The 140,637-nt window shown below is 48.7% G+C and overlaps 7 protein-coding genes and 1 pseudogene across 8 annotated transcripts in view; 7 read left to right on the forward strand and 1 right to left on the reverse strand.

Moving 5' to 3' along the window:
• The window catches only part of LOC131896510 (keratin, type II cytoskeletal 2 oral), a 7,545-nt gene extending 6,538 nt beyond the window's left edge, over positions 1-1,007 (forward strand). The window contains exons 8-9 of the mRNA XM_059247181.1: positions 2-36; positions 667-1,007. Coding sequence (XP_059103164.1) covers positions 2-36; positions 667-992 — 361 coding nt within the window. The 3' untranslated portion in view covers positions 993-1,007. The remainder of the gene's footprint in view (position 1; positions 37-666) is intronic.
• A 21,236-nt stretch (positions 1,008-22,243) lies between these two features.
• Positions 22,244-33,478, forward strand: Krt77 (keratin 77). The gene is made up of 9 exons (XM_059247318.1): positions 22,244-22,789; positions 26,566-26,780; positions 27,856-27,916; positions 28,321-28,416; positions 29,663-29,827; positions 30,933-31,058; positions 31,169-31,389; positions 31,741-31,775; positions 32,125-33,478. The coding sequence occupies exons 1-9, from the start codon at positions 22,244-22,246 to the stop codon at positions 32,418-32,420; spliced, it is 1,761 nt and encodes a 586-aa protein (XP_059103301.1). The 3' UTR covers positions 32,421-33,478.
• Positions 33,479-41,623: 8,145 nt separating this feature from the next.
• Krt1 (keratin 1) lies at positions 41,624-46,613 on the forward strand. The gene is made up of 9 exons (XM_059247317.1): positions 41,624-42,238; positions 43,158-43,372; positions 43,678-43,738; positions 44,009-44,104; positions 44,252-44,416; positions 44,546-44,671; positions 45,026-45,246; positions 45,702-45,736; positions 45,819-46,613. Exons 1-9 carry the CDS (start codon positions 41,624-41,626, stop codon positions 46,184-46,186), a joined length of 1,902 nt encoding a protein of 633 aa, XP_059103300.1. The 3' UTR covers positions 46,187-46,613.
• Positions 46,614-59,494: 12,881 nt separating this feature from the next.
• LOC131897093 (dehydrodolichyl diphosphate synthase complex subunit Nus1-like) lies at positions 59,495-59,975 on the reverse strand (annotated as a pseudogene).
• A 17,793-nt stretch (positions 59,976-77,768) lies between these two features.
• On the forward strand, positions 77,769-84,718 carry Krt2 (keratin 2). The gene is made up of 9 exons (XM_059247274.1): positions 77,769-78,422; positions 79,404-79,618; positions 79,922-79,982; positions 80,776-80,871; positions 81,495-81,659; positions 81,925-82,050; positions 82,772-82,992; positions 84,072-84,106; positions 84,195-84,718. Exons 1-9 carry the CDS (start codon positions 77,769-77,771, stop codon positions 84,716-84,718), a joined length of 2,097 nt encoding a protein of 698 aa, XP_059103257.1.
• A 9,594-nt stretch (positions 84,719-94,312) lies between these two features.
• LOC131896522 (keratin, type II cytoskeletal 73) lies at positions 94,313-103,074 on the forward strand. The gene is made up of 9 exons (XM_059247194.1): positions 94,313-94,759; positions 95,683-95,897; positions 96,622-96,682; positions 97,147-97,242; positions 97,618-97,782; positions 99,899-100,024; positions 100,398-100,618; positions 101,595-101,629; positions 102,818-103,074. The coding sequence occupies exons 1-9, from the start codon at positions 94,313-94,315 to the stop codon at positions 103,072-103,074; spliced, it is 1,623 nt and encodes a 540-aa protein (XP_059103177.1).
• Positions 103,075-113,852: 10,778 nt separating this feature from the next.
• On the forward strand, positions 113,853-126,445 carry LOC131896552 (keratin, type II cytoskeletal 72). Of its 2 annotated transcripts, XM_059247257.1 has the most exons (9): positions 113,853-114,305; positions 115,518-115,732; positions 118,457-118,517; positions 118,908-119,003; positions 119,584-119,748; positions 120,431-120,556; positions 122,897-123,117; positions 125,629-125,663; positions 126,255-126,445. In XM_059247257.1, exons 1-9 carry the CDS (start codon positions 113,853-113,855, stop codon positions 126,443-126,445), a joined length of 1,563 nt encoding a protein of 520 aa, XP_059103240.1. The 2 variants fall into 2 exon arrangements, with proteins under 2 accessions (XP_059103240.1, XP_059103241.1); XM_059247258.1 differs by lacking the exon at positions 120,431-120,556.
• Positions 126,446-137,780: 11,335 nt separating this feature from the next.
• The window catches only part of LOC131896516 (keratin, type II cytoskeletal 74-like), an 8,609-nt gene continuing 5,752 nt past the window's right edge, over positions 137,781-140,637 (forward strand). The window contains exons 1-4 of the mRNA XM_059247189.1: positions 137,781-138,251; positions 138,881-139,095; positions 139,841-139,901; positions 140,567-140,637. The exon at positions 140,567-140,637 is cut by the window's right edge and continues 25 nt beyond it. Of these exons, the coding sequence (XP_059103172.1) occupies positions 137,781-138,251; positions 138,881-139,095; positions 139,841-139,901; positions 140,567-140,637 (818 nt within the window). The remainder of the gene's footprint in view (positions 138,252-138,880; positions 139,096-139,840; positions 139,902-140,566) is intronic.

Below are 140,637 nucleotides of genomic sequence, written 5' to 3' on the forward strand. Positions count from 1 at the left end.
GGATGTCTGGAGAATGTCAGAGTGATGTGTGCATTTGTAAGTAACACATTTAAGAACCATCTCTGGGGGCTAGGGATGGTTCAGTGGGGGCAATCTCTTGCTATGCAAGCATGAGGACCTGAGTGTGAAGTCTCTATCACTCACTTAAAAGTTGAGCGTGGTCATGTATTAGTATTGGGATTGCCGGGGGTGGGGTGGGGGGCGTGGGGGGGTGGATCCTGGGAATTGGCTGGCCAGCCATCCTTGCTACAATGCTAAGCTTCAGGCTCATCTCGAGGGAATAAGTTGGAGACGGACATCCTTCTTTGGTCTCTGCATGTGTGTGCATAGTCACGTGCATTTGGTCCAATTCACTCAAGGCATCCCCATGACATCAGCCACCTCTCAGCTGTAGCCAAGTGCTGTATCCTTCACATATGCTGTGATCCAGCTCTTCGACCCTTCTGCTTGTGGGGTGTGCCCCAGGTTGGAGGCCAGAAATTTTGTGAATACTTCCGGCTCCTGTTCTTGGCTAAGGCACTAGAGAGCCAGGTTCACCAAGTATTCACCAGCCAAGGCCTCGGAGATGATGAGCATCTTTTCTAAATTATAGATCAGGGCAGGTCTAAGACAGAGTCAGCCTCCAGCTCCCCAGGCCTTTCTCCTAAACTGTCTATTCCCCTGCAGCGGTGGTCAGCAATGTTACCAGCACAAGCAGCAGCTCTGGGGGCTTCAGAGGAGTCGGTGGCAGCAGCAGTGGCTCTGGGGGCTTCAGAGGAACCGGTGGCAGCAGCTACGGAGGGGACAGCAGTGGCAGGAGCAGCAGCAGCAGGGACAGCACTGGGAGCAGGCTTGGCCGTGAAGGCAGCGTCTCTGTAAGCCAGCGAGGAAAGGGCTTTAACTCTGGTGGCACCCAGGCCTCCGTAGGCGGCAGCTACAAGTCCGGCAGAGGAAGCAGCAGCAGCGTCCACTTCTCTCAGACCACCAGTTCCAGCCAGCAGCGCTCCAAGTGATCTTCAGGAGCAAAACATCCCCCCCCCCCGCCGTCCCCTGCCTCAGCCTGCAACTGCGCCCCTTTCCTGAGCCTTCTAGTGTAGCCTAGTCCATTCTGGCCATCTACCTCTCATAGGAGGAAGGTCGAGGTTTCCAAATTGCTGGTTCTCATGAAGCTGTTTTCATGCTCGGCACATCTGTTTCCCTAATCTCCTGAGCTTCGGATCTTTCGCTGATGACATGCTGTACTTGCTTTTCTCAATAAATTGCACTGTGCTTCACCAACTGGTGTTTGCCTTTTATCCAAGGACTCACAGAACAGACCAGATCCAAGAGTAGAGCAAAATTAGGCCCTCTAGAAGACTAGTCTAGTCGCGGGAATAAAGGACACCAAGTTGATATGACATCACTTTTACTCATCTACTTGGGTTTTTGCAACAGGTCTACCCAGGAGCCCTACCCAGGAGCACTCCCCAGGAGCACTCACTGCACTAAAGCAGGGGCTCTCTCCACCTCCAAGAAGTTCATTTTACCATCCCCCAGCCTCTGAGCAGGCACCAGGCTCCTGGCTTGCAGGCAGAGGAAGCAGACTGCTCTGGGACTTTCCTCTTCTGCTCCATCCCCACCACAGTAGACACAGTGAATTCTCTCTGAGAACAGAACTCTTGGGTCTCAAACAGTCAACACACAGCACTCTCTTTACCCTGAGCGAGTTCTGAGCCGAGTAAAAGATTAAACAAGAGAATGAACCTATGGTGGGCTGAGGGTATAGTCAGGTAGTATAACACTTGATTCTACTCATCTGTGGGGTGCAAGCATTTCAGAGTGCTCTCCAGGGTCCTGCACAGGGCTTGGGGAACCCAGGGAAGGTCTGGTGTTCAATTAAAGGAATAAATAGAGATAAATTTACAGAACAGGATCCCCTCCCCCAACCTGAAAGAAGATGGGGTGGAGTCACACTCCCAGTAGGACAGAGTTGGAAGCTGATTCCCTTGTGAGCTGTTGTGAGGAGAGACATTGGAGGGAGGTAGCTGAAGGATGAAGGTTAACAGATGCTGGAAAACTGGGGGTGGGGGTGGGGAGGGTTGAGGGAGCCATGTTAGATAAGACCAGAACAGGAAAACATTGTCTGGGAGTGGCGAAGGGACAGAGTCTGTATCCAGACCAAACCCCAGGAGACCACTTGGATGGGCTGCACTTGACGTAGATGAGACTGACCACATGCTCATGAAGCAACACCACAGAGGCTCCCAGAGAGAGGGCTTCATGTCCAAGGCTGAGCTAGGGGCTAGGACAGTGGGACCTTTCTAAGTCTGGGGAGGCTGGCAATGCACCCCGCACTCCCTTGGCCTTGCAGAACCTCTCAGCTCTCCTTTCACTTGGGGGATGGGACTGGAGCAGCTTTTTATCTGTGATGGCTGTGAGGTACATGAGAGGGTCTTTCTGTACGTGTGTGGCATGGTCAGAGGGAGAGAGGAGCCTTTCTAAAGTGACACAGGAAGTGCTATCAGTTGTCTTCAGCCCCTCGTGGTAACTGCCTATCCATTTCCATCCACTTCTCCATTTCTCTTCAATGTTTTCTCAATTATGAAAACAACTCATATAGCAAAATGCTTAAGACTTCACCACATAAAAAGCAAATGCCCCTTCTGACCACTCTACCATGGTGGCATCCTCCTGCATTTCTCCTCATGAGCTGCGTGGCTCTCCACTGAAGTGAAGCGTCCCCTTCTGCAGAGAAGCAGGAAGTTCATAAGATTCAAGCAGCTCATGAAACTTAGGCAAAGAAAGCTAAGAATAATGCAAGACTCTCTCCCCAAGTTCATAAAATCAACAAGCCGTCCTTGGAGAGGACACCTTTTCCAGTTTGAGCTGCCTGCAAGTTGTGCAGGGAGTTCCAGGGATGCAGACTTGGGTGTCGTCACTCATCCTGTGGTGGCTTCATGATGCAGCTGCCTCCTGGTCACCCACGCTCCTGTGAGTAACCTGATAAACTCACGGACTACAAACTTGAGTAGCATCCTTTCTTTACACTGTTGCCAGTCTCTTATCTGAGATGAACATGTGTTTGTTCCTGTTTCTCCAGGAGAAGTCACAGAACAACATACATAACATATACATTACACATAGAACTATGAACGTGTACGTATACATTTCACGGATTAGAGGCTTATAGTGTATATTGCTTTCTACCCTGGTTGTTATCTAGTCTATTGTGCCATTACTACTGTTCAATTGGGCGGTCAGCAACTAAAGAGAATCCTATCGCACTGTCCCAGGACCAGGGATGCAGCTTCTGTCTTTTTAGAATTTACTGTCTACTAAGAAGAAATTTGCCTAATAACATCTTTACATAATAATTATTTCTCTCTCCATCTCACCCCCCTTATTTAAAGCATTTCTCCATTGGCAGGTCCCAAGGGTTCATTCTCCAGGGTATTATCTGGGACTTTTGCTGTGATCAACCCAGTCACATGACAGCTCAACTCTTATTCCAACTGTGGTGGTTTGAAAAAAAATGGCCCTCAGAGGGAGTGGCACTATTAGGAGATGTTGGAGGAAATGCATTACTGTGGGAGGGCTTTGAGGTCTTTTTTGCTCAAGCTTCCCTCAGTGTGACAGTCAGTCAACTTCCTGCTGCCTCTGGTCAAGATGTAGCCAACACTACGTCTGCCTGCACACCACCATGCTCCCTGACATGATGATAATGAACTGAACCTCTGAAACTATAAGCCAGCCCCCTCAATTAAATGTTTTCATTGTAAGAATTGCTGTGGTCACAGTGTCTCTTCACAGCAGTAAAAAACCTAACTAAAGGTGATGAAGAGATGGCTCAGCGGTTAAGAGCACTGACTGCTCTTCCAGAGGACCTGGGTTCAATTCTCAGTACCCACATGGCAGCTAACAACTGTCTGTAACTCCAAGATCTGACACCCTCACACAGACATACGTGTAGGCAAAACACCAAAGCAAATAAAGTAAAAATAAATAAGTTATTTTAAAAACCCTAACTAAGGACCAATCCTGCTTCATTTATCACTCCCTCTATGTTGATCCTAAAAGCATTGTCCGCACATACCTGCATCTCAGAAAGTGTGTCCTAGGAACCTGGCCTGAGCCATGAGGGAGCCAAAAGATTGGCTGGTTGCTTGAATGGGTTTGGATGGGAAGCTCGCTCTCTTTTGGTAGGACCTGGTGACCTGGAGAGGATGGAGAAGACTCTGGAATCCTTGAAAACTTCATAGGCAAAGGACCAGGGATGGACGAGAGATCCTTCTTTCATTACATAGGGAGAAGAATTTGTAAGGAAATGGTGAAAGCAGGGATCTACAAACATCTGATTAAGCAGTGAACATCTGTATGCGACCTTCAGAAAAGGCAACTATTATCTTCAGCCCACGTATTTTATTATCTTTTCAGCCCACCCATTCTATCCACTCATTCAGGACATTTTCTTCTCTTGATGACGTAGCTTGAATTCCCAGTTCACTAATGTAATGGATTGTCTAAGCTTATCCTTGGTGGACAGAGATGCTGCCTTCTCTGCCTCCAGATGGCTCTGTTCACCCTCCTCTCCTCTACCCACTCTTCTTAAGTTTGTGTTCCTGAGTTCTAGTCTCACTCCCGCCATTCCAACTATCTGTGGATGCTTCAAGCCAGGCATCACATTTACTAATTTGGGATTACTCATAGCTAAGGCCAAATAGTCCTCACTTAAATGCCCATAAACTTAATTCATTGCCACTTTTCAAGATGCAGGATCTTAAGCTAGTCATTTATGTAAGATGCACATAGACAACCTGGAATTTGAGACATTTATTCTAACAGTTCTGCCTGGCTTTCCACAGTCATTGATGCTCAGATAGAATTAGGCATGGTTTTTAAAGCATGACTGAGTCTGTCAGATTTCCCTCTGTACATATAGCCAAATCTCTGAGTCTTCTGTTTGGGATTCCTGCTTCTGCTTCCATACCTACCCACCTACTTATGTATGCATGTGCGTGCACACACACACACTGTTGCTTTTTATGTTTTTAATCACAAAGCCCTAAATGACCTCCTCGTGAAAACGTTGGAGAATAAGGACTATGCTGTCAAGAGGGTAGGCCATTTGGTGGATGCTCTCAGGTGATTTTTCTGTTGTAGTTCACAAGGATGTCACAATTAGACAAGTGCTAATATGTGCTGAGTACTTGGTGTGCATCAGGACCTTCCTTAAAATAGCTGAGTGCTAACAGCAACTCTGTGAGTAGATCTTATTATTATCTTCATCTTATCACTAGACACAAAGGCACATGCCCTAAATAACTTAGCCAAGGTTGGGAAATGAGGAAGAGGGGAGCCAACACTGAACTCTCTCAACCTCTGTATGAAATAATTCACCTAACACAAAGGCACACAAGTTAAGAGGTTTTGTAGTTGATTCTCACATTGTGACTCATGATGTCGAACGGGTGTCCTAAGGTCTTTTTGACTCTTCTAGTCTTTACATTTAAAAAAGAAATCACATTTATGTATTTTGGGGGAATATACATGTGTTACAGTCATATTACAACTTGTGGGAGTCAGTTCCCGCCTACCATGTGAGTTCGTACTTAGTCGTCAGGCTGGGCTGCATGTGCCTTCACCTATGGGGCCATCTCTCTGGCTTTCTCGAGTCTTCCCATGAACTGGGTAAGTGTCCTCTCAGTGCAGCCACATGCTACAGGCACAAGTCTCGGCAACGGTCAATAGTTTTTATGAAGTAAACATGAGCTGGTGTTCTTCTAGGTGTGGGGCACAGCTCATGTGGGATGCTCAGCTTGGTGGTGGAGTGTGTGGTCCGCTTTACATTCTTATTTCACTCTTGCTGTGAAATCCCTGCACATGACCCGAGCTTCATAGCTGACGTGGTGGCCCCACAGTGGTTTCCTTAGACCACCACTGTCCTGAGCACTGAGATCTGGGGAGGAAGGAAGCTTCCTCCAATCCGCTGTTGAATCCCTGCTGTCCCTAGTTTCTGAGGCTGGGCTGCCTCCTCCCTGCTCAAGGCAGGGTTGAGCATGCCTTCCCACAATGAAAATAATGATACCACAGCTTCTTTATGTCTGTTCTCTAGTGGCCCATGGTCCCACAGAATCCCATAGCTTTAGGTTTCCTTCAACCTGCCGGTGGGGGTAGGGGGTGGGGGTAGGGGATGGGGGTGGAGCTAGAGAGATGGCCCCATTGAGAGAGCACTGTTGTTCTGTCCATGGTGCTGAAATATGTCCTGTGTATGCTCTCTCTCTCTCTCTCTCTCTCTCTCTCTCTCTCTCTCTCTCTCTCTCTCTCTCTCTCTCGTGTGGGCATATGTGTGAGCATGTGTGTGTGTGCGTGCATGCATGTGTGTGTGTTTGTCTTCTCTTTCAGGAGTCTTATGTCTGATACTCCCAGAGCTTCCTCTAACTCACCCCCAATCCCTGCTTCAGCTACTTTAGTTGTTGCATCTGGGATAGCAGATTTCTTGTCTAAAATAAAATAAACATTTGATTCAAAGCACAATTCTAAAATAGGCCTTAGAATTCATCCCTCTTGTGTTTTTCTATAAAAGCAAGACCTCAAATTACGTGCCTCTCAAAGTTGTAAATTACGTTCCTCTCTGCCCTGGTTGCTGGAGAGCGTAACTGCTGATTGGAATCTGTACTTCCTCTTCTGATGTGGATTATTATTTCTAATTTAGTTCTTTTATGGGAATGAGAGGGATGTGAAAACCCTAAAAAACTGATCTTCTCCTTAAGGATATATTACTGATGAGTGACATTAGAAACTGTGAGCTCCCAGAGACAGCAAACAAGTTAATTGAAACTTTAAAATTAACGATTATTTATTTATATGTGTGAGCACATGGGAGTGCCACAGGGTACAAGTGGGAGTCAGAGGACAGCTTGTAGGAGTTGATTCTTTCCTTCCACTATGTGGGTTCCAGGGATTGAACTCAGGCCATCTGGCTTGGTGGCAAGCATCTTTACCCTCTGAGCCATATTTCAGGCCTGAGTAAGTGATTTTAAAATGTTAACAATATTATTTGATAATGAAATAATATCTTTCTTACAGGGATGTTTCAAGGAATAAATTAAATAATAAATAAAAAAAATCACCTTACAAAATGAAAGATGACCCGAATATGGTGGTGCACACCTTTAATCCCAGCACTCAGGAGGGAGAGGCAGGCAGATCTCTGTGAGTTCGAGGCCATTCTGGTCTATATAGTGAGTACCAGGATAGAAGGGGCTACATAGTGAGACCCTGTCTCAACCCTTTTCCAAAATAGATCTTAAAATGAGAGATGATCTTATATGTGTTTGCAAATTTAGATCAGAGACCTTATAATATGCTCTTTAAATAAAGGGGCTATGCCAGGTGTTGTCTTGTGTGTTTGTGAGCAACTGTTGACCAGCAGACCAGTTAGACGGTGCACAGGCTGTTAGAGCTTGGCTCAGCTTGTCCTTGAACACAGTGTGAGATTTGACCACTGTTATTTCCAGGGTTACTATTGATAATTGATTTCCGAAGAATCAACTAGAAATAACTTCAGAAATCATCAAGAGGAACCTCCCTTCAGACACTTATATTTCCTTTAAAACACCGTCCACAGTGGCAGTCATTCTCCTGCGGTGGGGCATCCTCATTCCCACATAGTCCTTATAAATTTCACTAGTGAATCTAAGTTCTCCCTCGGAGGTCCTAGGGAGGCACAGTCTGAACCTTTTGTGTGTGAGTCTGCAAATGTGAGCGTGGTTTTCCCTTCGTAAGTTTTATTTTCCAAGGTGTCACTGCTATTTCCTTTGGGATGCCCCCGGACTTCTTGAGTGCTTTCCCACAGAATCTTCTGGGTGCCCGAGCCTAGCCCTCTAGGTGAGGTCTGGTTAGCCCAGGAAAGGGGTGAGCACAGGCCTTCTCTTTGAGCACCCCCGGCCTGGCCTGGGCCTTTGACAACCCCTCCCCTTGCTGACTCACCCTGTGCTTACACTGCTGTCCACGTCGTTGCGATACTATACCCCTCACGCCGAGTGTACAGATGCTTTGCTTGCATGCGTGTGGAGGGTTGTTAATCTGTTAGGTCTTTCTTTGTGCTAGTTCAAACTCCAAAAACCAAACAGTTTTTGGGTTCTGCTCCAACTGAACTTCTAACTTGTCACTTGTATTAGACTCTAGTCAGCGTACATACATTCCTCTTCCTGCCAAACCCACCCCTCCCTGACCAGCCTCCAGCTCCTGCTTACCCACATCTCGTCAAAGTTGACTCTTCCCTATCTCCTCATCAACAGCAAGGTCAGTGGGCTCAGAAGCAATGCCAGGCTCACTGTAGTCTGCAGATGCCCAGCTGTGAAGAACAGAGGGTCTGTGGGGAGTGCAAATCCAGACATGGATGGATAGCGACCTCACTACTCATGGCTGTTTGGTTTCCAGAGTCCCCAAGGTCTCCCCATCTCCCACCATAAACCAAGGCCAGTAGAAGTCTCCCTGAAGTCCCTTCCCAGATGGGTGTTACTGTCTCTTGTGGTCACACTATGGGATCACAGTCCCTCTGTTCCTAGCCTCGCCCTCAGCCCTGATGTAAAATTTGTGACATTTCCTTCATTCCCTTTCTTTGCAAGGTCTTCATTTATTCCTCTAACTAACTGCTGCATGTTTTGCTACAGGTCTCTCTCTGTCTCTGTTACTGTCTCTGTCTCTCTGTCGCTCTGTGTGTGGTGCCAGTTTGATTCAACATTATCTTACAGGGTTGATGGCAGAGGGAGCAAGGGATGTAAAGGAGAGAAGAAACTTTCATCCTCGACAGACAGAGGTGAGGGAGGATGGGACCCTGGAGTCCAGTGGGATAGCCCCGGTTTCTTGTCTGGCCTCTTCACTTGGGTGACACCTTCACGGTCCTGCCCAGTGTCAGCTGCTGTGCTGCAGCCTTGCACAGGCCTCCAGCTCCTCATAACTCAGATCTGTGAAGCCTGACCAGATGGACCAATATTTGCACCTCCACAGGAAAAGAGGGACCCACAGACTCGGCCTCTTGCCTTCTTTTGGTCCACGACACCTTTCGCTGCTCTGCTTTGACCCAGGCATCAGAAATGCTATCTGAAGATTCATGGACGGTGCCTTTGTCCACCCTTCCAGATGTTCTTCAGGATCCCAGGGATCCAACCAAAACTATCTGCTGGACCTGGACCAGGCTCACACAGTCCTGCCCAATTTAGATTTGGGGCAAGTGTTGCCAGGATTCACCTCCTGTGATTTTCTTTACTTCTCTGAGGACGACTGAGAAGATGTAAGTTTGACTGAAACGTCCGTTCACTGGCTTTTGCCACAGGATCCTGCTCCATCCATCACTCAAAAGTCACATTAATGTCTCAAGGGTTTACTGTTTGCCCGGGAGTGGCCTATTTTTGGTCAGTTGCTTAATGCTTAGAAGATGCCAACTCCATTGTATCTTTTTTTTTAAATCGTTTTCTCTGCTCTTTTGCTTGGTCTGCTGTCCTAGTTAACTTTCCGTTGCTGTAACAACACTGACCAAACCAGCTTGTGGAGGAAAGGGTTTATTTGACATACATTTCTATGTCACAGTCGTTTTATTGAGGGGGAGCCAAGGCAGGAACGGGGGGGGAACTAAAGTAGAGGCTGTGGAGGAGTGCTGCTTACTGGCTTGCTTTCCGTGGCTTGCTCAGTCTGCTGTTTTATACCATCCAGGACTATCTGGCCAAGGTGGCACCACCCACAGTGGGCTGGGATTTCCTACATCACTCATTAATTAAGAAAATTTCCCACAGACAAGCCTGCAGGACAATCTGATGGAGGTAAGTCCTCAGTTGAAGTTCTGTCTTTCCAGATGACTCTAGCATGTGGTTAGTTCACATGACCAATACTTCAACAACATCATGGTGTCTCTGAAGGTTACTTTGGTCTTTAAAAATTTCATGTAGGATGCATTACTTTGTGTTTGGCTTCTTTGGCACATCATAATCTTTCTGAGAGCCATCGATATTGTGAATATATTTTTCTTGTGGCACTGGAGACCAAACCCATGCTTGGTAAGCATTTTCTGCCGAGTTATGTACTCAGTGTCCTAAAGGAAACATTTTGCATTGGGAATATTTTACAGTGTGACTCTTTTGCCCAGCCTGTGATTTGCACCTCCTCTCTTCCCCTCCCCTCTCCTCTCCTTTTTCTCTCCACCGTCTTCTCTCCCTCCCTCTGTCTTTCAATACAGTCTCACTGGGTACCCTAGGCAGGCCTGGAACTCTCCATCCTTTGCCTTAGCTCCTGGTGCTGGGACTCCAGGTATGTACCACCACACCTGGCTCCCATCGTCTTAATTTGTGTTTGGAAGCTCCCTTCCTGTATTCAGCCACCCCAGTACTTCCCAACCATTAGCATTTATACCTGCATCTACATCCTGTTTTAGAGACAGGTCAGGTGACTACTATTGTTCTCCCAGTCCTTTATAAAACATGGGACTTTCCTTGACTCAAACTGCTTCCTTTATGAGGTTTAGCCTCCAAGAATTAAAGCAAACTTGAGCTTTAAGAAAACACAGGTATTGTCTCAAAGCAAAACAAAATCAGACACACACAGGTGCCTGGGCCACACTCCTCAAGATGCTCATTCCAGAAACCAGAAACGGGGCTTGAGAGTCTAAAGTAGTGTTTCTCAACCTGCAGGTCACGACCCCCTTGACAACCCTCTATCTCCAAAAATATTTGCATGACAATTCATAACAGTATCAAAATTACAGTTATGAAGTAGTAATGGGAATAATGTTATGGTTGGGGGTCACCACAACATGAAGAACTGTACTAAAGGGTCACAGCATTTGGAAGGTTGAGAGCCACTGGGAAGCTTTTCGAGCTGTCCATAGTTCTGATATGTAGATACACCTGAGGGCCACTTCCTACACAGAAGTCCCATTCACCATCACAGCCACCTTGGACCTACACTTCCAGCCCTTTCTCTACCATCTTTCCTCTTCCTCCATGTCCCTTACTCTGAAAACATGGAACCTCTCACCAACACTCAAACTACAACAACATTTCATATTTTGTCCCTGATGGATCCTTTCTTGCTCATCCCTCAGTACCCCAATTAAGAATACCTCCTTCCACGGGTTTTCTTTCTTTCATGCCCACAGTGCTCTAGTTTGCTGTCAACAACTCTGACTCAGTGTGCTGAAGGTATTTACATGACTGATTCTCCTTTAACAACACGGTGAGTGCCTCTGGACCACGGACTGTGTTCATCCATTGCTGCATCTATTAGTAAACCTGGTACCCGAAACAAACAGCAGCTTCACAAGTGATCGCTCGGGGAATGGATGAATATTTGGAGAGAAGACCAAATGGGCATTGGCCAATTCCCTATCATCATCATCAGGACCACTACCAACTCTGTGTGTGTGTGTGTGTGTGTGTGTGTGTATGTGTGTGTGTGTGTGTGTGTGTGTGTGTGTGTGTGTGCATGTGTACATGATGATACATGTGGAGGTCAAAGGACAACCTTGTGGAATTGGTTATCTCTTTCCACTTTCATGTGGGTTCCGGGGATTGAACTCATACTGTAAGGCTTTCGTAGTGAGGCTTCCTCCCCTCTCCCCCGCACTGAGCCATTTCACCAATTCCCTCTTGAGGGAAATAAATGCCTAGGGAGTAAACATGGCCTCTGCATGTCTGTCTGGACTCTGAACGGGGTACTGGAGGATTCCTTGTGCCTGGCTCTTCATCTCTACTTCAATGTTCATTTCTCTAGGTAGAGCGCTGAGGCAGTTGGCGCTGGGATGGACTCCATCTTCCGACTGCATCTGTCTTCAGACTTAACTCACTCTTCATGCTTTCGTCAGCCTCACGTAGGGCGTCTGTGAGTCACAGAGGCGTGTGTTTCATTGATGGCACGTGGCCCATTTGTTTGTCAGATCAGATAAGTGAAGGGCTTTAAAAGTTGAGGACACCCCATGAATGTCAGGGTCTAAGTGCTGGCATATAAACTCACAAAGTGATAAGATAATAAACTGTTTTGGGAAACTAAAATGTTTCCGTAGGATTGGCTGGATTCTGGGGTGGGGCATATGTGCCAAGAATGGTGCCTGTCATCCAAGGCCTTCTGAACTGGCAGAGGGCTTATACAATGTTTCTTTTGACTTATGGGAACAGTAGGGGGATGGGTGCCCCAGGATCTGGGATAGGTCAGTTCAGGGGTCAGGCTGGTCAGACAAGGAATCATGGTGAAGCTGGCCTTTTGCTGTTTCCTACATGATGGAATGGTTTGGGGTGGAAGGGAAAAGGAGGATAATTTCAAGTCAGAGGACCCTTCATGGTTCACAGGCTTCAAGGACAGCCAGCCAGAGAAAGCCATGGCAGTGCCCAACATGGACAGGGTTGAGGAATGTTGGGTGGATGGAGGGGGAGCTCATGTCACCCTAAGATCTGAACTACATGGTGTTGCCACAGCTTGTGGCTCCGCCACAGAACCTCTTCTGCCCATGCGCCTGTAATGGCAGACACTCAGTTCTGGTCAGAAAGAGCCAGGTGATGCACACACACCATCCCCCAAGAAAAGAAGGAAATAATGCAAAGTGCCCTCCTGAGGACTGTGCAGGATGGGTGTGTAGTCCAGTTGTCCATGTCTGCTCAGTCCAAGCCAGTGTTCTGAGTCAGGCTTCATTCTGTAGGCAGACTTCGGGCAGAAACACAAGTATTGTTCACCCAAGGAGCTTCTCCATAGTCTGTGTCCTGAGTGGCTTGTTCACTAACAGGAACACATCTAAATTGGAAGGTTGTCTCGTTGGCTGTGGGTCCTTAATTACTTCTTGAGCTTTAGTTTTCCTCTTCTGAAAATGGAGCTACAAGCCCTTCCCTCTAGGTACTTCTGGGGGTTTTATAGGAAGGAGTCTCTAAGTGTATTAGTTCTCTAGAGTAATAGAACTTATAGAATGAATCTCTCTGGAGATAGAAACGGGTTTATTAGAGTGGCTTAGAGGCTGTGGTCCAACTATTACAACAATGGCTGCCTATGAATGGAAGGTCCAAGAATTCAGTAGTTGTTCAGTCCAAGAGGCTATTTGGTTTTCCTTAAATGAAGGAATCTTGAAGAAGTAGGCTCTAATGTCAGTGAAGAAATCCTTGCTAGCCAGATGGAGAGCAAGCCGACAGAGAGCAAGCTTCCTTCTTCCATGTCCTTTACAAAGGCTGCCAGAAGAAGGTGCAGCCTGGATTAAAAGTGGATCGTCCTACTTCAAAGATCCAGATTAGAAGTGGGTTTTCCCACTTCACATGATTTATTTAAGATAAAAATCATCCCTCTCAGGTGTGGCCAGCCACTTGGGTTTTAGTTAATTCCAGATGTAGTCAAGTTGACAGTCAAGAAGAGCCGTCACAGTGAGTTTCTGACTGCAGAGTGACACTCCAGGACTTGGTGCTGCTGTTTAGACCCCTCTGCTGTCCAGTTTACAAAGTGCTTTAATGTACCTGGATCCCCGCCACTCTGTTCCTCAGAGAGTAGAAGTTTACCAGTTCAGTTGTTCGCAGGGGGCCGAAGGGGATCTGGCCTGCCCTGTCCAGTGCTGTCCACACACTGCTCCACTGGCTTCCTGGACCTTGGTCTGGACACTTAAAAGAAGCTACCACTGCCCACAGGGCCCTCCATTTCACCTCTCTTTCTGGGCACAGGAAGACAGTGTAGGGCCTCCCTTCATGTTTTCTCTTTGAAGGCATGAGCCACACAAGGAACCAGGGCACTGTTTAGAGTTTCAAGGGACGATCATTCCCACGCGTGCAGAAAACAGTTTGTGATAACATTTTAACTCCTAAAGTTTTCACTACACGTGAGAAAAGTTCAGGTTAGTGCTCCTTGATTTTTAAGTAATTCCAAGTAATGTTTTACATAATCTATGAACCACAGTTAATTTTAACCAAGTGAGCTGTAGCCACATATTTCCAAATGCGGTAACAAAAACTCAAACATTTTATGATAGAATCAAACTTATGCTGAGGGTCATGTGAACAGGTGTGATATGGTGTGGGAAGAGCCGCATGAGTTCCAAAAGTGTAAGACCTGACCAACAACCTTAAGTGGCCTGGTGACAAGCTGCCACTCACCCATACCCCAGATATTAGCATAGAATCAAGGCAGAGGCAGCAGTAGAGTCATGTGATCGGGACATGTTCCCGAAATGCAATCTTGAGCAGTTTGTCACTGCGTGACCACCACAGAATCTATTTCTATAAGCACACATCATTTAGCCTGCTCCACGTAGTGACTCCTTGTAGGGTCACCATGAGCAAAGCAATGGGCGATTTGATCAGACACAAGAATGAGTGGTGTAGGGAGAGACGTGTGCGGTTGCTGCCTGTGCCACAGCACACAGCACAAACTTTAGAGACAGAGTCTCATGTATGCCTGGCTGGCCTCAAAGTCACCATGTAGCTGATGATGACCAACCTTGACCTCCTGATACTTCTGCCTCCCAAGTGCTAAGATTATAGATGTGTGCTACCTACCACACCTGGCTCAGGGCAGCAGCTTCGTGTACACAGTATCATCGCAGGAGTCGCACATTGCTTCAGCACTGACGTGGCTGTGCTATCTCTAAGTGGTAGGGATTTTTCTTTTTAGCTCCTTTGTAACCTTCTGGGACCACCATGGAATATGTGGTCCACGACTGGCTGAGACATCGTTATGTGGCACATGACTAGTTTTGGACAGAACACAGATTCAGTGCAGAACTGGTAATGCTCACGGCAGACCAGGGACACACAGGTAGGACAACAGAAGACCGACATGTCAAGGAGCACACTTGTGAGTACCTTCCCTGTAAAGTCTTGTCCTCACCAGCATAAAGGCTGACAGAGGAAGTTAGATAAACAGAAATAGAGGACACGCCTCGGTAGATCACAGAAACTCTCCATCAAGTAAACACACAACCATGAGATAGCCCAGCGCTTACCAGGCTAAAACCACATGTAACTCTGCCTCCAACAGAGGGTGTTCTAAGTCTGGAGGGGAAAGCTTTCCTGGGAGAGTCATCACAGCGAGAGAGGAATGTGGGGACTTGTCCCACTGCAGCCTGCACTCAGAGGCACCGTGGCCCCACCTGTGAGAGGTTCCTTTTCCCCACGCTCTTGCAAACCCTCGTTATCTTATCTCCCGATGGTTGCCGTCCTAACAGGGCGAGGCTTACCTCACTGTGGCTGTCATTTACATTTCTCTCATCGTTGGTGGTGTTGGCTCTTTGCCCACTGGTGGTGGGAATATGAAGTAGCCCAGACTAGCCTTATGGAAAACAGGATGGAGGTTCAGAAAAAAAAAAATACAGCTATCATATGGTTCAGCAGTTCACTTCTGGGTATACTTAAAAAGGAGATAAAATCAGCTCTTGAACGTATTTTGAAGATGTGGGATGTGCCTCAGTGTCCACAGACAAATGAATGGATGAAGAAAATGCTGGGCCACAGAGATGGCTTAGTGGTTAAGAGTTCTTGTTGCTCTTCCAGAGAACCCAACTTCTGTTCCCGGCACCCGTGTTGGACGACCTAAAGAAAATTTGAGCTGGGTGCGGGAAGACATACCTGTGATCCCAGCTCTTGGGAGAAGAAGGAGGCAGGATCAGAAGATTAAGGTCATCTTCAGCCATATAGAAGGTTTGAAACCCACCTGGACGACATGGCATCTTGTCTCAAAAAGCTAAGAAACAGCCGGGCGGTGGTGGCGCACACCTTTAATCCCAGCACTCGGGAGGCAGAGCCAGGCGGATCTCTGTGAGTTCGAGGCCAGCCTGGGCTACCAAGAGAGTTCCAGGAAAAGGCGCAAAGCTACACAGAGAAACCCTGTCTCGAAAAACCAAAAAAAAAAAAAAAAAAAAAAAAAAAAGCTAAGAAACAACAAAATCAAACAAGAACAAACCAGAAAATGTGGCATATATAATATATGATGGAATGTTCATAAGCTGCCCAGGAGAAAGAAGCCCCATCAGCTATGAGAACGTGGTTAGCCCCCCTCGGGAGGGTACTATGCTAAGTGATGGACACATAGTACATGATCTCATGTACATGTAAAATGGAAAAATCATATTCATAGAAACAATGAGAGGGTAGTATAAGGGCAGGTGTGAGTGGGAGACGTGGGGAGCTGGTGGTGTAAGGGAGGGGTGAGTGGGAGACGTGGGGAGCTGGTGGTGTAAGGGCAGGTATGAGTGGGAGGCGTGGGGAGCTGGTGGTGTAAGGGCAGGTGTGAGTGGGAGGCGTGGGGAGCTGGTGGTGTAAGGGCAGGTGTGCGTGGGAGACGTGGGGAGCTGGTGGTATAAGGGCAGAATCTTCACCCTATGAAGGGAACAAGTACTCTAAAGAAGAGGAAGAAGAAAGCAAGGCCACTCCTGGCCACATCCCATCTTAGGTGGTGACTGCAGCTCGGGGCTGGCATCTTTAGAGTAACGACAGGGTGTTTTGTCTTGTTCAGAATATTGTCTCTGTCCCCCTACTGAGAGGCCAGGTCTCATCATGTAGCCTAGGCTGGCCTGGAACTTGTAACCCTCCTGTGTTGCTCTTTACTGCTAGGATTAGAGCTGTGCACAAGCAGCCCTCACTCATTTCAGGAACTAGGGAATTAGAGCAAAGCATTTTGAAGTCTTTTACTTGGTTTACGGTATACTGCAGCTGATGTCTTTTTGAAATGATGATGCTGTAATTTGTTATGAGAAGTTGGATAGAAAACCCAGTGTAGTTGATAGAGGGTTGCTTTGTATAGTAACTATTAAAGTGAAGATCTTTTTCCTGGCTATGTGCTAAGAGCATCTCACGAATTAACTGCTCTGACTTGCTCAGTCCCGTGAGGTAGGCAATGCCTACGCTTTACAAATGAGGAAACTGAGGCGTGGAGAGATCAGTGAACGTGTAGAGGGTCTGATAATTCATATAAGGTACAGTCACGGCTCAAATTCCAGCAGCTGAGCTCTAAAACCTTACCCCATGAAGCAGAAGGAACAGTGGCAGGATCTCGGACTTTGGAGTCGGTCTGCCCAGGTGAGATCTAGGGGCGGGGCTACAAGCTTTGTAGCTGGCTGCTTGATCACCCCCCCTAGCCCACACTTGAAAGTCCTCAGTAAAACGTGGTTGCGTGGCTTGGGATGTGGCTCAGTTAAACCTTCTTAGCATTTCTGAAGCCCTCAGTTCCATCTCCAGTACTTCATACGCCAGGAACAGCGATGCAAGCCTATAATCACGGCACTAGGGAGGTGGGGGTAGGGGTATCAGAAATTCAAGGTCATCCTTAGTTACACAGAGAGTTTGAGGCCAGCCTGGGTTATCCAAAACTTTGTCCACTAAAATAAAAAAAAAAAAGAAAAGAGGGGGCTGGAGATGGCTTAACGATGAAAATGTCTGTACAAGCCTGAGGACCTGTGTTCAAATCCCCAGCATCCAGATATAAATCAGAGATTGGTGGGGTGGGTCTGTAACCCTGGTGATGGACGTGTGGAGACTGTAACTCCAGTGCTCGAGGGACCAAGACGGGCAGATCCAAGGGGAATCTGGCTGAATCCAGCACAAGCGGCAAGCCCCAGGTTCAGTGAGAGACTCTGTCTCAAAATATAGGACGAAGTGTGGTAGTGGAAGACATCTGACACCCACCTCTGGCCTCTGCAGGCGCATGAACCTTCTGCCACAAAGATACCGCTATGGGATCAAATGTTATCTGTGTAGCTTCTTGTATTGTAAGAGCCCAATAGAGGCTTCTACTGTTGATGACCATTGTTCCAGGAACCTGCTTATTCTTTAGATGGAGGAAAGAATAATAGATAATTCCTTATGTTTATGTACTGCTGTAGTCTCTTTAACATGGACAAGGGACATATGAGCCTGGAATTTACTAAATATTCCATATCCCCTGCCCCAGGGATTTGGGATTCTGGTCCCCACCCAAGTACCAACTATCCCTATAACCTGAGTCTGTCCTGATTCCCTCTTGATCCAATATATAAAAGTGTCCTCTGCCCAAACAACAGTGATTCATAGCTAGGACCTTACTGTTTCTTTTGGAATTCAGCTTTGGTCCAGCCTACAACCTTATTTTCCTTTAGGCCCACACATGCCCAGCTGTTCCTTTTGCCTTAGGGACAAGAGACAGTGCCAGCTTTGGTGAGGGTGTTTAAAAAGTCAGACCTCAAATACTCTGGACAGAAAAGCCTCAATATGTCTGGAACCAACACTGTCTCTGGACCTTCCCCATGGGACTCTGCAGGGATGTGCTGAGGCCTCTCGGGGGCTTCGAGGGCCAAGAGCGTATGATAGGTTTGACAAGGTGGAAGGACATTGCTTTATCCTTCATTCCCAGGCTGGTCTTGGGATTCTAGTCAAAGAGGGTATTAAAGGTGAGGCCCTGGATGCTTTGTGGCATTAGGTGATGGTCCAACAGCCACCCTAACTCAGAAATCAGAATTCCCCAATGATGTGCCTGTGTGCATCTTCCTCCTCCTGGTCACACAGCCTGCCGGAACAGAGGATGCCTGGGACTTCCTTCTTGGCCTCTCTTTTCTTTTTGAGTTGGGAGGGAGAAGCTGCAACATCAGCTGTACCACCAACCTTCCCTGTAACTTGGACCATGTCTCTCTCCCTGTACCCACTTCCTCCTGTGAAATGACACCGACGGGCTGGCGACCTCTATTGCAAGTTCAGTTCTGACACTTGAATCAGGACAAGTGGCTCCTGCTGGGTGAGAAACCAAGGCTGGAGCTTCTGCTCTGTCCAGCAGCCACTTTCTCCCCATGGATTCCACCCCACGGTGTCTCCTCTGCAGATTACAGGTCCCAAAGCTCCAATCGCAAGGCTAGCACAAGCCCCGTGAGTACCTGCACCATAGCCAAGGTTAGCTAGCACAAGCTGCATATGGACCTGCACCATAGCCCCAGGGCTTGGCCCTCTGGGTGGGGGCTAGTGAGTGAGATTCTTCCTCAGGCCTTTCTCTGGCACGCCCCTGCCATATCCACCTCCAGCCCCTGGGAGATGCTGGATGAGATGGGGAGCGTATCTATGGGGATGCTTCTGCGCGTTACACCAGCAGCTCCTCTTGAACCCTGCCCCCAGCTGCTGCTGAGATTGTGATTCTGGTGGCTGATAGTTGCTTGGGCCTCACCCTCTTGGCAGCCTTGGGTTTCAGTATTTGGGAGTCAGGTGGGGACAAGCTGACTTTCCACTTGATTTTTAAGGAGAGCACTTGCTGATGGCAGGCAGAGAGTGATGGGGAGCAGGGATCAGTCATCAGTAAACAGATCGGCCACAGGGCCAGGACATGGCGAGGCTGGCTCAATGTGGGGTCCAGGCTCTTCCTTCTTTGGAAGAGCCAAATATCTATGTGCCAGCCTTTTCTTTCGCTCAGAGTGGCAGGACTCTACCACTAGCCTCTGCCGGCAATCTGACGGGCACTTTTTAGGGAGGGGCTCCTGGGTCACGTTTGGTCTTAAGGTCTTCCTACTTAGTTGGGTGTGGAGATGGAAGTGAAGAGAGATGGACAATACAGACAAGTAGTGCAGAGGTGAGAGGTGCCCCCACGGTCTTCAGTCTCAGGGAAAGCTTCCTGAAGGTGTTGGGGAAGGAGTCCCACTCGGTACGACCAGCTGATAGCTCCTCTTTCTTTTGAGCGCAGCTCCTCCTGCGCTGCTGATGTTACTCTGTTTCAGAGGTCTGAAATCCAGACTTGAGGAGGCAGGTGTCAAACCAAGGGGTTGGGAAGGGGCCAAGTTATGCTTCAAAGCCAAGTTCAAAGATGCTCATCTCAAGGATCCCTTCATCAATCACTGTTGCCACGTCCGTCGTTCCACCATAACACGTCCGTCGTTCCACCGTAACACTCCCCTCTTCTCTACCGACCTCTTCCTCTCTGGAGTTTCACTTTCAACTCTTTCTCTGGCCTTATTACTTTCTCCTTATCTTTGAGCAAGGGGCAGGGGACTTGGCTTCATTGTCCTATCTAAAGTTCCTAGAGGTTAAGGTTGGGAATAAGGGCTCTGTGCAGATAAAAAGGACCAGGGAGGCCATCTGCTGTGACCTGTAGAGCACTGTCCCTGCTTAAGTTGGAAATCACAGATGACTTGGGGTGGTTGTTGCTCACCAGGGTGGGACCACGGGAGGGAGAGAGCAGCTGCCGCACGCACTTCAGGATGCTGTAGTGTGCTCTGCTGGGCTTCAGTTCGTGGAGTCTGGAAAGACAGTTGCAGCCAAGGCTCTGCAACAAGTGGCTTGTCGGAGACGATAATGGCCAGGTGGAAGCTGGGCCTGGAGCTGAGACCCGAGCTTCTGTCTCCACATCTCAGGCTCACTCTCTTTTCCCTCCACAGTGATCCCTGGAGATGACCCATTAAACAGTTCCCACGCTCAGAACACCGTGGAGAGTGATAAGGCATGGCCTCTGGCAACAGCCCTCAGGACACTCCCAGCTGCAGGATGTTTTCCTCCAAAGCTGCTCCCAGCCCCATCTCTTGCTTTTTCAGGCCACTCAATATTTCCTACCTTGGTTGGGATTTTTGCCCCAAATCTGGGGCACTTGGGAGTCAGTACCAACTATTAAAAAAAAAAAAGACTTATTGCATGAACACATAGAAAAAGGGTATTTAAAATCCTAGGAGAAAGTGCCCCACAATCTGCAAGAGAGTGATTTGCATTCCTTGTGACTTTTTTTTAGCAGCTTAGAATTTTTATTAAAACAATCACTTAAATTACAATCACCCCACCCCAAATAGAAAACAGCTTCATGTTCTGGGCCCAACAGGAGTGACATGGGCCTCACAGGAAGAGCTGTTTAATAAGAGAACAGAGGAATGGAAGCCCGTGGGCGCTGGCTTGGCCTCAGGCATCTGGGGGAGGCTGGATCCCCCCAACACACACACACACACACACACACACACACACACACACACACACACACACACACACCATGAAGGCTGCTTGCACCGGGGCTTTGAGGCTCTGGCCCTGTTGGCAAGGACAGTTGGTCACTGCTGCTGGCTGTCAGCCTCTGGACTTTTTTGAAAGTGAGGAAACAAGAGAAACCTGTCTACAAGATGATAAAACAGTAACTCAAGTAATGTTATATACATCCATGGGTGTCCTTGTGACTTTTGAGCGTCCTAGCCCTCTGTAACGTTCATTATATCATGACCTTTTCTAGTCCTGTTACAATTCCCTCAGATTTTAAATAATTGTGTCCATATGGAGAATCATTACCCAATCTTTTTTTCTCTTTTTTTTTTCTGAAGCTGGACATTTATTTTTTCTCTTCATTTTAAAAACATTTATTAGTGCATTTTGGATGCAATCCACCAGCTATTTGTGTCCAGAAGCAAAACACACTTTGTTGGATGACAGGAGTACACTCCCATGAACTTCACGCTAGGCCTCCTACTGAGGACAGTCCCAATAGGAGTAAGAATGCACGTGGACCCTGATTCTTTCACTGCTATTCTCTAATGAGTACAGAATTTGAGAGTAATCATTTAGGGACTTACTATTATTATTATTGCTATTTTTTTTTACTAGGAGGGCAATTTTATGCTGACCAAATTAAAAAAATAATAATAATACTAAATCCAAATTAAGGCTTAAAAAAAAACTATGGTTTTTACATATTCCTTAAAGGATAAATACTCTTTTTGTTTTTTTACAAAAATATTATCAGTGTCAGTTTAGAAATGCTAGAACAGGAGAATATAGTTTGGGATAGTTTACCTTTGAGTCTAGGAGACATTAATACAGGGAGATGCTCACAAAACACTTTGTTGTCACACAAAAAAGATGCAAAACAAAACCAGTTTTGTGCACAGGGACAGCCCTGTTACAGCGAGTGTCTCATCCTAGCTGTGGTCCCAAGGTCACTAGACACTCCATAGTTTTACCCCCGATCTCTCAGGCACACCCCAAAGCAAACAACTCAACTGCGTTTCTTAGGAAAAGATCAGTTTGAGATTTGAGGAGAAACTCTACCGGAGTTTCCAACACTGAGATCCTGAGAGATTACTCCCCCTCGATCTCTCGGTAGTAAGAGATGAATGATAAATGATCAAGTTGGGGGAGTTTGTTGGCAATGTAATTTCAGCAACACATAGGTGTGAGGTTTTTTAAGCAGATGTTACTTGCAAATATTTCCCTCCCAGGCGTCCAGCCCAGCAGGTGTGTGTGTATATATAGGGATTGAGCCAGATCCTTTCCAAGGGAGTCACAGCTCCTTCCCTCCTGCTCTCTGCCTCCTTCCAGCTGGGCCCTTGCGTCCTCTGGTTGCCCTAGCAACCATGAACCACCGGTTTAGTTCTCAGTCTGCATTTAGCTCCAGGAGCAGGAGGGCCTACAGCAGCAGGTCCTCCTCAGGCTTTGGCGGTGGGAGACAGGCTGTGGGGTCTGTGTGTCTGGCACGGGGGAGATGTGGTGGCGGTGGTTATGGAGGGGGGTTTAGCTCCAGGAGTCTCTACAATCTGGGCGGTAGTAAAAGCATCTTTGGAAGCCTAGTGGGGAGGAGCGCCAGTGGTTTCTGCCCGGGTGGAGGAGCAGGAGGATTTGGAGGAGGAAGAAGCTTTGGGGGTGGTGGCTTTGGAGGCGGTGGCTACGGTGGTGGCAGATATGGAGGTGGCTTTGGGGGTGCCGGATTCGGCGCTAGCAATTTTGGGGTTGGGGGCTTCGGTCCTGCTTATCCTCCCGGGGGTATCCATGAGGTAACTATTAACCAGAGCCTCCTGGAGCCCCTGCACCTGGAGGTGGACCCTGAAATTCAGAGGGTCAAGACCCAGGAGCGGGAGCAGATCAAGACCCTCAACAACAAGTTTGCCTCCTTCATCGACAAGGTGAGTACCTTAGGGGCAGACAGAGTCCTTGGTCATCGTTCAAATGACCAGGAGGGCCCCACACTCCACCATAGTGCTCCGACTACTGTGCTCTTTCGGTTTGATGATGACAGTCACCTCCTCTTCTGTGTGTTCTGGGACCCAAAGGAAGCATTTGATCTGGGCTTTCACATAGATAGTATTTAATGTAGGCTTCTCAGGGATGCATTTTAAAAAATCTTTCCCCCTTTAGTAGGAAAGCAGATAAGGGGTGTGACAATACCCAATGGATACACATGACAATAATCTCACTGTCAGGCATCATTACCCATGTTCCATTCATCTATGTACCTAGTCACCCATTCACCCATTTAACCACTCACACCCAACATCCATCCTTCTACCTACCATCCACACACACATATCAATTCATCCACCCACCAACTCAACCACATCCTTCCTTCCTTCATTCATTCCTTTCTTCCTTCCTTCCTTCCTTCCTTCCTTCCTTCCTTCCTTCCTTCCTTCCTTCCTATCCATCCATCCACTTATCCATCTATCCACAAACATTCATTCACCCATCCATCTGCTTACCCACATTCATCATCCATTTATCTACTCATCCACACATCTATCCATCCACTTATCCTCTCAGGCTCACACATCTATCCATTACCCATCCATCTGTTCACATCCATCCATCTCCATCCACCCATCTATCTATCCATCCATTCATTCACCTCTATATATCTATCTGCTTATCTACACCCATGCATCTATGCATCCATCCAATATATCCACCCATCCACTCACCCTCATCTATCCATCCATTCCACACACATACCCATCCATCTATCCACCCATCCATCCACGCACCCATCCATCCATCCATCATCCATTCATTCATCCATCTGTATCCATCTACCTATATATCCATCCACCCACCCACCCACCCATCTGTCATGCATAATAACCATCCTTCTACCCACACTCATATACTCACATAATCAACTTATGCCTGCACCCATTCCCTGCTATACACTCAAATGTGTATCAACCCACCCATTTGCCCACCTATCAGTCTACCTGCCCATTTGCCCCATTCCCATTCAATTCACGATATTTTATTAGGTCTACTGTATGCCACCACACACAGAAGCTACAGGGAACCCCAAAACTAAATGGCAGGGAATTGTGACAGTTTACAGGAGATGTGGTACTATGGGGGTACTCTTTGGGTCATGGCAGCATGAAGTTCCCATGAGCTGTGTCTGCTGGATCCTGGGAGCGCTTCCCTGAGAGACCCTGGGGCTTATCTGGGTCTTGAAGGTGAAAGAAAAGCCAAACAGCTCTCAGCAGAGAGAATGTCCATGCAGCAAGGAGGCACAAAAAGTGTGACCTCTTCAGGGAATGTCAAATGTCAAAATTTCTGGGAAAGTGCCAGAAGGGAGCGTGGTGGTGACAGGGTAGAGGGACAGGCAGCAGCAGCAGCAGCAGCTGGGAAGCTGTCGTGGGCTTCAAGTGGGTGTGCTGGTGGCAGGTCTCTGCAGAAAGGAAAGTCAGTAATGCGTAATGAGGCATTCTGTCTGAGCTGCCCTTTTTACTTCACCTGGGGCCAGCAAAGGGCCACCACAGAGCCCTTTCCCCAAACTCACTGATTAGGTGTGCCTCATGTTGAGCTCCCTGAGGAGAGGTTGGCAGACAGTAAAAACCTTCCTTTTGGCACTTGCAGAGGGAGGCACAATGGCACTGCTTGATATCAGGGCGAGTGTTGGAGATGGAGCGATGTGTGAGCAGGAGGAGGACATAGAGGGCAGGTCATGGGCAGCCCCAGGGAGTTCAACAGAACCAGGTGCTTGTGGCTACTTCTGATCACTCTGGAAGAGAAACCCAAAGGCTTGCCTGGAGCAAGGACTTAATAGTGAAGGAGATGATACCAGGAGGTCAAAGTTGGCCAAGGGAGGAACAGGGAAAACTGACATTGACAAAATACCACAGACTTCTGGAAATTAATCTGGGGTTTTCTCTGGATCAAGGCTCCTGCCATCAACAGAGGCCCATTTAGTTTTACAGCCGGGTAGCAAGGTACAGGAGATAGTGGCTTCCTGTTCTCCCTTCGGAGCAGGCCGTGATGACCATCAGCCAGCTGGGCCTCCAATCTGGGAGAAAGCAAGCTTTTGTTACTATAATTTCTTGGCCTGCTTTCCCATTAGCTTTGACCTGTTCCCAACAGCACAGCAGAGCCGTCCCTCGAAAGGACAGCACCCTCTCCATCATAAATCCTCCCCTGGCACCTTGTCTCATTTGGAATAAAAACCACAACCTGAGAAGGCCCATACCAACTATGCCGCTGTCACCAAACACAAGGCTGTAATGGAGTGTAGAACTGATTTTTCCACTCCCTGGGAGTGTCATCACAGAACAAAAATAGATAGTGGCAGGAATTCCTCGTGGGGGTGTTACAAGCTGTGCTGACAGGTCTGCTCTGAGAACTGATTACTCAATCCCTTGCTATGATACAACCAGCCAAGATAAGCCTGAGAGATGATGTTCCCTGCACACATTCTTCTGATTAGAGTCAGAATTCAAAGGGACTTGGCAAGGGCTGGTTCCTTAGACAGGTGGAGTCTCAGGGGCCCGGCGACTCTGAGTGGCTTATAGTCCTTCATCATAGGATAGTGTCTGCAAAGTGCTGTTCTGATTCCCCCTCCCTTTCACAGCTCCTGGAGGAGGGAGCTGGACTTGGAGATCTCTCTCTCTCTCTCTCTCTCTCTCTCTCTCTCTCTCTCTCTCTCAATGTGTATGTGTGAATGGATGTGTTTATAAATATATTTATGTAGGAATACGTTTGTGTGTACAAGTGAGTGTGTGCGTGTGAATGCGAGTATATGTGAATATGCCTGTGTGTATGAATGTGAATACTTGTGCATGTAAATATGTATATATAAGCATATGGTGAACATTTACATATGTATATGAATATGTGAGAATGTGTGTGTGTGCACATATGCAGAGTTCCCAAGGGAAGCACACTGTTGGCACAACCATCTCTATCACTTCATGGGAGAGGAAGCTCCACCCACGGGCAACTGGCAGGGGACAGTGAAAGCTGGGTTTTGTGACGTGAAGGACGATCCACACACTTGATCTAGGCAGCCAGCCCCACTCTGTGTCCAGTCTTTGTTCCCACAGTTCTAGGGGAAGAAGCGATGAAAAAACAGGGCCATGTCCACCCTCCATTTCCTGGACTTACAAGGAACTAGTAGTCTCGGACTTTCCCCAAACAGCTGTCAGCACAAAGTTCTTACTTGGGGCATTTGAATGCATTGCAGGATTTAAAAGAGGGGAAGCACTCATTGTGAAAATTCTGACTGGGCTGTAATAGCATTTCAATGAGGTTGCTGTCTTGAAAACCACAGTTTCAGGCAGCACACACATGGTAGTGGATGCCGGCGGCACCCACCGAAGCTTGCCCAGGATGTTCCAAGACTCGCTGTTCCTTCTGCCTTCTAGTCCTCAGCCATGTGCCCCACACTCCAATTGTAAAGGCAAAGGAAATGGCAACTGCTCATTTTGGCATGGATGAATTGAGTGTGGGGTGAGAGCTCTGTTATGTAAGGGGTGTACCTGGATGAAACTGAGGTGACCTGAAAAACCGCATTACCTCTCCTGATGGCCTGAAGGCCCGTGTTGAATTTCTGAGGCTTGAGTGTGCTGTAAGGCCGCTGATGGCTCTTCCCATGGAGAAAGCTGTTCTGACTCACAGCCTGGGGTATACTGGGGACCTTGCTCTTTAGGTGCGCTTCCTGGAGCAGCAGAACCAGGTGCTGCAGACAAAATGGGAGCTGCTGCAGCAGGTGAACACCTCGACTCGGACCAGCAGCCTGGAGCCTCTCTTTGAGAGTTACATCAGTCAACTGCAGAGGCAGTTGGACTTTCTAAACTCCGAGAGGTCGCGCCAAAACTTGGAGATCAGGAGCATGCAGGATGTCGTGGAGGACTACAAGAGCAAGTAAGGATCCAGGTGGGGAGAGGTCAAGGAGAAGCATGGCAGGGTCCTCCTGCTACAGTGGGACCAGGGACAGTCATGTGGGCTCTGCATTGTATGACTGCAGGGGGTGACATTTTACATGTGACAGTCTTGGAGGATAGCAGTGACAGGCAGCTGTCAATTACATTGAGCAGGAAAGGGCAAGCCCCATCTACAAGCTCATCTCTCTGTCTAGAGTGCCCCCTCCTTGCTGAGTACTATGAGGAGCAGATCTGTGGTTCTAAAACTTAAGCATGCATCACGTTATTGTATCAGACTCTGCATCCCACCCCAGTGGTTCTGATCCAGGGAGTCAGGATGCAGCCAGAGCATATGTATATTGAACATATTTCCATGTGATGATAATTCTAGCGGATTGGGGACCACTGAGAAGCACTGGTTGAAATGATACTTAACAGTTTTTAGTATTGGTGCTTACTAAGAACCAGCAATTATTGGCAATGCTGGTAGGGATGGCAGGAGTTGAGTTTCAGACCAGCTGTTCATGAACAACTGTGAGTGCCTAAGGGGCATCTCCTACATCTCCCACCTCAAGGGGTACAGATGCTTCTCTTAACATCACCTTGAAATGCTTACTGTGTTGGATCACGGGAGGGTCACGTGTGTGAGTCAATTGGGAAAAATAAAACTCACATTGGAGGTCATAGGTGGGGACAGAACTATAGATGAAATGTTTTTCTCTTAAAAGATTTAGTCAAATGGTTTTAACTTTATGGAATTCATGGAAAAGTTTGAGGCAAACATTTATAAAGTTGGAACATCAGAACAAATAGGGACATTTGGGGACATTCTGTGTGTCTCTGAGTTCTTCATGTTGGGTCCTTGTTCTTACTGTTGGTTAGGAGGATTGGGAGTTCCCCCCAGCCATTCATCACTGAGGCCAGAACACCAGGCCCTGGCAGGGGTCAGCGGTGCTGGGAGCAAGGCTGTGGGTTCAGGACAGTGGAGGCTTGGGGAAGTCTAGGCTCTCTGCGGGGAGGCTGAACCTTAGGAGCCCAGGTTAGCCCTTGCAGCCTGCTTCCTGCCTCCATCACAGGTATGAGGATGAAATCAACAAGCGGACCAATGCCGAGAATGACTTCGTTGTTATGAAGAAGGTAAGGGAAAGAGGGGTCATCAGGGAGCTGAGGACTGGGTAGGACAAACCCCTGAGGGACGCTCTGTGCTATGGACAGGTGAACCCTTGGGACAGCACGACGTAGGCTCTGCCTGATTGCAGGACACTTGTGCAGAAAGAAGTCAGACAGACACTGCCTTGAGATCTGGGGAGGGACCTGGGGAGCAGAGGTGGCTGCCACATGTGGAGGTTGCTGTGCCTCTTTCTGGTTAGGAATGTCAGTTTCAAGGTCCCTGATTTGAGTGAAGTGATGACATTTTTAGTCAGGAACTAAACCCAGAGAGCATTTGCCACTGTCCTGGGACCAGCCATGAAGCTGGTGTCAGGCAATGCCTGGGTGATGAAGTCAAACTTTTTTTTTTTTTTTTTTTTTTGGTCACTCAGGATGTGGATGCTGCTTTCATGGGCAAATCAGACCTGCAATCCAAAGTGGACACGCTGTATGGGGAGGTCAACTTCCTGAAATATCTATTTGATACGGTGAGTTCAGTCCTGAGGAGAAGCCCTTTTCTTTCCCCACATCCCATAAGAGTATGAGCTGGAGAAGGTTCATCACACCAGTCTCCCAACTCTTCATATTGGGGCAGCCATTCCCTCAGCTTCAAGGGTTCTGGTGAGAGCAGTGGAGATGTGGGTGGAGCAGTGAGGATCTTGAGTAGGTGAGGGGGAAGTACTTTCCTGCTGTATTCTCAGGCCACCTGGGACACGAGGTGACAACCAGGTCCTCATGCTCTGTGGGAAGTCCATCAGGCTCTGGGAGAACCCCGCAGAAAACGATAGGAGGGATTTTGTGGAGAAGACAAATGGAAGGGAAGCCCCAGGTCCACCTGTCACCTGTGTCCAACTTGGGGGTGTGTACCCCCAGCTGAGTGCTGTATTAGAAGCCCTCTCACCTTATGGGCATGTCCGTTCAGCAGAAGAACTATGAACTGAGAGATTCAATTATGTGCTTGGTCAGGCGGTTAGCCAGGTGACTCCAAACTGGAGCCCTTTCTGCTGTCGCTGAGAGCTCTTACGGCTACAGGGAGCAACTGTGTCTTCAAAGAGCTGTAGCAAAAAGGTGGTGAAGCGCCCTGCAGTCCGGGGCACCAGAGCAAGACTGGGACAAGTACAAGAGAGGCATGATGGAGAAGGCAGTCAGGGTCTCCTTCCTCCTGCCAAGATGCCTGGGCTGCTGTGGATATCGCTCTATATAAATAAAGCACTGATTGGCCAGTGACCAGGCAGGAAGTATAGGTGGGACAAGGAGAGAGGAGAACTGAGGAAGGAAGAAGGAAAGAGGGATCGGCTGGAGCCACCGCCAAGACAAGGAAGATGTAAAGTACCGGTAAGCCACGAGCCACGTGGCAAACTAAAGATTAATAGAAATGGGCTGAATATAAGAGTGAGAGCTAGACAATGATAGGCCTGAGCTAATGGCCAAGCAGTTTAAATAATGTAAGATTCTGTGTGTTTATTTTATAAGTGGGCTCTGGGACTAGTGGGACTTGGTGGTGGGAGTTGGAGAAAAATTCTCCAGCTACACTGGGCCCCATCACATTTGGTTGAGATACTTAAGACCCTCCGTTTACATTTCATAGCATATAACAATTCAGAGAGCTTTCCCCCAAGAGGCCCTTCTAGCTCAGATTCTGGCTTCCCCAGACAGCCTTGAGGGAGAAGCAGGGAGAAAACTGAGGCTCTGGGAGGTGGGTGGAAGGAATGAACTGTGCTCCATGTCTCACAGGAGCTGTCCCAGATGCAGACCAACATCAGTGACACCAATGTCATCCTATCGATGGACAATAACCGTTCCCTGGACCTGGACAGCATCATCGATGCTGTGCGTGTCCAATATGAATTAATTACTCAGAAGAGCAAGGACGAGGCGGAGGCACTGTACCAGAGCAAGGTGAGATCGGGCTCCAAGTTTGCTCTCCCAAATAAGATCATCCTCCTCTTCTCACCATTCTGACTGTATGTGGTGAGTTCCTGCCTGTTTCTGCTATTTCTTTTAGTTAATACTTATGGAGAACTCATAGGTGCCAGACTGCCTAATTTCCCAAGCCTTGTAACAAGCGACTGCCATTAAACCCTAACTAAACTCAGGCGTGCAAACTACAAACATGTTCTTTAACCACCACCACATTTGCTGTTTTTATTTTTCATGACGCTATCTTTTTTATTTTTTATTTTCTCTTTTATATATCACTGAGAAACGACGTTCTGTGACTCCAAATAGTCTACCACTTTCTTAGCAGTATGGAAACTTACTGGGTGACCATTCGTCACTATGCCGTTGGGCATATTTTATGATACCTCTTAGGTATGAATCCATGTTTCCGAGCAGTTAAGACTCCAGTTGAAGGAACAAAGGCTGGCAGCCCAGGCACTGAATTCTGAGTAGGCAGGATGTGGTGATCTGCTTTGTGAATTTTTGGAGCCAACTCTAAGGTCACTGGCCTCTGTCCCACAGTCTGAAAACGGATGTTCTGGGATGCAGTGGGTTTTGTCACGGCACTGGGGAAGGGGAGCTTTGTCAGAAGGCACATTTTCTTCAGCTCTTCTGAGGATGCCCTGTGTGTAGTCTGCTTGATGGCTGGCACAGGGGAGAGAAAACCGTGAACATGGGAACCACTCTGGAAAAGGGACAAGAAATACGGTGTGTGGGAGAGAGTGAGGGGGTCCCAGTGTGAGTGAGGATGGTGTGAGAGCCTAGGTGGTAAAAGGCATTGAGGAAGAGATTTGTCTGGGTGGGATCTGATCCTGCCCAGAGACGGGGATATGAGGGAGGAGGGAGGCTTGCTACAGTGGTGTGTGTGTGTGTGTGTGTGTGTGTGTGTGTGTGTGTGTGTGTGTACGTACTGTGTCTACACATGTCTTTTTGACCCTCAGCTGAGGGATGGGTGTATGTAGGATCACAACTCTAGGTGGCATTACTCCAAGAGACAGCAGCCCAGAGCGTTTGCCACCAGTGAGCCACAGGTGCTGACCATGGTGCTGCCTCTGACCCACAGTACCAGGAGCTGCAGGTGACAGCCGGGAAACACGGAGATGACCTAAAGAACAGCAGGATGGAGATCGCCGAGCTCAACCGCAGCATCCAGAGGCTGCAGGCAGAGATCGCCGCCGTCAAGAAGCAGGTGTGATGGGTGCTCACGGTGGGCTCACCAGACATGCCAACTCCCCTAAGCCTCGGGTCAGATTCCAGAAGCTCAAGACCTCTGTGGTCCTCCACTTGTCTCTGGTATAGATCGAACAGATGCATGGGTCCATTACTGACGCGGAGGACAGAGGAGAAAGGGCTCTCCAGGATGCAAAGCAGAAGTTGCAAGACATGGATGACGCCCTGCAGCAGTCTAAGGAGGAGCTGGCCAGGCTGCTGAGAGACTACCAGGCAATGCTGGGGGCCAAGCTGTCCTTGGATGTGGAGATCGCCACCTACCGCCAGCTGCTGGAGGGCGAGGAGAGCAGGTGTGTGCACAGCAGCCATGTTCCCTGGGCCAAAGATGTGGATGTACCCATGAGGCACTGAGGCTGGGGAAAGGCTCTGCCTGGTGTTCCCAGAAGGATTGGTGGCCCTCGGAGAGCAGAAACGTTCAAGCTAGGACGGATAGGTTAGAAGGGGAGGGGAGAAGCCACTGTTACCACCCGCTTTCTCCCAAGCACCATGCTCCTGTACTCCGGCCTAAGCTAGGTGCGGCCAGGTGTGACCCACAAATGCTATGAGGCTTCATGGAAGTGCTCGGGGAGGGGACAACTATACTCTACCCTTACGCCAGCGTCCCTGCTCCTATGGCTGATGGTTGTGTTTTGATTTCACAGGATGTCAGGGGAGTTGCAGAGTCAAGTGAGCATCTGTAAGTAGCAGCGTCCAGGGATGGAGGCTGGATGGGCTGGGCCGGGTTGCCTTTGCTTTCTAGTCTCAAACAAGGAACACCATAGTGAGCAAGGCCTGCTCTTCTTGCTTGTGATACTTGACAACACTGGCTAGAGATCATTAGGAGAGCACAGGGGACCTGACTCTAAACAGGGGTGGCACACTTAAATGAATGCCTGCAGCCTTTTAAAATGCTCAGTTGACTTCCAGTGGCCTCTGTTTTGCAAAGTGGAGGTCACCACTGACCACGGGCTGCAGGCACTCAAGGCAGGTGTAGCTGGGTCCCCCTGTCGAGTCCTTCTGACCATTGTGTGTCTGTCCGGGTGCAGCTGTGCATAGCAGTCAGGTGACCGTAGGCGGAGGCGGCAGCTCAGGAGGTTACGGCGGCGGCGGCGGCGGCGGATTCGGCGGCTCCCGCGGGGGCGGTAGTGGCAGTTACGGAGGAGGAGCGGCCTCCCGCGGGAGCGGCGGCGGCGGGAGCTACGGCTCCAGCAGCAAAAGCAGCAGCAAATACGGCGGCGGCAGCGGTGGCGGCGGCAGCGGTGGCGGCCGGAGCGGCGGCTCCTCCCGCACTCAGATAGTGCAGACCTCCACCCACAGCTCGCGCAGGCGCGTGGTGGAGTAGCGGCCACGTGGCTGCAGTACCTCTCCGGCGGCAGCCTTTTCGCCAAAACCTCCCAGGCTCTCTCACCTACCTTTTCCCAATGGGTCTCAGCAAGCTTCCAGATCACTTCGACTCTGGGTGGGGAAGCAAGTCAGTGTTACAGCCTCTTCATTTAGTCAAAGACACATGCTCACTCGGGCACCCCTCCGCTGGTCCCTCCATTGTCCTGATCCCCAGGGCCCTTGTTCAGCAATGAAGAAAAAGAGCTTGGATAGCAACATCACTAGGGGCCTCAGTCCCAGGTCCCCTTTCCTAAAACTGGGTAGCTCAGTAAATAATACCCCATCTCCTCCGTGACCTTCTGAAACCTTCCCTCCCAAAAGCCTATTGCAAGGCGAGCTTGTTTAGTGAGGGGCACATCTGAGCCCAGGGCCACCGGGGCTCCTTCCTCTGTAGCCTCACGCTCCCTCACCCTGATGGCAAGGGTAGGTTTGTTGTTCTGATTCCCTGGGTTTACAGCCCCAGGTAGGGATGTTTCAGTGGGCATGGGAACTTAAGCCCTTGTCCAAGGAATGGCTGTTTTCGGCAGTGGGTGAGAGTGGGATGGGGTGGACAATCAAACTTTGGGTCTGTGCCCCCCTTCCAGCAGTCCCCTGTATTTGGAGCCAGCCCCCTCTAGAACTCTGCTGAGAATTGCCCAAACACCGGACACCTGTAGGGCAGCCCTGCTCCATCCCAGAGCCAGGGCCTGAGGAATGAGAAGTGTTGACTTGGGTTGTGGAGAGGTCCGGCCTTGTGCCAGTCTGGAAATGGCCTGGGTTTTGGCGGCAATCCAGCTATCTCCCCCTGATCTCCCGAGTCCCTTCCGATCTCTGATTCTGAGCACACTGCCAAACTTTGACTCCTAATTAAAAGTTTAATTTACAGTTCTACGAACATCCTTGAACTGCACTGAGGGTGCAGGAAGAGGAATGTACCAGCCAACGAACAGTTACGGAAGGGAATGTGGCTTTGCTTCCAAATTCTGGAGTCCCCTTCACTGGCTTGCTGAGTCTGTAATTCTGTCTGGAATGGCTTCTCTGTAGGGGTCCCCTGGGGAATGCTTGTGACTTAGTTGCATGGTTGGAAGCTGTTCTTCAAAGGGCTTGGCAGTCCTGTTTTTTTCTACAATAAATTTTTCTGTGATCTCAGTATATTGTGTGGTCAGGAGACGAGTTATTATTTCTTCAGTTCTTTGAAATAATTCAAATTTGGGAAGTTAAGACTTATTATTATTATTATTATTATTATTTGTGTGTGTGTGTGTGTGTGTGTGCGTGTGTGTGTATAGGTATATCTATAAAGGCACATGTGTGTGCAGGTTTGTGCATTTGCCCATGGAGCCAGAGGACATCAGCTGTTGGTCCTTGGGTGTTGTCCATCTTCTTTGTGGGGGGAAAGGTTCCCTTACTGACTTGTAACTTGCCAATTAGGCCGGTCTGGCGGGCTAGCCAGTGAGCCCCATGCACCCACCAATCTCTGCCTAACCTGGTGCTAAGATTGCAAGTGTGTGTAGTAGGGGTGATTGTCTGTGCTTCACCCTTGGAGCATCGCCTAGTAGACAACTACCCCTACAGTGTGTCACCATGCCAGGCTTTTGAGCTGTAGGTTCTGGGAGATCAATCAGGTCCTCATGCTTGTAAGGCAAGCACGTTCCCGTGGTGCTATCATTATCCCCCAAGGATTATTGTCTTTGTTATTTTTTTATTGTAAAAGCAGCACACCATCTTGAAAAGGCTCCCAAGCTCTCACCCTTGCTAATCATGCAAAAGCAAGCTGCACAGTTGTTCAACATCTGTGTCGCTCCTGTGATGGCTGTGGATAATTGTGCAGCAGGCAGTGGCCTGGGCACTGAGATAGATGCCACCTAGAATGGTTTCTGGATCTCGAGGTACTGCGGCACAAATGACGCATTATAAGGTGAGAGAGGCTCAGAGGGAAGAGAAAGCAGAGCATGCATCCAGCTCGCCAGCTTGATGGTGGAAACGATACTCCTCTCCCAAACCCAGGACCCAAGCAGACCCAGAGCTAGCACGTGGGGCTGCAGCAGGGGTCACTGGAGGGCAGAGACTGGAGAGTGGTGTGGGGCTTGGGGTTAAAGCTGGAGCAGATGTGGGCAGGAAGCCAGGGAGGGTGCTCTGGACAGGAGACTGAAAGGAAGCATGAGACTATGTGAGTGAGAGTGAGCAGTGCCATGGGAGAAACTGAACCAGGAGGCGAGGGAGTGGAGGCCCATCCACTGAGCAGAGACCCATTCACTGAGCGGATGCCCATTCACTGAGAGGAGGCCCATTCACTGACGGTGAACAAGGGCCAGGGCATCTTTAATAGATTCTTTAAGGAAGCAAGATGCAGAAATTATAAAAATGGAGTCAACCACTCCATAACTGCCTCGGAAGTGGGATTTCAGAGTCGGTGTGAGGGAGCCTTATAAGATTTGTGACCTGGCTTCTCATTCAATGAAGGAATACAGATAGAATTTAGATACGAGATGCATTCAGTTTTGACTACAGCCTACATTGGTAAGATGTGTTCCCAGGCACACCTGACATTCTGTCTTGGCAGCCAGCCTGTTGGAAGCAGGCTAAGGAAGAGAGAGATGAACAGAGGGATTGTTACAACAGAAGAAGAGAAAGAGGATATGGAAACAAGGTTTTGTACTTAAAGTAAAAAAGCCAAGAGCCCGGGCAGCAGCCAAGGAAGAGGTGGATAGACAGCACTGAGCACAAAAATGATTGACAGCGTTTACCCGTCGGTGAGAACACATTAGTCAACAGGGCGTGGTGATGACTGAGGACAGCTGTGGGAACCAGGAAGAGGAGAACCAGGAAGAGCCCTGTTCAGTCCTTCAGTCCCTTTTGTTGTGAGACCACTCTGGGGGCTCTGAATGCCAACACTGGTAACAGAAGCCTATTCAGAGAACAGTGACCAGGGCAGTAGTGGTGGGCATAAGAAGCCTGGTCATCGTGGAATGGCTGGAAGTTCTGGAGAGAAGCCTGGGGCAGAGGGAGATGGGCTTATTAGCTGCAGAGATTTGAAGAGCCTGCCTAGACAAGGAGGTTTGGCCCCAGCTGATGACCCACTTGGACAGGTGGAGCTACAGTAGATTTGATTCCGTATGAGAGACGCCAACTGCTTAGCTGCGATGAAAGAGGCCCCTTGGAGGGTTGAGGGAAGTCACAAAAAATGGTGGGGATATGTGCATGGAGGCACTTCACGTTTCTGCTGCCCTAAGCGTGCATGTGGGAGAGCCAGAGGAAAATAGGGGATCCTGCTTTGTATGTTTAATAGGAAGAATAAGGTCAGACACCAGGGAAGGCCAAGCGCCAAGCCAGGGTCGTAAAACAAACCTGAGCTTTCTGGCAGTGCTAGACACAGTTGAGGGTGTGACCTGGGATCACTCATCTATGTATGATGATTGGAAGGGAACCCAGGGTGACTCTGGGAAAAAGCATCAGGATGGGGCTAGTCAGAGGCCATCTTGCCCATCCTCCTGTGCAGGAGTTGGGATTGCCCCAGAAAACACAGCCCTGCCTTTTCTAACTCCCAAAGACTTGACTATCTTAGTCAGAGAGGAATGGAAACTGTAGACCAGAAGGAGGGAACCAAATGCCCCAGTTCTAGGATTGTGGGCAGGGAGGTGCTCCAGAGCAGGGGCGTGGTGGGAGAGGGGGAGGAGGCAAGCAAAGATCGCTCACAGTCTAGAATCTAGAGTCTATATGCTTATGTTCTGGGCAACAGGGAGTTCTCTAGGGCTTGAACTAGGGAGACTGGCACTGGGAGCCATCGGAAGACTCTTGAGAAGGTTCCTTGGTCAATGAGCAGTCTCACTAGGGCCAATGCCATCACACCCAGATCAATCCCAGTGAGAATAACAAGCAAGTCTATAAACTGTACAGAAGGCCTAGCTTGTATCAGCTCATGTGGTTTCCATTGTCACTGTGACAGGATCTAGGAGGTCCCGGTGGGGGCTCAGTGAGGTATTCCATAATGCTGAGATAGTGCTTTCCCATAAGGTAGGTAGCCAGAAGGAGAGCAAAGCTGGCCTATCATCCATCATCTGCCAGATATGGACTGGCAGGAGCTAGTGTGGCTTCCAGGAGAACTTTGCCAGCTGCTCCTCCCCCTGGGAGTCTGTGGCAGGGTGGGCCACAATAGAAATCTAAATTTAATTCTGCCAGCTTCTCAGCTGCAGAGATTTTTATCTAGGACATGGTGAACAGGAAGAACAGCCATTGGCTCACCACCGTTCTAACTCCATCTGACCTTGGATGAGATGTGCGTGTCTGGGCTGGGAAAGTTCTCAGTCTAAGGAGGAGTCTTGAGATTGCCACCCAATTGCCTAGCCCTTTGGCCCAGGAGGATCTTCAAATTAAAGAGCCAGGTGCTCCAGCAGTCCCTCTGCAAGCTCTCTGTTGCTCCTATGGCTTTGCTGCCCTGGTTTTTATCATCTTTCCGATCAGTTCAGGAAACTGGATGTTTTCAAGTTGATCACTGCTCTGTTGCTGGGTTGGGCTGGGAACTTGGGCTACTGGGAGGTTCTCCAGAATGAACAATTATTTCCAAATGTCCCAATGCTAAGCTTGGAAGGCCTTTGGGGGCTCCAAGTTGCAGCCTGGCTTCCAGCCTACTGCCTCCCGTGGGCCTTTGCTCCGCAGTACAGAACAGGCATTCCATGGTTTCAGCCAGAGTTCCCTGCATTTAACCCTGCCTCCCTTCTGCTACAGGCGCTGGCTGCTAGCATCATTTCTATGGGATGCAACACTATCTTCCTTGTGACAAACTCGTGGTCTTTGCAAGTCCTAGGGAGTTTCAAGAACCTAAACCTTAGTATTTTGACAATTTTCAGAAAGGGGCTTGTAAGAAAAGTTCCCAGTGATTATATCAGCTTTTGGGTCCTTCCAAATGCAAGGGCTACCAGCTTCCTTCTCTCCACTTACCGTCTACACCCTGCAGTCTCCTTGGAAGATAGATTTATCCCCCCCATTTTACAAATGAGGAAACTTAGTCTCAGAGGGGACTGGTGACCTGCTTAGGGTCATTCAGCTAGAAATGTGCAATCAGGAGTTTGACAGCACCCCCCTTCCCCACCCCACCCCCAGTACAGACTGATACAGCATCCACTATCTCTCCCCTACATAGGCCTCTTGGGTTCACTCCTCTCTGGCCTCTGCTGGCTACTCCACTGCTCAGCAGTGACTCTTGGGGACTGTCCTCTTTGCCACCTGCCTTCCATGAATCTGCCCCTTGCTCTGCACCTTTCCATCTGTCATTAAAAAGCCTCGGCCCCTCCTCAGCCATTTGTCAGCTTTCAACATCTCACCCCGCCTCCCCATTGTCTGTGACTCCCCTGTTCTCCTCCCAGGCCTCAGCTTTCCCCACTCCCCTGAAATTTCCTTCTCCCACAGCCCTGGCAGAGTCCCGCAGGGCTGGGTGGCTTGTCATTGCATGTTCCTCTTAATTCTTTTCGAGGTCCCATCCCTCAAAAAGCTCTCAAAACATCACCACACCTGCCCCTGCTGTGCCCCAAAGCTTGCCTCTTGGCAGCAGTGGCGGGGTGGGGGATGGGGAAGGGCCTGTGCAGATGTTCTGGAATGCTCTCAGTTTGTGCTGTCGGGATTATCTCTTCCATTGCTGGGGCCCATAAAGGGGGCCGAGAAGCCCCTGAGACGTGGACGATTAGTATTGGTGAACAAGCATACAGACACAGACCTGCAAAAGAGCCAGTACATCAGCATATGCTCAGCTAAGGCAGTAACCTCGTTTAGGGGGGAAACAGTCCAACAGAATGGCAGCATGATATTAATCAAGGAAACCTCCCTGGAGAAGGTGAGGTCTGGGCTGACCACCGACAAGCTGAGTGGTTGGTTATTACAGTGGTATGGTAGATCAAAATGAGAGTCTAGAGCAGCTAATCAGGATGTGAGACTGTGTGTGTGTGTGCGTGTGTGTGCGTGTGTGCGCGTGTGTGCGTGTGTGTGTGTGTGTGTGTGTGTGTGTGTGTGTGTGTGTGTGCGCGCCTAAAGCCTGTCTGTGGGATGGGCTTTGGAACAAATTGCCAGGATACTGGAAGGCCTCATCAGAAAGAGAAGAAGTGGACTGGGAAAATGAAGAGAGACAGAGAAAAGGGGGTCACCGCTTGAGATTGAGCAGAGACGGTATACATGATGCAGGTCACAGGCTGGCCAAGGTCAAGAGGCATGTGCTCTGGACAAGCCTGGCTTGCCAGTTACCATCTAGTGACAGAGGGCACACATTTCAACCTCTATGAGCCTAAGTTATCTTTTCTTAAAGTGGGGCCAGTACCTCTCAGTAACATCTACATGAGGTACAGCACCTACCAGTGCTCGGCACCTGCAGAAGTTTGGGCTGTTTCTCCTCTTCATTCATGTCTGTGTTTTCTGAGTGTGTGGCTTACACTTTTATTTCACAGGCATTTTTAAGGTATCCTGAATCCTAGGACATCCTAGGAAGTAACTGTGGCTCACTAGCAGTCCTGCAGTTCTCATCCTTTAGGGGTTAAAAATGAGCTGTGGAGAGAGAATAGGGGTTCGATTCAGAAATTGGAGCATCCCGAATAATTGACTCTATGACTTAGACAGATGCCACCATCTACTTCTTTGGGGCCATATTCTCACTTCTGTGGTAGGCAGGCCTGCAGGTGCAGCCTTGAGCACGAGCAGATGAGAATGGTCCCCAGGTCCCCTTGCTTTCTCCATGTTGGAAGGAAGGTCGGCAGAAAGCCCAGGATCTGGTCTCACATGTGTCTTGTCCTAGCTGGAGAGTGTTAAGCCTCTTCAGGCCTCAGCTTCCAGCTTCATATAGTGAGTTCAATGGCATAGTTCCCCAGGCTCTGGTGGGAAACAACATGTGTCCTGTGTGAGCCATGTGAACTTAAGTTGAGGGTGATTTTGTGTCTTCTTGATCCTTCTAGTTTCTGCCTTTCCTTGTCTCAGGGCACCTGCTAGAATGTGTTTGCAGAGCCATAAACTGTCACCATTGCCTGGTTTTCTCTCTGTTGGTTGCTTAGGGAAGCCAGGCTCATTGGAAAGATCTGTCATTGGCTGGCACACATATGCACATACACATGCATGCAGACACATATGCACACCCCTCCAAAATGCTAGAAGGAATCGATTGTGCTGAATGATATGTCTCATAAGGGAGTATGCTGGACTACAAGAATTTTGATTGCCTGTCAGAAGATGGTTAGGCAATAGTCATTAGCACACCAAAGCCATTCCAGTCCCCATTGTTACCAAGACACGGATTACTCATTCCCTAAAGAGATGGTTAGTGAACAGCCTAAGGACGTGGGCACTAGGACAGAGTTCCAGAAGACAGTGCTGTGGGAACTGGAGGAGTGGGGGACAGAGGACAGGCTGGGTACTTCTTGGAGGAGGGTAGGCAAACACCAATACAAGAGAAAGCTTGATAGTAGGGCACAGAGGGTTGGCGAAAATGCCTGGTTCAGAGCCGCCTGGTACTGGGGAGGATGGTCTTTACAGATGCCCCTCTCCTTCAGAGCATGTTTGTACAGAGGGGAATTCCCATGCACTTACAAGGAGCCAGAAGCCCGAGCAGCAGGCTCCTCCAGAAGGTGTCTTCCCCTCCATTTGCATTGAGGGTGGGGAGCATGCCAGGCTTCTAAGAAGTTCGTAAGTGATCACTGGTGTAGCTTCAGGTCTTTCCAGATCTCGGTGTCACTACGTTCTGTAAATATCGATCAACTACTGCTCTTCAGGAAGGCCCCGGCCTGGTACGATGTGTACTGCCTACACTGACACCTGGACGGAAGCAGAATCTCCCTCATCTTCAAGCTCCTCTTCTCGCAGTGATTTGAAGGAATATTTCCCGTGTGCCAGGAGCCAAGGACTCAGAGGATAAAATCACTTTTCTTTCAGAGCCCTCCACAGCAGGACAGCGTCTCATGCTGTCTAGTTTTCCACACAGCACACAGGAGAATGTGAACTCAGTTGCATGCTGACATACAAAATCATGAATTAGGATCTTACACACTGTATTTAGCTAGGCACCCTCAGTTCACATTCCAAATGGCCACTTACCACCTATGGAGGTTTGGGGAGGCTTTTCAACCCTCCTGCCTCATTTTTCTCATTTAAAAATGGGTGGATTAATATCTTTCTCAAAGTTGCTATGAACATTAACTTACTGCATATAAGCCATAAGACAGTTCCTGGCACATGATCAGCCTCTGACTTGCTTTCCCCCACTTCCCGCCTTCAATAGCCATTGTCACTGTCTCTAGAAACATTGTGAACTTCTCAGGTCAGGTTTGCCAGATTTCCATGACTGCCGTCCCTTCCAAACCCACTGTCATGCCCCAACCTCCCCACTTTGCTTTACCACATGTCCTAGGTATCTCACCACTCCACAAGCATTCTATACTGGCATTTACACACCACCTATTTTCAGTTGCGGGCCTCTTCTGCCCATTTCTTGCCCTGGGTTTATCTTTGAAAAGGAATAACCAAGAAGCTTAGGGAAGAACACAGCGTTCCCCTCAGGTGCTTCCAGACCACCTACCCGTCTCTCCTGCTCGGTGGCAGCTGCCCTTCTTTGAATCAATCAGTACAGTGCATTTGTAAAAGCCTGTTTTAGAAGACATTTGATTTTTAGCTTCCAAAGCCTTTACTCTGTTCCAGGAGGTGTAATTTGGTAAGTGCTGGGGTTTCAAAGGACGATCTCGGGGAAAATGAGAGCTCCTTTAGGAATCCAAGCTCGAGGAACTGCACCTGCTCCTCAAGCAGCCTACACTGGCAGGCTGAGTGCGGGCATGCATACTGTTGTGCGGGGGATTACAAAATCCTACCAAGAAACACCAAGGAGTCAATGTGGGGTCCTAGTTTCTCAAAGCCACGCACACTTGGAGAGAGATCCTGTCAGATAAAGTGATTACCACACGAGTCAATCTTGTCTGCACAGCAATTTTGAGAGCCCATTCTGTGAGCTAGGTGTGTAGTGTTTATCGTATTGTTGAGGCTCGTAAAAATCTTGTATGGCTGCAGGCAAACCAAACCCTCTGCAGGCTTTGCATCTCCGCTGACTCGGAGGACCAAGCCCAATTTCCTCCCAGTATAAAAGGGCCTGGTGCTGGGCACAAGGCAGAGGAGTTCTCAGCTCCTTCCTTCTCCTTTCTGTCTTTGCTCTTCCTCTAAGCCAGCATGAGTCGACAGTGTAGCTCTAGGTCCATATGCCGGGTCGGGGGCGGCAGGGGCTTCAGCTCCGGCTCTGCAGGCCTGGTCAGCTTCCACCGTAAATCCTCCAGCAGCTCTGTGCGCCGCAGTGGAGGAGGCGGCGGCGGCGGTGGGAGGTTTTCAGGAGGCTTCTGTGGGAGTGGGGGCTCTGGTAGTGGCTTTGGAAGTAAAAGTCTTATTAACCTTGGGGGTGGCAGGAGCATCTCCATGAGTGTGGCTGGAGGTGGACATTGTAGTGGCATGGGTGGTGGCATGGGTGGTGGCTTCGGTGGTGGCAGCTTCGGTGGTGGTAGCTTTGGGGGTGGTGGTTTTGGCAGTGGAGGTGGTTTTGGTGGCGGTGGTTTTGGTGGTGGTGGTTTTGGCAGTGGAGGTGGTTTTGGTGGTGGAGGATATGGGGGCAGTAGATTTGGGGGTGGTATGGGGCCTGTCTGCCCCCCTGGTGGCATCCAGGAAGTCACTATCAACCAGAGCCTCCTGCAGCCACTCAATGTGGAGGTTGACCCTGAGATTCAAAAAGTGAAGTCTCAGGAGAGAGAGCAGATCAAGACCCTCAACAACAAATTCGCCTCTTTCATCGACAAGGTGAGTTCACCTGCTTGGAGTTCAGGGAGAGCTAGCTGCTCCGAGGTTGTGAGACTGAGCATCAAGATGGGGTAGACTTGGCATTGTGTGTCTGCATTTAATGATGGAAAGGACATGTGGAATGGAATTCTGGGACATGTGCTCAGGAGTGATGCTAATTGGACAAAGGGAACCTGAAGATGGATGTGTTTGACATCCTGTTGCATTTTTGTTGAGCTCTTGAACTAAGAACTTGAACTCACATCTGTTGACTGAAGATTATATAGACATGGGGCTAGTGGGAATTTTCTAGGGTGCAAATAAGAAACCCCTAAGAGTCTTCCTGGCCATGAAGGGTGCCCTGTGAAGTAGCAGAAAAGATGGAGTAGGTTGGCACCAGATGTCTTGTGCTGTCAGAGGGATTGCTAATCCCTGGCATTTCCCCATGAGTATTGGATTAGGACGGAGATTTTAAAAATACACATACTCCAATGTTCAGGTCTAGAAAAACATGAGCCATGTTTGACTTTTCTGTTAATTTATCAATAATGTCAATATAAATTTAGCTACAATAAACTTCAAATCCAATTTGGTATATTCCTAACATACCTTTGAACAATGTATATATCCCAGTGATGTAAGTATCTGTCTAAAAACAGTTGGAAGGCAAACTTCTTAAGTATCACATTTCCATTTCAAAGCATCATTCCTGTAACTTTATGTGTGCTGGACTATATACAGCTACCTTCTTCCAGGGCTTCTCTGGATTAACCCGTGGGTTGGCTTTTGCTCTGAGACTGATGTCACCTCAATCAGCTTCTCCCTAAGTCTCTTGCTGTCAAATGGGACTTGAAATTCTTTTTCAATGAAGCCCTGGTCTTGCTCAGTGGCCAAACAGACCCCATTCCTGCACTTGGGGTAACAGGTCTTCTGTTCCTAGGTGCGCTTCCTGGAGCAACAGAACCAGGTGCTGCAAACCAAGTGGGAGCTGCTGCAGCAGGTGGACACCTCCACCCGGACCCACAATTTAGATCCCTACTTTGAGTCATATATTGGCAACCTCAGAAAGCACGTAGACCAGCTGAAGAGCGACCAATCACGGATGGATTCGGAACTGAAGAACATGCAAGACATGGTGGAAGACTACAGGAACAAGTAAGGGAGCCTCGTTGGGCGTAAGCAGGCTGTGGAGAGATTTCTGGAAAGCGATATGCTGGGAATATGACTTATGTAACAATGGCTTTCCCTCAGTTAGGGGCAAATCAACTGGGCGTTAAAACAACAACCACAACCAAGCTCTTCATCTTCTCAGAAGATGGATAGTTTAATGGTTTGAGTGCTCAGAAGCTGACATTGCTTGTGAAGGGAGGCAGTAATGGGCAGTGACTCCTTTAACCCAGAACACTGAGCTTCAGGCCTCAACCTCCTTTAACTGCCCGGTCAACTCTGCTTTCCTGCAGGTATGAGGATGAGATCAACAAGAGGACCAATGCAGAGAATGAATTCGTGACCATCAAGAAGGTGAGCCAGTTCTGTGGGGTGGAACTCACCTGTGAAACAATAGATATAAGGGCCATGGCAGAGAGGAACCATGTTGTTAGCCCAAGTTCTCAGCAAGTCAAGCAGGCTTTCTATGGCATGAGGAGATGGAACAGTCTAGAACTGTGATTTAACTGGGGAAAAGAGGAGGAGATCCCAAATTCCATTTCTACTAGGAAAATTCCTTTATGGCTAGAGAAAGGAGGCCCATCCTGGAAAGAACATGGCTTTATGATACCTCTGCTCCTCTAGGATGTGGATTCGGCTTATATGAACAAAGTAGACCTCCAGGCCAAGGTGGACAGCCTGCAGCAGGAGATTAACTTCCTCACAGCACTCTACCATGAGGTAAACACTTGCATTTCAAACACCTCGATGGAGATCCTTGAGTCCTGATCCCACTGCTCTTCAGAGTGCCTCCCTTCCAGTCCCTGAGTTCTCCCTCTGAGCTGGTTTTTGATTCTGTAAGAGTCATTGAACTGTTATGTCCTCCAGGAATTGTCTCAGATGCAGACGCACATCAGTGAGACCAATGTCATCCTGTCCATGGACAACAACCGCACTTTGGACTTGGATGGCATCATCTCCGAAGTCAAGGCCCAGTATGATGACATTTGCCAGAGGAGCAAGGCAGAAGCTGAGACGTTTTACCAGAGCAAGGTAAACACGTGTGGGCTTAGCGGGTTCTTTAGAAAGTCTGGTGTGGTGTCCTGTGCCTGCTGGTGTGTTTGTGTGCCCAAGCACACCAGTTTCTACCCATGTCTAACTGAGCCAACCTGTCATCTTTAGTATGAAGAGCTGCAGGTCACTGCTGGTAAACATGGTGACAGTGTGAGAAATTCCAAGATGGAGATTTCTGAGCTGAACCGAGTTGTCCAGAGACTTCGATCTGAAATTGATGCTATCAAGAAGCAGGTACCCTCAGTTACAACAAAATGGGGTTACCTTCTGGCCACAGGGGAAACCTTTCCTGATTTTGAGTCTTTCAGTCCTTACCAATGCTACACTACCTTCTCCATTCTCTTGGGGGACTATGTCAGCTTTCAGAATTTAGCTCTCATGTGGGATACTCTTAAGGGAACTTTGTGAAAATGACCTAGTAGAGAAAAAAAAAATGATGGTCACAGTAAATGGCTTAGCCCCTGACCAGAGCAGGCTTGGGAGCTGAGGAGTGAGGAGACATAGTCAGAAGGTTCAAAGTTGGCGTGTGGTAAGATTTCAGCACCTTAGGATTTTAGCACCATGTAACACACTGTGCTCTGTTCCCAGGTCGCACAAATGCATCAGAACATCAGTGATGCTGAGCAGCGTGGCGAGAACGCTCTCAAAGATGCTCAGAGCAAGCTGAATGAGCTGGAGGATGCCCTGACACAAGCCAAGGAGGAACTCGCCAGACTGCTCCGCGACTACCAGGAGCTGATGAACACCAAGCTGGCCCTGGACATGGAGATTGCCACATACAGGACCCTCCTGGAAGGAGAGGAGATCAGGTGAGGAAGGTCCCTTTCAGCTCGGTCACTTCTTAGGGATTCCCTTCTGATTGCAATTTGTCTTGGGTTTGGGAAAATCACTACATGGGGTGGAAACAAGGACTTGTGTTTACAAGCCCTAATTTCTTTTCTTTCTTCTTTTCCTTTCCTCTCCACTCTAATTTTTCTGACTTGTCCCCTGCCTGCCTCCCCATTCCTCTTTTACATTTGAAATGGAACAATTTATTGTGGCTGGACTGAATCTTTTGACATAGCCTTTATAGCAGCTGAGCCCCACCAGCTAACTGTAAGAGCCTTGTTTGGACTCAGGCTGAGAAAACCGACAGGCTTGGGAGGCACCAGGCTAAGGATCAACTTTCTCATGGGGAACACTGGGGAGAGTCTAGGATATTCCCCAAGGGAAGCGGGGGCTGAGAGGGTGCGTGTCCTGAAGAGTTTGGTTTGTTTCCCCGCAGGATGTCTGGAGAATGCACTCCCAACGTGAGCGTGTGTAAGTACAAGCTGGTTTCTCAGGGCGCTTTGCTGGGTGGGATGAGTTGAGAGGGATGGGGTGTAACCGAGTCTCTCTGCAGCGGTGAGCACCAGCCACACCAGCATGAGCGGAAGCAGTAGCCGAGGTGGCGGCGGATATGGTTCCGGAGGTGGCAGTTACGGAGGCGGATCCGGAGGCGGCAGCTACGGCGGCGGCTCCGGAGGTGGCAGCTACGGAGGCGGATCCGGAGGCGGCAGCTACGGCGGCGGCTCCGGAAGTGGTGGCGGCGGCAGCAACAGTGGGGGCCACAGAGGTGGCTCTGGAGGGGGCGGTGGCAGCTCCGGAGGCAGCTACGGTGGTTCCTCTGGAGGAGGCCGCGGAGGATCCAGCTCCGGGGGCGTTAAGTCCTCTGGTGGCAGTTCTAGCGTGAAGTTTGTTTCCACTAGTTACTCCCGAGGGACCAGATAGAGAGGTGCTCACCACCCCATTAGCTCTCCCTTTCCATCACGACCAAATATGGTTGACAAGACCAAGATCAATTGCACCAGCCTTGTTGGAGAAAAGAGCTATGGTTAGTCGCACCAATTTAGCCTATTTCCTCTGCGCTTTTCCCTCCCCTGCTCTGCTTCCAAAGAAGTTTTCAGATTAGTAGCAATCTGAGTCCCCTGGTAACGACCCCACTTTATGTTTTGCTCGAGTAACAGCTCAGAACTGCCACCACCTACAGGACATTTCAAAGAGGACGTCAGACCCAGGGCTTCTTTGCTGCGCCCAAAGCACTCAGTGCTCTGGACCAACCCTTAGCATCCTGTATCCTGCAGCTCGCTCAGCTGCTTTGGTTTTGTACATACGGTGTTTGCGAGTTGTTTGTCTTTTATGGAGCACTCTGAAACTCTCCCATTCCTTTGTTTTGCTGCAATAAACTGCATTTGAAATTCTCAATCCATTTTGGTCTCATTGTTTACAATGGGGTGGAAGGTGAATGAATGTCTTATGTGACTGAAAGACTGCAACCAAAATGGCTTATGGGGGAGTTGGGATCCGGAACTTCCGAGAAAGGAGGCAGACCAGGCTACTTGAATGAGGGTGGAACCCCAGGGCACATGCTCTGTCCCGGTAGGTGGGCACAGCAGAGGCTCTATTCATGTGAGAAGGCTCTCTTAGAATGAGCAGGTTGGGAAGGGGACCTGCACTGAGAAGATGGGAAAGAAACTGTTCATATGGAACCACCAGTGATGAAGGATCGGCAGTTCCAGCAGTCAAAATATAAGCTGTGGCCTGAGGAGGGGTGTCAAGAACCTGGAGGGGTGATGGGGGTCAGAGAAGCAGCCTTCCCACTTCCCCTCTTTTGCAGACCACCAGCCAAAGCTTTGCCTAATCTAAGAAGTGACATTCTAGGCACACAGATCAAACTTGTGAAGGAGCTGGAGCACAGGCATCTGGACTCAGAGTTGAAAATGCACAAGTTACAGATCTTAGTTTTGGTAGCTGTGCATAGGGATATAAAATTACATCTTCCTCATGGGAGTCATCGTGAGGCCGGAAAAAGGAACTATAGCTCAGCCAGAGTGGATGCCTCTCCCTGTGTTGGTTTTTAAAATTTACCTATTTATTTATTCTTCTCTCATATATTACATCCTGACTGCAGTTTCCCCTCCCTCCTCTCCGCCCAGTCTCCCCCCGCCCCAGCTCCCCTCTCCCCCAGATCCACCCTTCCTCCGTTTCCCTTCAGAAAAGAGCAAGCCTTCCGGGGATCTCAACCAAATATGGCATCACAAGTTACAGTAAGATTATGCACAGACCCTCATCAAGGCTGGATGAGGTAACCCAGCAGGATTAAAAGGGTCCCCAAGCATGCAAAAGAGTCAGAGATAGTTCCTGCTTCCACTCTTAAGCATTTCACAAGAACACCAAGCTGTACAACCATAACATATATGCAGAGGACCTAGGTCAGACCCACACAGGCTCCCTGATGGTCACTCCAGTCTCTGTGAGCCCCATGAGTCCTGATTAGTTAATTCTGTGGGCCGGAGAGCACCCTTTTAATGACAATGGTGACAGCAATGATGATGAGCTAGCCTCTGTTAACATTGCTTACTGAACCAACAAATTACCACCTTCCTGATGGTTCCAAAAACCATCAAAAAGTCAGTTAACTTTTCTAAACATAATTTTCTTAGCTTCTAGTTAGAAAATGTCTTCCCTCCAGGCTCAGCCAGGGCTAAGGATTAAGGAGGGTTCAGATGGGCAGGGGTAGTATGTAAATAGCACGCGGTGGGGTGCTATCTCCTTCTTGTATGTTCATTCATCTCTTCTGTAGGATAAGTTCTTCCAGGTTCTCTGTGTCCTGACTGTGGAACACAGGGTTCCATAGGGTGTGCTGACTGCTCTGTGACCATCAGGCAGCTGCTTGCTTGCCCTGCAGGCTTGAGCCTCAACTATTCCCCTGCACTGGAAAACCTGTTTAGGTTGGTGCTTGAAAACACTGTGAAGTTAATCCTTTTGTTAAACACGTAGCAACTGGCCCCTGCCCTAAATCAAATTCCTTAAGCTCTCATACAAAACTGGCTCAATTGATCCACTCCTGGTTGATTTATTGGAGGGGGACAGCCCTCATCTTGCTTGCAGGATGCTTCCATCACCGCTTTATACAACTCTTCCTTAATAAATGCTGCAGACTGACCACCCTGGCACACAGTGTTTCTTTCTATAGCATGCTGACTGCTGCTGGCCACTTGGCATGGCTCGGGCATTCCCTTGTGGAAATTTCCATGCCACCACTTTTGAGGTCATTCCAGCTTTGTGTTCAGCCAGAAGAAATATCTTCATCAGGTGTCTTTCTGCCTGGGCTGATGTGAGAGTCTAAAAAGGGTCATGAAGCGATAGGAAGGATGAGAACTTTGATTTACAGCACCTGTGTCCACTCCACTCTGATACTTAAGGGCAGGTGGAGAATAACTCACAGCTTCCAGGGTGTGTAGACCCTTGAATGAGCTCTTCGGCTCTCCTGTGTCTCAGTTGTCTCTTAGGTAAAATGGACAAGAGAGTATCTGCTCTAGACACCAAGAGAGTACAGCATGTAATTGTGGCTGTCATATAGAAGTAGATGATATGAAAAGGAGCGAGGGTACTGGGGAGCTGGGTTATTAAGTAAAGGACCTGACACACAAACAGGAGGGCATGAATATGGATCCCCAGTACCCATATAAAAGCCAGGTGCAGCAACATGTCTCTGTAGCACCAGCGGAGGGGTGGGGAGGAGGTGTGGAGACAGGAGGATCTCTGGAACTCGGTGGCCAGCTAGCTTGCCAAGTGGGTGAGCTCTAGATTCAGTGAGAGATTCTGTTTCAAAACCTGAGGTGGAGCATGACCTAAGAAGACAGTGTTGACCTCCGGCACCCATAAGCATGTCACACATACACATGTACGCATGCACCAACAGGAACACATACACGCCCAAGACATATGATCTGAAAAGGGGAACGGCCAAGGAGAAGAAGGTGGCGCTCTGCTCAGGGCCTAGGGAGCACTGTAGAGCAGTGGAATCCATTTTACCAGTGTGTACAAAGTTGAACCTCCTCCTGACGACAGATCTGTGTGAACTAAACGTCTAAGGAGTGGGTGTGTCACTGAGCACGCACGCATTAGCTTGTGAGGTAACCTGTGTTTTCACTGACTAAACTACCAGAGCCACCCCACTTATTATCAAGACACCTGCATTCATCACAAAAGGTACCTTGGTGTGTGTAGATTTAGAGTAATGGGGGTCGGGTGGTTTTGAGGGGATGGTTTATGGTCCGCATAGAAAGAGCTGACCTCTGGGGACGATGGTTACACACCACCCTTTCCAGGACACCACACATTCTTGCAGTGTAACTGGTATGTCTTGGACTCTGTTACACTGTCATGTGGTGGTGGTGGTGTATGTGTGTGCACATGCTGAGTGTGCATGTGTGTGGAGGCCAGAGGTTGACATTGATGTCTTCCTTGATTAATCATTCTCTATTTTTTTTTTTTTTTGAGACAGGCTCTCTTACAGAAGCTGAAACTCATCGCTTTGGCTAGGCTGGCCGGCCAACGAGCTTCGAGGATCTGCTGGTTTCTGTCTCCCCTACGGGCACGTGTTACTGTGCCTGGCTTTTATGTGAATGCTGGAGATCCAAACTCAAGGCTCCACACTTGTGCAGCGAGCTCTTCACCCAGAGAGACATCTTCCCAGCCACTGGGTTATATTATTATTTTTCATATTTCAGCATGTTTCTTGTTTGGAATTTGGTATCTGCATTCAAGACTTCCCAAATAAAAATTTCCTGTGCAAACAGTCTGGTTTAGAGGGTAAAACCAAGTGTTGGGGACACTCTGCTGGGTGAAACTTGGTTTTTGCTCCCAGAAATCTTAGAACCTTGGGGGTTAGGGAGTATAGAAACATATCATGACCATGCCCACAACCCAAGCGATGACAGGGACACACGAGGTCCAGAAAACGGCACACGGATATGAGGGATTAAAAGTGATGTTGGCAGGTCTTAAGGGAGGCCTGCGAGTTTGTGGGAAAGTTATGACAATTATTCAAAGCAGAGAAAGACACTCCAGGAAGAGGGAATAATCCTTGCAAAGGGAAGGAAGAGTGAAATTGCATAGAGTATAAAATTAGTGACAAAAATGAAGTTGAAGAGATTCCCAGACCCAACCAAAAGGGGCCCTGTTGACCCTAAGGAGCTTGGACTGGGGCTGTGGGCAGAAGTTCTTGGATGGAATTTGGGGACCCATTGGCTTATATCATCCTGGGCCAGTGGAAGAAAAAGGGATCGCCTCGCTGCTGCTGGAACAGGAAACGGAGGGGTAGCAGCCTTGTGCCTGGGTTCTCAAAGACATCTGCCCGAGGGAGAGCTGTGAATAGACACAGCTGCCGTAGGTGAGGACGAGGAGAGTAACATGGTCAGACTGGGGTTTTAGAAGGAGCACCAAGGACTGCCTCAGTAGACATTTCAGTTTGTGCAGCATCAATGGTGGTGGCTCTGGGCTCCTGTCTGAGGAACACTGGCTGACTCTCCAGGGAACATAAGGAGTGCTAAGCGCTCTGCAAGCCCATCCACCCCACAGTTGAGTTTCTGAGTACGAGTTAGGCCTGGATGCAGCACCGAGGACACAAATACAAACAGGCACCATCCTCGGCACTCAGGAAGCTCATCTTGGCGGGCAAAAACCCTAGGTTTCACGCGGTGACACTTTCTCTGGGGGGGAGAGGAGATCAGACAACCATTTCCTGTGCTGTGTGGACCCTCTGCAGGCAGACTCACCTGACAGTCTCAGGTGTGAGTGAGGTGGGGCAGAACGTGTCATATCTGATCCATACTTCCGTAGCTTTGGGACCCCTCATTGGTGACACTGTGGCTAGAGAGCACCTCTCATCGGAGTGGAATAGACTTTTCCTACAGTCTCTATTTCATAGAAAGCTTAAAAAGACCTCAAAACATGTGTTAGCCACATGAGTTTTTGTACTTTGTGAAAATTCACTAAGCACAACGGACTCTCATGATGTGTACATTTTGAGTAAGAAAATATTACTAAAGGTTATTTTAAGCCAGGCCGTGGTGGCGCACTCCTTTAATGCCAGCACTCGGGAGGCAGAGCCAGGCGGATCTCTGTGAGTTCGAGGCCAGCCTGGTCTACAGAGCGAGATCCAGGAAAGGCACCAAAACTACACAGAGAAACCCTGTCTCGAAACCGCCCCCCCCAAAAAAAAAGAGGTTATTTTAAACTGGCAATTGATGGAAAGGAACAAAATGACACAGAAATCATAGACATGTATCTGAATTTAATTTTAGAATCTAGATAAATGTGCACTAGAGGCGGCTAGTAGCCTGCAAAACATCCATTGTCCCTTAAAAAAAAAAAGGAAAGGAAAGAAGAAGATCACTCAGGGTGGACTGGATAGGCGCTTCCCGGACAGGGGGAACTGCAGGAGTATAATCAAGAGACACCAGGGTAGACACTAAGTTTAAAGGTGGTAGAGCCACTTTTAAATATGTATCTGTGTGTCTGTATCTATCTATTTATCTATGTATATGTGTGTGTGTGTGTCTGTATCCCCATTTTGTGTGTGTGTGTGTATATATATGTGTGTGTGTGTGTGTGTATCCCCATTTTGTGTGTGTGTGTCCCCATTTTGTGTGTGTGTATATATGTGTGTGTGTGTATATGTGTGTGTGTGTGTGTGTGTGTGTGTGTGTGTGTGTTTGTGTGTGTTTCATAGACAATAAGCAGTCAGATCTCGGGGGGGGGGGTTGGTGGAAGACTAGACGTAGGCAGGGCAGGGTGAGAGGGTGAGACTGAGGCAGCTGGGGAAGCTGGCCTCCACGTACCCAGCCTGGTGACACCAGTGGCTACAGGCAGAGGATGGGGTGGCGATGCAGGAGGTCAGCAGCTGCCTCTGCTCTGGTTTGTTTCCTACTAGGGCTGCAGATGTAAACTAGAGTCACCCGTGTCTGGAAAACAGAGTGAGTCCTCAGATAACTTGGAAAGAAGAGCTAGTTTGTGGGCCACAGAGAACTTCCAAAGGCAATGCTTGCTCAAGTGGAGAAAGCTTCGAGAAGTGAGAGTCAGGCTTCTCGAAGGGCTGTTTGGCAAAACCTTTGAGGTCTCTAGTGAGATTCCTCAAAAGTCATCATCAGAAGTCAGCGGCAACATGTCATCTCTTGGTGGCCTAATGCGGATGGGACACCTGCTACTTTTCTAAGCAGTCACAGCCAGCAGGAGGGGACTCTATAAATGCAGCTGCATGATCAACATTCTCCTGTCCCTTCCCCCCTTTCTCTGGCACCCACCGTCCTGAGTGTCTTGAACAACCTCCCAAAGATATTTAGGTACATCAAGAGAGAACGTGTACACCTACTTGCTGTTCTTTCTCAGGCTTTCTGCTGCTTTGGACTTCTTTCCTAAACCTGCTTGACTGTCTCCACCCCACTGGGATTTGAATGCATGTCACACAGCTGATAAGCCATTTGGAACCTGGCTGTGGCTTCTACCCATAGGTGATATAGCACAGCCTGGTTTCTGCATTTTGTGTGAATTTTCAGATACCTGCAGATAACTCCTCCCTTGGCCTAGACCCAAGCGTCTCCCTCAGAGTCATATAGCTGGAAAGACAGAATCCCTACCTTAGTCTGTTTCTTGTATAATATTTGAGGAAGTAGCCTCAATGTTATACATCCCAGGGGCTCAGGAGAGAGAAATACTAACTGAAGAAGCCATGGGAATATCTCTGGGCCATTCTTTTTCCTTGAAAGGTCACTATGTTCTAGTTGTTGGCCAGTTCCTTCTATAGCTGGCTGGAGTCTTCCCACCCTACATGGCTCGTCTAGAGTCACCTCTCTAACAGAGCTGAGCTCTTTAACTCCAGAGATGACTGGGTTTCCACTTCCCTACTTCCACACCAGCTGCCTCCTCTCCCACTACATCAGCCCCAAGACAACCTCCCGGAGACCCTGGGAACACCACAGTTCTTCCAGCAGCTCTCCCTAGACCTGTCACCTCTAGCGTCCTGATATGGCTTAGCTCAATTCACCATCCAACTCCTTCCTGTGGGTTTTCACTGAGTCAGGAGCTGTTTGCTAGCACTTAGGGAGAAAGAAAGCCAAAAGATGATATGGAAGTGGAGCCTTTGATATTCTTGAGTTTTAGGAACTAAAATCTCAAGAAGCCTTCATTAGAATAAAGATGGAGTGGTCTCATGTATCTATCATCTATCTATCTTTCTTTCTTTCTATCATCTATCTATCTATCTATCTATCTGTCTGTCTATCTATCTATCTATCTATCTATCTATCTATCTATCATCTATCTACAATCTAGCTTTCTTTCTTTCTCTCTCTTTGTTTCTTTCTATCATCTATCTATCTATCTATCTATCTATCTATCTATCTATCTATCTATCTATCTATCTATCTCTGCTTGGGGATTGGGAATATACAACTGAATAGCAGAGTTTTGCTTAGTATGTGTAAGGTCCTATTTTCAATTCTCAGCACTGCAAATAAATATAAAGCAAAGCAAAACAAAACAAATAAACAAAAAAAACCCAACCAACCAACCACCACCACCAACAAAATGGCATAAAATCTTAGTTTTATGAATACCGATAAAAGTTTCTTTGGAAAAAGAATATTAGTATTATCATTATTGTTATTTGAGACAGTGCCTCACTCTTTAGCCTAGGCTGGCCTGGAACTTACTTTATATCCCAGGCTTGCCTTGAGCTGGTGGCAATCCTCCTACTTCAGGCTCCCAAACACTGGCATTACAGACAAGAGCCACCAAGTCTGGTTAAAATGTTATTTCCTTGGGTCAGGATTCTAAAGGTATCAGTCTCATCGATTCTTGACTCATGACAAAAAATTAAAGTAAGACCCTGCACCGTCAGAATGAGAAAAGCATAGATATTTTATGATTACACTGACCCAGCTGTACACAGGAGACACAAAAGGAAAAGTTGGTAATACTCTCACACACATATTTTAAGTAAGTTTTTTATTAATTCACTGAGAATTTCATATGTTCAAGTATTTTAATCCTATTCACCTTCCACAGATCCAGCCCCACTCCTCCCCCGCCCGACTTATGTCCCCCACCTTTTTTAATTTATTTAAATTTTATATTCATTTTACATGTGAACCACAGATCCCCCTCTCATCCCTCCTTCTGCTCCCCCCAGCCTCTCCCCACCAATGTCCCCCACCTTTAAAAAACTTACCAAGTCTAATTTGTGCCACGCATATACTTATAGCTATAGGGGTTATCTGGTGAGGGGGCGTGGTCAACCTACCATGGCCACACTGCTTTGAAGGAAACTGATTCTTCTTCCCTAGCAGCCATCAGCTGTGAATGGCTTCTAGCCAGGGGTGGGGACCTGGGAACCCTTCCTCACTCCACATATTTTCTTATGTATGATCTTAGGCCAGGTTGCTTTGGAATAGAGAAGGAATCAGTGTTGTGCCCAAATCCAGAATCATTGTTCAACCAGCAGCAAATGTGGGCTCTCTATTGGTATTGTTGCCATTCTGAATAGCTTCATCATTGATGGCACAAGTTTACAATGAGGTGGAAAACTCCAGTAAGTTTCCTGATGAAAGGAAAATGCGTTCTTTACTCTAGATAGCAGCTACTTCCGCAACAACTCAGGGCATCAAAAGTGGCGAAAGCACTTTTCATTTGCATGTGACACACACTCTGGAAGTCAAGCACAATCTGATCTCAATTGCTAGATGTCAGCAACAACACCACGTCAGAGTGACAAGCGAAAACTGTATCCAGAGCTTTTTCCAAAAGATCCCTAGGACAGCAACCATCTTTAGGGTGTGTGTGTGTGTGTGTGTGTGCACATGTGCGTGCGTGCATGGGTGCGTGCGTGCATGCATTTGCATGAGTGTTGGAGTGGGGACATTATTAGAGCATTCTGAGATTAACCTAAGGCACAACATTTCAACTATATCCCCACTCCTCCTATCTCTTCCGGTCGTGGGAAAGCGTTATCTCCACCTGAGAGAATAGTAGATGAATTCTTGAATGTATAACTTTCTTCATTAGTTTGTTCTATTCGACATTAAAACAACATATTCTTGTAACTGAAGTTTTTCTGTATCCCACCCAGTCTGCAGCTACTCAAACCCAAGTAAGCACACACAGGCTTATATTAATTAAAACAGCTCAGCCATTAGTTCAGGCCTACCACTGACTAGCTCTTATACTTAAACTCAGCCCATTTCTGTTAATCTATATGTTGCCACATGTTCTGTGGCTTTACCTGTGTGCTATTACATGCTGCTCCCTGGATGGTGGACTGTCATCTCCTGACTCAGCCTTCCTCTCCCCAGAATTCTCCTTGTCTGTTTATCCCGCCTATACTTCCTGCCTGGCTACTGGCCAATCAGCATTTTATTTATCAACCAATCAGAGCAACAAATTCACAGCATACAGAACATCCCACAGCACTTCCCCTTTTCTGTCTAATCAAAAAGGAAGGGTTTAACTTTAACAGTAAAATTACATATAACAAAACAGTAATCAAGCAAGAATTACAGTTATAATATCTAGTCTATTTGTATTTGGCAAAATTAAAGAAAATATTCTATCTATCCTATATTTGTGAGTCTAAAGTTTTATCTCTAATTTATCTTTTATCATAACCAAGGAAAATTATAATTATCTAGTCTTCAACTACATCAAAGACCTCAGAAGGATACAATATTACCTAAGTAAACAGGAAGAGCATTGCAAGCAACTTCCAAAAATCTAGAATGACAGAGACAGCTGGCAGCCTGGACAGTCACCCAAAGTTCCTCTGCAATGTTGGGGCATCCATCTTCAGCCTATAGGCCTAGTCTCTCAGTCACTTTTTCCTGTGTCCTGTATAATGTCTGGAAGTTTCCTCTTGCGAAGCAGGAACCTGAAGGACCATCTCGCCTTGCAAAGTTCAGTGGTCACCTTCCTATGGGTCCTGCATGTCCAATCGATACAACATTTTGTCAAGCAGTCCAGGCAAGAGCAGTTTCTTGCCCAAATGGCTAACTTTTGCCATGAAGAAGATGAACTCCATACGAAGTATCTTTGGTGCCCATCATCTTCCTTGAAGTGATTGGTGCTGCCAGGAGCAGACGTGTCTCATTGTCCAGAAAAGTCTAAGTTTTTAAAACATTTTAAATGCCATATTCTGTAGGTCTTTGAAGTATTTGAAGATTACCTACCTAACTGAATTATACCTATGTATACCTAGAAAACTAAACTAACATGACTATAACTTTGACTGTCATAGATTATTAACTATTAATCTGTATTTCTTAATGATACATTATAATTTAAATGAGCTTCACAAACATAATACCTTAAACAAGAGTAGAAATACACATACAGTATAACAAAATTAACTTTAAATTTTTATCAAGAAACTAAAATCCACAGCAATGTAAAACATTTTAAACAAGGTATTATTCTTTAAAAGTAGATTCAATAATCTACCCTTTTATCTTATCATATCTATACCCTATATTTCTATATAATATCCTCATTTTTTTTAAAGAAAGAGATTGACTATGACCAATAACAATTTGTAACCAACAACCGAAACAAAGACAAACATCTATAATCCATTTTTTTGGGAATGTGGGTGTAGTTTTCTAGGCTACTTCCTGCTGATAAAGGGCACTGTATTCTTATAAGGATCCTGAGAAAATTAAGAATTATGGTCTGTGAGGCTGCATTGTCTGAGCCAGTTGCCTTGAAATGGTTCTGGATGTTGGATCATCTGGGCTATGGTGTCATCAGAGACCTTTCAGGGGTCTTGGCTGGTCAAACCTGATGTATCTTAATCTGGAACAAATCCATAGCCTCTTGCCTCCTGTGGAAACAAAAGCAGAGTCTCCTTTCTAAAGCAACACATACTTAGATCCAAATTTTGAAGTCAAGGTACCTTTAAAATATACATATTGGTTTAACTGAGTAGCCTTTTTTCTTCTTGCTTTGTTTTGTTTTTTTGACACAAGGTTTCTCTGTGTAGCTTTGCACCTTTCCTGGATCTCACTCTGCAGACCAGGCTGGCCTCGAACTCACAAAGATTCGCCTGGCTCTGCCTTCCAAATGCTGGGATTACAAGCGTGCACCACCACCACCCAGCTTAACTGAGTAGCCTTTACAATCAAATGTCTCTCTGCAGTTAAAAATCCTAAAGACAACACAATCCAGATTCTCTGTGTAATATCTATCTTTACATGGCTTATTTTTTATATTACTTTTACTGTCTCTTAAAGGCTTTATTTTTTAAAACTTTCTATTTCTTTATATAACTGCATATATTCCTTTTTTCTCTCTCTTTTAAGCCTACATACATTTTTACACACACTGTAAACCATTTAAAGTCTTGTTCCATCTGAATCTGCCTTATTGTGAATCTATTGCTTTAAACTGCAACATTACTAGGATTGAAATGGCAGCTTTGGCTGCTGGCTCCGCCCACCTCAGCTTCCCAACATGGTGGAACTATGTTTACAGCCAGCTCTGGGAACCAGACTCACTGCTGACTCTGGGAAGCAGTGGTCTATGCTTCCATTCAGCAGTGTGTAGTCCAGAAACCCGCCCCCCTTTCTTTTCCTGTCTGTACTAGCAAAGGCTAAATCCACCACACAGTATAATGTGCAACTTGGAGACACCCCAGGTCAAGCCCACATGCCATGCACCCACCATAGAGTAGCTCAAGCACGCATGTTGGGGTGTCTTGCCGCCCACATGAGACATGAAGCAGGAACCTGTTTTTTGGCTCTGTTTAGAATTGTTTATTAAATATTTTCATGCTGTGGGATGGTCTGTAGGGCAAATGTGTTGCTGATTAGTCAGTAAATAAAACACCTATTGGCCATTGGCTAGGCAGGAAGTGTAGGCGGGACAAGGAGGAGAATAAAGCTGGGAAGTGGAAGGCTGAGTCAGAGACACTGCCAGCCGCCACCATGACAAACAGCATGTGAAGATGCTGGTAAGCCACGAGCCACGTGGCAAGGTATAGATTTATAGAAATGGGTTAATTTAAGATATAAGAACAGTTAGCAAGAAGCCTGCCACGGCCATACAGTTTGTAAGCAATATAAGTCTCTGTGTTTACTTGGTCGGGTCTGAGCAGCTGTGGGACTGGCAGGTGAGAGAGATTTGTCCTGACTGTGGGCCAGGCAGGAAAACTTGAGCTACATTTTCACTTTTCAGGTGGAAACTCAAGCCATTGGGCGCCATTTGTAACTGAAAGTTTTCCTTTGCCTACCCAGGTCCTGCGTCCTTGCGGTCCGCAGCCACTCAGACCCAAATGAACACACAGAGGCTTATATTAATTATGTATTGTATAGCCTATTGGCTCAGGCTTCTCACTAGCTAGCTCTTTCATCTTAAATTAACCCATTTCTATAAATCTGTACTTTTCCACGTGGCTCGTGCTTACCAGTACCTTTACATCTTGCTTCTCATGGAGGCAGCATCTCTTCTGTCCTCTTAGAAATTTTTTTGTCTTTAAGATGATCATTTATTCACTTTTGGTTTTTGACTGCCTAATTCAATATTTAAATTTTTTGTATTCTGTACTTCAATATTGTAAGATTTTTTTTCTTCAAATGATCTTTACAACCCAGACATGAGAGCAATACTCTCAGGTCACACTGCTAACTATAATGAAATGAAATGGATGGAAAACTGAGGTGGTTCCCTGTGCTCTGCAGGTGAGCAAACTTTTAACATGTGAACAATCCAGACTCTCTGAATGTCCCTCAAAATGAGAATACTTCCACTAGTAGGTCAATATATTATTCTTTAAAATTAAAGTTTGGTCACTATAAAGACTGAACAAAAACCATCCCCTCCCACCACAAACAATGAAGCCAGCTCTATTCAATGCCTGTACTCCCCACAAAAACAGAGAAGTAGCGGAGCTGAAGCCTCTACATCTGAAATCTCAGTTCCTAAGACGTGGCGGCTATGTGCTTGAACTGTGTACTCCATTCTATGTACTCCAATCTCCATGTGCCCCATTTATAAATTTATCTCCATACACACGTTCACATGCGTGCACGCGCACGCACAAACACATACTCATTCGCTCTCAAGTAAGACACTTTTTTGGGTTTGTTGATAAATTACGAGGAATATGAACTAGCTGTGTACAAGGTTTTACAGGTACTTTGTAAACATCAGAGTCAATTGGGTCCTTTTCTCCAAAAGCCTGAAATCATATGATGCAACCAGGAACCACTACTTTCCTAGATGCTGTTCAAGCTGCATACTGACGAAGGGTGGAGAAAAAGTCCTCATAACTGATGTTTAGGTGAGAAGGCAAAGAGATGATCTCAGTCAATCTGATTTGCCAGGGAAGAAAGCCTAATGTGCTGTCCACAGGACCAAACTTCAACACTAAATCAGGACCAGGGAAACCGTGTGAACTAAGTAAGCCATCTAGCAGATCTACATCCAAATCTGTGGGTCTCCTCTGCTGCTGAGTTACTAATTGGCAAAAGTCCTGGGCAACTCTCACAACATCCGCTTTTCCATCTTCTGGGGACAGCACCTTCACTGCTGAAGGGCAATTTAAAACTTGATCGTCTTTGTCCTTACTATTTGCAAACTCTGGTGAGTATTTGGAACAATCTAGGCCCAAAGATTCCTGCCGTTGTTTTAAAATTTCATCCATCCATCTGGAATTACTTCTCTTGAAAATACCTTGGTGGTCGTAGAGAGAAGATGATTAGAAACAAAACCCAAGGGCCACTCTGCCTACAGACGAAGAAGAAAACAAACAGTTAACTGTGTTAAGGGAGCTGTCACTAATTGCTGTCATGGAAACTGAGAGGGGAGCGAATTGCAAGAAGCAGCCTGCAAGAGAAGTCCACGGGGACCGAGGATTCAAGTTGAGAAGAGCCAGGGCAAGGTCAAGATACGGGCAGGTGGGAGCTGTCGGGTAAGCAGCAGAGGCCCCTTCCCTGAAGATGCGGCCTGCAGGCAGCTACAGAGGGAAGGCCCAGATGTGGTCTATAGAACGGCTCCCTAAAGCAAAGGTTGGCTGGATCCTTGTGCCAGACAGAAGGGGGAGGAAGACGCCCACAAGACATTTGGGTGGTGCCAGTAATTTTTAGGTCTTTGATGAAAGGACGGATACCCATGATGCCCTGCACCACTGTGTCACCGTTCTTGCTCCTCCCATATCTGCTGAAGGACACCTGACACTCCCTGCCAATCCATTATCAGAAAAATGGCGCAGTCTTAGTCAACTTGTGACCTTCCCAGGTTCATGCAGAGGTGTTCCCACCCCTCCCAGGGGCCCACACCCAGTTTCCAATCTGTCAATAGGTCCTTCTTGTTCTGCCTAGGCAGTGTGGAGTGTCCTCTGCTGGTACAGAGGTGTCGTTACACACAGACGCTGTTGCCCGGACTAGCTGGGCAAGGCTTCTGGGCACAGGGAGGGAAGGCGCTGTGGTTGGAACATCTCCGGACGATTCTTGGCAGTGATAGCAGGAAAAGCAATTTCCTTGGCTCTGTTCATTGGTTGTGAAGATGTGGGGAGGCAGCTAGATCCCTCTTGGTATGGGGATTCGCTGGCAGTAGGTCAAAGGTCTTATCCCTGGAGACTCGGCTCAGTCTTGAGCACTTGAGAGGTTTAAGAAATCTGCTGAGGGGACTGGAGAGACAACCCAGTGGTAAGAGCACTGGCTGCTCTTCCAGAGGACACGGGTTCAATTCCCAGCAACCACATGGCAGCTCACAACTGTTTGTAATTCCTGTTCCAGATGATCTGACATCCTCACACAGACATGAATGCAGGCAAAACCTCAATGCATTTAGAGAGAGAGAGAGAGAGAGAGACAGACAGACAGACAGAGAGACAGAGAGAGAGAGACAGAGAGACCGAGATAGAGAGAGACAGAGATAGAGAGAGACAGAGATAGAGATAGAGAGATACAGAGGTAGAGAGACAGAGAGACAGAGATAGACAGAGACAGAGAGAGAGAGACAGAGAGAGAGAGAGAGAGAGAGAGAGAGAGAGAGAGAGAGAGAGAGAGAGAGAGAGAAATCCACTGAGATCTCAAGTGTTCAGAGGCCAGAAATGGAGCACAAAGGGGACTTGTAAGATCAGAGATAGTGATGGAGGCTGGGGTGTGACGGCCACTTTTGGTGAAGATAAACCACACCACTCTTACATGGAAGAGGGTCAGGCTTCTTAGGAATTATAGGGGTCACTCTAAAGAGCATTCACCCAGGCCCAGTGGTCTGCATGGCAGGGGCCGTCCTGTGAGGATGAGTAAAGCTCCCTGAACGGAGGTGACTCCAGCTAGGGGGCGCTATAGAGAGAACTCAAGCCTTGGGTAGAAGATAGATCACTTCCAATTGTGAGATTCCCATGTCTGTGTCTGTTCCCCACTCTCATTCTACATCTTCCAGATTCTTTCTTTCCTGATCCAAATAGTCTCAGGTTCCTAGACTGAACTAGAATGTTTTGACCATCTATTTTAAAAACTGTAAAGGCAGGTATTTGCCTTGGGCTACCTTGTAGGCTTTTTGGAGAACATTTTTGCTTGTCCAGTTTAAAAAAAAAAAAAAAAAAGCTAGGGCCTGGAGAGATGGTTCAGTGATTAAGAGCACTGGCTGCTCTTGCAGGGAAACCTGAGTTCAGTTTCCAGCATCCACGTGGCAGCCCACAACCATCTGTAACTCTAGTTCCAGGGGATCCAGTGTCTTCTTCTGGCCTCCATGGACACGAGGCATGGGCCTATTGCCTACACATACATATGTGCAGACAAATACTTATGCACATAAACTAAAAATATAGAACTCTTTTTAAAAAGAGTTCAGTTTTTGGCATGTATTAATCCTGCTCAGGTTCCTGGTACATATGCAGTGTGGTTCAAAAGCTTGCAGATGGGGACTATAAAGACGCCGAGGCTGGGGTTGGGGGGTTGGAGGGTTGGAGGTGGGGTGGGGGTGGGGGTGGGGCGCTGTGCCTGCTGCAGTTCCTCCACTCCCACACTCTTCTCTGTAGCTGTAGAAATGGTCTAGCCATCTCACCAGGATATTTACAGGACAGGGAATGGAAATAGTCCATTTGAGGTCGTTAGGGCCTATTGTTTACCCTCAATCTAAAAGTTCCACAACAATGTAATAGCAATATGAAAGAAGATAGGAAGGAATGAAAAGTCACCTCTACGAGAAATGATGGCTTCCGTGTTTGTTCTTGACTCTGCAGCTGAACTGCAAAGTACATGCAATTATTAGGAAGTTTAAAATAGACATTTTCAGCCAGGCCTGGCAGAGCAGGTGTAATCCCAGCTGCTGCAGAGGCAAAGGCAGAGGCTGGAGGATCCCAAGTTCAAGGCCAGCCCAGGCAACTTAGTAAAACAGTAAGTTGAGATCTGGGGTGACGAAGCTCTTGCCTGACATGCGTGAGGTGCTATTCTGTTCCTAGTACTTTAAAGAAATAACATTTGGGAGCTATAGAGATGACTCAGTGGTTAAGAGCACTGGCTGCTCTTCCAGAGGAGTCAAGTTTGATTCTCAGCAACCACACATTGGCTCACAGTCATCTATAACTCCAGCCCCAGGAGACCCAATGCCTTCTTCTGGCCTTTCTGGACACCAGGCATGCACATGGTGCATAGACATATCACACAATCAAAACACTCACACATATGAAGTGAAATAAGTAAATGTAAAGAATTAAAAAATGACATTTTGCTGGGCGGTGGTGGCGCATGCCTTTAATCCCAGCACTTAGGAAGCAGAGCCAGGCAGATCTCTGTGAGTTCAAGGCCAGCCTGGGCTACCAAGTGAGCTCCAAGAAAGGTGCAAAGCTACACAGAGAAACTCTGTCTTGAAAAACCAAAACAAACAACAAACAAACAAACAAGCAAACCAAAAAAAAAAACCCCAAAAACAACTATGAAAAAAAAAATGACATTTCATTCAAGGTCCAGACAAATGCCACAATCTCTGGGAGGATATGCTAAGAGAAGACTCCTTCATGTTTCATTTTAACCTCTCCATATCCCGGTGTTTGAGATATGATGTGCCTCTGTCACCTGAGTGATTTGGGAAGCCTTAATGGGTGGCAGGGTCATCCTTTATTTCTGACTCTTTTAAAATAGGTTTAACATCACTAAGAAGCAGCATATGGGGTCGGTAATTTTGAGTCTTCAAACTGCTTCAGGTTTGTCCTCGTGAAGTGCGCTCCACGATCTACAACACGTTCACTGGCTTTACTTACTATCTAGCACGTGCCAGGACAGTGTTTCCTGTGCGGAGCTGGTGGGGAGGGAAGGGAGCCTGGCGGGAGAAGCAATGGCATTTGTACCTTGCAGGACTGGAGAGGTCCCTAGCGCCATTCTTGGGGGTGGCAGGCCCAGCAAGGAGAGGGGACTCGTCATCTCTTTAGAAAGACCACAGAGAGCTAATACTTCCTGAAATCAGGGGTCAGGGTGGGGAGTTGGGGGTATGCAGTAAGCTACGTAATCATTTACTAGTGGGGAACTGGCCATGGGCAAAGTGGGTGCTGCAGTGTTTGATAGGAAAAGCTGTGTCAGTGTTGTGTGACAGACTTTCCCTGAAGAAACGCCACACACACACACACACACACACACACACACACTCACAACACACATACAGTCACACTCATGCACACACTGACACAAACTCATACATTTACATACACCCACACATTCACACACACTTGCACACACTCAAACACATGCACACTTACAATACACTCTTACACTCACTCATACATACACTCAAACACACACAGACACCCTCACAAACACTCAAACACAGCATACTCAAATGCACACTCACACACATACACTTACACACTAAAACACAATCACATACACTTTCACATGCTCTCACACACACACTCATACACTCACACACAAATTCACATACTCACACAAGCTCACACACATCCACACTCAAACACACATACTCATCCACACATGCTCAAACACCCACACTCACATCCACTCACATCCCCAAACACACACACACACACACACACACACGTTTACTCACCTCAGAAAAGGGAGCCCATGCAGACCAAAGCAACAATTGCACCAACGTCTAATTTTGTGAGCCAAGGAGGTGTTTTTGGGCTTACTAACAGGAGTACAGATGAGGAGTTCGTTATGTGGTGCAGGGGTAGTTCAGAAGCAGAAAGCCCACCCTGACATAAGGGATGACTCCCTAAAACCTGCAACCCCGAGCTCTATTCAGGCAACTCCACAATCTAAACATCTTCTCAGTTGGGCTGACCCAGAGTCTCTCCCCCTACCCATTGTTCAATCCCTTTTATTCTGTTGGTAGAAGCCCTCAGGAATTCCAGCTTTTATTCCTCCTAGAGACCTGACTTTGTTCACCACGCCAGGCTCTAGAGAAGCAGTTCTCAACCTGTGGGTCACGACCCCACTGGGAGTCAAATGACCTTTTCACAGGGGTCACCTAAGGCCATCGGGAAACACAGATGTTTACATTACGGTTCATAACACTAGCAAAATTACAGTTAGGATGTAGCAACAAAGGTAATGTTATGGTTGGGGGGGGGGTCACCACAGCGTGAGGAGCTGTATGAAAGGGTGGCAGCGTCAGGAAGGTTGAGAATCGCCGCTCCGGAGCCTTCCCTCTCTCCTGGAGCAAGTGCTCCACTCTGGAGGGGATGTTGCCGTTCTGAGGAACATGCCATGCAGCAGTGATGCCAGGGTAGCCTAGCCTCTGAGACCATTTCCGGGTGATGTGAAGCCCCTCATCCTGATTTTACTAGAAACACAAGCCAAAGGCCACAGTGGTTTGGCCTCAGTCATGGGTAGGTGCCGTCAGCTCTGCCCCTGGGATGAGCAGCCTCTGGGATGCTGTCTTGTTCTCACCCTTCTTTCTCTTTTCCCGTGTGTGTGTGTGTGTGTGTGTGTGTGTGTGTACACAGGAGACAACTTGGTATTGTTTCTCAGGTGCTGTCTGTTATTTTCTTGAGACAGGAGCCTGTGTCTCCCTGAGTATGGCCGGTTAGTACAGCCCAGGATTACAAGCGCACACAGCCACTCTTGGCTTCTCACGTGGGCGCTGGGTAGTGAATTCAGGTCTTCGTGCTGACACACTTTACTGACTGAGCTACCTCCATGTGCTTCTCACTCCTTTTTTTTTTTTTTTTGAAGACCTGTCCATCAAGTTCACCCAATTCAGGAGACGAACCATGAACCACACCAAACATTTGACTTTAGTAAGATACCCTGCTTCAGATGTTATCGCCATGACAGCTGCCCGCTGCAGATACACCAAGCAGGTTCTCCTGAGATGCCACAGAGGCAGGCCCTGCTGGGGTTAGTCCTGTTGAAGAAGGTGGCAAGGTCATGGGGTCCTGGCTGAGAACCTACATAGGACACTTCTCACGTCCATCTGTTGGGAGTGTTACTGGGAATGTTCTTGCCTAGGCCAGGCCTAGGGAGAAGTGTGGTACTGCTGTCTGCTAACGAACCAAACCGATCCATCTTTATGCAAAAGTTTCCTCATCTCAGAGTTCCCCTCTTCCTTTTCAGTGCATAACACACATCCGTCCTCTGAAAACCAGCTCACAGGCATTCCTTCTTCTCCAACCCTTGCATCACTTTTTCTAATTCTATTTTCTTTTTTCCTGGTAGGCATGTCTGGTGGTGTGGCAGCTCATGGAAACCAGCTGAGTGCCTCTGTGTTTAGTTATATTCCATCATCTCATGTGATAGCTTGAAGCTGGCTATGGTGGGTGTTTTTTTACACCACATAAGTTAGAAAATACTCCAAAGCAGGGCTTTCCTCCATAAACACCGGCCAGCACACCACCTCCACAGTGTACAGCTCTATGGTACACTGGCTCATGAGTCTCTCATCCATGGGATAATGACTTTCTTGAGGGAGGGGACTGTGTCTACACCTTTTCATCCCAAGGATACAGCAGAGTGTATCTTGTATACTACCGACAAGCAAGGAATTCTTATTGTTTAGTGACTTAAACAGACAGAAACCAGAGGGAGGGACCCCATGGCACAGGTCTCTGGTCCACCAGTCCAGAAGAAAGCATGCCTGGGTTGGGTCTTGGAGAGTGGATCAAGGTTGTGGGTGGAGGAGGGATGGGTGGGTAGACAGGATCCCCAGGCATTTCTCATCTCAGAAGAAGAGCCTGTAAGTCAGTCTCCAGTTTGGACGGTCATCACCTATCTGTCCCATTTACCTCGATTGTATGGAATTGTAGAAGTGGTGTGGGAGGCAGAGCCTAGGCTCAGTTTTCTGTTCCCAAACCCCGGACTGCCTCACACTCAACATTTCCACTCTTTATGCACCATGGCCATTGGTGTAAGTTTCCCCAGATGTCAGCATAGTTGATTTTCGCTTGTCCTGTACCTGGTGAGGCTGGAAGAACATTCCAGGCAAGTGATGAACACGATGTCTATCTCTGTGTTCCTGAAGAAAGAATGAAACAATTCTCAGGCGAGATCACCCATGATCGGCATGCACTGTGAAACAGTTGGGTGTCTCCATACCCACTGTGCTAACTGCTAAGGTGTGTTTGGGATTAGAGAAAACCTTCTGGGCTCCCGGGGAGTGCTCTGGTTTTGGCTGCATTTCCTCATCCATCCTCTCTTGGTTTTACAATGGACAGAAAGGATTTCCATGGTAAAGACATCCAGCTTGGAGGCAAGGTGGTGTGTCAGAAGCCTTGGGCCACCTCATTGGTACATGTAGCCTGCCACGTGCCACCACAGAGAGGTGTGTGCTTAGCAGGAGCAGGGGAAATGCAGTCATTTCACGGCAAAGCTGTCACCAACCTGTGACTGCTGAGGCAGGGGTTGGGCAACTTGGTCCTGAGCAAAATTAATCAGCCCCTTTCCTGGCCCATCTACAGGGAAGCCAGGGGGGAGGTGCAGCTGATCTGGTGCCCTGACAGCCCCAAGGGAAGGAAGCACGGCAATGAAAGATTTAGACGGCTGTAAAGGACACAACTGTGTGCTCCCTGCTTCCCATCATTATGGGTAATTGAGTGTTGACTGCAGTGTTCATCAGGCCTCTGCCTTTGCTCCTGAGCCCTTTGTTCTGGCTGTGAAGTTAGTGCTGTCTGGGCTGGTACAGGTTGGTGAGGGAGCAGCTGGGCCGGGATCCTGCTTTGTCACCAACCTCCACGAGTCACTCAGCTGGGTCTTGTCCTCTTAAATGTGATGTAAGTAGCAAGTAGCTAAGGGGATCTCTGCCAGGTTTCTGAGCTGTCTGTGCAGAGGCCAGGAGGGAGAAAGCCCTTCACGGGGCAGAAAACCTCAGCTCCGTTTTTGTCCCCCAGTGCAGGGAATTGGGCCAGAGAGGGTGGAGCTGACAGATGTGGGGATCCCTGACAGATGTGGGATCTGTGGTCCTCAGCAGTCCTCTTCACTCCTTAGAGACTCTACTGTGTGTGAAATGCTTTAGTGCTGACCGTAGTCACTTCAGGGGGAGGTTGCCAAAGCGAATGACACGTACAGGGGTGACCTGCAGGGGCCCTGTCCCTGCTGCTCCTCCTTGACAAGGTACTGAGTGTGGGAGGAGGTGCATCTGAGGTTCCTGGGCAGGACCACTTCCTTGATGGCCAAGAGATGTGTCCTGCCCTTCATTTTCCCATGTCTTCAAGCACGCAAGTACCTTCCCTGGAGTAGAAATGCGGATGCCTTGGCTTGATTGGTACATGCTGGCCACCCCTGTTGAGTCATTGCACTGTACTCCACAAATACATGCAGCTGAAATTTCAGTGAGAAGCTCTCTAAGAGCATAAGTGGTGCTGGAGAGGAGGCTTGGCAGTTAAGAACGCTTGCTGCTCTTCCAAAGGACCAGGGTTCGGTCCTCAGCATCCATGGCGGTCAGTTCACAGCTGTCTGTAACTTCAGGTTCAGGAGAATCTGATGGCTTCGTTTGTCCTCCACAGGAACCTCCCCAACATGCTACATGAGTGTACACACACACACACACACACACACACACACACGCACACTAAAAAAAAGCAAAATCCATATATTATGAGGAAGTCCATTCCCCAAAGCTGCTATATAATGGCTGGATGCCTGGCACCCGCCTGGGAAGGAGCCCAGAGCTGGCTGGGGTTGGCAGAAAGAAGGGGCAGATGCTGCAGGGAATGGGGAGGGCCTGAGAGATGGGCTTGCATACCATGGGTAAGGGGTGCACCACCAGGCAGCAAGATGAAGCCCAGGAGATTTGGGTGTTTTCAGTTTGTTATCACAGAGTGAGAACGTGTGAGCATCATCTCCTGTGACGTGTGCAAACCGTGGACAAGGTGATGCATGTGCTTTGCGCTGGGGGCTGTGCTGAATGTTGTGGGCACAGTTGGTCCTTTAGTTAACCCTGGCGCTGTTATCATTTCTTCACAGGTCAGGAGACAGAGGCCAACCAGGGGTAGGTCACCCTTGTGATTACAAGAGGGTAATCAGTGATGAAGCCGGGCCTCAGTCCAGCTGTGCAGGGTGGGTATGTGTCCTTTGTGTCCTTTATGAGTGCACAACCAAAGCAGGGCTTGGGGTTGGAGATCCACCATCCCTCCCGCTAACCCTCCTTCAGACAGCCTGGGCTCAGGACAGCACTGACACTATGTTCGTTGAAAGGCCCCATGCCAGGATTAGAATCATCAGAATCCTCGCTGTCTCCCCTAAATAGATAATCCCTCAAAATCATTTCCATGGGGTTACCACTGGCATTGAAAATAAATACTGAGCCTAGGGCAGAGAGAAGCCCCAAATGACAGGGAGAAGCCCTTTCCGTAGCTGGGCACCTCTCCTTTCCAGTGTCGTAGGGGAACTGGGGAGCCGGACTGCTCACCCTTGGGTGGCAGACAGGTGCCATTGTTTGGGACAAAGGCGAAATCTGCTTTTCAAGGTAAAGTGGGTACTTGCCTGATCTAGTGTGATTCAGGATGGGTCCAAACTGCCCATAGGGCCATGGTGCCAGGCTGTATGGTGCCAGGGGCTGGGGCAGGTATCTCTTGTAGCTGGAGCACTCCCAGGCAGGAGCGGGGCTCTGTGTCTCAGTGCTCATCTAGGGAGGAAAGACGTGAAGGGAGAGCCCAGGAGGGTGTGTAGTGAGTAAGAGACCAAATCTGAGGGAGGAGCTGGGCGAATGTGTTCATCCTCCAGCACTGGCTCCCTGCTTCCCAGGTGCTTTGCCCTTCCCTCTCAGGTCCATTTCGTGGACCATCCTCCGTGTCTTCTTCTGGAGAACCCTTGGACTCAGGGCTTCGTGCTCTGTCTTGCAATCCTCCCTCAGCTGTCATGACCTCCTCCCAGGGAGGCTGGGTACTCCCTATGGTGCGGTGGCAGCCCAGCTTTACGCCTGGACTCCCACTGCACCCGAAGCAGGGCTTTGGGGTAAAGTAGGCCATTACCTCTTTTCTTAACTGTTTGTCTTCACACTGTCCCAGGGCTCAGGCCAACACTGTTTTTGTGTTCCCAAAGTCAACAGGACAAGGACCTCTGAAATACGTCCTTGAAAAGTCCCATGGCAGTTTCCTGCTGATGTCACACACCCAATAGGAGGTAAGCTGTGCTCTCTCCTCACAGAGAGGAAGAATGACCAGGTTTCCTGTTCCTTACAGTTTGTGGCATCTGGACTCCCGAGACTTCAGAGAGCCAGGGGTCTACTCTTCTTCCTCACCGACCTGACAATTTGTAGTTCTTCTCCTCTCTCCTAGTCCCGTAGCTCAACACTCCCTCAGCCCCTCCTACTCTGTGCTGGTCCACCCACCATCTCCACCCTCTGGGGTGTGAACAAAAACCAAGAGAATCCAGACACAGCAAAGTTCTTTCCACACGTGTCTTGGTATGTGCTTGGGGAGCAGTGGCCTAGGAAAAGACAGCCAATTGGGATCTGATTGGGCACTGTCATGTGCTAACGTTGGTTTTGGGAGCCATGGCCTGGAGCAGCTAGTGAGAAACACTGGAAAGTCAGGGCAGTTTAGGACAGAGGCTAATATATTTAGGTCATAAAGCCTGTGAACATGTGAGATTTCTTCCCAAAGAAGAAACTGCTCCTGGGTCAGCATTCAAATTCACACAGGTGGCCCGGAGTCCAGCCAGGGACTCCTGCTTAAGAACCAAGCTGAGGAGTTGGCGATCTGAGAACCCAAGTGTTACTTGACACTCGACCTGGTATGAGAAGAAGGGGAAGTGGAGGCAGAGCTGTGACGGAAGAACAAGGAGCATGAGTTTAAGGAACAAAGGAGAGCTGGGGCGGAATGGTCGGGGGGGGGAGAGGAGGAGGGGCGGGTGGAAAGGAAGTCAGGAGCGTGAGTACACCATACACCAACTGTCTGGAGTTCACAGAGATGCTGGGAATCCCTGTGATGAACACCATAAACGGATGTCCTGGGCATAGACTCTGTGTACCTTGGAGAAACTCTTCTGTCCCCATTTCCCAATCTGTCATGATTCTCCTCTCATGGGGTTGTTAGCAGATTGAGAATAAGAGTAGGAAAGTGCACACACACTCAACACACAACACTCACACACACAGAAACACTCACATACATACACACTCACACACAGACACACACTCAACACACAGACACACACTCAACACATAACACTCACACACCCAGAAACACACACTCACACACACACACACTCAAATATACACACAGAGACACACACAGACTCACACACACAGACATACACATACACACATTCACATATACACACACTAACATACACATACACACACAGACATACACACATACACACATACACACAGACACAGACACACACAGACACACACTCAACACACAGACACACACTCAACACACAACACTCACACACAGAGAAACACACTCACATACATACACACTCACACACACACTCAAATATACACACACAGATACACACTCAACACACAGACACACACACACATGCACACACTCATACAGACACACACTCACACACAGACACACACTCAACACACAACCCTCACACACCCAGAAACACACACTCACACACACACATACTCAAATATACACACAGAGACACACATAGACTCACACACACAGACATACACATACACACATTCACATATACACACACTAACATACACATACACACACATACACACAGACACAGACACACAGACACACAGACACAGACACACACAGACACACACACACACACACACACACACACACACACACACGGAAGTACCGATCCAATGAGAGGACTTTCCGGTCCCACCAAGGATGCCAAAGAGAAGTGGAGTGGGTGCTTCGGCCAGCTGTCTCCTGCTCTGCTCCCGGGGGACAGTAACTCCAGATGCTGTCTCTTCTGTGGCATGGGAGGGGTCGGGGAGACCTGCTTGGTGAAGCCAGGCCCTTCTTCCTGCTTCCCAGCATCTGTACCCGGCAGGGCAATGATAATGTATGCTGACAATGATCTGGCTTCATGGATTTGCCTGGACAAGCCTGCTGTAACATCTTCATCGTAAAATTCTGACATTATAATTTTTCTTACTAGAGAGACATTATTTTTGCTTGACAGGGAATGGCTGGCATGGAGTTAAACCTGCAGTGAGGATTCTGTTCAGACACTTGATGACACCTGCATCTTTGGGTCTTTCTCGATGTGGGAGACACAGCATGGAGGCATGCAGACCCAAACAAGGCAGGGTCGAGGTGGGCGGCGGACACAGTGTAGGTGCTGGTGTCTGAGAGAGGAGAGGGCTAGGAGATAATTACACACGGCCAGAGACGCTAGTCTTTTAGAGATTTCTTTAAAGTATTCCTGCATGGTGGGTGTGGTACCCCAGAAGAGGAGGTGAAGTCACCACCCACCCTGGTGCCTTGGAGGAGGAGGATGCTGAGGGCCGGGGAGAGAGCAGAGCTGCAGAGCTGGTTCACAGTGGTTCAGCTCCACTTTGGAGGCAAAAAGGAGTTTCAAAGAGGTATCTATGTGTGGATCTGCTCTAGACATCTCTGAAGGATCAGGGATGACCATCCCTAGGAGCTCAGATTGGGGGCATCAAATACAAGGAAGCTTGTCTGTCCAGATCCTAACATCTGTCTATAATGTCTGTCCACCCCACAGGAAAACCCGGTCACCAGCTGGTGACATCTGACTACTCTCCCTTCCTCTCCCCTCTACAGGGCTCCTGCAGTCCACCTTTTCTTTGAACCTGCCTGGGAATGGTTGGACACAGGGATTGCATGGCATATTTTGTCCCTAGGCTCCCCAAGAGCTGCTTCAGCCCTCAAAAGGACATCTCTGGAAGTTCTTGAAGCATGGCTGTAATCTGAACCCTTTGGCTCTGGAGTCCAGCACCCACATTTCACAGAGGAGAAACCCAAGGCCCGGAATGGCTAGGGACTGGGCCTAGAGTGGTCACGGGTCAGTGGACTCAGGTCCTCTGACACCTTCTCCAAGCGTCTCCCCAATGGTCACTAAGCCCTTCGGTCCACAGGCAGCGAACAGGGCTGAGTGAGGTGACATGTGAGGTGACAGACACATCTGCCTTCTGATCCAAGGACTTGACCTTTGCTTCTAAGCACTCTTCCTGGGTTACCACACAGCTTCGTTGTAAGTCTGTTAACCAGAGGTGAACACACTTCTCTGAATGCCCAATGGGCTGTGAAGTGTGCCCAAAGCCCATAAAAATATAATTCAGGTCATAAATTTAATACAGCCTGGGTGAATGACTGTTCTAGATCTATTTTTAACCACTTAATTAGCAATGGTTCCATTTAATTTTTTTGTTTTGTTTTGGATTTAAAAGGTTTTTAAAGAAGAATTCTCAAGATCCATTGTTTTTGATGTCAAGAAACACAAAGCTATTCAGAGTTCTGAACAGTTGCCTTCAAATCCTTACAGCAAGAATCTCACCCAGGATGAAGCCTGTGATTGTTCTAGACGGTTTATAAAAAGTTTATTGCTAGACGGAGCAGCAGGGATTGCTCGAATTTAGACTTTCGAAATAAAATTTGTTTCAATGCACATTTTGATTCATTTTTGGGGAGAGAGGGCGTCGCTCTACCAGCCTCTGCCTGCGATTATCCCCACGGAGGCAATACGGGAACTCCGACAAGAAGAAGGAGCTCCTCTTACTGCCATTGGAGGGGAGGGGAGGCCAGGTATGAATTAGAACAGTCAGTGGTGGCAGTGTGGTATGGGATTGGTAGGAGGGCTCCCCACTTTTGAGGGGCTGGGTGAGAAGGAGGCAACACTGAACGTGGAAGAGCCCGGGGAGTCTGTGAACCATGAGGACCACATGACCCCACAGCTGTGATGATGCTCCTGTTTGGATCCTGACTAGGGTAGGGTATCTGACAACCTGGTTCTTCTAGGTTTGAGTGGCTCTGTAGGAAATGGACAGTGCCCAGATCTGGCAGGGGAGAATGTGGTAACTGCATGGCTGGAAGAAAGGCTGGGGATAGAACAGCAGTGCTGTCCATGGATGACAGTTTTCTCTGTATGAATGAAGGGCATGGGACCACACATACGTACCATGTTAGCCAACAGGGCACAGGTCTCCACGAACCTTTACGATGCCTGCACAAAAAGCTGAGTTGATGCAGCTGCAGAGCCACCATGTAGAGAGCAAATCCACAATATGGAATACAGTTTTCTGGGCCAGAAGGCTGGGCATGGCAGTACATGTCTATAATCCTCACACTTGGGAGCCTAGAGCAGGAGGACCTGGAGCTCAGTGCTAGCCTGGGTTATGGGACCCCGTTTCAAAACACCCAAACACACACACACACACACACACACACACACACACACACACTCACAATTAAAATTAAATTACAAATGTCACATGTCCACAGCAAAAGGAAAAGGAAGTGACTTTCACTCATTACCAAGTTCTATGCTGTGTTTTCCTTCATTGATTTATTGATTTGTTTTTCACCAATTACTGCATTCCACAAACGTATGACAGATGCCTGCTGGCCACTGGGCCCGGCCCACCCCTGTCCTCATTGTCTCTCCGCCTCTGAAGCTTGCACACCCTGCTTTTCCCAGAAGCGGACATGTGTGTCCTGGAATGTCCTCCTTCTGGGACTGTCCTGCAGAGGAAGGGAACTGCCACTTAGCCTTTCCAGGAACAGCCAGTTTGACTAGGCCCCTAAAGCCAGCAGTCCCATGCTTTTCTTTCAGAAAAGGGGGGCGAACAGAGCCCACACTACTAAAAAATGAACAGGTTAGGTAAGACGTGAAGGGGAGGCTTGAGTCGGGATGGGGAACTGGGTCAGGGCCTGGGACTTGGACTGAGTAAGCAATTTAGAATAATCGTTTACAAAGAAAGGCCCTGGAGGAAGAAGTTGAGCAAGTGGCTCCCGCTGGGAGCCTGCCAGGCTGTCCCACCTTTGCTCCCAGCCACTGGCTCTGTGGTGGTGCTCTTCGGAGCAGCCTCTTGGTGCTGTGACAGAAGCAGAAGGGGGCTGCGGGCAGTGCAGGCATGCCGGCCACCGTGGGACGTGACTGGCTCTACTCTGGGTTTTTGCCATTTTCAGCAATCAGGGGCTGGAGAAGGAGGGCTGTGGTTTGTTTTATTTTTTTTGCTTTAAAAAACCCAAACACTTATTTAGCATCCTGAGAGCGTCTGGGCATTTATTCTGTTCGGCTAATGCACAGACGTTGGGAAAGGGAGACGAGCTTGTTCGAGGTTAGGAAGAGGGAACCCTGCTAGAGAGACACAGAGACGTGTGACCATTCCTAGATCTTCAGGGACTGTACAGGGGAGGCCGCAAAGACTCAGGCAAGCTCACCACTGTAGTCCTGCACCAGGGCCAGCCCACAGTCCCAAACCAAACCTCAGAAATGAGGGTTTGGTCACAGGCTTACTCCTGGGGTGACTACGCTGGGAGATGGAGGTTTCTGGTAAAGATGAATAGGGCCTTGGCTCTTCTCTGCATAAGTCTAGGGGCAGGTTCATTACAAATTGGGGAACATTGTGCCGAGGAGGCTGTAAGGGACATGCTGCTAAGGTGGTGTGGAGTGGAAGACTTCTTCCTGCTCTCAGCACCCACCCCTGCTTAAACTTCATATCTGTGGGCTAGAGAACTGACTCGCCCTCTGCTTACCACCAAGGGCTCAGTGTTCTGCCCCACTGGCCAGCAGACACAGACTTTTGCAAACCCCTGAGAAGAACCAGGGGCTTGAGCTTGCTGGCAGCAGGAAGGGCTTCATGCCCCAGGATTCCTGCTCTGTTTTGAGAGACAAAAGCTGTCCTTTTCATGGGAGGCTAATGTCCTTGTAGCACAGTGAGGATCTGAGTGGGATTAAGGTTCCCATGGACATAAACGTCAAACCACAGCCAGACCAAGGGTCTTAATTTCCATCTTACCCTTTTAATAATGCAAAACATGCTGTATTTAAAAATACATCAAAATTATTTTTAAAAAGGTTAAATTAAAAAAACACACACATAGAAATAAAATCTTATGTAATAGCCGAGCTCCATACTTCTAACCTCCACTTTTTAGTAGACGAAGAGGATTCTCCCCCAACTTGATTTTCACACACCACAGGCTGGGTCTAGAAGGGGCAGGTGCTCAGTGGAGATTGGAGAGAGCAGGGTTAAAATGTTTGTGTTGACCGGGCGCTGGGCACAAAACTAGGACTCAGCAAATGCTCTCTGAGTGTTTATTCCTTTTTCTTCACTTGGGGATTAAGACCCTCTGAAGCTGGCATGGCCTCAGCAGAGTCATACGTGGAGTAATGGACAATTAGGGCGTTGCTGAGATATCCATAGATAATGACACATTTGGCTTTGGAGTGAGACTCTGAAGCTTTTAGCTCTATAGCTGATTTGCATGATTGTAATTATATAAGCTGGATTGGGAAAAAATCGAGGAGACTCTTGGGCTGCTTCGTTCAGCATCTTTCACTGTAAATCAAACAGCTCAACACGTTCCCGTCCTTATCTCTGTTCCCACCCCGCTGTGTGGTTACCACACAGGGCCGGGAAGGGGGGAACAAGAAGGTTAAATCCAATCCATTGAGTTTCAGTCATTAACTAGCATTGTATCCTGCAATGTGTTCTTCCTCCTCCGCCGCCTCCTTCTTCTTCTATTCCTGTTCCTCCCCCTCTTCTCTCTTCTCCCTTCTTTCTTCCTCCTTCCCTCGCTTTCTATAGCTGAGTAAACTGAGCAACCGAGGCTCACAGAATGTGTGAATTATACAATGCCATTTCTCTCAAACAGTGAAAGTGTGACCTAAGCCATCAGAAGAGAGACCAGCACACTGAGGTTGAAAGGAAAAGAAAATGCCTTTGTCTCACTCAAAATAACAGCGTTTAACATTTTTGATAGCATAGTTACCAAAACATTGCATATCAATTTTCTACTCCATAGCTAAGGCAACAAAACCACAAAGTTTAATTCAGGGTCATATAAGCCAATAAATGGCCAAACTAGGATTTAAACCTAGAACCTCTGATTTTGCGTTGGTTCTGGTTTTCTGCAGCATCTGTCCCGTGCGTGTAGCCACTAGGACAGGAGAGGCTGCCCGGATTCGGTGTGCTGTGCAGCTGATGACCCTGCATAGACAGACCGGCTGGGTCTTCCAAAGCTCACCCGTCTTGGAAGGCAGTGAAGAGCCTGCCTTCTCGTTGCCTTCCGAATCACAAGGCAGTACGTGGTTTCTGAGCCAGAGTTGGTCCACACTTGGATCTCAAAGCCACATGGTCTTTGCGAGACTTTCATGCGCGCCCTGAGTCACACAGACTTAAGAACAGAACTCTTTCCCCTTTCACCCTTCATCCCCTCTGCTCTCATGCAGAAAGCGATAGAGTTGATGGTCGTCCAAGTTCGTGGTGACAGGGCTGAAAAGGATCCCTTCCCTAATGCTTGGCCATGTGTATGTTTGGTGTGGCCTGGGAAGAAGGGGGCTGAGATGAGCTGATGAATGGCTACACTGTTGCAGCACAGCAGGCCACTTCCTCTTCATAAGCAAAGGCTGATTCTCCACCACAGTTACCATATGTAGAGACTGTCCTCCCATCCCCCTTGGGCCACAGGGAAGTAAGAGAGCTGGAAAGCTGCAGTGTGTGCTCTCGGAGTCTCAGATGCCACCTTCCTCCCCTGGTAAGCTAGATAGTGAGCCCACACAGGCATGGGTGGTGGCCACTTCCCATGGGGCGGTCCAGAACAGGGAGCAGCATTTTGCAGGACATTTTTTTTTCAAGTTGAGAAACCCAAATCCTAATCTCTTCTTCTGATGATTTTACAAAAATCAAATTGCGTGACAGATGCGCAGATAAACAGGAGTTCGCAATCGAAGCAGGTTCTGGAGTGGAGCTGATTAGTAGATGTTTTAATGGCCATTAGGTTGATAATCACTCACTGAGAATAGCTTCCAGGCAGACCAAACCCATGCATAAGCGGGCCCACACCCAAGCTCACCAACACCTAGTTGGCAGGTATATAAGGGGACCCTGTGAGTCTCCCAACAGCACAGTTCAGTCTCCAGGATCTTCTTGGATCTTCTACTTCCCTTGCTGAGTAAAAAACATCATGAGCTGTCAGATCTCGTGCAAGTCTCGAAGAGGAGGAGGTGGAGGAGGCGGTGGAGGATTCCGTGGCTTCAGTAGTGGTTCAGCTGTGGTCTCTGGAGGGGGCCGGAGATCAACTAGTGGCTTCTCCTGCTTGAGCCGCCATGGTGGTGGCAGAGGAGGCTCTGGTGGAGGTGGCTTTGGCAGTCAGAGTCTTGTTGGCCTCGGAGGGTACAAGAGCATCTCTACTAGCGTGGCTGGCTGCGGCAGTGGATTTGGTGGCAGAGGCGGCGGCGGCTTCGGAGGCGGCAGCAGCTTCGGAGGCGGCAGCAGCTTCGGAGGCGGTGGTGGCTTTGGAGGTGGCTCTGGCTTCGGAGGAGGCAGAGGATTTGGAGGAGGCAGTGGATTTGGAGGTGGCAGTGGATTCGGAGGTGGCAGTGGATTTGGAGGCGGTGGATTTGGTGGAGGCGGCTTTGGTGGAGGCCGTTTTGGAGGAGGCGGCGGCTTTGGGGGGCCTGGAGGATTCCCTGGTGGAGGCATCCATGAAGTCTCCATCAACCAGAGCCTCTTGCAGCCTCTTGATGTCAAAGTAGACCCAGAGATCCAGAACGTGAAGTCTCAGGAGAGAGAGCAGATCAAAACTCTCAACAACAAATTTGCCTCTTTTATCGACAAGGTGAGTGGGAGAGGCCGGCGCCTTCTGGGATGAGATGCTGGGCTGCTACGCTTGTGGTGCGGGGTGAAAAGGAAAGGAGAGACTGTCGGGAGTCATTGATGTGGCCACTAAAGCCAGGGGGCTTTTGCGAATTTCAAATGGAAGAGATGCTGGCTTTGGGGGCCACACATTGTACAACAGTTTCTTCACATTTGGTTTTTCAGTCCAAATATATACTATTTACAGAAAAATTTGCTGTCGTAGAAAAGTTGAAATAGGCAAGTAGTGGCAGAGCGTGTTGGGCCAGGTGACAGCAGGATTGGAAGGTGAGAGCGAGAAAGGGTGGGTTTTGTCTCTCCTGAGCGTTATTAGTCTAATACAGTCTAGGAACCTGTACTTGAAATATGTTTGGGGATGAATAGAATTCCAGCCCTCAAGAGAACCATCTCATTTTGGTGACCCATAAAGTCTCTGTTGGTGTCACTTTGGGGTGTTCCTGTCTTGTTTCCTCTGCCTTGAATTGACAGGAATTTACAAGGTTCTTAAAACTCAGGCGGAGGAGCTCTGCCCCCCCCCCCCCCGGGACTCTCCTATTTGGTGCCATCTGCGACTGGGCCAGCAGATGCCTGCTTTCTGTTTTCTCCAGAATTTATGGGACCTTGGCAGAGTCCTAGAATGGGGGACTAGAATGGGGGAGGGAAGTGCCTGGAGTCTAGGGAGCAGCTGTGAACAAAATAGTGATCATGAAGTAGGAGAGTTCTAAGAGCCGAGAGGGACAGACTCAGTGTCAGAAGTCTGTACACACTCTCCATGTGTGATGTTGGGGGGGAGGCGGCTCAGAAACCCTGCCTAGTGTTTTCCAGCCTCCCTTGGATGGCGAGGGTGAAGTATTGTGACTTCTACATCTCCTGGAGCAGCACCAGAGGTTCTTGGGGGCAAGAGTGGCTCACTGGTGTGACAGGTGATCTGGACCTCATGTATTCTCCCATCTGACCACTGTAGGTTCGATTCCTGGAGCAGCAGAACCAGGTGTTGCAGACCAAATGGGAACTTCTGCAGCAGCTGGATGTGGGCACCCGCACCACCAACCTGGACCCCATCTTCCAGGCCTATATTGGCATGCTCAAGAAACGAGTGGACAGTCTTTCTGCAGAAAGAAACTCACAGGATTCAGACTTGAACAACATGCAGGATCTCGTGGAAGACTTTAAGAAGAAGTAGGTGACTGAGGAGACCTGAGTGGAGACAGAGTTTTGACTGCAGCTGTCTGCTCGCTGACCTCATGCTGGTGCACCAGGGTGGCGTGGAGGGCCGTCTTTGTTGGTTAAAAAGAAGGCAGGGTTTTGGAGCTTGCACATGCTCGAATTAATGAATAGAAAGCTACCTTCATGTTGAACTTTCATAGTTTTAATCTAAGCATTTAAAGAGAGTTTAATCTTCCAGTAGAAACAGGGAAAGGAGGGAGGGAGCTGGCCAACCAGAACCAGTCTAACTGCTCTTGTCTTTTGGGGGCTCAACAGGTACGAGGATGAAATCAACAAGCGCACATCTGCGGAGAATGAGTTTGTGACGATCAAAAAGGTGAGCAAGAGAATGCCCTGGGCAGGGTAGGAATAGAACTGCCCTGACACCTCACTGTGTCTAGAAGGAGAGCCAGAACACCACTGTGAGTGCACACACAGAGCCAGCAACAGGGTGCGGCACACCAGGAGCTGCTTTTCTTGAGAAGAACAGGGTCTCTGTGTGCTAACCTCCATAGGTGATTTTCCAATTTGCCTACTGTATTTGGGAGAGCACCTCCATCGATTACCCACTTAAAGAGCGTCATGAAAAAATGCCCACAGAAAAAAGCACTTTATTCTTCTAAAAAGCAGAGGAGGAATGAGACTCTTTAGAATGTCTGCTTACTGATGAGCTATGCTGATAAAGGTTTGAGCTAGAAAACTGCCAAGTGTTAGCCCAGGTTCTGCAAGGATTCTAGAGAACTGTCCAGGTAAATTCAGGAGAGTTTGGATGGACAAGCAGGGTGGGAGGCATGAAGATTGTGGAAGGACACCAAAGCCATCGCACCTATTATGGGAACACACCATGTCTCAAGCAAGGGAGACTAGTCAGTAATGTTTGGCCCATTGCAAGCTCTCACGATGCTGGGGTGTATGAGCAGCTGATCTGGGCATGGCGCTCCCTACAAAGGTAGTTTATATACTAAGTGAGGGTCTGTGGAGATACAGCTCATCTGGAAGTGCCCTGGGATGCTGGAGACAGCTAACTAACAGGCATTAGGTGGAGGCAGCAGAGAGAATATGGGACCCATGCAGGTGCTATTCAAGGTGGGGCATGTGAGTTGATTGAGAGGCCTCTGACTTCTCTGCAGGATGTGGACAGTTCCTACATGGACAAGACAGAGCTGCAGGCCAAGGTGGACATACTGACGCAGGAAGCTGATTTCCTGAGAACACTCTATGACATGGTAAAGGGAGCTGTCTCCAACAGACCCCAACTTCCCACCTTTCCCACCAAAGAAAAGTTCTTATCAATTGTTGAAAAGCCTGCCGGAATGGGGTTATTGATTGGCTGACTTCAATGCAGTGAGACCATTGCAGTCCTGTAAGCCGTTTCCCTAGAGCAGGAATGGGGGAGAGGGATTTCTTCTTCTGATGTCATGTGAGGTTTGGAAATACCAGGTCAACTTTCCTTTCCTCCATCCCCTGCATGTCCAGCTCCCTTTGGAAGAGAACGTCCCTGTGCCCATGTGCCCATTATACTCCAGAGGTTAAAATTCATCATGCCTCCTCTTCTCTCCCCAGCCCCCTTCTGAGATAGGAAGGAAACTTAAAGGAATCTGCCATGGACCAGGTTCTTGCTAGGCCCACTGGCCTGGTGGTGAGAGCATTTTACTAGGATGCCTATCAACACCTTCCTGCCAGCTTCTCCATCCTGAGGGGAGCCCTGTGGGGCTTTCCATCCCACCCAAGGCATGCTTAGTTTGAGAGTCTACATTTCCTCAATGTCAGAGAAAGGAGGCCTCTCTCTCTCTGTGGCTGTGGGCAGAACATCATGGCTCATCACTGTGTGTGTGTGTGTGTATTGTAGGAACTGTCCCAGCTACAACAGACTGTCACTGACACCAATGTCATCTTGTCCATGGACAACAACCGGAACCTTGACCTGGACAGCATCATTGCTGAGGTTCAGAATCAATATGAGATCATCGCCCAGAAGAGCAAGACTGAGACAGAGGAGCTGTACCACAGCAAGGCAAGTCCCGGGGATGCAGAGGGAGCCACAACTGAGCCTCACCCCATCTGGGTCATGTCTGGGAAGGGCATCGGAATGTTTGTCTGATGGAAGTTGAGCATCGTTCCCAAGACAGTTCAGAGAAGGGCACTACATCCTCAGGGGCATATGAGATTGTTTCTTAGGTTGGTTGACCATCCTGGCCTGTCATTGGCCTTCTTTAGCTCGGACTAAGCCTTCCTCAGACAGGACTTCCCTGTGAACCATCTCCCCTTTTCCTCATCAGTATGAAGAACTCCAGGTCACTGCTGTAAAACATGGAGACAGCTTGAAAGAGGTCAAGATGGAGATCAGTGAGCTGAACCGCACAATCCAAAGGCTGCAAGGGGAGATATCACATGTGAAGAAGCAGGTGAGGCCTGGGGCTCAGGGTGGGTCCCCACCTCTGTCATCCCCCCCAAGTGTAGGAGAGAGATAAAGGGACAGAAGAGAAACTGAGAAGTTTACACCAATCCCAATCTCCTCCAGATCAACGCTATTTAAGACCTTTAGAGTAGTTCAAGACACATTCTGAAGTGAAGATCAGCAAAGGGAAAGAATTGCTTGACTTAAAGGGAGTAACAGCAAATAAAGCAAGATCTTGTTTGGCTTGCTGTGTGACTGGAGACACAGCTTCCTGTTCCATCATGGTGCAGCCCCTAGACAGCAGCCGTGATGACTGTGTTCACAGAGGGGTGGTGAGTGGGAGGAAGCTGGTCCACGTTGGACCTTGGCTTTGGAGCTGATTGCTGGGGCAGAGTCTGCTTAAGAGGTAGCAGAGTTCTGCAGAATAGAGTTTCTTCATTTGCACATAGAATGGGATGGATGATGAGTTCTTGTGTTAGGAGGGTCGAGGGCATTGCAGAGAAAGCCTATGGATTCAGTCAAAGGGATATGGGAGGAAGATAGCTTGGAGACAGCCACTACAAGTCACAGCACAGTGGTCTGCAACATCTGTTAACTCCAAAGGGGGCGTCCCCAAGACTTCCAGGGCCAGTGATTCTGGTCTCCCACACCGAGTGTCTTGTCCTTCATCTCCTCCATCAGGCTGACCCTACTCTGTAACACAGAGGCCTTCTCTTCTCTTCTCATAGTGTAAGAGTGTACAAGAGTCCATTGCAGATGCAGAGCAGCGTGGGGAGCATGCCATCAAAGATGCCAGGACCAAGCTCACTGACTTGGAGGAGGCCATGCAGCAGGCCCGGGAGAACCTGGCCAAGTTGCTTCGGGACTACCAGGAGCTCATGAACACCAAGCTGGCCCTGGACGTGGAGATCGCCACCTACCGCAAGCTGCTGGAGGGCGAGGAGTGCAGGTGGGGGGGCGTCGCTACAGAGGGTGTCACGGTGTGCACTCTCCTGTCTCCTGGAGTCAGGGCAGGAGTGAAGGGAGAGAAGGCTGAGGACTGGGCAGGGCCTCTGGCTAGTGAGATTAGCATCAGTATGCTTCTCCAAGCAGACATTCAGGATGAGAACCATAACATTGTTCTCTTATCAGTAGAGAATGGCGAACAGGACCTGTTACAAGATGTTAAACTAGGTGGTATTTTAAACATCCTGGCCTTGTTTAAAAGAGAACACAAAATGACATGAACATAGGTAGAGAGACTGAAGGGTGTATCTCTAAGTCTATAGGGTGACTAGCTTCCTTCCCCTCCATGGTTTGGCCCAGAATGGGGAGATGGCCTCAAATGTGTCAGAGGAACACACTTTTTTTCTTTTAAGGCTTCTAGAATGACAACAGAATCACCTGACTACTTTAAAGAGGAGTACTTTCTTCCCCTGCCACCAGCATCCTTAGGGGACTTAAGGTGGAAAAGCCCTGGGTGTCAGTAGCCAGTATAACAAAGGAGCTGCCTTTCCAAGCCTCTGCTCTGTACATGTCTGAAAGGCAATGCCTCCTGTTCCCATGAAGGAGCTGGCAGGCACTGGAACCTGGGCTGGAACAGCCAAGGCTTCGGTGGAACCGGCAGGGACCTGGGAAGGGTAGGCAGCTTCACAGAGTTTCAGTTCCTTCTGCTGAATGTTTATGGTACAGCCTCGTTTTGAAATGTTGGGTGTGGCGTGGACTCCGGATTGCAGATTCCCTGAGGTGGCCATAAATACAACATGGGGTACACAGTCAGAAGTGACTGGGCCTTTCAGCCACTCTGGATCCACAACGCAAGTGTGTGTTTTGATTGGAGCGAGATCTTGGGATGGATTGAGATTCAGGCTATAGAGATGCACGGGGTCTATCTGTCACCGCCTCTGTCATCCTCTGTCATCTGTCAGCATAGAAGGTGTGGCTGACTGAAGTAGCTAAGCTGCACAGTAGGTGGAAGTTGTAAGACAACTTTGTTCATCCACACTGAGTCCAGATGCTCAGTCACAATTTTTTTTCCCTCCCTGACAGGATGTCTGGAGACTTCAACGACAACGTGTCTGTGTGTACGTAGTGGGGCGTGCACCTGTCTTAACGGGGCAGTGGTGGGTAGAGGTGGTCAGAACTCCTGGGTTGACATCATCTCTCCCACAGCCGTGACAAGCAGCACCATTTCTTCATCCGTGGCATCCAAGGCTGGCTTTGGCTCTGGAGGTCAAAGTTCCGGAGGAAGAGGGTCTTATGGAGGAGGAGGAGGAGGAAGCACCTACGGCTCTGGAGGCAGAAGCTCTGGCTCCAGGGGAGGGTCTGGATCCGGAGGAGGTGGATACAGCTCTGGAGGAGGCTCTAGAGGAGGATCTGGAGGCGGATACAGCTCTGGAGGAGGTTCCAGGGGAGGATCCGGAGGAGGATACAGCTCTGGGGGAGGTTCCAGGGGAGGATCCGGAGGAGGATACAGCTCTGGGGGAGGTTCCAGGGGAGGATCAGGCTCTGGAGGAGGTGGATACAGCTCTGGAGGAGGTTCCAGGGGAGGATCAGGCTCTGGAGGAGGTGGATACAGCTCTGGGGGAGGCTCCAGGGGAGGTGCAGGCTCTGGGGGTGCAGTATCTGGCTCTGAAAGGGGAGGTTCTGGTTCAGGGGAAGGTTGTGGCTCCGGGGTGACCTTCTCTTTTAGATAGAGATGGGTCTTCTCCCTATGCTTTGATTCCAGAATGTCAGCTGTGTCTCTGTATCTCTAACTCGGAGCAACCCCAATTTTTGTAATCCACCTCTGATGGCATTTCTTGTTTTTGGAGAGGGGGTGATGAAAGACCTCTCATAAACAATTAGAGTCAGAGACACGCACTGTGTTCTGGGGGAGAATCTGTGTTGTCCCAGTGTGTCTTCAACCCATGTCCCGTTCCTGGCCTCCTTGCACTGCCCACCTGGCAGTCCTTTCCAGATGGTGCTCTGTTGGGGACCCCAGGGTAGCCTCCCTCCTCCATCCCCCAACAGTGGTCCGGGGAACTATGCCTCTGTGTACATAGCCTCTCAAAGGGACTCTGGTTTCTGAGCGCTGTGGTCTGGGTGTCTGCATAATAAACTTCATTTGCAATGGATATTGTGCAGTGTCTATTGGATGCCAAGCTTTGGTGGAAGTGGGGTCCACAGAGAAAGGAGATTTGGGAGTGATAGAAGCAGGGCTCCTGGGGAAGGGATGAGCCTTTGAGGGAGGGATGGCTGGGGAGCTCAGGAGGTTTTCCTCTAGGAGGAGGGGGCCAGGGATGGCCCCAGAGTCAGGGCTGGTGCAACATGATCAGGAAGGATTTGCCAGATTGGGGAACCATGGCCTTTCCAGGTGGAGAGCTGGGGGAATCTATAAAAATTTTCCTTCTTGGCGGAAGTACTGTTCTTGAGAAGCATTTCCCACAGAGTGTTCCCCACTTCATACAAGAGCTTTGCTTTGAAGTTACTTATCTGCAGGGAAAACTAGCTGAGCCCTGGATAGCCACTCAGGTCATTACAGCGCAGCTTTCCAGTGCACAGCACACTCCGCCCAGCACAGGCCGGATTTATGTCCCTATGAGTGTCCCCTCCCTGGCCAGGCTGAAACAGAACATCCAAGTGGGATCTCCAGAAAAACTTGCTCCTGTTTGCACAGCAGAGCAGCCCTGTCTCGGCACACCAGGTGCCCTGCTTTCCTTTTCATCCAGGGACTCCCTGAAGTCTCTTCCCGGGGACGTGCCACTCATCAGGAGTTTCTGAAGGTGTGGAGAAGATTTCAGCTTTTTCCTCACAAAGCCCTGATGCCTGACTGGCGCTTCCAGGGAGATGAGGAATGGCTGGGCAGCTTGGGTTGGGAGTCAGTGGTCAGAGCGAACAGAAGACAGACCTTGGTGAGGCCCTCATCTCACCCTTGGGGGATGGAGGAGAGCCTGGCAGATACAGGAGGTGTTCACAAAGAACGGGTGCTTTTGCTGGCCCTGAGCGTCTGGGATGAAGAATGGAAGGTGTTGGGAGGAGCCGCTCCAAGGGTTGTGGGTGGCAAAGTGGCAGCAGAGGAGGCTGAACATTCTTACAGCAGGGATGAGAACTTCCCAGACCACAGCCAGGTGGAGAGGTCTATGGAAGTAAGAGGGCGAGCTGGGGAGAGTCATGGCGGGTTGGTGGTGGTTTTATGGCACACCTGTGGTATAAACATGAACACAGCCATAAGCAGGCACTAGTTCCCAGACACATGGAGCAGGAAGGGAGCTCCAGCAGTCAGTGAATTTGAACTTCCACTTTAGCTAAGAAAACAGTCCAGTCCCAGGAGGAGGCATGGAATCCTAACCTCCACCTGCCGGTTCACACTCTGTTTCTGGGCTTCAACAGCTGAGAGCTACCTGGTAACTTTTGTGGGGTAGAGAGGTGAGGCAGGGCAGGAGCAGGTTTCACTCCCAGCACTTCCATTCTGGCACTCTCAGTGACAGGCGTCTTAGTCCTTGAATTCGCAGCTTCTCAGCCCTTCCACGGATTCAGCCCACCCAGACCCTGGCTGCTTTCATACTGGACTCCCAACAGCCAAATCAGCCCTGAATGAATGTTAACAGAAAGGTACAGCCCGAGGTTTTCAGAGGCTGGGACTGGGCAAGAGGTGAGCTTTGTCCCCTGAGTAGAATGGAGTAGAATCTGGTCATACTCTCTACTCCCCATCTCCACCTATTTCCATCAAGTTCAAAGATTGATTTGTCAAGTTCTGGGCTTTAAAAGGCAGAGAGGTCCAGGCAGGATTGTGTGAATTCCATTTTCATAGGAAAAAAGGACAAGGATTTACTTACACTGTGATGATGTGAGGTTTTCGGGATACCTAGTCCCTCCCTTTCTCTGTCTATAATATCTCATGTAAATCCAGCTAGGTCTTTTGCTTACTCCTTCTCGGGAACTCCCCTTCCCATCAGCCTTCTGCAGGAGTCCCTCTGAAATTGAATACTCCAGTTGTAAAATGGCCAAAGCCTCACACCAGGAATGAGGGACTTGTGTGACATTGGGAGAACTGTTTTTTCCTCCCAGTTTTTATGTCTGTATGATTTCAGGGGGCCGGACTGAGAGGGCCTTTAAGACCCCAAAGCTCTTAAGGCATGAGCACAGTCTATGTGTCCTTCATTTTCCCAGTGATTATGGTTTGGGACTCTGAGTCAGTGAGGAGGCTTAAGACCAGTCTGAGCATGAGTGTGAGCGTAGGCTGCTCCGATTTCTTCTCATTCTACTTAGACAAATGTCTCACACCATGATAGAGGTGAGGGACTATGTTTGGCCACACAGAGACAAAGGCAGAGCATCCTGCAGGAAGTTCATGGTCTAGGTGGGGATGGGTGGGGGATTGACAAACAGCTGTTCTTACGAAGTGAATTCAGTTAGTGCAACAGCGACTCTGGGACCTATTGTGTGTATTAAAGTCATTTGGGTGCTTATTTAAAATACATGCTCTTAGTTGCAGCTCCCTGGAGTTCCCATCACAGGGGAGTGGGGAGGATCCTGGAAATCCACATGATTAATCAGCCCCAGGTGCACCTGAGTCTGTGGTGTGAGAACTGCATTCTGCAGGCTCTGTGTTGGGCTCATTTTCTGGTATTTTTGAAGTTCAGTGGGCTCTTAGTAAAAAAAGTAATGGTTAGATGAGAGACTGTAAGATCTCGGGTACATTATTTAACAATTCAGAGCCTGATTTTACACATTTACAAAACAATAAAATAGCATCTTCTTACAGGGCCATTAGAAAGATAAACACAATGAAAATGTTAAATGCCTACTTATTCTTTAGGGCCTGCGCCCTCACCACATGCAGCAGGTTCTTCTTCTTCTTCTTCTTCTTCTTCTTCTTCTTCTTCTTCTTCTTCTTCTTCTTCTTCTTCTTCTTCTTAGACAGTGTTGTGAGACTAAGGAAGCTTTCCCAGATGCCATGACTGTATATCCAGGCCCTGAAGGACATGTAGGATCAATTACAAAATAATACCAGTTCTATACAAACTCTACCAGAAGACAGAAGAGTCAATACCTTCCGTTTTGTTTTATGGGACCACACCAAGACATTGTAAAAAACCTAAACATCTTCACATCCCTCAAAAACACAGATTCCAAAGTTCTCGAGACAATATGAGCAAATTTGACTTAGGGGTATGTAAAAAGGATGCCACATCATGCTATGGGAGGTTTATCCCAGAAATGAAAGGTTGGTCAACATTAAGAATCAGTTACTCAATTCACTCTCCAGAAATGAAAAGGAAAAACCATATTTGGTATATTGTCATATTATAGAAGAAAAACACTCATGGCCACCTGAACAAATGCAAAAGCACCTGATGAAATCGAACATTCACTCATCACTAAATCAGACAGTTCGGAGTGAACAAACAAGATGGCGGGCACCTCCTGGAGACTCCCTGGCAGGTGGATGTGGGACTCAGTTTTTGGATTTGAACTGTGATCTTCAGCTTGCCAGTTCCTCCATCAGATTTTGGATTGTAAAACTTCCACAGTCACATGGGGCAGATGTGTGTGTGTGTGTGTGTGTGTGTGTGTGTGTGTGTGTGTGTGAGAGAGAGAGAGGGGGGGGGGAGAGGGGGAGAGACAGAGACAGAGAAAGTTCCCTTGTAGTAAACGTTAAATGTTGAAGGTCTTAATGCTTTTCCTATAAGACTGGGAATGGTACTAATCTTATTTAGTATTATATTGGGGTTGCTAAACAGTAGAAGAAATCATAAAACATACAAGTTGGAAGGAGGAAAAGAGGCTTTTATTTATACATTTGACTAGTATTGACTAGCATTTCTGTGTTATGGTGACTCACACAAACGTTGGCAATATTTGTAACAATATTTATAACTTCCCATTGGAAGAAATAGTAGGAGGTACTGCCTGAAAGTCTAGGAGCTCACCAGCTCCACACAGGGCACTCACTGTGTGCCCTTGGGCACTTATGGATCCAGTACTTGATTCAAGTCTACACGTGTGCATGGAGCGTGGAACCAGTTGGCCATGGTTCAAATCCTACGTCTATCTACCATTTAGTTGGTTGCATTGTTTTGGAAAAGCTCTTAATCTTTTGAACCTTACTGTCTACTTCTGAAACACAAAGACATTAGTAATTACCTCCTAGTACTGTTGTGAGGATTAAGAAACATTATCTTTGTTAAAAACCTAACAGTTCTGGAATATAATGTTTTGTGGTGGTGTTTTGTGAGCTGCTGGTATTGCTGCAGATGGAAAGGATACAGACTGAAATATTTCTCTTTGTAAAATGTTAACACCATAGGGCGGGAACAATGGCTCAGCAGTTAAAAGCACCGGCTTCTCTTCCAGGGGACTTTGGTTTCATTCCCAGCACTCATTTGTCAGCTCACAACCATCGGTAACTCCAGTGTTTGGGGGTCAGATGCAGACTCCATGGGCATCAGGGATGCATGTGGTACACAGATAAACATGCAGACAAAATACCCATACACATAAATAAATAAGTTAAAAATGATTAAAAGTGAACACTATTTCCATGCCCTGAGAGTTTTAAATAAGACCCTGGAAGAATTAGGGCTAGAGATGAAGCCATTGATCAGTGAGATAGCCTTACTTTCCTGGCCTATGTAACCAGTGAACAAGAAAAGCCCAGGCCCAGAATACTCACTCAGTCAGCTGGCCCTGAGTGAGCAAAAGAGTCAATGTTCTAGACCTGCCTTGTTATACCCGCCCCCTCCTGTATGTATGTATGTATGTATGTATGTATGTATGTATGTATGTATGTATGTATGTATGTGTGTGCATCTGCTTCTGAATACATGAAGGTCATGGCCTCAAGCGTCATTTCTTAGACTCTTTCCACTTTCATGGAAGGGAGGGAGATAGAGAGAGCCAGATCCCATTTAGGGCTGAACATTCAACAGTCAATTTTTCTCAGTACTTTGACAAGTTATGAGTTTCTGTATCGAGGCTGAAAGCAGCACTAACCTATGGCTATTAAAATCAACCTTGGAGAGAGTTTGACACCATGTCTCCTTACCAAAGCAACAGCAGTAGGTTTTCCCCACTTAGGGCCTATGACCTCCCCATCTATGGCCTTTTAACCAGGTTTACGGTTCTAATGAATTCTTTCTGGTGAAGTGGGCCTCAAATCTGATCAGAAGGCAGTCGGTCACCTTCATAACGGTTACATCACTCTTGCACTGTTGAGCACATTTTGCCTGGCATGCAGAGTCCACCACTGGGTAAGAATGCCAATGACTCCCCGCCCCAGCATCCTCGTTACCATCCTTGCTGTTTGCTATTTTAAATGCCGCAGGTCAGGAGAACAAACTTGAACAAAGTGTAATGCTGTAGATGATCTGCAGATCCTTTCTCAGCACGAACCCTGACTCAGATGTGGCTCTGGACTGCAGAAAACTGGGGGCATGAGATAAAGCCTAGGAGGGATGTCCTCTAGGGCAAAACAGGGCCACAAGGGCTGGGAAGTATGGCAGGAAGAACCCAATGCAGTCAAATAGGCTATTTGGTCAAGGTTTGCCAACAATGCTATCCCTAGTATTTAGCTAAACAACAGTGGGAAAAATAAAAATTGCTCACTCTGGAAGTGAACTCGAGTCCTGTGTGTCTGTCTACCATTACCCTGTGTCCAAGTCCCTGTGATGCTCCTGGCTGTGCTGGCTGTGGCACTTGATGTAGCAGAGGTAATGACTTCTGTCACGTACGCTGGGGGTCCATGCCAAAGGGGATCACTGACACTCTTGCCAGGCCAGCAGGATTCTCAAGTCTACTGTGACTGAGCTTTTCACTTCTTGTTTCTCTCTCCCCCTTCTCTCTCTCTCTCTCTCTCTTTCTCTCTCTCTCTCTCTCTCTCTCTCTCTCTCTCTCTCTCTCTCTCTCTGTATGTATGTATGTTTGTATGTGTGTATGTGTACACATGCATGTAGATCAGAGATATACCTTGGGTGTTCTTCTGCCTTCTTTTTTGAGACAAGGTCTCTCCCTGGGATCAGTGGCTCACCAATTAGATTAGGCTGCTGGACCAGAGACCTCAAGGATCTACCTGTCTGCCTCCTTGACACTAAAATTACAAGCACACATCAACATACTTGGCTTTTGACGTTCTGGGGAGTCAAACCCAGGTTCTCCTGTGTGTGAAGCAAGTGTGTTACTCACACAATGTCCCCAGCTTCAACTTCCGGTTTCTAAGTGTTGTTCCCAGAACAACAGAACGAGGTGCTGGTGACCAAGTAGGAACCGTGCAGCAAACCAACGCCAGTGCTGACACAGCAGCCTGGAGCTGGTTTCCCCAGCCGCAGGGAGCATGGGGAGTGGCAGAGCAGAGCAGGTAGCAGGCGGCAGAAATACCTTGGAAGGACTGAGTGGCTGGGGTCCCTGAGGCAGTAGATGATGGAGAAGGAGTGCCAGTCTGAATGTGAAAGAAGAGCCATGGCCTAGAATCCACCTCTTGCTATGAATCCTGGGCATCACCCTCTTTGATTTTCTTCTTATTAATTAGTTTCCTCTGCTTGTGCATTCAGGATCTCAAGAGGGGAACCATTAGACATAAATGTGTTATGTGGCTTTTCCTGGGAAAATGCAAACACATATCCATCCTAGGCAGGGCACCCAGTTAAAACAAACAAACAACAAGTAAATCCCTATCCTATTCAAGCCTAGCTTAGTGAACCAGTGAACTTATATGGTTCACTTACAGACCCACAGGTGACTCAAAGGTAGCTGTGTTGCAGAAAAGCCCACCCCCACATGAGTGATGATTTGTGAAATCTATTTTTCTAATGCTCTTGGCACAACATGTAGGTAGCTTGGCTGCTCAGTCTCTTCTCTCCATCAATTGTTATTGCTTATATAACCTTGAGATGGGACTCTTTGAATCCTGTAAGCTTCAGGATCTTCCTAAGACCTGTGAGTTTCACTTATTTCTTGGGCTTTCTAAGTTTCATTTACTTACTGAATCCTTTCTTTTCTTTTCTTTATTTCTTTATTTTTGAGACAAAGTCTCACAATGTAGCCTAGCTGACCTGGAACTCACAGAGATCCATTTGCTTCTGTCTCCCAAGTGCTGAGATTCCATGCTTGGTTGCTTCCTGAATTTTAATGAGGAGATAGGTACACAAAACTCCACTTCTTTTTCTCTTCATCCTCCTCTTCCACAATGTTCTCTGAGCTTTGGAGAGGGTGATGTAGATGCTTGGTTATTTTCTTCCCACTATGGATGATTACTGGGTCATTATGCTACAGCAACAACCAATTATTCTATGAGCCATCCAAACTCACCTTCAGGTGTTGTTGCTTCTGCAGGGCTGTCATGTGTCTCCTCACTCCTGGTGGCTTCAGCCCAGCTCACATGTGTCCCCTCTCTAGGGATGAAGGACTTAATGGAAGCAAACATGTCCAGTGGCCACACAGTTGGCAGAGTCTAGTTTGAGGTAGGGTCCAGCACGACCCACTGTTTACAAATCCCTAAGCAGAGGCTTGGGCCTCAGCTGTCTGTGGATAGGTCTTAGTCCTGGACTCCTTAGTTGTCCATCTGCTTTTTCTCCACTCCACCACATTGGTCTAACAAACTTCATGAGGAATTCATTATTTATGGCAATTTTTAAACACTAACACTAGTTGGATCTGAGTATTGTTTCCCAGCCCTGGCCAAAGACGAGTGGTTGAATAGGATCAGTTAGCCGGGGAGGGTTTTCAGAGCTCGCCAGGAGTCAATCAAGGTGGGCTTGGCTGCAGTGCTCAGCATCTGCATCAGGACACTATTGGCTTCATCCTCATGTATTCTGCCTCTCTTGTGAGGGAGCTTGGGAAAATTGGGAACCTTTATGATCAGGAGAGAAAAAAAAAGATTGTCAGTGGCCACTGCATGTGGTAAAATTGGGGACATCTGAGGAAATGGTTTTTCTTATTAGAAAAAAGTTATTTTACATAAAGATGGCTGAATTTGCTTGGTGCAACAATGTTAGTGGCACTTCATAACCACTGTGTAGAAACTATTTAGTCAGGTAATCAACTAGTGGGATGCTAGTGTTTAACGAAGAAATTACCGATTGTGAGATTTGGGGATTGTGAAATTCTTGGGTCACATATGTTGGCAGTGGCAAGTGTGAAATGATAATTGGATTGCCTGACTAGAATTCCGCGCTACATTTGGTCTTCTTGGTTCAGAATTCCAGAACCTAGCACAGCACCTGGGACAGTCAGCCTCAGATGTTTGCCAACTGATAGTAGATGCACGCGAGCTTGAAGGAAGAAAGCTGGCTGGCCGTTAGGGTGGGCAAGTGAAAAGGCCTGTGTGGCTCGGAATGTGGAGTCCGAAGACCAAACAGGGAGTCCTTGCTGCAGAGGCCTGTGTTTTTCTAGGGGCTCTTCATCCTCTGAGATTCTTACAGAGAGAGGGTTTATTAAATGTTTGCTAAAGGAATGAAGCCCTCAACTTTCCAAGCCTCTGCCTTCCCATTGGTGAAATGTAGATTGTCACTATCCCTCTGCAGACAAAGTGGATGGAACAAGCTCTGTGCAGGAAGCTCTCTCTACACTGCCAAGTGTTGCACCAGGGCCAACCATTATAAATGGTGGTGATGACCACCACTCTGAGGTTGCAAGACTGAGGTAGAAGTCTACGCAGACAGGTGAACGTAGGTGGGCACCTGGCTGGCTGGCACAGGGGAGCAATGGATCTACCTGAGGGCACAGCAGAAGATTCACCGTCAGAGGGTGGAGCCTGGATTTGGATGGTTTCTCATTCTGCATCCCTGGCAAGTCAGGCATGAGAACCATCTCCGGCAGCCTTGGGGAGCTAGGACTTGGGACTTCCTAACCACATGAAAGCAGCCAGTCAGGGTCCCTGAAGCAGGTGATCTGATGCCGGCACAGGTGGAGGATTTCTCATAGACGACATTGTCAATTAGAAGTCTCCTTCAGCACTCCTACTATCCCAACCCTCTGAAGAAGTACAGTTGGGATCATGACAAGCTTCCTAGCCAAGATCTTTCTGGGGGATAATATGGCCCAGCTAATTACCCCATGCTAATAAGATAAGACTCAATTGCATGCAGAGGACTTGCAAGCCCAGCACTTTGGGAGTTTTCAAGTTACCCCACATCTCTGATTTTGATAGGAGAAAATGATTTTTTTCCTTCCAGGCAAACTAAACCCACCAATTAGGGCAATTGTTCTCTTGAGCTCTATAAAAGGGAAGGCCGAGATCACAAGCTGGTGATCACAGTCTCACAGTCTCTCAGGGAAGCTTCTGTATCTCATTCCTACTCCGTGGCTTCTTTATGATGAACCGCCAATTCACCTGCAAGCCCGGAGCTGCCAACAGGGGCTTCAGCGGCTGCTCTGCTGTGCTGTCCGGGGGCAGCTCATCCTCTTACCGGGCAGGGGGCAAAGGGCTCAGTGGGGGCTTCAGCAGTCGGAGCCTCTACAGCCTGAGGGGCGCCAGGAGCATCTCCTTCAATGTGGCTGGTGGCAGCGGGCGCACAGCGGGATACGGATTTGGCCGGACTAGGGCGAGCGGCTTTGCTGGCAGCATGTTCGGCAGTGGGGCTCTGGGGCCTTCAAACCCATCCCTGTGTCTGCCTGGGGGCATCCACCAGGTCACAGTCAACAAGAGCCTCCTGGCCCCACTCAATGTGGAGCTGGACCCGGAGATCCAGAAGGTGCGCGCGCAGGAGCGGGAGCAGATCAAGGCTCTGAATAACAAGTTCGCCTCCTTCATCGACAAGGTGGGACAGCTGATAGCTAAGTACCCCCTTTCTTCCTCCACTTTCACTGCCCTTGGGGGGTCCCCTGTCTGGAGAGAGGATGATGGGACTCCTCTCCCAGGATACAGACACAGCCCAGGACAGAGCAGAGAGGAAGCAGACAATAGCCTAGACACGAGAGCCGAGGGATAGGACCAAAGGCATGTAAGGAGCTCGAGAAGCTTCATTTGGAAGGTCTCTAGGAGGCAGAGCAAGTGAACTCTTGGTAGAGAAGTGAGTGGGTTGGGGGCAGAGCCAGTGGGAGTTGGAAGGCAGAGGAGACACCAGCGGTGGCCTTGGAAAGGGCGGAATGCCAGGGCCTTATGCAGTCTGCATTTTGACGAGCCCTCTGGGAATATTGATGCTGACCGAAGTTTGAGCACCAAGGAGTAAGTGGTAGGCGAGTCTTGAACAATGGAAACTTCCTGGCAAACCACAGAGGAGAGCTCAAGGTCCCAGTTCGGTTGAATACCTGGCTTCCCGATAGGCTGGGAGAAGCCCTGGATGTGGAGGGAGAGAGCAGGCCTAACAGACTAGGTCACCAGGCCCCGAAGGGTGGGAAGCAAATTCACATCTAAGAACTTGCCACAGAGAGGCATTCCCACAGCTCATCAATATTGACCTAGCAGGTTTAGACTGTGCCAGGAGACAAACAGCCAACGTTGTGACAGGTTGGAGATTAATGTGTATTGGGATTCTCATGACCTCCAGAGCTGCCTTCTGGCTGCTAGACTAAGGATTACCAGAGGGAGGTACCTGGTCGTCATTTTCTTCTTTCAGAGCTCACCTTTGAAGGTCACACAGCAGATCAAAACTCATCCTTTTCCTCGGGAAAGGAAGTCTGCCATCCCCTCCTCCCTGCTGACTGTGGAGTGGGTTCAGGTGGCTGTGGGTTTGCATTCCAGGTGCGTTTCCTGGAGCAGCAGAACCAGGTGCTGCAGACCAAGTGGGAGCTGCTGCAGCAGCTGGACCTGAACAACTGCAAGAAGAATCTGGAGCCTGTTTACGAGGCCCACATCAGCAGCCTGCAAAAGCAGCTGGATGCGCTGTCTGGGGACAGAGTGAGGCTGGACTCGGAGCTGAGGGGCATGAGGGATGCTGTGGAGGACTATAAGAAGAGGTGAGTAGGGCCACTGTGGGCTAGCTGACCCCTGGGGTGGGGCCTTCTAAGCAGGTCCTTTGACCTCAGGGGGACTGAACTTGGGTAGAGCAAGCCAGCCATCTGAGCTCACCCAGAAAGGTGAGAGTCTCCATGGGCATAACCAAGCAGGCTGGACGGTGGATACTCAACCTGCTGGGCGGTGCCAGGGATTCCCCTGGAGCCAGTCTCCTCTTTCGTGTGTTGCTTCCTAACCCTTCTAGAGAGCCCTTGTGTGTGTTCAACACAGGACTCCAGTTCCCAAGCTCACCCAGGGTGCCCCAAGTTCCAGGGAAACCCAAGCGGAGCAGGAGTGGAGTTCCTGTTGAACTTCTCTCATTGAGTCCTGCACATCTGAGCCATATTCTTTCTTGACCTGGGTGCGGGTAGTTCTAGTTTCCTGGACTCCCACCTCAGGTTGGAGTGGCACTGTCCTGCTCCTGTGGTTTGGATGCTGAAAAGGGAGGAGGGAAATGGACTCACTCCCCAGGCATCCGAAGAGACCTAGACCCAAACTCTGCAGTCACCAAGCCCAGGTCCCTACTGGCAACTCAGCCAAGCACCCCTACCAAGTTTGGACAGCTGAAAACACCTGTTTAAGGATCCACAATTCAGACGTCTTGTTGTATTTCTCAGTGAGAATGCACAGATATAGATGCACAAACCCTGGCACCCCCAGCCTGGTTCACTGATGCTTTTCCTGCAGGTATGAAGAAGAAATAAACAAGCGTACAACTGCTGAGAATGAATTTGTGGTGCTTAAGAAAGTAAGAAGGGCACCTGGCCTCAGTCCCCCGTGGTGGGTGCAGGGGTAAGAGCAGAGGAGGGAATGAGGCCTGCATTCCCCAGAGGGCCTGGGGCTGAAAACCCGGAGACAAGGCTGGCTGTGTCCATTGTGGACACTGGTGATCATCTAGCACAGATCACTTTGCCATCTTCACAGCTGTGTAAATGGACAAGAGTCCAGCTGTGGATAGTCTGTCCCAGCTCATGGTCCATAGTGCACAGGACTCTGAGAAATGCCAAGTCCCCTTTCTAACTTATCTCAGCAGGTCACTTCGGCTGCCTCAGTGACTGTGGGGAGGAACAGGGTCTGTGCTCTCCTGTGGAGAATGGGGGCTGAAGTCAAGTTCCTGCCCCTGGGGTCTCGAGTCTCTTCCTGGGACAGTCAGCCGCAGGGTGGGGTTCATAAGAGAGATTGGTCAGTAGGAGGTGTCTGGATTCCCTTTAGGATGTGGACGCAGCATACATGAGCAAGGTGGAGTTGCAGGCCAAGGTGGACGCCCTGGATGGAGAGATCAAGTTCCTCAAGTGTCTGTATGAGGGGGTAAGGCTTGTCCTCGCCTCTAGCTTTGGACTGGGGGAAGACTTAGGATGATAAGATAGCTATTTATCAGTCAGTTTAAGAGCCCAGGGCCCTCCAGCATTTGGGTGCTGAGGGCTTTGTAGTTCAAAGGCTGGATGATCGCTGAGCAGGCTACTTTCCTTCACTTTCCTTATCTTGCTCCCTCTTGGGATAGATGTGCGATTTTCTTCTCAGTTGGCTTCCCATCTACTGGATAGTTTTTCAAAGCCTTGGGCTCTGTTCTTCTACAGCTTTAGGGAATGTGGCAGGTGCCTGTTTGGATGTTCTGGGGTTATCCAGCATTTTGTCACCTTTCCCTGGTTACAATAGGCATTTCATGCATTCTTTTTCCTGTAGGAGATTGCTCAGATGCAGTCCCACATAAGTGACACATCTGTCATCTTGTCCATGGACAACAACCGCAACCTGGACCTGGACAGCATCATTGCCGAAGTCCGTGCTCAGTATGAGGACATCGCCCTGAAGAGCAAAGCCGAGGCTGAGATGCTGTACCAGACCAAGGTGCGGTTGACTGCACACCTCTCCAGTGATGTGTGTGTAGGGGGATCTGGCTTGGCCTCATGTTTTTTTCTGTTCCGTGACTCACTACAGCCTCTAGCTAGCTGGGAACACGACACTGACCTTGGCACTGTGGGAAGCAAGAAGGGAGAAGACACAGCTCTGCCCTTGGGCTGGCTCCCTTTAGGCTGATGGCAGCCACTCCAGGATGCAAACTCAAGATGTAAAGGATGCGTCCTAGCCAGGACTGGGTGGGATTGGGCAGGACCCACTTTCCGGAGGCAGAGAGCTCTGAAGTGCACCCGGGGGAGGGGAAACGTGAGTAGTCGGCACCTCAGCTCTACCATTACGGTGAATCATAGGTCTCTTCAGTGTGATCTGGGATCAGGCAACCCCCACTTTTTCACTCAAGTCCACCTACAAGGATGAAGAGGGTGTTGCTATCCTTCACATCTTAGCTCCCCTGATGGGCGTGGGTGGGAGGTGACTCTTAGATAATCTGGTTTCTCTGATCATGATGGTAACTTTCTAATTGTTCCCCGCTGTTCATCGGACTCTTTCTCTCGATAAATCACCCGTGGGAGACCTTATCTCTTCTTCCCCATCTCCTTCCCAGCCTTGGATGGAGAGGTTTAGCCTGTTGGGGAAGGGTTAGCCTTCAGGGCCTAAGGGACAACATAAGCCTCGACTTTTTGATGAAGGCTCAGACTTGTGACCTGGTCCCACCAGTTCCTTCCCTATTTACTCTCACAAGCCAGAGTTGAGAATGACCATGTCATTTAGCGTCCCCCCCGCCATGGGTTGTCAGGATCCAGCACTCAAACACAGGCTGCCACCTCCACAGTCCTTTCCAGAAGAATCAGACGAGTCTCACAGATGTGATTATACACGATTTGCTAAGTGGGTTATTGGTACCTCCACTTCACCATGGGCTTAGCGAGAGGGATGCCATGGCTGGGTGCTGACCACAGCGGCTGGGTGCTGACCACAGGGCTGTGAGGCCGGTTTTCATGGTCACCATTTCAAGATGAGTAAGTGAACCCCACAGGTGCAGGAAACTCAGCGAGAGCACTCAGTCAATAAGGGGTGATGGTGCTGCCACTTCTGGGGTGCTGAACCAGGTCAGGGATGAGCATTCTGGGAAGGGGGCAAAGCAACACATCACCCCGAAGTGCCAAAGACCACACTTGCTCTTTTCCTTTAAGTTGAATTCTGAGCTTGAGCTGGGATACTATGTTGTCCGTTCAATGGACAACCCTAATGATTTCATGGCTGGCATTCAATGGTGAGCCCGCCCTCCTTCCACGCCCAACAAGACAGTTCGTATAGCTTGTGCTCAGATAAGCTAACAGGGAGAAGGGGAGTGAGAAAATACAGCAGCCAATTGGCTCCTCATTCTGTCAGTCATCTGTTCACTCATCAGATCTTTTTCTTGAGCACCAGAGAGGTATTATACTATGTACTGAGAATTCAGGGGAAAAAAAAATCCGTCCACCGAGGAAGGCACAGACATGTCAGTGAGGTCTGATATGTTTGACTTCTGGAGCCCAGGATCACGGGCTAACTGCACCTAGTCAGAGGATTAGGGAAGGTCTCCTGATCTGGCCTCGCTACAGCTACTTAAGGAAGAGGGAATGGGTGGGGGAAGGGTTCTGGGAGAGGGAGAAGCTCATACTCCCTCAGAGGCATGGGAGCATGTGAGAGTCATTTAAAGAGGGATATTAAAGGACTGTTCGGCAAAGCTGTGGCACCAGATCAATGAAGGCAGGGCAATGAGAAGTGAGCACTTTGACTCCATGCTAGGAGTTTGAATTTCATCTTGACTTTGAAGGGAGGGAGGACCATGGTTGGGGATGAATCTTGCAAAGATGCAGTGTGGAGAGTTGGGACTGCCAACAGTCCCATGCCAGCTCTAACCCTCAGGAAGATCAGCCAGGCTTAAGGCGAATGAATAAAACCGGGGACAGACGGTTATAGAGATGAAGGCTCTGAAGCTGGGGATTGGGGGTTCCTTCTCTCTTCTGCCGCATGGCCCCGAGCAAAGGCACCTTTTCTGTGCTAGCTTAAGCGTTGATAACCCTTAAGTCACACATATGCTTGGTTACCTCCCACCTACCAGTTCCAAGAGCTGCAGCTGGCAGCTGGCCGACATGGGGATGACCTCAAACACACCAGGAACGAGATCTCTGAGTTGACGAGGCTCATCCAGAGATTGCGATCAGAAATTGAGAGTGTGAAGAAGCAAGTGAGTGACAGGGACTCCTGACTGGGCCTCCTGCATACCCCCATGGGAAGGCTGGGGGGCTGGTGGCTCCCTGCCTGTCTCCTTTTCTTTGTACTCTGGCCTAGAAACCCCTTCCCTAGAGAAGCCTCATCTCCTCAACTACTGTGTTCCCCGTCTGAAGTCTAGAACCATAACAGGGTTTCCCCCAAGGCTACAAGACTGAGACTTAACACACTCCCCTGGGGCCAAGTGAAGGTCCTCACTGCCAGATACATTCCGGGAAGTGTAGTGGGACAGAGTAGCCCCCACCTCCTCCGTTAGCACATGCTCACAGGAGTAAAGTAGGACCCAGGTACCTCAGAACTCAGGGGGGATGCTACCTCCTGCCCCTCAGTGCTCCAACCTGGAGACGGCCATCGCTGATGCCGAGCAGCGAGGTGACTGTGCCCTCAAGGACGCCCGGGCCAAACTGGATGAGCTGGAGGGCGCCCTGCAGCAGGCCAAGGAGGAGCTGGCCAGGATGATGAGGGAGTACCAGGAGCTGATGAGTATGAAGCTGTCACTGGACATTGAGATCGCCACCTACCGCAAGCTGCTGGAGGGCGAGGAGTGCAGGTGACAGCCGGGATGCCGTGAGAAACTTGGCAGTCCTCCCCTGGTCCAGTTCCCTAGACTGTGGGATGTGGACACTGGAGGGCCTATAGATGCTTTGCAGTTTAACCACAAACAAGCCTCAGAGCGATTTCCAGCCACACAGTATGACAGTCATGTCCTTTCCATTTTCCTTCCAGCTCTTCAGAGAGTTTCAGCTTAGTGTTGCCAGCTTCAAGGCCTTGGTGGCCCTTATAAATAGTTTGTGTTTATGGAGGGCCAGTGGGTGCTAAGTTCAGTCTCCCAGCAGATAGCACCATCTCGCGCCCCTCCTCCAGTTAACTTGCTTTATTTTCATAGTGGACATGTCTTTTCTTCTTTTCTTATTTGGTTATGTAATTCTGATTTTGTTCATTGTGACATAATGACTTTTTTTTTAAAAGAGAAATGCATTTTTTCCTATAAAAGGCAGTCAGCTAAAAATACTCAATTGATAATAATGTGGGCCGCACAAAGTCCAGTACAGTTGGAAAGACACAGGACATTGGCATTTGGAAATCCCAGGACTGGTCTAAAGTCATGCAGGAGCTTCGTACATTGCTATTTTAGTTGGTCTATATTCCATGCCTCTACTTACTCAGGCCTCAGCTGCCAAGTAGTCAAGCAATGTGCTCAAGAGAAACTCCACAGGTGGAGGGGGGCCCTGGCCGTGTTAGTGTGGGAGCCCCAAGACTACAGGCCTCCTATCTCTGAAATGGGGGAGGTAGACTGAGGAGGGCTGGAGCAACTCAAAGGCTCAAGCCTTGAGACAGAGGTTGTTAACACTCTCTGACTGGCTGGTGGCTGGTGGGGTTGGTGGCTAGTGGGGTTGGTGGAGGTGGAACTAGAGTGGCTGGTGATCCTGGCCCGTGTCCAGTGAATGGGGAGCATGCCCAGTGAGTGGGAAGCCCAGCTCAGGACCCTAAGTGTGATGGAGGCTCCCTGTGTTTTTTCTGTGCAGGATGTCTGGGGAACACACCAGTGCTGTGAGCATCTGTGAGTATTTCATGTCTCTGAGGGCATAGTTTCAGGCAGCCAACAAGCACAAAGTGAATGAGTGGGTGCCTGCCATCAGGGCCCCCGTGGAGCATCCTGTGCTCATCCTCCTGCCTCCACCATTCTGAGCTACTTCTTCACCAGTAGAGTTAGCTTCCCCCAACTCCGAGTTTGCACACTCAACACTTACCCCAGAAACTCTGCCTGTGTGGGGATGAAGCTCTATAGCTGCATACCCTCTCCTGCTACCCACAGTCACACTGTCCCGCTACCCACAGTCACACTGTCCCGCTACCCACAGTCACACTGTCCTGCTACCCACAGTCACACTGTCCCGCTATCCACAGTCACACTGTCCTGCTACCCACAGTCACACTGTCCTGCTACCCACAGTCACACTGTCCCGCTACCCACAGTCACCCTCTCCCGCTACCCACAGTCACACTGTCCTGCTACCCACAGTCACACTGTCCTGCTACCCACAGTCACACTGTCCTGCTACCCACAGTCACACTGTCCTGATAAACACAATCACACTGTCCCGCTACCCACAGTCACCCTCTCCCGCTACCCACAGTCACCCTCTCCCTCCACCCACAGTCACACTGTCCTGCTACCCACAGTCACCCTCTCCTGCTACCCATAGTCACCCTCTCCCGCTACCCACAGTCACCCTCTCCTGCAACCCACAGTCACACTGTCCTGCATAATGGGAAACTGAGTGCAGAGCCACCCGTCCCCGCTGGGGGTGGAGAGACCCATCTAGTTATGCGGACAGACCAGTGTTATCACTGGCCCCACAAGGCTCAGCCACTTTCTTCCTAAAGGGTGGTGGGCAGCACAGGCACCCCAATTCAAGCTGCCAGAAGTACAGTAGAAATGATATACGGGTGCCTTCTCATCTTAAATGCAAGGGTTTGGCTTACATTTTGGCATCACCTGTCCTTTGGGGGAGTCTTGCTGTTTCTTGTTCATCCAAGGAAGAGCAGGTGCCTGACTGGGGATTCTGTGACACCTGGGCTGTTTTTCTCAAGGCTTGATTTGCTCAGGATTGAGCAATTTTGGGGTCCACGTGAGGGGTTTAGTTAGGAGAGAGATGTTTGAGTTGGGGGGCTGGAAGTTGGAAGGGACTGAGGGCCACTCAATCTTGAAATGCCCACTGAGCCCTCTTCTCTCATTCCTCCACAGCGGTCATCAGCAGTTCCACACCCGGGGCCGTCGGTGCTGGGGCCAGCTTTGGATTCGGCAGCACTGGCACCTATGGCTACCGGCCCAGCTCTGTGGGTGGGGGCTACAACATTCTGTCTGGAGGCTGTGTCACTGGGAGTGGGAACTGCAGCCCCCGTGGGGAGACCAAGGCCAGGCTGGGTAGTGCAAGTGAGTTTAAGGATGTTTCGGGGAAGACCTCGGCTTTGGGCTCACCCACAAAGAAAACCATGAGATAAACCAACAGCTGATTCCCCACATCTGCCCAGTCCGGTTTTCTCTGGATTCTCTTACGGGAAATCCTTCTGTTCTATTTACCATCACTCGATTCTTACTTTTCTTTGTTACAATGTTACCTTCTTCTCTCCAACTCCTCTTCTTTGTCTTCATTAGCCAACACCAGGATTCTAGGGAGTTACTCACACATTCTTTTTCCCCACTGCAAAGGAACTGCTTCTCTTAGCCTTCCATACCTTCGTGAGGACCCGATCCCTCTGCCTGCATGCCCCCTTGCAGATGAAGTTTCCCTGTAGTATGACCCTGATTCCCCGGATGTCCAGTACAATCTGGGCACATGAGACTTGAAGCGTATTGCTGGACAGTCCTACAAGAACCAGCCCACCCTGGAGCAAACACCTGGCCACAGTTGCATCTGGCATGGTCTCTGTCAGTTTTAGGACTGGGAGTCCCCATCCAGCCTGGGTCTCATTTAGGCCCCAGCTCTCTGTTCTCATGTTCCACTAATAAACTTATAAAACTCATGTAAGGTCATATTGCCTCTTTCCTGAAGAAATCCTTATTTCAGGCCATGTCCCTTCTGTAGGTGGAGTGGTCACTGAATGGGAACCTCTGCCATTCCACAGGATCCTAAGTATCATTTGATCTGCATGAATTAGACCCTGCACAAGCTGGGTCCCCACCTACCTGCACAGACCCCAGCACCACCTGCATCAATACCCAGCATTCACTTGTCCATACCCCACAGGTGTGTCTTCTGATCCCCACTTTCCTCAGGCAACAGTCAGGGGGTGTACAATGTTTAGCAACATACAGACTATCAAGAGAGGAGTCAAGTGTCTGGTGGTAAAATTTAAAGCTGATCAAGAGCACTGGAAAGCCAATCCTGAAGAGCTTAAGACTTGATATATTTTTCTGATTAAAAACCCCAAAGGCAGATTCCTCTTTGAAGAAATGACCCGAGTCCTTGTGGTCCTTCATAAAGTTTGCACTGAGTCAATGATATGCATGTATGTATGCATGTGTGTGAATTTGTGTGTGTGAACACATGCATATGTGTGTGTGTGTGTGTGTGTGTGTGTGTGTGTGTGCTTAAGTAGATGCAGATCCCAATTACACACATTACTTTGTTTACAGAACACTGTGTGTTTAGAGATGTCTCTAGGTCCCTAGGCTGCGGGAATTATTGTCAGATGTGACAGGATGCAAATGCAAGGAAGAGAACAGTATCCATTCAGGTGGAGGCTCGTGTGCGGCATCTGAACAGGATCCCTGTAGGTTCAGGTTGTCTTAGGGTTCTGTTGCTGCGAAGAGACACTATGGCCACAGCAACTTTTATACAGAAAACATTTAACTGGGGTGGCTTGCCTACACTTTCAGAGGTTCACTCCATTATCATCATAACAGGGAGCATGGTGATGTGCAGGCAGATGTGGTGCTGGAGCTGAGAATGCTACATACTGCAGACAGCAGGAAGTTGACTGCCACACTGAGGGAAGCTTGAGCAAAAGAGGCCTCAAAGCCCACCCCCACAGTGACACACTTACCCCAACAAGGCTACACCTCCTAATAGTGTCGCTCCCTTTGGAGGCCATTTTCTTTCAAACCACCACACAGGGAGAAAACAGACTTCAAGGACAGCGCTAGGAATTTTGAATTCTAATTCGGTAACTAATTGGTGACCTGAGCAAAGCTCTCAGCTCACATGAGCTTCATTTCTTTGTCTATAATGAGGCAGAAGGATACCTCTGGTGTTAGCTGGAATGAGACAGTAAGAGGAGATCATGCATAATTCCTGGCATGTTGAGTCAAGACATCTTAAGTTGATGCGAATGGCAACAGAAGTCTGCCATCTCTTTGGTTCAAAAGATTGACGTATAAATGGTGTGTAGGAACTAGGAAAACAATTCACAAAATCCGTACTTGGGAGAGACCATCTCATTAGGGATTGTATTAGATACTTTTCTGATTGCTGTGACTGCCTTCCTGACAAGAAGCAACTGAAGGGAAGAAGGGAAGAAGGAAAGAGGAGAAGAGGGAAGAAGGAAGGAAGAAAATGGGAAGAAGGAAAGAATGGAAGAAAGATAAAGGGAAGAAGGGAAGCAGGAAGAAGGAGGAAGAAGGGAAGCAGGAAGAAGGAGGAAGAAGGGAAGCAGGAAGAAGGAGGTAGGAAGAAGGGAAGCAGGAAGAAGGAGGAAGGAAGAAGGGAAGCAGGAAGGAGAAAGAAGGAAGAAAGGACACAGGACAAGGAAGGTGTGATGGTAGAAGGTGGGAGGTCACATTGCATCTGCAGTCAGGAAGCAGAGGGAAGCAAGAAGCAGGGATGCTGGCATTTAGCTCTTTTCTCCCTGTGTACAGCCCAGAACCTCAGCCAGGGATGACACCGCCCACATTTGGTGTTCTTTTCTAGCTTCAGTCAAACCTTTCTGGAAACATTCTCAAAGACACACGGTGATACGTTTCCATGATGATTCTAAATCTTTTCAGATTGACAGTGAAGATTAAAATCACCAGGACAATACAGCTGTATTTTCCAATAGCTAATCTCAGGAATAAATTCTTGGGGCCAGCAAAAAAGGGGCAGTTCAATGGTTCATTCTTCATTTTGGGCATTTTATGGATTTGGACAAACGTAATGACATGTATCTATCATCATGACAAAACACAGAGTTATTTCACTGCTCTGTAGCTCCTCCAGCAGTAAGAGATCTAGGAAGTCCTGTGACAAGACATTTGCTTATTCCATGTGTTAACACATGGAATATAGAGATGAAGAAACCCTGTGTATGTGCTGTAGGGAGGTATGACCACGAGAAAAGGTAACTGCACCCCGGTGAGGCAACAATGACTAAGGAGTACCCAGTGGTCATCCTGGCAGAGAGGAGCCACGGGGGGGGGGGGGCAGGCTGTCACAGGAGGCAGTATGTCCGGATGCTTCAGTCAGGCAGCTTCCTGGATAGACAACGGGAAGAAATGAAGACTGGAGCAGAGAGGCACTTGAGTGCTCAAACTTGTTTCCTGTTGCTGGAGTGTGGCCGGTGAGGCAGGAGGGGGCTCAGGTGAGGGGCATGGCCACCCCTGGAGCTGGGGAGGCAGCAGCAGGGGGTCAGGGGGATCCCTGTTTTCTGCTGAGAGCTATGATTCTCTCTTGCAGAGTGTGAGGGAGAACTGACCCCTCAGTGCCAGATAAGCCCAGATCAGCAGGACCTGGTCACTGACTGTGACTCAGGGTACTTTTGCTCCGTGGGTCTCATATTCTTCATCTGATAAGTGGTTGGTAACAGTCGTTACCATCTGAAGATGCTGTGAGAATTAAATTTAAAGGGGGTAGTGTTTGAAAGTCATTTATCTCACTGCCTGGTGCTTAGAACGCCCCGTAAACGGCTGTTCTGGGTATTATGAGGTGCAGGATGTTATTCCAAGAGGCTTAAGTGAAGAGGGAGGTAGAGAAGATCTAATAGAAATCAGATTATATGATGCGCATGAACTTAGGATAAAGAACATTAAAAGATATTTTTGCTGGGCAATGGTGGCACACACCTTTAATCCCAGCACTTGGGAGGCAGAGACCAGCCTGGTCTACAGAGCAAGTTCCAGGACAGCCAGGGCTCTGCAGAGAAACCCTGTCTCAAACCCCACCCCACCGAAAAAGGGGAAAAATTTCTGCCATCTATCTTCTGTGCTTAGATCCAGAGACTCAATGCCAAGTGCCTCAATGGACAAACCCTGGAATCTGAACATCTGAACTTAATACAAAAGGTCTAATTTCTCACCCACTCGCTGCAGCAGGCTAGGGCAGCTGTCTCCCATGGCTGTTCCAGTGGGTGTCTAGAACTTAGGTTTTTCTTAGCTAGGACACATGGGATACATGGCTTCCTAGGTCACTGAGATAGAAGAAAAGGACACCAAGGCTCCTAACAGCTTCATCACCCCAGATATGATTCTCTTCAATGACACTCACTTCTCACTGGCCAATACTAGTCCATGGCTCCAAACATCAGTGGAATCCCAAAGGATGATGGGAGATAAAGAGGAGAGTGAGGTTATCTGGAATCGTCTGATCATCTCTGGAACAAGCTGCCTCAGTTGTTCACCTGTCTGAGAGTTCCTTTGCCTTTGGTCAGAGCTGGAAGACGCTGGGCACACTCTCCAGAGTCCATGCAGACATCCTTCCCCTTTGGTTTCGACAACAACCCCGGGCTGCATGTTATATTTAGGTCTTTTTAATGGCCGTTAAGAGGCGTTTTCTATAGCTTGGAGAATTATCTATATGGTAGCCACGTTTTTCACTTGAATGTGTAAATTCATTATGTATACCAAGCAAGAACATAAATAGCAGGTAGCTGATAGAGAAAACAGCAGGTAGATAGCAAACATTATCCAGTCAGGCACTTACAGCATCCAGCAGAATTGACTGGAATAGCCCAAAACTGAGAGAGCAAACAGAATGTGACATCATCAAACCCGGGCTTAAACACATGCAACAGAAGTCAACTGGGAAACAGACTGCAGACAAATTTTTAAGCAGTCTTAGTAAGTAAGAAACACAGAGCCAAATACAGAGGAAATAGCCAAAGAGATCAGAGCAATAGCCACGACTACCTTTAGCTTGCCACCAGCAGTAGCTTCCCCAGAGAGAGAGTTTCTTCCTGCCTGACTTGTGTTCTTATTGCCTTTCTATTTTGCCTTTTCATTGGCTCTAAGCCCAGCCACATGACTTCCTCGTTGCTGCCTGTCTATACAGACCTCCAGGTCTCTATGGTTGGTACTGGGATTAAAGGCTCGTGTCACCACATTTGGCTGTGTCCTTGACCACACAGAGACTCTGCCTGCCATGTGATCAGATTAAGGGCATGTGCTACCACCGCCAGACTTCTGCTTAATGGCTATTTGATCTCTGATCTCCAGGCAACTTTATTTATTAACATACAAATAAAATATCACATTTCATCATAAGTAAAATATCACCACAACAGACCACCAGCTGGGGTTCCCAGTGGGGAGCTCCAGGTGAAGTCACAATCAGGAGGGGCTTTTAAGGACACTTACGTAGCAAGGGGCAGATAAATATTATCAAATTGGGCGTTTACCACCATCCAGCGGAAATGATTGGGGAAACTGAGGCAGCCAGCTGGAGTTCCCGATTGAACTTTTCCATCATGGATGGGCATTGCATGGCTGAACTCCGCCTTTCCATTCCCACTCCAGGAATTTTTATCTCATGGGAAAAACCATAGTAACCTCTGTTGGAAATGGTGGACCTAGTTATTCTCAAGGATATAGTGATGGACTCAGCTGTTCAGCTCATCACAGAGTGAGGAAGGCCAGCCCATCCCTGGGCAAGGAGGTGGACAGTTTGAACAAACATGTTTGGGTCTGAAGTGAGGAGAAGGGACTCCTCTGAGACCCAGCTTCCCAGTGAGCTCGAGGAATGCATGACAATTTACCAATACGATATACATTATAAGGAGGTAATGCCGACCTTTCCAGATTTGGGCAATTTAAACCCATTTAATGATAAAGTAGTGACATCTTGGAGCTCTGGCTTCCATAAGATGTGTAGCCAAAGCAGGCCCTTTGGCTGAAAAGGCTCTGGATACCCTGAGAGTTTCTTTTGTGGATAAGGGGAGTGTTTTATGTCTGATAGAAAGATCAACTTTCTCTCTTTTTATTCTCTGGTTTTATTGAAAAGTACTTCATTTATAAAAATATTTTCTGCTCATATTTTAAAATCCAGAAATAGTAAAAGGTTGAAAAAGACAACCATTCATTAACCCCACCTTGGCACTGCATGTGGAAAGGTTGAGGCTTATAGTGCCCTTTGGCTAGCAGAAAGCACAAATACCTTTGCTGCTGCTAACGTCATTGACACCACTCATCCATTTATCTACTTATTTTGGGTTTGATTTTTTTTGAAACAGGTTCTCTCTATGTAGCCTTGACTATCCTGGAACTCACTATGTAAACCAGGCTGTCCTTGAACTCACAGTGATCCACCTGCCTCTGCTTCTCAAGTGCTGGGATTAAAGGCGTGCACTACTATGCCTGGCTGGGGTTTAATTTAGAAAACTTTCAGGTTCATGGAGTGGCAGGTACAGCGCTTTCCCACTTGTCCTCTGCCCTCACACAGGCACAGCCTCCCCTATCATCAGCATCCACACCTGAGTGGTGCATTTGATACGGTTGATAAATGTACAGCATTGCTCCTGGAGTCCGTAGTTCACTCTTAGTGTTGGACATCTTGGTTTTGTTTGTTTGCTTGTGTTTGGCATGTGTATGTGTGTGGAGTCCCAAGGTTGATGTCACATGTTTTCCTTGATCACTCTATTGTAATATTGAGACAGGATATCTTAGTTTACTCCAGAGCCCACTGATTAGGCTAGTCTAACTAGGAATCTAGTTAATGAGCCAGTCTGCTCTAGGAATCTCTTGTCTCTGCCTACCACACACTGGGATTACAAGTGGCACACTGTGGTGATATTGTGTTCCCCAAAATATTGTGCACCCTAATAAACTTATCTGGGGTCAGAGAACAGAACAGCTACTAGATATAGAAGCCAGAAAATGGTGGCACACACGCCTTTAATCCTAGCGTTCCAGAGGCAGAGATCTGTCTGGATCTCTGTGAGTTCAAAGCCACACTGGAAACAGCCAGGCATGGTAACAAGAGCCTTTAATCCCAGGAAGTGATGGCAGGAAGCAAAAAGGTATATAAGACATGAGGACGAGGAACCAGAGCAGGGTTAAGCTTATAGGCATTTAGCAGCGCAGTTCAGCTGAGATTCATTCTGGATAAGGACTGAGAGGCTTCCAGTCTGAGGAAACAGGATCAGGTGAGGAACTGGCAAGGTGAGGAAGCTGTGGCTTGTTCTGTTTCTCTGATCTTCCAGCATTCACCCCAATACCTGGCTCCAGGTTTCTTTTTATTAATAAGAACTTTTAAGATTTGTTCTATATCTGGCGCACAGCATTTGTGGTACGATTTCTCAAAAAAGCTGCTTGCCTGTGGCCTTGCGGGCCCCAGCTCAGGCCCGAGCTACACTTGGCTGATTGTGATGGTGCACACCCATAGGATTTACTGAAGGAGGCAGAGGCAGGAGGATCTCGAGTTTGAGGCCGGCCTAGAAGGCTTGCTAAGGAGAAGCTTTGGCAGGGGCTGAGCCACAAACAGTGGTGGGACCATAAAGGCAGCGACTGCTGCTCCAAGTTGCTGGCTCCTTCTTATCCTTGGTAACTGTGGTGATGCTGCTACCTGGGATGAAGGGTTTACTGCTGCTTGTTCAGAGAAGAATTGCCAGGACCATCGTGTTACAAGAAAGCATTGGCAAAGGTCAGTTTGGAAAAGTTTGGCAAGACAAATGGTGGGGAGAAATTGCTGTGAAGATTTTCTTTTCTAGGGAAGAATGTTCATGGTTCCAAGAGACAGACATTTATCAGACTGTGATTGCTCCAAACCACAGAGGAGGCACACACAAAAAAAATATTCTGCAGGGAACCATGGCCACTCCTAACAGCAACTTTGGAATCTTCAAAAGGATGGTGGGACCCCACAAAGATGATTCCACATGGACTATGCTAAAGCCATTAAGCTGATTAACACCACGGAAAGATCGACTTTGGACTACAAACTGGCTAGCTGAGATGATCCAGATTCACAGACTACTTGAGCAAGGACTTGAGACAAGCCCTACACTTTCTCATTATGCAGAGACTGGACAAATGATATAGCTAAATCTCTCAGGAATTGACAATTAACCCCAAAAATTTTCTTTTCAGGATCCCCTAAAGATGTCTTTGCTCCCAGAAAGCAGGAAGTAATTTTGAGAAAACAGATGCCCACATTCCCAAGAGGTGGGGTGGGTGTTTTCTGGTCATTCAATGACTTATGGATAATTATTATTGTTTATGATGGTTGGTTACAAGTTGTTAATTGTTAATGGTCAGGAAAAAAAGCTGAACAAGATTAGATTCAGAGTTTTTGTTTAAAAAAAGGAAAAAAAAGGGAATATAGATATGAGGTAGATCATTGAATCTACTCTGAGAAAAAAGATAAGGAAATAATAGGATAAATGGGTAGATCATTGAATCCACTCTAAAAAGAAAAAGGGGAAGATATAAAAATGACAAAAGGTAGATTATTGAATCTATTATGAAAAGAAAAAGAATATGGATATAAGATAAAAAGGTCAATTATTGCATCTACTTTTTAAAAGGAACTACTTGTTTTACATAGGATAAGTAATAAAAATTTCTTGTCTGAGTTTATCAAATGTTACTGGACTAGACATTGCTAATATATATAATGGAGTTTTTTGTCTGAATCTGTCAAATGTTAATGGACTAGACATTGTTAATGTAATTCTTGACTGTATATGTTGTATATACTTATTGGATATAGTTTTTCTTGTTTTAGTTATAAGCTTTTTTAAATTTTAGAAAAAAAGGAGAAAAGTGTTGATTTTGTTCCCCAAAATATTGTGCACCCTAATAAACTTATCTGGGGTCAGAGAACAGAACAGCTACTAGATATAGAAGCCAGAAAATGGTGGCACACAGCCTTTAATCCTAGCATTCCAGAGGCAGAGATCCGTCTGGATCTCTGTGAGTTCAAAGCCACACTGGAAACAGCCAGGCATGGTAACAAGAGCCTTTAATCCCAGGAAGTGATGGCAGGAAGCAAAAAGGTATATAAGGTGTGAGGACGAGGAACCAGAGCAGGGTTAAGCTTGTAGGCATTTAGCAGCGCAGTTCAGCTGAGATTCATTCTGGATGAGGACATAGAAGCTTCCAGTCTGAGGAAACAGGATCAGCTGAGGAATTGGCAAGGTGAGACTGTGGCTTGTTCTGTTTCTCTGATCTTCCAGCATTCACTCCAATACCTGGCTCCAGGTTTCTTTTTATTAATAAGAACTTTTAAGATTCATGCTACAGCACTCCATATCCACCTGGCATTTGTGTGGTTGCTAGAGATCAAAACTGTGGTCCTTATGCATGCATAACATATGCTCTACCCACTGAGTGTTCCCTCCAGCTCTGGGTCCAGCTCTGGTGTAGGACATGTTGTGGGTTTGGATATATGCATAGCGACATGCACCCACCATTACAGCACCCTATGGAATTATCTCACTGTCTTGAAAATCCTGTCACTAAGTGTGCTCATAGACTAGCAAGTCTTGCGCAAGACATCTGCCTAATGTTTTTCTAAACCTAAAAACTTCCACCCTAACACTTTTCTCACACACTTGTGTTCTTGGGCAAAAGAGAGCCAGTTTAAACAGCACATTTGCAATTCTCATTCCTGAATGGTTCCATTCATCTTTTGTTGTAGACCTCTGGTTTTGAAGGGAGACAGTCCTTTCTCGGTACACCAACCCCTAGGGGGCAACTCAATACAACACCGAATGGTCTACAGGTGGCCTCCAGGGCCTAAGGAGACACAGCCACCTGCTATCAGGAGCAGGTGCCAGAACCCTCCCCGCCCCCTCCCAGCCGCCTTTGATCCGCCCACATCCCCACACATCAGATGTCTCCGAAGCCATGTGTCACTTGTGTCTCTCACCATCTGTAATAAAGGGAGTTCAGGGGCTGGGCTGAACTGATTCATCCAGCAAAAGAGCCCCCAGGGGAGGCAAGAAAAGGTCATTTTATCTGTACCCTGTCTGCCAAGAGGAGACCTGGCTGGAGAGGGACAGATGTCCCTGTGTCTTAGTTTTCAGAAAAAGGTGACCACAATGATTGATAGTCTTGTAAGCCAATGTTCCGTAAGGATTATCCCCTTTAAATATCTTGCCTACTTTTCTGATTTTAATGCCTAGAACTGATAAACTCTTCTGCTTGTTGGGGAGGGGGACAGGCAAAAATTTAATGGGGGTGGAATTGAAATAACAAAATGTTGAAAAGCACAGCCTGGAGTTTTTTAAGGGCCCGTTGGACCCCAGCCCCTCCTCTGGCAACACGGAGAGCCCATTTCTTCCCCATGGGGACGCCTTGGGTTTCTCTGTCTCTCCATCTTTGCCTGGCGCCGCCATCTTCGCCACTCCCAATAACCACATCACACCATACCACGTGGGCAAACAGCTTGGCTGTTATTATGCCCTCTGACGGACTAACTGGAGTCTGTGTCAGTTGCCCCCAGGGACCGCCTGACCACCCTAGGATGCCCCAAGGGGAACGTAGGCTCTGAGACATAACCAAGAGCCCAGTCTGAGGCACCTGTTTCTTCCAAAGTCATCCCCAGTGGTCCTGGTACCAAGGCCCCCTCTGAGTCCCTGGAGTGGGGGAGGAAGGAGTTAATCCAGGTTGGGCAGTCAATCATATGGGAAGTTTCTGAAGCAGAAGCACCCTGGACATCTGCTCCACTTGGCGCCCTCTCCCCCTTAGCCAGACCCACTGGAATTTTCTACTGAAGATCTTGGTAGTGATGACCTACATAATTGGAGGGAAGCCTATGGAGATAAGGTGGTGAAATTATTATAATGCAGGAGATAAGCACAGGAAATTCAGGATTCTGGGCCGTTTTATAGAGAGATTCATGGACAGGTGAAGAGAAAGAGACAGAAATCTTTGCAAGTGAGTGGTAATTTCCTAAATGAAGGACCCAAGAAGTCCCTCTCCAGTGACCCAAAAGGGGTTTCCAACATACAAATTAGCTGACTCCATCCTGCCAGCCCAAGCAGGACTATTTAAGGGGAGAGCTGGGCCAAAAGTGCAGCTGCGTCCCTGCCCCAAGCAAGGCCTGCCTGCCGCTGCTCTGCCGGTCCTTGCCCACCCACAGCCAGCCATGAGCCGCCAGTTGACCCTCTATCCCGGGGCTGAGCGCCTGGGCTTCAGTGGCTGCTCTGCTGTCATCTCGGGCCGGTTCAGCAGCAGCCACGCCTCAGTCCGGGCGGGGATCAAGGGTACCGCTTTCGGCAGCAGGAGCTTGTTCTGCATGGGGGGCGGCCGGCGGCTGTCATTGAGCTCCGCGGGGCGGAGCGGTGGCTTTGCGCTGGGCCACGGAGGGGCGAGTGGTGGGCGTCCCGGGGGCTTCGTGGGCACCATCTTTGGCAGCGCAGGACTGGGGCCCACGTGCCCATCCGTGTGCCCGCCCGGCGGCATCCCCCAGGTCATCGTCAACAAGAGCCTCCTGGCCCCACTCAATGTGGAGCTGGACCCGGAGATCCAGAAGGTGCGCGCGCAGGAGCGGGAGCAGATCAAGGCTCTGAATAACAAGTTCGCCTCCTTCATCGACAAGGTGGGTCCCTGCATTGCACTGGTGGGCGCCACGAGGTGCAATGCATTCTCGCTCTGCTGCTGCTGAGAACTGGGGCGAGTCTCCTCCTTTCTGTCATCTGTCAAAGGGGTCCAATAATATGTTTTACCCCAGCGAGGAGTCGCTGGGACCAAGGATTCAGTACGCTTAGGATAGTACCGGGCACACTCACCCAGTGAAGCGGAGCCTCATCCTTCCATGTGGGACAAGACACCTGTAGTGTGAGTCCTATGAGGGCTTCCGATGTTAGAGAGGAGGATGAGGACCCACATCCAGAACAGGGTCAAGAGAGGGATGAAGGCCAGGGAATGTCATAAGGCACAGAAGTAAAAGAAGGGAGGGTGGATTTCCAGAAGAGGGGAGAGAAAAGGGCCAGAAAATTCAAATCAGGTTTAGGGACATTTGCAGGGAAGGCATACCAAAATGTTCAGCAGTGGGATAACATGGAAAGCGTCTTTGTCAGGGGTCAGAGGCAGGGACCCCAGGGAATGGGAAAGGGACAAGAAGTGGGTTTCTCTCACCTGGACCCTTGTAAGAGATCTTGACAGTGAGGATGCTGGGGACATAATAACAACAGCTGGCATTGATGGAGAGATTACTGTATTCCTGGGTTGCCCCATCAACTCCTATCAGCTCGAGACCTCTGCTTCTGTTCTGGCTTTTATGTGAAGGAGTCAAGGCCTGGAATGAGGACGAATAAGCCATGCTGGTGGAACAGTCAATGTGTTTTTCTCCTCCCAGATCTTTACTCTAACATGTTTCCTTCTGTCCCTAAGCCCAGAGACAGGTAGGAAGGAAAGTCTGGTGAGCAGCAGAGGAAATGGGAGGCATCCTGAACTATGTGAGAACTGGCTTTGAACAAACTGAAAAACCAACAAATTGCATCCAAACCCTAAGGGAAAAGGGAGCATTGTTCCTCCTGAATGCCCAGTTTCTCCCCTACTCCCGTACCCTCCAATTCTCAGCATCTTTAGCAAGAGAAACTGACCCAGTCACGTGGCAACTGGCCAGGCAGATGACACCATTGTTCAAGCTTGGCTCTTGTGTTCCCGTGGACGGTGTCTTCCCTTGAACTTTCAGATCCCACGTGCCCCTGGCTGAGGGTGCCTCAGATAAACCTTCATTCCCTCGGTCCCACTCTCAAAAGGCAACAGCACCGGGGAACTGTGGGCCATGATCGCCTTTGGGTTCCAGGTGCGCTTCCTGGAGCAGCAGAACCAGGTGCTGCAGACCAAGTGGGAGCTGCTGCAGCAGCTGGACCTGAACAACTCCAAGAGGAGCCTGGAGCCCGTTCATGAGAGCTATATCAGCAATCTGCAGAAGCAGCTGGAGATTCTGTCTGGGGACAGAGTGAGGCTGGACTCGGAGCTGAGGAACATGCGGGAAGTCGTGGAGGACTGCAAGAAGAGGTGAGTGGGAGGCAGAGAAGGCGTCCCCGGGAAGTGGCTGCCCAGGGCTCCCTGTCAGCCTAGCTCCTTTGCTGAGACCATGGATGTTTCTTTCATATCCTACAGGAAGAGACACCTGGATAGAAGGGGGTTGGGAAGATGGTAGGTCTACCCAGAATGCACCTCTGCATTTCCCAGGAAATCTGTTCCACTTCTAGCTCTGGAAATGGAAGACGAGGGCAAAGAGCACTGGCCAAAACTCATTTGTTCAGCCTGAATGGCTTCCCTTAAGTAAGGTTTTCTGTGATAGTTCCCCCAAAACACAGACACCCCACCAACCCTGGAACAAAATTTAAAACTAAGCAAAATGAAATTTAAAACTTAGTTCATCTTGAGTGTACATAGCCAGTGGAGTCTGATCTTTAAAGAAAATATGGAGAGATTAGAGAGACATGAACCTGGTATTTGGAAAGTTGGCTTCTAGCTGCCAGGCCTGTAGGGACAGGAGCCAGCTGGCACAGTTCCAAGGGGTGGAGATGTCAGTGTTGACATATTTCTCTTGTTCCACATCTAAAAGGCCTGACCACCCTATTCTGCCATCCCCTCAGGCAGAAGCCTGGCCTGAGCTCTGCATAGAGACCCTAACAGAGCTGGCGATTGCCCTGACGGCAGAGAGACTATGGGCACAGGCTTACAGAAATATTTTCAGACGGTCTCAGTGAGTACAGGATAACTGAGATCAATGGAACTCGGATGGGGCTGGGTCTCAGGTGGAGAGCTGAGCAGGGTCTGCAGAAGAGGGGCAGAGGACACAGTCCAGAGGTCCAGGGCAGAGGCGGTGCTGACTCTGGGCCTTCTGTGGGGTAAAGATCTGGAGTTCCTGAACTGCTTCTCACTGGGTGGCTCTAGGTAGGCCTCTCAGCCCTCTGTGAACTACACAGCGTTATTGCAGTACCTGTAACATCAAACGCTGATGACTATCTCAACACCTGAAAGAGCTTCTGAGAGAATGGCCAACAGCAGTGTACCGACCGCTCTTAAAGCTCCAAGTTCAGCACAAGGCATGTGTTGTCTGCCGGACGCCCAGAGTCCTGAATGTTAGTTTCAGCTTCAGTGTTAGCTACCTTTGTGACCTTGGCCAAGCACACTGATTTCCCCCCATCGCATATAAAATCAGGACAACAGAATAGACCCCATAAAATAACAGAATGGATTTTATTAGAATGGTTGTGGAGCGGGTGTGGTGGTGCATGCCTTTAATCCCAGCACTGGGGAAGCAGAGGTAGGAGGATCTCTGTGAGTTTGAGCCCAGACTGGTCTACACAGTGAGTTCAAGAACAGCCAGGAATACATAGAGAGACCCTGTCTCAAAAAACAAAATCAAAAACAACAAAAACAAATAAACAAAAAAAAAAGGAAAATAAAAAAGAGCTGTTTATGGGAAACAAATGAGATGATGAAACATTTAGCATGTCCTTTGGTGGGCAGCAATGAGAAAAACAAATATTATCCACATTTATTATAGTTGTTTAAAATCATTACCTGTAAACAGGTGAATGTGTGTGTTGAATGTGTGGTCTCTGGAAGTAAATAATGCGAAACCATTTGTAACTATTGCCATTGCTTCTGACAGTCATCTTGATTCACTGTCTCCTATGTATCTTATGAAATAGAAAGATACAAAATACTAAAATCTAATCAGTCTGGCAGCCAACACATGCTTTAATTTTTATCTCCAGGCAGTAAGTGTCATTAAATATTTACAAGATGAGATAGAGACCAGAGTGAGGATGAATATTTGTTATATAATACCATCTCAAGGCTTTCAGTTACCTGCCAAGTGACACACAAAATCTGGGATAAATAGCGTGAACTGTTTTCTTTGTGTTTATCCAACGTCATTAGGAAAACAGGGCAACCTCAGAAAACATCTCAGGCGTCTTTATTTTGTTTGTTTGTTTAGTTGTATTAGGGATTGAACCAAGTGCCCCCTACACATTAGGCAAGTGCTCTACCCCTGGACTACAGCCCCAGCCCCTCAGTTACATCTTAATAACTTACCTTTCTAACTCACATTGATTTTACTTCATTCATACTTTCTGGGTGGAGGAGCTGCCTTGACGTACCTTAGGGATGCATGAAGAACTGTAAAGTGTTACTTATATTTAAGCGTGTAGAAGGAGCTATTTTCTAGCATTAGATCCGCTCCTTTTAATGCAGCAAAATATGTATAACAAAATTTTACCATTTGGGGCTTTTTAAATAAAAATGTCAATGATACTACTTTCTCAATATACAATATATCCACATGAAAAACATCCTGGGCTCATTCAAATGCTGTTCCTAAGACCTTGCTTTAGCTGAAATGGGAGTCTGAACCTGGTATAACATAGTTTCAAAGTGAGAGTCCTGCTTCTGCTTGGTGGACTGAGCATCACATCACAGTGGGGGTGTGTGAACCTTTCTCCTGCAACATGGAGGAGGCCACTTGTGAAGGGGAATTACAGTGGATCCGCATGTCCTCAACCCCAACCCAGTTCTGTCTCAGGCAAATCATGTCAGGGCAGACTGTGGACTAAAGAGCTGGGGGAAAAAAAAAACCTCTTTGAAGCAGTGTCCCTTCTCGGGGAAGGCTGTTGGCCTGGGGTAAATAAACACTGTAGCCATGCAGAGGGGACTGCTTACCACACAGTGGAAGTTTGCAGAGCTGAACTGTTCAGATGGCAATGCTGTGTTCCCTAACAGGTACGAGGTGGAGATTAACAGACGTACTGCTGCTGAGAATGAGTTCGTGGTGCTGAAGAAGGTAAGGGTGGGGTGCTGCTGGGGTAGGAAGGAAGTTAGAGCCTTTCCAACCGTCTGTCACAGCGATGCGCACAGGGCAAGGGCAGGGACACTTTGGGCAACTCAGTTCCTAGGGTCTCTTAACTTCTCAGCTCCTCCAGCTAAGGGGAGGCCCTTGGGTGCTTGCTGCTTCTGGAACCTACAAACTTAGCACCCAGCTTATATCCCGGGTAGTCTGCTGCATTTCTGCTGTGGCCATTGTACTCACATGAGTGAGTTTCTGCTTAGGGACTGGGCTGTTCTTGAAGCATGAGGTGGAGGGCATGAAGAGCTAAAGAGCCTCCACTCCAAATGTGGAGGAGGCAGGAGGGCAGGTCGGGAAAGGCAGCCTGACCATCATGTGTGTCCCCAGGATGTGGACGCTGCTTACATGAACAAGGTGGAGCTCCAGGCCAAGGTGGACTCCTTGACAAATGACCTCAAGTTCTTCAAGGTCCTCTATGAAGGGGTGAGGACTTCCCCGGCCTCTCTCAGGGAGCTGTCGCTTAGGGTTGGAAGGGAAAAGCCTTTTTGTCCTGGTGCAGCTGACATTCACTGAGACCATACTGAGGGCTGACACAGAGCCAGATTTAGCTTTGAGGAGACCATGATGGTGACCATCACAGTCTCTGTCCTCCAGGCTTGGCAGGAGAAACAGCATGTGAAGGAATTTTGGGGGAGCAGAGGAAGGCATGTGAAGGAACTTTGGGGGAGCAGAGGAAGGCATGTGAAGAAATTTTGGGGGAGCAGAGGCATGTGAACCATGCCTGGGCCTTCAGGGAATTTCTCTGGAGAGAGGAGGTCTGGGAAGGGAAAAGTGGCAGGTGACTCCCTTGAGGCATTTTGAGTGCCATCTGGAGTTTTGACATGGTTAGCATTGCTGGCCTGAGTACACGTGGAGAGCAGACATGGTGCTGATCACGTGGGTCTGAAGTTCAAGGTAGCCAGTCTCACTCCCAGCCGAGGAGGGGTAAAGATTTGTCCAGGGTGGGTCAGGAGAAGCGCTGTCCTCACGGAGAGCTCCCTAACATCCCCTCCTTGGCCACCAGGAGATTGCTCAGATGCAGTCTCACATCAGCGATACGTCCGTCATCCTGTCCATGGACAATAATCGGCAGCTGGACCTGGACAGCATCCTCACTGAGGTTCGAGCCCAGTATGAGGAGATTGCTGTGAAGAGCAAGACAGAGACAGAGAACATGTACCAGTGCAAGGTGAGCCTGGTGCACGTGTGCATGTGCTAGTGAGTGTGCACGTGCATGTGTGGGCCTGGATGGGTTTAGTTGAGATCCCTTTTGTTTTGGAATTGGGCCTCATAGACCTGTGCTTCTCTGTGGTCCGGGAGGCCAGTCAGTCTTACCATATCTTAGGGACAAATACAGGCTTAGCCCTTCCCTCACTGCGGCCCTGGGTGACAGATGAGGCCGTGCCAACTACAACCCTCTTAAGTCTGTGAGTGATCCACACACCTCAGCTCTTCTTCTTGTTTCCAACTTTGGTGAAACAAGGACAGAAAGCAAATGGAGCAAGTGATCATGTTTGAGAACCCACGGGCCCTGCTGAACTGGAGCAGGACCTTGCTCCACAGCGGAAGGAGTTGCTGCTTCTCCAGTTCCCGCCACTTTCCTTCCTCCTTGGCTGGTGCTTATGCTGTCCCAGCAAGGAGACCACAGACACTGAGCACCCCTCTCTGTGATGAGGAGCACTCCCCTCCATGCTGAGCACCCACCCCATGCTGAGGAGCTCTCCCCTGGTGCTGAGCACCCCACTCTATGCTGAGCACCCACCCCATGCTCAGGAGCCCTCTCCTTGTGCTGAGCACCCACCCCATGCTGAGTGCTCCTAAGCTGGTAAGTCCTTAACCACCTTGTGCTCCTCCATTCTGTTCCAACTCAGATCCAGGAGCTGCAGGCCACAGTAGGCCAGCATGGGGATGACCTCAAACTCACCAAGGCTGAGATCACAGATATCAACAGGCTGATCCAGAGGATCCACTCAGAGATAGGGAATGTGAAGAAACAGGTGGGTTCTATGCAGTGAGGCAGCGCATGGGTTTACTCAGCACCAGTCTTGGAGAGATTGGTTATCAGGTGGGATGGACTGGGTTGTATGGAGGGTAGAGCATTCTGCACGCAGAGCACATGCTGTAAGTGCTGTGGGGTCTAGTGGGACTAGAGTCGGGTGAAGACCCAAGGGACGTTTTATGAGGAGATGAGATCCCCCCAGGATGAAGGGCAGAGGGAGAGGGGAAATTGAGGAGAAGGTGTTGCCTCTAATACAAAGAGGGGCCTGCCTACCTGGAGTGACAGGCAAGGAGCAGAGAAGACCACCAGGCAGGAGATGGTGGCCAACTTCTAAGCCAGGGAGTGTGGCTGCAGTAGGTCAAGGATGCCACTCACTCTTAGGTTTCAATGTTGTTGGAGGAAGTGGAACCTGTGGTCAGCTTTAGATAGATCAGGAAGGCAGCCAGCAGTCATCTGCCCTAGCCTTAGCCCAGAGCCCTGCTTGGCTGTGGCCTTCCTCATGGTGTTGTGAGGTGGGAATTGATCCCAGCATCCTCCTCAATGGGAGCATTTGATGGAAAACTCACTGGTGCCATACCTGTGATTCTGAAGCCACCAGTTTGTGGTGTATAGAAGCCAGGGCAAGCATTTAAGAGCCTCAGTCACTCAGGCAGATCAAATGTCCCCCCATTTCTTGTTCTCTTTATCCCCCACCTCTTCACTCTAAACATGAGTTTGAGTGCACACACACACACACACACACACACACACACACACACACACACACCTCCTGTGTTCATTGGGTTTATGATCCCAGGATTAAATAAGAACTTATGTATTTTTTTGTTTATTTAAGACTGATAGACATGCATGAAACAATGCAATATTCAAGGTATTTTCAGTAATAGACTGTGTCCAATTGATACAATGCTGTATGCTCACAGTTGGGCAAGGATCCCAGAGCCATCCACGTTCCGAGTCACTGTGGCAAGGCTTCAGGCTCAGTGAGGATGTGGGATCATTTTTCTAACTGTCACACTTTTAGATCAGGATGCTACTGTGTTTTGGCTGTCAGAGAAGATGTCTCTGTGGGAAATGTGGGGGATCCCTTGTGAAATTTACTTCATGTTGTATCCTCTGAGATTCCTAGCCAAGGGGCATATCTCCCCTTCTCTCTGCTTCCACCGAGGAAGAAGCTCACTGCATCACATCTGAGTCTCTTGGTGTTTGTGGTATTTGAAAGAATGTTCAGATCTCACGTCCTTCCAACGCAGACTATTCTTAAGACCCAAGCTTTTGGCATTCCCAAGTTTACCCTGTGACACTTGGTCAGTGAAAGAGCAGAGGACAGTTTGACCAAATTTGTGTCACCCTTCTGCATGCCTAGTCCTCCCTGGTCCTGAGGATGAGCCAGGATTTCCCACGGTCAGGCAGGTTGGTCCTGGGAGTCTCCTCCAGGCTATGGGCCACTCATCCAAAATTCTGGGGGTGTTGGCAGATCTGGAGGGCTGCTTATCAGAGGAGGTGACAGCTGAGGAAAATACCTAGAAATCCATTTCGAGTTAGGACCAGCTGTTGATCCTTCACTATGAAGCAAGCTTCTATAAGAAAGGGACACCCCAAAAAGAGAAGGCTAAAACTTAGACCCCACTAAAACACCCTCAAACTAAAAGACCCAAGACGTTCCCAGAGTCCTTACGGGTATAAACACACAACTCCAACCCTTGACAGATTGTAAGATTCCTAACTGGAGGTGTTTGCCACCTGCAAAGCCTGCTAGGCATGCAAACGCACCTCTGAAGCCTGTTCTTGCTCCTTCCTATGATTCTCTGCAGGATGGGTGGGGCAGACTGAAATCGTGGAGGACGTATCAGACAGATATTTTACTAAGAGCAACTTACTAGCTGCCATTTCCCCCCTCAGAATTTATGAATACTCCTAAGACATCCTGTGTTATGCAGAACTGCTGAACTTTAGCCACAGGGGGACTTTCATCCAGGCTGTCTTTAGAATCTGACAGCTGATGGTTTTAAATCAAGTGGGCAGGGCCAGCGGCACATACTCAGGTAGCCCATCTTCTCTAGGCCCTTCTGTCTCCTCTCAGGGAAAGATGTCTACCTTTAGAGGCTGAGGCATGAGTGGTGGTGGTGGTGGTGGTGGTGGTGGTGGTGGTGGTGGTGGTGGTGGTGGTGGTGGTGGTGAGGTGGATGGTGCTTGGAGTCAGGGAAAGGATAAACTCACCGCCAGTGACCCTCCAGTGGGAGTGATCCATTCCAAAGTATTTGTTACCCGTCAGCATCAGGGAAGGAGGGCTGGGCAGGACTTCAGACCCAAAGTGCTGAATCTGTCTGTCTCTCAGTGCTCCAACCTGGAGACGGCCATTGCTGATGCTGAACAGAGAGGTGACTGTGCCCTCAAAGATGCCCGAGCCAAGCTGGACCAGCTGGAGGGTGCCCTGCAGCAGGCCAAGGAGGAGCTGGCCCGGATGATGCGGGAACACCAGGAGCTCATGAATGTCAAGTTGGCCCTGGACATGGAGATCGCCACCTACCGCAAGCTGCTGGAGAGCGAGGAGAGCAGGTGAGAGCAGCACCCATCGTCTGGGGAAGTTTCCTCTCTGCTTTAACAGGAAGACTGAGGACAATTAGGCTCTGTGCAGGTCCTACGGAAGTGAGACCACACAACAAATGTGCTTGCCTTGTGGTAGGGAAGACACAAATGAGACAGTAAGAAGGATCCACTTGTAAAATTCCTAAAAGGCCATGGGAGAGCGAGTATCAATGTCACCACTCTTAGGGAATGTCCCCTGACTCTTCAAGGTTCTTGGATGGCAGAGAGGCAAGAACTATCTCCCAGAGATATCCAAGTTCTAAGTCACTGTGGCAAAACTTGAGGCTCAGTGAGGATGTGGGATCACTCTTCTTTTTCTTTTCTTTTTCTTTTCTTTTTTCTTTTTTCTATTACCAGTTGATACAGTACAAATTCTTATCCTAATAGTGAAATGTTTCACTGAAGCTTGCCCAGTGATTGAGTAAAACCAAAACTTATTATAAGCCACAATCATCCTAGGGTCTGCCCTGCTATGTAGCCTCCCTGGTTCTGTGGGTTGCAGTCTGATTGTTCTTTGCTTTATAGTTAGTATCCACTTATGAGTTAGTACATACCATGTTTGTCCTTCTGGATTTGGGTTACCTCACTCAGGATGATATTTTCTCGTTCCATCCATTTGCCTGCAAATTTCATGCTGTCATTGTTTTTCTCTGCTGAGTAGTACTCCATTGTGTATATGTACCATTCTTCAGTTGATGGGCATCTAGGTTGTTTCCAGGTTCTGGCTGTTACGAATAGTGCTGCTATGAACATAGTTGAGCATGTATCTTTGTGGTATGATTGAGCATTCCTTGAGTATATGCCCAAGAGTGGTATGGCTGGGTCTTGAGGTAGATTGGTTCCCAATTTTCTGAGAAACCACCATACTGACTTCCACAGTGGTTGTACAAGTTTGCACTCCCACCAACAGTGGAGGAGTGTTCCCTTTGCTCCACATCCTCTCTAACATAGACTGTCATTAGTGTTTTTGATCATAGCCATTCTGACAGGTGTAAGATGGTATCTCAGAGTTGTTTTGATTTGCATTTCTCTGATGACTAAGGATGTTGAGCATTTCCTTAAATGTCTTTCAGCCATTTGAGATTCTTCTTTTGAGAAATCTCTGTTTAGCTCTTTAGCCCATTTTTTAATTGGATTGTTCAGTATTTTGATGTCTAGTTTCTTGAATTCTTTATATACTTTAAAGATCAGTCCTCTGGCAGATGTGGGGTTGGTGAAGGTCTTTTCCCATTCTGTAGGCTGTCTTTTTGTCTTATTGATTGTGTCTTTTGCCCTACAAAAGCTTCTCAGTTTCAAGAGGTCCCATTTATTAATTGTTGCTCTCAGTGTCTGTGCTACTGGTGTTATATTTAGGAAGTGATCTGTGCCAATGCATTCAAGAGCACTTCCTACTTTCTCTTCTATCAAGTTCAGTGTAACTGGATTTATGTTGAGGTCTTTGATCCACTGGACTTGAGTTTTGTGCATGGTGACAGATATGGATCTATTTGTAATCTTTTACATGTTGACATCCAGTTATGCCAGCATCATTTGTTGAAGATACTTTCTTTTTCCATTGTATAGTTTTGGCTTCTTTGTGAAAAATCAGGTGTTCATATGTGTGTGGATTAATGTCAGGGTCTTCAATTCGATTCCATTGGTCTGTATGTTGGATTTTATGCCAGTACCAAGATGTTTTTATTACTGTAGCTCTATAGTAGAGCTTGAGGTCAGGAATGGTGATGCCTCTAGAGGTTGCTTTATTATACAGGATTCTTTTAGCTCTCCTGGGTTTTTTGTTTTTCCATATGAAGTTGAGTATTGTTCTTTCCAAGTCTGTGAATAATTGTATTGGGATTTTGATGGGGATTGCGTTGAATCTGTAGATTGCTTTTGGTAAGATTGCCATTTTTACTATGTTAATCCTACCTATCCATGAGCATGGGAGATCCTTTCATTTTCTGATATCTTCTTCAATTTCTTTCTTTAGAGACTTAAAGTTCTTATCAAACAGGTCCTTCACTTGTTTAGTTAGTGTTATCCCAAGGTATTTTATATTATTTGTGGCTATTGTAAAGGGTGATGTTTCTCTGACTTCTTTCTCATGCCTTTTATCATTTGTGTATAGGAGGGCTACTGATTTTTTTGAGTTGATCTTGTATCCTGCCACTTTACTGTAGGAGTTTATCAGCTGTAGGAGTTCCCTGGTAGAATTTTGGGGGTCACTTATGTATACTATCATATCATCTGCAAATAGTGAAAGTTTGACTTCTTCCTTTCCAATTTGTGGGATCATTCTTCTTATTGTCACACTAGAGAGTAACAGTGGAGAGTGGCTCCTTCCTTACAGCAGAGTTCTTCTTGGAGGTGGCTTGGGAATGGGAAGACATGAGTCTGGGTTGGGGTTGGGACTTGCTGATGGGAGAGAATCTCGGAGGTGACTCCGTGAGTAGATGGCATGATTGTTTATAGTGGATTGACATGTTTGTTTTCTCTCTATAGGATGGGTGGTGAATACCCAAATTTAGTGAACATTTGTAAGTACCTGCATGTCTTGGTCTGTCCTTGGTTACCTTATCAGGAGTCTAGGTAGGTCTGATTCCATAGCACAAAGGAGAAATTGGAATCACAGGGAGAGTGGGAGTGAGGATGGGGTTACAGACAGATTGAGGGGTCTGGCTTCAATGACAAGAGAAGCAATGGCTGGAGAATGATACGATGTTGAAATACAAAAAACACCCAGTGATTCCCCACAGTGCACGTTCCAGCAGTAATGGTGCAAATGATGCTTGATGGTAGCACTTGTCCTATTGAGGCCAGAACAGCGTGGCCACCCCCTTAGCATACTTCTCTTTTAGGAGTTTAAAGTCTTACACTGGTCTATAGATCCAGACTACTTGCAAAAAAGGTTGAATATTTGGGGTTAAGTACAGGTAAAATGAAGCCACGGATATGATGGGTGCCGCAAAGATATCTTAGTAAAGAAGGAGAGAGAGAGAGAGAGAGAGAGAGAGAGAGAGAGAGAGAGAGAGAGAGCGCTAAGGGAGTTAGTTGGCCATGGTGCCCTTGCAGGGCTCTGACCAAGATGGAGACTAAATGGGGCTGGGGTCTTCTCTCATCCTTTCCAGCTGTCGTTAGCAGTACCAGTGCAGGACCAGGAGGTGCTGGCTTCAGTGTGGACTTAGGTTCCTTGAGCAGTTACAGCTACAGACCTCTGGCCCTGGAGGTCAAGACCAAAGGCAGCTGTGGCAGCGATCTCAAGGATCCCCCAGCCAAGACTTCAGGTAGCAGCTGTGCAACCAAAAAGGCGTCCAGATGACGGACAGGCGGCAGCGCTGTGACAGAAGGCTGTGGGCCGCATCCTCCTCCTGCTCCTTTTCCTTGGGTCCCTTTCCAAGTCGGGAAGTGTATTCCCTACCCCTGAAATCCCAACCTGTTCTCCCAGCCCTGTTTTCCTCGGTGCAGAGAACTGTCTGGTGCAGGAAGGTCAGTCATGGGCTCTCTCAGTGACCTCTCTCCCACTCACTTTTTACTGGGTGGAAGCACAGACCCAAGATGTTTCCCGGCAGCCAACAGCAAGCCCCTCTGTTCTGTGTTGTCTCCAGCCTTCACTGTCAAACAAGGGACCTTCCCTCTTCATCCTCTGATGAGGATTCTGCCTAGTTCTCTGCTTCTCCTGCAATAAATGATTGACTGATGATATCATCCTAGTCTGTTTTATGTTGCTACAACGGAATACTTGAGATTGGATACTATGGTTTGAACTGGAAATGTCACCCCCTAAGATCATGCTGTGCACAGCTGATCCTGTTAAACAGCTGAGATTTGTCACCGATGTGGCTGCAGGGCGGGCTCAATGTTTCCCATGTTGTCACATATGAGATGTGTGATGCCCTCTCCTGTGGAAATCTAGGACCGTCAGAGGTTGGAGCTTTAGTGAGGTTTGTCACTCAGCATCTCTGACACCCTGAGATCTCCTTTGCTCTGCCTAGAGTGTTGTCACAGTGGCCCCACCCCCACCCCCACGCCCCAGGGGCCCCACTTTCCTGTTCTTCTTGCACAAGCAGGAAGCCTGTGCACACGGGAGCTTCTGGCTGCTTCTGCTCCCATCGTGTGTACAAAACTGAGGTGGCTTACATAACCAGTACTGAGTGAGCCAATGTCTAGGTACTGGGAATACCAAAACAAATAGCATAAGCAGAGACCTGTGGGGCTTACAGTCTGCCGGGGACAGGAAAACCCAGCCACTAACAAGGCAGCGTGTAACATGTCATCACGGCGTAGGAAGATGAGTAACTTCAGTGATCTCCGTAGAGGCCTGTGTGCTTCTGCAAGAATGCTTGTTTCTCGGGTGGCCAGCCCGCTGATTTGAACACAGTTCTCACAGGCAGGCCTGTCCTTCAAGAACGAGCCTTGTTGAGGGGTAGCATTCAGGGTGCCTATGACCTGTCTCCTCCTGTGTGTCTCACCCTGCCTTGACCATTAGTCGATCACTTAGCGAGCCAGGCTCTTCACACCCAGAGTCATTGTCTATTTCCCATTTATCGGAAGTCCACTCATCCTTTGCAACCATGCTGAAATTACACCCCCTCCCATGGGCCTGTGATGCTCAGTTTCTCCAGTAGAACCCTTCAAGCTGCCTCGCATGAAAGGAGAAGCAACATTGTAGCTGCTGTCCCGAAAGTCCCCAGCCCCCACTCTTCAGGTGAGCAAGCTGGAGCGCAGAGGAATGAGCAATCTGCTCATAGCACCGGGGAGCAGCAGGGCCTAGACAGGCATCTGTAGAGCTGTGGCACCCCCTTGAACCTATCTGCAGTTCATGCTTGTCCCTCCTCAACCCTTCAACACCCCCTTGCTCCATGGGCCCTTGCGTGTGGCTCAACTCAGGGTACATTTTCTGCAGGAATGCCCTACTGAGCAGAGTCCTCTTCACTGGGGAGAAAGAACTCAATGTAATGCAGAAGTCTCAATGCCTTGGCACACAAGTGATGAAACACCCGGGTTAATAAGTTTATGTTTCTTACGTATCCACATATCCACAGCTTACATAATTTATTATTATTATTTAAACTGGGGCTTTTTGATATCATCAAATGCTAAACTGCTCCTTGGGGAAGAGACAAAGTAAAGACTTTCAGGCTAATGGTCCTTTTAGACCTAGAGTTCTGGCTTTGAATTCTGGTCCTTTTGATTACCAGTTGTGGCCCAGTGCAAACTTGTGCCCTTGTGATCCAGGGAAGGGACGTTAAATAGCTCGCCAGGAACCACATAGCAGGGAGGGGCATAGGTGGGCATCGAAGCTCAGTGAGGTTCTGGAGTCTGCGCTCCTAGTTCCGACACAGCCTTACTTGTCAGGGAATTCGCCGTGGAGGACACCTCACTGTGGTTACGATTGCAGCTGCACACTGCAATGAGGACACACTTGGAGAAAAGTGTTGCTAGGTGATGACATCACCATGCAAACATTGGAGCGTGCTTACACCCACCTGGACAGTACAGCGAAACCCTTACTATGTGGCCAGTTGACACCACAGAGATGTGCTAGACGTAAGTTGTACGCAGCTGCTCCTGGGGTACCACAGTGAATAAGCAGAAAGCATACACTCTAAGATAATGATTCAACACAGTGTAGCAATGCAGAAACTAGTAACATTTGTTGTCTTGTCAAGTATCACTGCTGCTCATAAGTGTGTGAGCTGCAGCTTTTTACCCCTGGCCATGCTGTAGATGTGTGTACTACAGCCTCACTATGAACACTCAGCTCCTACCCTGTGCTTCGATAGCTGGAGCATCATCAAGTGACAGGAATTTTTCAGCCTATGGGACCTGGTCATACAGATTGCTGTTTGCTGACCGGAATGTGCAATGTGTCATTGCAGGATCTGGTTGGTTGGTAACTTTGTAACTTCGTTTGCTGAGTCTAGTAGGGAACACCCTATGTAGCTGGCCTTCGACTTGCCATGGTCCTCCAGTCTCTGCCCCCAGAATACTAAGATTCCAGGTATAAGGCACCATATCTTGTCCACGGGACTATATTTACTTGAGTTTGTGGGGCTCTCTGTAAGATGTGTATTGGTTGGTTCAGGCCCCAGGAGTCCGGCAGCAGCAGCACCTGATGGAGCTGGACTGTGAAACATTGGATCTGTCTCCTGAAGTGCATTCATTCCCACCCAGCAAGAAGGCGCAAATCCTTCCTGTACCTCTAATCTGTGCACATACTGCCCTCTGCCAGCAGCTTCTGGTACTGCACCTACTGTGGGCCAGAGAAAAGACTCCAGCGAAGCTGGGAGAGAATCCTGGATCAGCTCAGGGCCTCTCTGGAGGAGGTGCTGCTTGGCTCCCTGGCATGCCTAGACTGGTCCCAAACTCTGAGTTGCCGGGGCCCTGTCTCCTGTCTCCCCTCCTGCTCCCTCCCTCTCCGATCACCAAAGGAGAAAAGAGGCAGCCCCCTCTTCCCGAACATCCTCACTTTTAGCAGCTAATTGTTCTTTCACACAGCTTTTCATCAACAGATGCCTGAGAACCTTGGTGCCCTGTCAGAGGTCCTGGGAGTGTGGGAGGTCTGTCACTCAGCAACACTCCCTCCTCCAAACCCCACTGGCACTAGCCCCAGCCCTGGCTACAAGGGCAGCCTTTGAGTAACTGTCTCTCAAAGCAGATAAATCGGGTGTAGGAGTACTGACAAGGCACAGTCAGCACTCCGCAGAGCTGCACGTAGACAAACTTAGGCGGCTCCCTGGAGGGGGGTGTAGAGCGCTATGAGAGCGGGAGCTCTGTAAAGACTCTGCAGGTCCCCAGGAATCTATCCCTTCAACCACCTGCAGGGAGACGACTGAGTGAAGGACAATTACTCTGCACTGTCTGTCTGTCCTATTTGGTAGCTACTTCCAGCACCACCTGAGGGTCCTCCTATCTCCTCTGCTGTAGACCTCCCTTAGGAGACCCATGGCCCCAACTCTTTCTTATGCTTCTCACCATCCATCCCCAGAAGGTGTGAGATTTTAGAGCTAGATCTCTGGGGTTCCAGGTCCTTCCTGCTGGAACTACAGATGAAGCACCAAGTGCTGGACAAAAGCCAGCTCTGGGCCTGAACTGCAGTGTCCCGGTCTGGAAGGGACGAGACTGTCATCCAGGTGGAAGGACACACCGCTGCCAGTCAGCGGTGGATTTGACTCCTGGCACTTGTTTCTTGTGCTACTAATGACGGACACAGGCAGGTTCAGCAGGCCTTGTTTGTTTGTTTCTTCATTTTTACAGTGGGAAAAAGAGAAAGGATTGGTGAGAGGTTGAAATGAGTTAAAATGTTCAAAGTGCTGAATCCAGTAACTAGTGCCTGGCAAGCCCCAGGCAAGGGGTAGTTCCGTGTCTCACCAAGGTGTGCCCGCCAGGCTAGTTCCATTCCCGCCCTGCTCTGCTCCAATCCCACTGCATTCTCCACAGCCCCCAGGAGCTTCTTTCCTGCGGCTCCTGACTCGTCCGAGCACTGTCCTGGGCTCATTCCACGCTGCCCCTCTGCTCTTCTTCATTATTTGGAAAACTAGCGTGCTCCAGTCCTGGAGTTCACTGGTTCTTACTTCCAGTCTCCTTAGTCCCTGGTGGGTGTCATTCTCCCCTCTCAGCTCTCTACTTCCTGACTCATTTTACAAGCCTCCTTCTGACCCGGCAGTGGGTGTCGCAACTCGTAGCCAGACATAAAACTCCACTCTCCTCCTTGGGACCCCTGATCACCTGGGAAGTGAAGACCCGGTTCCCTGGTGTCTGCCTGCCCTGCCACTTCTGCTGGAAGGGTGGGTAGCATTTTCCAGGCTACAGTGGGAGGAGCCGATGTTGTGGCTCCTGGCTCCAGTTGCCAGCATCTAGAGCCCCCTAAGCACTACCCGCTCCTGTCTCTAATTCTGTGACCAGTTTCCTTCTGTGGGGCATGGAGCTCGGGTCCCTCACCGTACAGATACAGGGGGTTTCCTGAAGTCAGCAGGTGAACTGTCCCTTCAGTCCCTGACCGGGCAGATGTATGTGTTTATGAACTCCCAGGGCTTGGCTCACCTTCTGTCGCCAGCCGCGGTGGGAGGCCCCTTTTCCTGTTTCAGCTTTTCATTGAACAGGCTTTTCCAGACTCCCTCTCCCTCAACACTCTTAGTTTTTCCTTGATATCCTACTTTTGTGGATTCTTTGCCCACAGTTCTCACCTTGTCTTGTATTGCCTGGTGCCCAATACCTTGGCCCTACCCAGGGGTGTCTCCCTGGCTCCCATCCCCTTCCCGATTCTATCTCCAGGTCTGGCAGGCTCCATTATTATGTTGGCCCAGGGAGGGGGCTGGCCGTTCCCTCTCCACCTGAGGTGTGTGCCACCACAGGCCTGGCCCACTACTCCCGCGTCTCCCTAGGGATGAGATGGGGCAGAACTTCTCCTTCCTGTTTGGACAGGGATGGTGGGAGATAGAGAGCATGTCATTAGTGATGACTTGGCTTAATTACAGCCCGCAGCAGAACTGGGCTTGTTTACTCTGCAAATGGGCAGAGGAAGAGGTGGATTAGGCATCAGACTTCCCAGGCATGATCAAAAGATCAAGGCATTCTCTCTCCCCCCGCCCCAGCCCTTTTGTTCATCTTTGAAAAAGAATCACGCCACCATAGCTTCTCTGTGAAGGCCAGAGTCAGAAAGGACCTTACACGCATCTCCCAGAGTGGCAGAGGGTGGAGGGATTGTGGAACAAAGAGACAGATGAACCACTCACTGAATGGGGCCCCCCTGTGGTATTTTGGAACAAGTGAGGGGAAGAAATTCACCTTTCTCAGAGCAAGACTACACTTGCCTGGACATACCTGAGAGCATGTGAGCTTGGAGGAAAATGCCCTGATGACTGGGCAGGTGGTGGGTGGGGCTGCACAGGCCTCAGAGAGCTTTTCTTTTAAAGAAGAGAGGAGAAGGGGTGGGGAGAGCACTGAGAGCGCCTGGTCTATAACAGAGACCAAGGGTCTGCCATGTAGTTAAGGCTTTGGGTGTAGGAGCCTAAGTGGGAAGGGAGAATTGAAGTAGGAGGACCATAGTGAGACCCAGGGCAGGATTTGCTGGAGCTTAAGGATATTCAGACTGGGGAAAATACAAACGGTCCATAGAAGCTTGGGGTGTGTGTGGGGGGTGGGGGGGAAAGGTTCCTGAGCCAGAGCTCTAACGAGCTTGGGCTCGAATTCTGTTACAGTCACCGTGCTGAGTGACATCCAAGTCAGGTGGTCACCATGGTCAAGATTCCTATTTGTCATGGCCATGTGAGTACAAAACATATTGTACAATATGCCCCTACTTACAAAAAAGTACACCAAAGAAGCATAGCTGTGACCTGAAACCTAGCGGCTACTCCTTTCTCACTGAGGTCTCTCAGAACAGTACCCTTGGGGGAATCATGGGAAAGACACCTTTCTACACACTTCCTTCAAGAGTCAGGGACTTTCTTCTGCAACAGACTGGGGATGTTCAGGTGATCAACGCTGCGGACTTCCCAAGAGATAGCCCTGAAAGTCCAACGTCTGGAAGAATGCCTCATGCTTAGCTCAGCTAAGTAGTTTTTCCTCTACAGAACAGTATTGAGGCAGTCCCGGTCCCCTTGTCTGATCTGTACCCAGGGTTCCCACTCTCTGCCCCCTCATCCACTCCCTCTCTGACTTACCACCTAGCTCCAGAGCCCCAGATCATGTGCCTCTCTGGTGCATGCTCCTTTGCCAATGGGACTGAATCCTACAGCAGCTGAAGAGATTCATGTCAGAAAGATGATGAGCTTGGAGAGGGAGCGTGGAGACAATGGGAGAAAAGATGCCTTTTCTTGAGGAAGCTGCCTGATTGGGGGCAGAAACAGGGCCCTTCGTGCTGAGGATGGGCAGTGGGGCTGGGTTTCAGCGTTGCACTCATCTGGTAAGGGAAGGCAGGAGACTCGGCAGCAGACCCTCTCCTGCTGGCTCATCCTCTCATTGCTCCAGTTCGCTCAGAAGCCTTTAAGTTTCTTCTCTCCACGAATGACCTTGATCTACAGAATCTACCTGGGATGGCTGTTTTGGGTACAGGGACACTCAGTAGATCAGAGGATTGGAGAAACATGATCTTCATTACCTCCTGCAAAGCAGACAGACACGACCTCAGCTTCATCTGTTTGGAGCTGCTATGCTGTCCCTCTTGGTACCCCTTCCTGTTTTTCCCTGGTATGATGTGCTTTCAGGGTCGGATTTTTGCTTTCCCAGAATATTCTATATCGACATGGTGACCGATCAGAACACAACAGACTCACTCATTTTCTTTGGAACTTTCCAGGGTCCCTGAACCTCCTAAAGTTCCCCAGCAATGCAGAGCCTACCTACAATACAGGCTCTGTGAGGCTGCCCCTTGGAGATTCTTGTGTGATTCCGCATTGCCTACAGGGAGAAGGGGACTACTTGAACAGCCTGCTCCCTGCACCTGTCCAGGCTATCCAGCCTTCTAGATCCCAGCCCACACCAGAAAGTCCCACCTCCATTCTGCTGGTAAAGATATATTACCCACAAAAAGCGCTCTTCAAAGTAATTATTTAAAGAATCCAAATTTCAACAATAGTCTCATAGCAAACTGTTTCCTCCCAGCTGGATGTGACCTTTGCCGTCCTGATGCAGAGCAGCTGTGGTGACCCACAGGAACTCTCAGGGGATCAGGACTATTGACATTTTCTCAGAGGGAGAGGGATGGTCACAAAACCCACAACACAAGATCCTTGAGACACACTGACACCCTCATGAGATCATTATCTGGTCCTTCTTCTCCCGGGCATTCCAGCTGCTACGACATAAGAGGAAGCAAAGGACTGTGCTGGGGGCTCTTCAGTGGTCCAGGTGCCCACGAATTACCTGTATTCCCAGGAGTAACCCCAGTACACCTACTTGTTTGCCAAGCTGGACCTGATGAACTCTCACTTCGGGCTGTTGGCTCCTTCCCTGTTTGGGACAAATAGATTTTGCTTCCCACCGTCACCGTTATTGTTGAGTGTGTGTGTGTGTGTGTGTGTGTGTGTGTGTGTGTGTGTGTCTATGTGTGTGTGTGTTCTCTGGGACAGACACAGTTTGTCTGAGTCACTCACTGACACAGGCAGTATAGATAAAACTGCAACAACCATCACAGAACACATTCCAGTTATATCTCTTCAGTGGCCTCCAGCTTGGATAGCTCCTCTCTTGAGTCTAATATATAGCGTGCACACAGTAGGTTTTCAGTTCTATACCCACTGACTGAGTCAACCTCTCCCAGCTTTAGATACTTACTACTCCAATGAACCTACAGAGGAGTGTGGTTGGCCGTGAGTAACTGAAGGATAGCCCACCTGGTGCAGGGTGGAGCTAGAGGAGATCTGGAGGCCAAAGCCAGTTCCAGAACTGCATCACCTAGGATCAGGAGGGCAATACTGTCTCCACTCAGACAAACTGTGTCTGTCCTGGACACACACACACACACACACACACACACACACACACACACACACACACAATAATAATAATAACGTCAGTTGACAGTCAAGATCTATTTATCCCTGACAGGGAAGGAGCCAACGTCCCCAAGGGAGATCAATCACACCCCTGCTGTCTCTTCTACCTCTCCCTTCACCATCACAATCACTACAGCCATCACCATTACATCCTTGTTGACCACCCAAGGTTAGGCCTGTGTATGGGGGACACTCAAGACTTCTTTGGGAATGAAGATGAAGGGTGCCAGGACCCCAGATCCCCTTCTTAGCCTCCTGCAGCTGCTTTGAGGAGTGTGGGTGGGCTCTACTCACTCCAGCTTTCTTTCTTTGTAAAAATCAATTCTTTGAGAATTTTATATAATGTATTTTGATAACATTCACCCTTAACTCATCCCTAATCTAACCTCACATCCGAAACCCCTGATTTAATATTATATTTTTTAAAAATAACAGTCAGCTCCCTTGTTTCATAACAATTGACTACCAATATACTTGTGGGTGTGGAGCCATTCACTAGAGCATGGTTGACCTACCAGGAGCCACACCCTTGAAGAAGACTGAATACCTCTAACAGGCCCCAGAAACTCAACTGTCCACAGCCCTTAGTCAGGAGTTTGGTCTCAGGATCCCTTTCCCACCCCACACTAGAATGTTGAAAGACTTGATCTTAGGCAGGCAACCCCAGCTTCTGTGAGGTCCTGAATGTAGCTGTCCCATCCCATCCGAAAGGCATTGTTCTGCTCTGGTCCTCTCTGACCTTTCACTGTCAGAATCTTCCTGCTCCCCTCCTCCAGGACGGTCCCTGAGCCTCAGAGAGAGGGCATGATGTAGATTTGTGGCTAAGCCCTCCATCGACACACATCTCCTCCGCAGCATGTTCACTGGCCCCAGGAGACCTGCTGCTGTGCACCCCAAGTCTTGTCCAGCGGGTGCTGCTTTGCCACTGTCCCAGTAAGAAGTCTCGCTATCCTGTCAGACTGGAGCTCATGCTCTGCCAGGCACCAAACATGCAAGACTCACCTTAGGAGTCTCAGCTGGAGCCAGGTTTATTTCTCTGTTGGAGCTAGAGATGAGAGGCAAGCACTGTGCGGTCTAAAACTTCCAAACAGCCTCTAATGTAGATCTCTTCCTTCTGTCTGCTCACCCCTACTTTGGCCAACCTTCTCTCTGAACACTAGAATGATGTCTAATCTTGAGTATCCCTTGATGTGAGCCCAGGTCCCTTTCTCCTCGTTCCATGCTTGTCTCATGAGGGTCTCTGAAGCACCTGCGACATACACCAGGAATCTGTGTGCCTTTGCCTCTGACATCATCGCAGTCACATAACACAGCAGTCAGGGAAACAGGCTTTGAAATCAGGTGCACTTGAACTTGAGTGCTATCTCTGACTTACCAGCTGAGTGATCTTGGGCAAGTAAGTCTCTAAACCTCCATTTCCCTAACTGTAAGCAGTAATGCATGGATTTATTAGCTCCTCCTTGTCAGATGTGGCAGCACAGGCCTGCAATTCCAGCACTTGTGGGGGGGGGGGTGAAATAGGAAAATCTAGAGTTCCTGATACATCTCAACCATGTAGATAGAGACCATGTCTTTAAAACAATTAAAATAAGTATGCCATGTAGCAGTTGGCACAATGCCTCACACATAGGAAGTGAGCCACACACATTGACTGACTCTTCCTGCTATACACCCCCCCCCCATGACAGCCACCGCTCTTACAGTTGCCGCTGCTTCTGCTGCTACAATGTAACCTTTCACCCCTGCTTGTCTAGGCTAGCTCCTGAGGTGAGCACTTGTAATGGATACCTGTTCTATCTATGACCTTGAAGCACTGCCCCTAGAGATGTAGCAGGTAACCGCTCTACCTACCTATATGACCTTGAAGTACCTGCCCCTGGTGCGTGGCTCGGGGCTACCCTTAAGACCTGAGACACACGTATGCCTCCTTTTTCTCTCCCTTGTGAGCTTGGATGCTGGGATGGACTCAGGCAGAAGAACAATGTAGAACTGTACCTCAGATTTCCAGGACTGTATGACAAATATCCCGTGCTGTACTGAGTCTTCCTCCCTCACAAATTCCTTTATCCTCTAAGCAGACTCCGTGGATTTCTTGTAATAAGCACTGTTACACTTAGGAGTTCAGTCTTCTGGATGTCCCTAAAACCCAGTCAAAATCAGCCCCTCCCTCTCAGTACATCTTGTTTCACTACTCACAGAGCTCTTCAGTTACCCCAGGACTTCAGCCTGGGCCTCAGTTCTTGATACAGGCGCTGCTTTCTAGTCTGGGGACAAATACTGGTCATTCCAGGTCAAGGACCTTACATGGTTTATTGAGTGAAACCTAGGGATTCATACCTCTGACCAACTTTATCCAGGATGTGTTCTACACAGCTAGAGGTCGGCTACTGACCAGCTCCTGCCTGGGCTCTCAGGATGGGACAGATAACCTCAGCCAGGACAGAAAACTCCAGTGGAGGAAATGGTGGCTGCCCGAGAAGCATCTCACTGAGGAAAGTGCATCTGTGAAGTCACCTTACGCCGGGCACTCCCTGCCCAACACAGAAAGCCCACAGAGCGCTCATGCAAGCAGGGGTCAGAGGGACACTGGCTCTCACTTCTACTCTGTCCTGGGCCTGTCTGCTGCTGGACAGCTGTGGTCCTTAGCGTGACCCAAACGGTGACTCCATGAACCTTCTGTTTTGATTTAGCCAGATCTGTGAGGACAGAGCCTCCCCTTCCTCAAGAAGATCAGATGACAGGAGACAGGAGAAGCCTGGAGTGTGCGGAGGACCCCTCCCTGGAAGAAGGCAGGCATTTATCCCGTGCCTTGTTGGTAGATAAGCAGGAAGGTGGCATCACTGGAAAAGTAAAGCTAAGAGATCGCTGAGGGGGATAACTCTGCAGGTCCCTAATTAGGGACCAGATAAACTTTAAATTAGACCATTGCAGCATGCAAGGGCAGCATATTCCACTTTCTATCAAAAGTGCTTTGTTGCTCAAAGGCTTGGAGATCTGTACTCTGCATATTACCTCAGCCCTTCAGCAGGGGAAGGAGATAGTGGAGAGACGCCCCTTTCCGGTGTCCTGGGCTCAATGGGGATAAAAGGAGACAGCCTTCTTGTGCCCCAGGATCGTGTGACTGACTACACAGCTCCAGCTCCATCACGCTCCACCATGAATCGGCAACTGAACTTCAGGTCTGGCAGTGACAAGGGCAACTTTAGTGTGCTTTCTGCCGTGGTGCCAAGGAAACCCATGGGCAGCGTGGCTGCTTGCCAGGCAACTGGCCACAGGGCTGGGGCTGGCTTCAGCAGCAGGAGCCTCTACAGTCTTGGAAGGAATCGGCAGACAACCTTCAATGTGGCAGGCAGCAGTGCTCGGGCCGCAGGGCACAGCTTTGGGCATAGCTCCGGGTATGGAGGGATTCGAGCTAGCGGCTTCGCCAACAGCATGTTTGGTAGTATGGCCCTGGGGCCCACTTGTCCGTCTACGGGTCTGCCCGGCGGCATCCACCAGGTCACAGTCAACAAGAGCCTCCTGGCCCCACTCAATGTGGAGCTGGACCCGGAGATCCAGAAGGTGCGGGCGCAGGAGCGGGAGCAGATCAAGGCTCTGAATGACAAGTTCGCCTCCTTCATCGACAAGGTGAGTCTTTTTGGAAGACATAATGATGCTATATAGTAGCAATTCTCCTGTTTCCTGGGCAACGGATGGATGTGATGGGGCCTGTATGGGTGGTCCCTCATCTCAAGGGGAAGGGAATAGATTTACAAGGTGCCCAGAATGGGGAATAAATGAAGGTTACCTCCTTTGGAAATCTTATAGAGAAGGTGGGAAATGGATAGAGGTAGCCTTATTTTGAGAAAAGTGGTGAATTCCTGAAGGTCAAATTGTGGGAGGTGTCCGCAGGGTTTTTTGTTTTTGTTTTTTGTTTTTAAAGAATGTGAACAGCTGAGAGAATTAAGCACAGTCCAGAAGGCAGGGTTCACAGTACATGAAGGCACATTTAGACCTAAGGGAATATCTCCTGGGTCCAGGCTCAAGCCACAGAAGAAGTTAGAACGCTGTCTCTTGGGCAAGTGCTCAGTGACTTGGGGCCCAGAAGGCTGGGAATGCACTTGTTAACGGTGTCTCCCAGGAAGGACTGCTGGTGGACAGTTAGGGCTTGACCCACAGGATTCCACAAAACTCCCCTTCTCTTGAGAAGTCAACCGCGAACATCCACGGGGCATGGTATCTGTATGGTTTCAGGTGGCTATGGGTTTGGGTTCCAGGTGCGCTTCCTGGAGCAGCAGAACCAGGTGCTGCAGACCAAGTGGGAGCTGCTGCAGCAGCTGGACATGAGCAACTGCAAGAACAGCCTGGAGCCCATCTACGAGGCCCACATTGGCAGCCTTCGCAAGCATCTGGATGCCCTGTCTGGGGACAGGTTAAGGCTGGACTCGGAGCTGAGGAAGATGAGGGATGTGGTGGAGGACTACAAGAAAAGGTGAGCAGGCCACCAAAGCTCCAGGGTCGGGGGCTCACGTGGTCTTCCCTGGCTATGGAGAGGTACCCGCCCTGTGGTAACATCTTCTCAGGCAGATAGGTAGGAGTCCCTAGGTTCACTGGCCCTCTGGATGCTTCCGTTGCTGGTAAAGGATTCTGTGTAGGCGTTTGGGTATTTTCCTGGGATGCAGTGAGGAGATCCAAGGTTCTTACTGACACCACTGGCCTCTTGGCACTCACTTCTGGCATATCAGCTGCTTTTCTTGTTGCTGAAACCAGTGCTTGACAGGAGGCAGCTTCAGGAAGGAGAGGTTTGTTTGGGCTTAGAGTGTGAGGGGATACGGTCCTTTTGGCTCACAGCGTGAGGGGATACGGTCCTTTGTGGTGGTGGTGGGGGGCAGAAAGACAGCAGCTGGTAGCTCCGTAGTGATGGGCAGTGGCTGTTTCATGCTACCAAGCATGAGGCAGAGAGCTGAGGCCAGAAGTAGGGTCAAGCTCGAACTCCTCAGCTCTGTCCCTCCAGCTATATGGCTGCCATCTAGGGCCCGTGACTAGAAGCTTCCACAACCTTCGAAACAGTACCACAGGCTAGGGACCAAGTGTTCAAATGTGTGCATCTGTGGGGCACATGTAACACTCAAATCACAATGCCCAGAGATCCCACCAAACCCAGGGCTTGCCCTGTAGTGGAAAGAGGTTACTCAACAGACAGGCAGACCTCTGCCATCTTCTCCCCTCTCCCACAGGTATGAGGTGGAGATCACCCGACGCACAGCAGCGGAGAATGAGTTTGTGTTGCTTAAGAAGGTGAGCCCAGGTCCGGTGGTGGTGGCACATGCTTTTGGAGGGAGAGGCAGGCAGATTTCTGTGAGTTCGAGGCTAGCCTGGTCTATGACATGAGTTCCAGGACAGCCAGGGCTACACAAAGAAACCCTGTCTCGAAAAACAAGAACAAACAAACAAAAAATAAATAATATATTTTTAAAAAGGAAGAAGGTGAGCTCAGAGCAGCCATGGGCTTCAGTCTCTCTTGTGCCTATACTCTAAGCGGCTCCACTCAGGACTTCATCCAGGACACCTAGGGAGGGCTTAGGGGCTGAATTTCAGTGGGACCAGAGTTATGGCTTCCAGCAAGTTGGAGAAGAAGGACACATAGCCAGACACTGGCTAGGAAGAGACAGGAGGGAGTCCTGTGGGGTCACTGGGAGAACATGGCTCAGCTCGGTCTTCCTGTGTGGCTTGAAGAAATGCAAGCGCCTCTCTGGGCTGTGTGTTCTGTAGGTGAAATGAAGGAAGACGGGCCCTGTTCCCTCCCTCTGTTCCCAAAGGTTCAGCCAGTCTGAGGAAAGTTGATGTTGAGCGACTACATCAACATGTTGAAAGTCAGATGGCTACAGGACAGGGCAGCAGCAGAGGCAGGGTGGTTGGTGGGATGAGGGGTGTGTTGATGATGTTACGGGGCCTCTCGACAGGACGCAGATGCAGCCTACACACTCAAGGTGGAACTTCAAGCCAAAGTGGACTCTCTGGACAAAGACATCAA

The sequence above is a fragment of the Peromyscus eremicus genome, chromosome 20, assembly GCF_949786415.1.
Source record: "Peromyscus eremicus chromosome 20, PerEre_H2_v1, whole genome shotgun sequence".
NCBI lineage: Eukaryota > Metazoa > Chordata > Mammalia > Rodentia > Cricetidae > Peromyscus > Peromyscus eremicus.

Excerpts from the sequence above, each read along its gene's own strand:
- Krt77 (XM_059247318.1), top strand. The coding sequence starts at position 22,244 with ATGAACCACCGGTTTAGTTCTCAGTCTGCATTTAGCTCCAGGAGCAGG. Across the intron at positions 28,417-29,662 it reads TGAAATATCTATTTGATACG|GAGCTGTCCCAGATGCAGAC; the intron begins GTGAGTTCAGTC and ends CATGTCTCACAG. Across the intron at positions 29,828-30,932 it reads AGGCACTGTACCAGAGCAAG|TACCAGGAGCTGCAGGTGAC; the intron begins GTGAGATCGGGC and ends TCTGACCCACAG.
- LOC131896522 (XM_059247194.1), top strand. The coding sequence starts at position 94,313 with ATGATGAACCGCCAATTCACCTGCAAGCCCGGAGCTGCCAACAGGGGC. Across the intron at positions 96,683-97,146 it reads AATTTGTGGTGCTTAAGAAA|GATGTGGACGCAGCATACAT; the intron begins GTAAGAAGGGCA and ends GATTCCCTTTAG. Across the intron at positions 97,783-99,898 it reads AGATGCTGTACCAGACCAAG|TTCCAAGAGCTGCAGCTGGC; the intron begins GTGCGGTTGACT and ends CCCACCTACCAG.
- LOC131896552 (XM_059247257.1), top strand. The coding sequence starts at position 113,853 with ATGAGCCGCCAGTTGACCCTCTATCCCGGGGCTGAGCGCCTGGGCTTC. Across the intron at positions 114,306-115,517 it reads TCGCCTCCTTCATCGACAAG|GTGCGCTTCCTGGAGCAGCA; the intron begins GTGGGTCCCTGC and ends TTTGGGTTCCAG. Across the intron at positions 120,557-122,896 it reads TAGGGAATGTGAAGAAACAG|TGCTCCAACCTGGAGACGGC; the intron begins GTGGGTTCTATG and ends TCTGTCTCTCAG.
- Krt1 (XM_059247317.1), top strand. The coding sequence starts at position 41,624 with ATGAGTCGACAGTGTAGCTCTAGGTCCATATGCCGGGTCGGGGGCGGC. Across the intron at positions 43,739-44,008 it reads AATTCGTGACCATCAAGAAG|GATGTGGATTCGGCTTATAT; the intron begins GTGAGCCAGTTC and ends CTGCTCCTCTAG. Across the intron at positions 44,105-44,251 it reads TCACAGCACTCTACCATGAG|GAATTGTCTCAGATGCAGAC; the intron begins GTAAACACTTGC and ends TATGTCCTCCAG.
- Krt2 (XM_059247274.1), top strand. The coding sequence starts at position 77,769 with ATGAGCTGTCAGATCTCGTGCAAGTCTCGAAGAGGAGGAGGTGGAGGA. Across the intron at positions 79,619-79,921 it reads GTGGAAGACTTTAAGAAGAA|GTACGAGGATGAAATCAACA; the intron begins GTAGGTGACTGA and ends GGGGCTCAACAG. Across the intron at positions 82,993-84,071 it reads CTGGAGGGCGAGGAGTGCAG|GATGTCTGGAGACTTCAACG; the intron begins GTGGGGGGGCGT and ends CCTCCCTGACAG.